General features: G+C 33.6%; 2 non-coding genes and 3 pseudogenes across 2 annotated transcripts; 2 read left to right on the forward strand and 3 right to left on the reverse strand.

Annotated features, from left to right (window-relative positions):
- Positions 1-19,421: 19,421 nt before the first annotated feature.
- On the forward strand, positions 19,422-23,587 carry LOC139896662 (potassium channel SKOR-like; annotated as a pseudogene).
- A 421-nt stretch (positions 23,588-24,008) lies between these two features.
- Positions 24,009-24,175, reverse strand: LOC139903676 (small nucleolar RNA U3; annotated as a pseudogene).
- Positions 24,176-25,719: 1,544 nt separating this feature from the next.
- Positions 25,720-29,778, forward strand: LOC139896663 (potassium channel SKOR-like; annotated as a pseudogene).
- A 246-nt stretch (positions 29,779-30,024) lies between these two features.
- Positions 30,025-30,237, reverse strand: LOC139903672 (small nucleolar RNA U3). Its single transcript, XR_011778480.1, has one exon. It is a non-coding gene; the product is annotated as a small nucleolar RNA U3 (small nucleolar RNA).
- Positions 30,238-68,061: 37,824 nt separating this feature from the next.
- On the reverse strand, positions 68,062-68,168 carry LOC139903244 (small nucleolar RNA R71). The gene has a single exon (XR_011778079.1). It is a non-coding gene; the product is annotated as a small nucleolar RNA R71 (small nucleolar RNA).
- Between the last annotated feature and the right edge of the window lie 76,011 nt (positions 68,169-144,179).

Genomic DNA, 144,179 nt, shown 5'->3' on the forward strand with positions numbered 1-144,179 from the left:
TCATCCAAGATCAAGAAACCTTTGTTACTTACAGTAGGTTATCTTTCTAATACAAGGTAATAATCATATTCAAACTTTAATTCAATTTCTATAACTATAACAATCTTATTTCGAGTGGAAATCTTACTTGAAATTGTTTTCGTGTCATGATTCTGCTTCAAGAACTTTCAAGCCATCCAAGGATCCTTTGAAGCTAGATCTATTTTTCTCATTTCTAGTAGGTTTATCCAAGGGACTTGAGGTAGTAATGATGTTCATAACATCATTCGATTCATACATAAAAAGCTGTCTTATTCAACGTTATAAACTTGTAATCACTAGAACATAGTTTAGTTAATTCTAAACTTGTTCGCAAATAAAGTTAATCCTTCTAACTAGACTTTTAAAATCAACTAAAAAAATGTTCTATATCTATATGATATGCTAACTTAATGATTTAAAACCCGGAAACACGATAAACACCATAAAACTGGATATACGCCGTCGTAGTAAAACCGGGGGGCTGTTTTGGTTGGGATAATTAAAAGCTAAGAAGAACTTTGATTTAAAAGCTATACTTCTGGAAAAATAATTTTTCTTATGAACATGAAACTATATCTAAAAATCATGGTTAAACTCAAAGTGAAAGTATATTTTTCAAAATGGTCATCAAGATGTCGTTCTTTCGACGGAAATGACTACCTCTTTCAAAAACGACTTGTAACTTGTATTTCCGACTATAAACTTATACTTTTTCTGTTTATATTCATAAATTTAAGTTTAATACAAAACCGTGGCCACTGGAATCACTCAAAACGGATTAGAAACGAAGAAATGGCGAGTAAAACAAGATTGATAAAAACTACTCATTTTACCTACGTGAAAGTTAGTAATAAATCTATTCCAACCATAACCTAATCAACTTATATTGTATATTATGTAATCTTGAGATACCATAGACACGTATACAATGTTTCGACCTATCATGTCGACCCATCTATATATATATTGCGGAACAACCATAGACACTCTATATGTGAATGTTGGAGTTAGCTATACAGGGTTGAGGTTGATTCCAAAATATATATATATAGTTTGAGTTGTGATCAATACTGAGATACGTATACACTGGGTCGTGGATTGATTCAAGATAATATTTATCGATTTATTTCTGTACATCTAACTGTGGACAACTAGTTGTAGGTTACTAACGAGGACAGCTGACTTAATAAACTTAAAACATCAAAATGTATTAAAAGTTTTGTAAATATATTTTGAACATACTTTGATATATATGTATATATTGTTATAGGTTTGTGAATCAACCAGTGGCCAAGTCTTACTTCCCGACAAAGTAAAAATCTGTGAAAGTGAGTTATAGTCTCACTTTTAAAATATAATATTTTTGGGATGAGAATAAATGCAGGTTTTATAAATGATTTACAAAATAGACACAAGTACGTGAAACTACATTCTATGGTTGAATTATCGAAATCGAATATGCCCCTTTTTATTAAGTCTGATAATCTAAGAATTAGGGAACAGACACCCTAATTGACGCGAATCCTAAAGATAGATCTATTGGGCCTAACAAGCCCCATCCAAAGTACCGGATGCTTTAGTACTTCGAAATTTATATCATATCCGAAGGGTGTCCCGGAATGATGGGGATATTCTTATATATGCATCTTGTTAATGTCGGTTACCAGGTGTTCACCATATGAATGATTTTTATCTCTATGTATGGGATGTGTATTGAAATATGAAATCTTGTGGTCTATTGTTACGATTTGATATATATAGGTTAAACCTATAACTCACCAACATTTTTGTTGACGTTTAAAGCATGTTTATTCTCAGGTGAATACTAAGAGCTTCCGCTATTGCATACTAAAATAAGGACAAGATTTGGAGTCCATGTTTGTATGATATTGTGTAAAAACTGCATTCAAGAAACTGATTTCGATGTAACATATTTGTATTGTAAACCAGTATGTAATGGTCGTGTGTAAACAGGATATTTTAGATTATCATTATTTGATAATCTACGTAAAGCTTTTTAAACCATTATTTATGAAATAAAGGTTATGGTTTGTTTTAAAAATGAGTGCAGTCTTTGAAAAACGTCTCATATAGAGGTCAAAACCTCGCAACGAAATCAATTAATATGGAACGTTTTTAATCAATAAGAACGGGACATTTCAGTTGGTATCCGAGCGTTGGTCTTAGAGAACCAGAATTTTGCATTAGTGTGTCTTATCGAGTTTGTTAGGATGCATTAGTGAGTCTGGACTTCGACCGTGTTTTCTTTAAAAATGATTGCTTAACATTTTTGTTGGAAACTATATATTATTAACATGTAAATATTATGTGATATATTAATCTCTTAACGTGTTTGATATTATGTGATAGATGTCTACCTCTAGAACAAGTCCCATTGACTCACCTAATAATAATGAAGAGTCAAATGTAAATTGGAATAATTCGTGGACTGATTCACAAGTTCCCGAAGAGGAACCGGAAGAAGAGTCGGAACCGGAAGAAGAATCGGAACCGGAAGAAGAATCGGAACCGGAAGAAGAAATAGAACCAGTGGGGGAAATAATAAAACGGTTAAGTAGAAGAAAATCCTCAACCAACCGACCAAAGTTAATTATGGTCAATGGTGTTTCCGCCAAGGGAGCAAAGTATTGGGAGGATTACCAATTCTCCGATGAATCGGATCCCGAAAAGGAATCCGATGATGTTATAGAAATTACCCCAACACAATTTAATAAAGCAAAAGAGAACAATAAGGGAAAGGGCATAAAAATAGAGAAATTTGATTCCAAACCTGATGAACTTTATATGTATCGTCAACACCCGTATTTCTTAAGTTGTGACAATAACCCGGGAACCTCTAAACCACCAGGTTTTTCTAAACCAATGTGGAAAACGATGGCTCATATTAGGGGAACATCATATATCCCTAGAAACTTGGCAAAACAAACCAAAACCGAAGAAGAAGAAATGAGCAAGATGGAATAAGATAGTTGTATTCGTGTGGTGTAATATATGTAATATAGTGTGCTTATGCTTTATGATATATGTAAAAATTGCTTGTATTAATAAGTATTTTTTTTTATGAATCTAACTCTTGTCTATTTTACAGTATAAAAACACAAAATGGATAGACAACCCAATATTTTAAGAGACCTACCCGGAGACATGATTGATGAAATCTTGTCTAGAGTCGGTCAGAATTCCTCTGCACAACTATTTAAGGCGAGATTAGTTTGTAAGACATTCGAAGAACGTTCCAAGAATTCCTTGGTTTATAAAAGGCTTTCGTTCAAAAGATGGGGGATATCACATTGGGAAATCCATAAGTTACGATGTGTTTACTTTGACGCATATATTGCGGGGAACCCAAATGCTATTTTACGCAACGGGTTAAGAAATTATTTTGACTCAATATATCCGAATATAGGACTTCGTGATTTAGAAAAAGTGGCTAACATGCAACATAAAGAAGCATGTTATGCTTACGGCTTAGTAATGTTCGCTTCTCACCAAATTGAGAACAAGAACATCGGGCTACAACTATTAAACAAAACGTTCCCACAAGTGACGGAGTCGGTAATTAGGGTAAGAAATGAGGTTTTTAGATTGTTAAGGGACTGTTGGATTTTACGTAACCCTCGTCCCTTTGACGACGTTACAACACGCTGTCTTATCAACGGCCATAACGGTTATGTTCCACAAGACCAAGGATGGGAAGTAGTCCTAGTAAAACCAGAATGCATGACTTGTTTCTGGACGTATAAATTACGTGTCTTTATTGCCTTTGCTGAACGACTTGTGTACTAGCTAAAATTATCTTCACAACCATCTTGTATCAAATTTATTGTGTGCTAAATTTCATGCTATATGTAAAATAAGCGGTATTGTAAGTTTGTAAAATATTGTGTAAAAGTTTGAACGCGAAATATTATTATAATCAGTTTTTCATATAGAATTGTAGTAGTTGAATTGTATATTAGCTACTAAGTATGAACTTAACGGGTAGGTACTACCCGAATTTAAACTTATAAAATGCTAATATGAAGAAAAAGCTTTTATAAATGAGTTCATATTATGCTACGAGATACTATTGACTACTCTTAATATTCTGTATGATTAACTTGTTTCATTTGACTATTTGAAGGAAATGGCACCGACTACTCAACAAACCTTGAATATGAGCGAAGAGGAATTTCGTGCCTTTCTTGCTTCAAACATAGCCGCAGTACAGGCTGCGCTACATACCAACAATAACCTTGGATCTAGCAGTACAGGAAATCGTGTAGGATGCACCTACAAAGAATTCACTGCCTGCAAACCTTTGAAATTTGATGGAACCGAAGGACCAATCGAATTGAAACGGTGGACCGAGAAGGTCGAATCGGTGTTTGCCATAAGTAAGTGTACTGAAGAGGACAAAGTGAAGTACGCTACGCATACCTTCACAGGTTCTGCGTTAACATGGTGGAATACCTATCTAGAGCAAGTGGTACAAGATGATGCTTACGCACTACCGTGGTCAGCATTCAAGCACTTGATGAACGAGAAGTACCGTCCCAGAACCGAGGTCAATAAGCTCAAGACATAACTTAGAGGGTTACGAACCCAAGGATTTGATATTACCACGTACGAAATACGATTCACAGAATTGTGCCTATTGTGTCCGGGAGCGTTCGAAGATGAGGAAGAGAAGATCGACGCGTTTGTGAAAGGATTACTGGAAAGAATCCAAGAAGATATAAGTTCACACTAGCCCGCCTCCATACAACAGGCATGTAGAATGGCTCACAAACTAGTGAACCAGATTGAAGAAAGAATTAAAGAACAGACTGCTGAAAAGGCCAATGTGAAGCAAGTCAAAAGAAAGTGGGAGAAAAACGGTGATAAGAATCACTAATACAACAACAACAGCAATTACAACAATAATCGCAACAACTATCCCAACAATCGCAACATCAACCGCAACTACTACTACAACAACAACAACAACAACAACAACAACAACAACAACAACAACAACAACAACAACAACAACAACAACAACAACAACAACAACAACAACAACAACAACAACAACAACAACAACAACAACAACAACAACAACAACAACAACAACAACAACAACAACAACAACAACAACAACAACAACAACAACAACAACAACAACAACAACAACAACAACAACAACAACAACAACAACAACAACAACAACAACAACAACAACAACAACAACAACAACAACAACAACAACAACAACAACAACAACAACAACAACAACAACAACAACAACAACAACAACAACAACAACAACAACAACAACAACAACAACAACAACAACAACAACAACAACAACAACAACAACAACAACAACAACAACAACAACAACAACAACAACAACAACAACAACAACAACAACAACAACAACAACAACAACAACAACAACAACAACAACAACAACAACAACAACAACAACAACTACTACTACTACTACTACTACTACTACTACTACTACTACTACTACAATAATCATCCCAACAACAATAACAACCGCAACAACAACAATCACAACAACAACAACAACAACAACAACAACAACAACTACTACTACTACTACTACAACAATCATCCCAACAACAATAACAACCGCAACAACAACAATCAGAAGCAGCTATGCCAAAGGTGTGAAAAGTATCACTCGGGGTTCTGCACCAAATTTTGTAACAAGTGTAAAAGAAATGGTCATAGCGCAGTGAAGTGTGAGGTCTACGGACCAGGGGTTAACAGAACGAAAGGAACAAATGGTGCCAGAACTAGTAATGTCGGAGCAAGTAGTGTCGGAGCAAGTTATGCCAATGTAGTTTGTTATAAATGTGGAAAACCGAGCCACATTACTAGAAATTGTCCGAACCAGGAGAACACGAATGGATAAGGCCGTGGAAGAGTTTTCAATATTAATGCGGCAGAGGCACAGGAAGACCCGGAGCTTGTTACGGGTACGTTTCTTATTGACAATAAAGCTGCTTACATTTTATTTGATTCGGGTGCGGATAGAAGCTATATGAGTAGAGATTCTTGTGCTAAATTAAGTTGTCCATTGACGCCTTTGGATAGTAAATTTTTACTCGAATTAGCAAATGGTAAATTAATTTCAGCAGATAATATATGTCGGAATCGAGAAATTAAACTGGTTAGCGAAACATTTAAGATTGACTTGATAGCAGTAGAGTTAGGAAGTTTTGATGTGATAATCGGTATGGACTGGTTGAAAGAAGTGAAAGCAGAGATCGTTTGTTACAAAAATGCAATTCGCATTATACGAGAAAAAGGAAAACCCTTAATGGTGTACGGAGAAAAGGGCAACACGAAGCTACATCTTATTAGTAATTTGAAGGCACAAAAACTAATAAGAAAAGGTTGCTATGCTGTTCTAGCACACGTCGAGAAAGTACAAACTGAAGAAAAGAGCATCAATGATGTTCCCGTCGCAAAAGAATTTCCCGATATATTTCCGAAATAATTACCGGGATTACCCCCACATCGATCCGTTGAATTTCAAATAGATCTTGTACCAGGAGCTGCACCAATAGCTCGTGCTCCTTACAGACTCGCACCCAGTGAGATGAAAGAACTGCAAAGCCAATTACAAGAACTTTTAGAGCGTGGTTTCATTCGACCAAGCACATCACCGTAGGGAGCTCCTGTTTTGTTTGTCAAGAAGAAAGATGGTACATTCAGGTTGTGTATCGACTACCGAGAGTGAACAAACTTACCATCAAGAACCGCTACCCACTACCAAGAATCGATGACTTATTTGATCAACTACAAGGCTCGTCTGTTTATTCAAAGATTGACTTACGTTCCGGGTATCATCAAATGCGGGTGAAAGAAGATGATATTCCAAAGATTGCTTTCAGAACACGTTACGGTCATTACGAGTTTATGGTCATGTCGTTTGGTTTAACTAATGCACCAGCTGTGTTCATGGACCTTATGAACCGAGTGTGTGGAGCATACCTTGACAAGTTTGTCATTGTTTTCATTGATGACATACTTATTTACTCTAAGAATGACTAAGAACACGGTGAACATTTAAAAAAGGTGTTAGAAGTATTGAGGAAGGAAGAATTGTACGCTAAGTTTTCAAAGTGTGCATTTTGGTTGGAAGAAGTTCAATTCCTCGGTCACATAGTGAACAAAAAAGGTATTAAGGTGGATCCGGCAAAGATAGAAATTGTTGAAAAGTGGGAAACCCCAAAAACTCCGAAACACATACGTCGGTTTTTAGGACTAGCTGGTTACTACAGAAGGTTCATCCAAGACTTTTCTAGAATAGCAAAACCCTTGACTGCATTAACGCATAAAGGGAAGAAATTTGAATGGAAGGATGAACAAGAGGAAGCGTTCCAGTTATTAAAGAAAAAGCTAACTACGACACCTATATTGTCATTGCCTGAAGGGAATGATGATTTTGTGATTTATTGTGACGCATCAAAGCAAGGTCTCGGTTGTGTATTAATGCAACGAACGAAGGTGATTGCTTATGCGTCTAGACAATTGAATATTCAAGAACAAAATTATACGACGCATGATTTGGAATTAGGCGCGGTTGTTTTTGCATTAAAGACTTGGAGGCACTACTTATATGGGGTCAAAAGTATTATATATACCGACCACAAAAGTCTTCAACACATATTTAATCAGAAACAACTGAATATGAGGCAGCGTAGGTGGATTGAATTGTTGAATGATTACGACTTTGAGATTCGTTACCACCCGGGGAAGGCAAATGTGGTAGCCGACGCCTTGAGCAGGAAGGACAGAGAATCCATTCGAGTAAAATCTATGAATATAATGATTCACAATAACCTTACTACTCAAATAAATGAGGCGCAACAAGGAGTTTTAAAAGAGGGAAATTTAAAGGATGAAATACCCAAAGGATCGGAGAAGCATCTTAATATTCGGGAAGACGGAACCCGGTATAGGGCTGAAAGGATTTGGGTACCAAAATTTGGAGTTATGAGAGAAATGATACTTAGAGAAGCTCATAAAATCAGATACTCAATACATCCTGGAACGGGGAAGATGTACAAGGATCTCAAGAAACATTTTTGGTGTCCGGGTATGAAAGCCGATGTTGCTAAATACGTAGGAGAATGTTTGACGTGTTCTAAGGTCAAAGCTGAGCATCAGAAACCATCAGGTCTACTTCAACAACCAGAAATCTCGGAATGGAAATGGAAAAACATTACCATGGATTTCATCACTAAATTGCCAAGGACTGCAAGTGGTTTTGATACTATTTGGGTAATAGTTGATCGTATCACCAAATCAGCACACTTTCTGCCAATAAGAGAAGATGACAAGATGGAGAAGTTAGCACAACTGTATTTGAAGGAAGTCGTCTCCAGACATGGAATACCAATCTCTATTATCTCTGATAGGGATGGCAGATTTATTTCAAGATTCTGGCAGACATTACAGCAAGCATTAGGAACTCGTCTAGACATGAGTACTGCCTATCATCCACAAACTGATGGGCAGAGCGAAAGGACGATACAAACGCTTGAAGACATGCTACGAGCATGTGTTATTGATTTCGGAAACAGTTGGGATCGACATCTACCGTTAGCAGAATTTTCCTACAACAACAGCTACCATTCAAGCATTGAGATGGCGCCGTTTGAAGCACTTTATGGTAGAAAGTGCAGGTCTCCGATTTTTTGGAGTGAAGTAGGGGATAGACAGATTACGGGTCCGGAGATAATACAAGAAACTACCGAGAAGATCATCCAAATTCAACAACGGTTGAAAACCGCCCAAAGTCGACAAAAGAGCTACGCTGACATTAAAAGAAAAGATATAGAATTTGAAATTGGAGAGATGGTCATGCTTAAAGTTGCACCTTGGAAAGGCGTTGTTCGATTTGGTAAACGAGGAAAATTAAATCCAAGGTATATTGGACCATTCAAGATTATTGATCGTGTCGGACCAGTAGCTTACCGACTTGAGTTACCTCAACAACTTGTGGCTATACATAACACTTTCCACGTCTCGAATTTGAAGAAATATTTTGCTAAAGAAGATCTCACTATTCCGTTAGACGAAATCCAAATCAACGAAAAACTTCAATTCATCGAAGAACCCGTTGAAATAATGGATCGTGAGGTTAAAAGACTTAAACAAAACAAGATACCAATTGTTAAGGTTCGATGGAATGCTCGTAGAGGACCCGAGTTCACCTGGGAACGAGAAGATCAGATGAATAAGAAATACCCGCATTTATTTCCAGAAGATACGTCAACACCTCCAACTGCTTAAAATTTCGGGACGAAATTTATTTAACGGGTAGGTACTGTAGTGACCCGAACTTTTCCATGTTTATATATATATATATATATTAAATGAAATTGTTATTTTACATGATTAAGTGTTTCCAACATGTTAAGCAATCAAACTTGTTAAGACTTGATTAATTGAAATAGGTTTCATATAGACAATTGACCACCCAAGTTGACCGGTGATTCACGAACGTTAAAACTTGTAAAAACTATATGATGACATATATATGGTTATATATATAGTTAACATGATATTATGATAAGTAAACATATCATTAAGTATATTAACAATGAACTATATATGTAAAAACAAGTCTACTAACTTAATGATTTTGAAACGAGACATATATGTAACGATTATCGTTGTAACGACATTTAATGTATATATATCATATTAAGAGATATTCGTACATCATAATATCATGATAATACAATAATTTAAAATCTCTTTTGATATTATAAACATTGGGTTAACAACATTTAACAAGATCGTTAACCTAAAGGTTTCAAAACAACACTTACATGTAACGACTAACGATGACTTAACGACTCAGTTAAAATGTATATACATGTAGTGTTTTAATATGTATTCATACACTTTTGAAAGACTTCAAGACACTTATCAAAATACTTCTACTTAATAAAAATGCTTACAATTACATCCTCGTTCAGTTTCATCAACAATTCTACTCGTATGCACCCGTATTTGTACTCGTACAATACACAGCTTTTAGATGTATGTACTATTGGTATATACACTCTAATGATCAGCTCTTAGCAGCCCATGTGAGTCACCTAACACATGTGGGAACCATCATTTGGCAACTAGCATGAAATATCTCATAAAATTACAAAAATATGAGTAATCATTCATGACTTATTTACATGAAAACAAAATTACATATCCTTTATATCTAATCCATACACCAACGACCAAAAACACCTACAAACACTTTCATTCTTCAATTTTCTTCATCTAATTGATCTCTTTCAAGTTCTATCTTCAAGTTCTAAGTGTTCTTCATAAATTCCAAAAGTTCTAGTTTCATAAAATCAAGAATACTTCCAAGATTGCAAGTTTACGTCCAAGTTTTCTAAATCCATTCCAAGTAATCATCCAAGATCAAGAAACCTTTGTTACTTACAGTAGGTTATCTTTCTAATAAAAGGTAATAATCATATTCAAACTTTAATTCAATTTCTATAACTATAACAATCTTATTTCGAGTGGAAATCTTACTTGAAATTGTTTTCGTGTCATGATTCTGCTTCAAGAACTTTCAAGCCATCCAAGGATCCTTTGAAGCTAGATCCATTTTTCTCATTTCCAGTAGGTTTATCCAAGGAACTTGAGGTAGTAATGATGTTCATAACATCATTCGATTCATACATAAAAAGCTGTCTTATTCAACGTTATAAACTTGTAATCACTAGAACATAGTTTAGTTAATTCTAAACTTGTTCGCAAATAAAGTTAATCCTTATAACTAGACTTTTAAAATCAACTAAACAAATGTTCTATATCTATATGATATGCTAACTTAATGATTTAAAACCCGGAAACACGATAAACACCATAAAACTGGATATACGCCGTCGTAGTAAAACCGGGGGCTGTTTTGGTTGGGATAATTAAAAGCTAAGAAGAACTTTGATTTAAAAGCTATACTTCTGGAAAAATAATTTTTCTTATGAACATGAAACTATATCCAAAAATCATGGTTAAACTCAAAGTGAAAGTATATTTTTCAAAATGGTCATCAAGATGTCGTTCTTTCGACGGAAATGACTACCTCATTCAAAAACGACTTGTAACTTGTATTTCCGACTATAAACTTATACTTTTTATGTTTAGATTCATAAAGTTAAGTTTAATACGAAACCGTGGCCACTGGAATCACTCAAAACGGATTAGAAACGAAGAAATGGCGAGTAAAACAAGATTGATAAAAACTACTCATTTTACCTACGTGAAAGTTAGTAATAAATCTATTCCAACCATAACCTAATCAACTTATATTGTATATTATGTAATCTTGAGATACCATAGACACGTATACAATGTTTCGACCTATCATGTCTACCCATCTATATATATATTGCGGAACAACCATAGACACTCTATATGTGAATGTTGGAGTTAGCTATACAGGGTTGAGGTTGATTCCAAAATATATATATAGTTTGAGTTGTGATCAATACTGAGATACGTATACACTGGGTCGTGGATTGATTCAAGATAATATTTATCGATTTATTTCTATACATCTAACTGTGGACAACTAGTTGTAGGTTACTAACGAGAACAGCTGACTTAATAAACTTAAAACATCAAAATGTATTAAAAGTTTTGTAAATATATTTTGAACATACTTTGATATATATGTATATATTATTATAGGTTTGTGAATCAACCAGTGGCAAAGTCTTACTTCCCGACGAAGTAAAAATCTGTGAAAGTGAGTTATAGTCCCACTTTTAAAATATAATATTTTTGGGATGAGAATACATGCAGGTTTTATAAATGATTTACAAAATAGACACAAGTACGTGAAACTACATTCTATGGTTGAATTATCGAAATCGAATATGCCCCTTTTTATTAAGTCTGGTAATCTAAGAATTAGGGAACAGACACCCTAATTGACGCGAATCCTAAAGATAGATCTATTGGGCCTAACAAGCCCCATCCAAAGTACCGGATGCTTTAGTACTTCAAAATTTATATCATATCCGAAGGGTGTCCCGGAATGATGGGGATATTCATATATATGCATCTTGTTGATGTCGGTTACCAGGTGTTCACCATATGAATGATTTTTATCTCTATGTATGGGATGTGTATTGAAATATGAAATCTTGTGGTCTATTGTTACGATTTGATATATATAGGTTAAACCTATAACTCACCAACATTTTTGTTGACGTTTAAAGCATGTTTATTCTCAGGTGAATACTAAGAGCTTTCGCTGTTGCATACTAAAATAAGGACAAGATTTGGAGTCCATGTTTGTATGATATTGTGTAAAAACTGCATTCAAGAAACTGATTTCGATGTAACATATTTGTATTATAAACCATTATGTAATGGTCGTGTGTAAACAGGATATTTTAGATTATCGTTATTTGATAATCTACGTAAAGCTTTTTAAACCTTTATTTATGAAAAAGAGGTTATGGTTTGTTTTAAAAATGAATGCAGTCTTTGAAAAACGTCTCATATAGAGGTCAAAACCTCGCAACGAAATCAATTAATATGGAACGTTTTTAATCAATAAGAACGGGACATTTCATAAGTGATCCATATATACAAGTAGTAACAACATCCATGAGATGCATTTTTTAAGAAACTGCCATGTTGATTAAGTATCTAAAAGTAATTGCATCTATTACAGAAGGATAAGTTTTCCTCATAATCCATTCCTGGACTTTGTGAGAAATCTTGATTTACAAGTCTGGCTTGACCTTGTAAGTTCATTTTTCTTATTTCTTTTTTTGAATTAAAATTCATTTGTATCCCATACGTTTCACATCTTTAAAAGTGATAACTATTGATCCGGAAACTTTTCTTTTTATTGAGCGATTCAAATTTAGCTCGTATTGCTTCTTTCCAATGATCCCAATCATGTCTATTTTGACATTCCATGACAGATTTTGGTTCTGGATTATCATCATCATTCATGATGTCATATGCAACATTATATGAAAATATCTCATCAAGATTTTTCATTTCATTTCGGTTCCATAATATTTTTTGAATGTACATAATTGATTGAAAATTCTGTATTGACATCATCAATCTCCTCTGCAGAAGGAGTATTGATTTGTGGTTCTTCTTGAACATTTTCTTTTACCTCATTATCAGCTGATTTTATTTTTCAAAGATTTTTTATCATTTGAACCAATTGGTCTCCCACGTTTCTGGCGTGGCGAAGACTCATGAGTGACATTATTGCCAGCTTTTGGAATTTCAATTCTAGCTTAAGCATTTACTGCTGGTATATATGATTTAGTCACTCCTTTTTTGTATCTGTAAATGCATCGGGTAATTTATTTGCAAGTTCTTGCATATGCATTATTTTTGAACTTTTATTTCGCATTCTTTTGTGCGATGATCAAGATACATTAATTTATGTTCACATCATGAAACATCTTCTTCTTTATTTTTCATTTCTTCTCCCTAATATAGGGAGCAATTTTTCATTATAAGGACAATCAGCAAAATGTGCTGTAAAAAATCACCCGTCATGGATTCAATATATCTTATGATTGAAGATGTTTCATATCTAACATATATTTCCATCCTTCTTTGAGGAACCATTTGTTGTGGTGGTGCAATTAAAAATACACTGCATAACCAAATGTTCTAAGATGGAAAATATTTGGCTCTCGACCAAAATTAAGTTGGTAATGGAGAATATTTATGACTTGCACTTGGTTTAATGCAAATTAATGTCGCATCATGTAAATTTACATGTCTCCATATAAATATTGAGAGTTTTGTACTCATTTCCAATTGTCTAGTTATTAGCTGCAAGCGTTTATCTATTGATTCAGCTAAACCAATTTTGTGTATGCATATGAGCAACTCAATGTTCAACAACAATTCCTATAGACATATAATAATCATTAAATGTTTGAGATGTTAACTCACCAGCATTATCAAGTCTCATCCTTTTAATGGTGTAATTAGAATAATGTGTTATCAATTTAATAATTTGTGCAAGAAATTTTGCACATGCCATATTACGGCTTGATAACACACAAACATGAGACCATCCGCTAGATGCATCTATTGGAACCATGAAATATCAAAATGGTTCACATGATGGATGAATTGGTCCATATATATAACCTTGAATTCTTTTCAAGAAACATTGGTGATTCTTTCTCAATATTCTTTTCATTAATCACCATATGTGCTTTTTTATTAATCACCATATGCGCTTTTCATCATATATCCTTTTCACCATATGCGCTTTTAATCATATGCGCTGCGCTTTTAATCATATGCGCTGCGCTTTTCATCGTATGCGCTTTTTATCATATGCGCTTTTAATCATATGCGTTGCGCTTTTCATCATATGCGCTTTTTATCATATGCGCTTTTAATCATATGCGCCGCGCTTTTCATCATATGCGCTTTTCGGTGCTACATATGTATTTCTCATTTTCGATTATCATTGACTGATAATCATATCCATTATGATATATATCAGAGAAACTTAACAAATTTCTCTTTGATTTGGGAGAAAACAAAGCTTTGTTTATCAGAAAATTCGTACCATTTGGTAATATGAATTTTTGCCTTTTCCGTTCCTTATATTAAGTTTGCAAGACCTGATATAGTATTTATAATTCCTTCATTTTGATTTAAATCAATGAAATATTTCTTAGATTTGATCATAGTGTGTATGTTACCACTATTTGCAATACATAGGCCTTTACCATTTAATTGATGTTGTATTTCAGCAGGATTCATACTAAAACTTCAAATAAGATAAACAAATAATGAGTTATATTTCAGCAAGATAATCAAATTATATTACCTGCAAACAAGTTACAATCTGAAATACATAAAAGATAACACTTAATAAACATATGCGTTATGGTCTAAAACTATTTATTTATGAGTGATACATAACAAGCTAGGCATCTTAGAAAAATTCAAACCATTCAAGTCTCAAGGTAGCTAAGGGTTTATTTAATCAAGATTTTTCAACAGATTCACTCTCGTTTTCTTTTCTTTTGGGACTTATTTGTAGAGCTAAACAAGATGTTCATGTATTCAAGAAATACTAGACTGATGATCCACGTTACCAGATCATTAATAAGAATCTCCGGGATTCTTATAAGAGCGTCTACTAACATCTTCAATTTTATTCTTTCATGGATCACCATTATTTCTTGATAATTAATATCATATCTATCTTTGAGTATTTTCCATAATACACTTGGATCTTCGATCATATAATATGTAGATTCTAAGGACTCGTCAATATGTTTGCTAAGAAAAATACTTGCTATTGCTTTCTCTTGTTAGGAACAATTGTTATTTTCATTCAGGATTTCTAAAATACCGATTGATTCGAGATGTTTTTCTACATTCATAACCCATGTTAAGTAGTTGTTCCCACTTGATTCTAAAGGAGCAAATTTAAGCCTTTTTAAATTCGACATTTTCTATTATCAAAAAATGAACAACATAAATCATAATCATAATCAACTTCTATTCATAGACAAATAATAAAATGAAATTAGAATCATTTTAAATTCATAAGTAACAAACAACAGAATAATAGCATGATTACAAATGATAAAACCACAAGAGCAGGATAGAATATAGGTTCACCCCGTGGTATATTAGCAACAATGATGATAGTTAGTATGACCAATACAATAGGAAAAATCATGCTTGTGTGAATCATCTTTACAAAAAACTTTTTGAGAGTGGTAATCTGAGAAAATGAAGATTGATTTGTGAAAATGTGAAAACGGAGATGTTTATTTTATATTTGAAAAATATAGTCGTTGTAACGTCGTCAGTTGACGTTAACAACCGTTATGTATATATGACCGTTGTAACGTCGTTAGTTGACGTTAACGACTGTTATGTACTCGTTGTATTAATAATAATTTTAATAAAAGAATTTTATTAGTACAAATACGATTACTATAAATACATTTAGTATAAATACGTTTAGTATAAATACGAAGATTAAGAGAATAAACATATTATGCATAAATAATAAATTTTAAGAATAAACATTAGTATGTATGAAATAAATAATGATTAATTGCATAAGTAATCATAAATGTTAGATAACATAAATATAAATGTTAGTGAAGTTAAGAGTTAGATTACAGAAATATAATTCATGCGGTATAACCGACCATATATAACTTAAATAACATAAATATAAATGTTAGTGAAATTAATAAAAGTTAGATTACATAAATATAATTCAGGCGGTATAACCGACCATATATAACTTAAATAACATAAATATAAATGTTAGTGAAGTTAATAAAAGTTAGATTACATAAATATAATTTTATTTATGATGATAATAATATTTACCTTACTAATAAATAATAGAAGATATCGTTAAAGAATTTCTTACCTTGATTAGTGACTTGTGCTTGCTTAGATAAACCTTGATTATACAGAGAGCACTTCGTGCTGATAACGTGTTGTAATATCGTTAGTTTATAGTTACCTATAGTGGCCTAATCTATTATCTATTATATAAATTATAATAGTATGCTAAGTATAATAGAGAGAAAGTATAGAAGAAGTAAGAATGATATTTTATGAAAATTGGTACACAATAGACTTACATTTTGCATCATATTTATAGTACTAATGTTACTATACAAAAGCCTCAAAATTCAACATGAAAATAGTGAATGGATTTGGTGAAATAAGTTGGTCATCCACTTGCTTGACTTTTGAGATTTATAATATTATGCCTTAAAATTAGAACAAAAACATAAAGGGCTAATTTTCTTTTTAAAATTAACTATTGTGTAAAAGCCTATTGTAGTGACTGGTTTATAAAAAGTATACTATAATAATTGTAATGATTTAGTTTTATATTGCTCTGGAAAAATTATGTTTAAAATATCAATTTAATTTAATACTAATTCTTGTTTATGACTTTATGTATTATGATGTATTGTTGTTTTTTTTGTCTTCTCATGACGGTTTTTATGTTATATTATGAAATATATAATGTTACAAGCATATAATCTTTAGAGTATGATTTGATGCTTAATTGAAATAATAAATCCTTTATTATGACTATAATAGCTCGAAATTATTTATTTATTTTTATTACCAAACCTCTAGCTATTACAAATAACTAGAATTGTTAAGTTTAAGTAAAAATTAAAACACTAAAAATTTAGAATAAAAAGTTATACCTAATCAGTTAAAAACGAACACGCCATCATAAACCTACACCATAAAAATAAGCGTTATTGATGTCTCATAACACCCTTTAAGACCATGAATAACCCTGCCTGTGACGTCACAGGCAGATTGTCCACTTTTTGGCCAAAAAGTGCAATCTGCCTGTGACGTGGCAGTGTCACCATTTGACACCAAAATAACCCTGACGCCCCTCCAGTGTCAAATAGGTCCCATCAGTTTTATTTTTTCTTTTTCTTTTTTATTTTATTATGCATACAAATTATATTACATATAATTAAAAACATATAAAAATTAACCATTACATAAATTTTAACCATTACATAAAATTCAACCTTTACATAAATTATTGAGTTTGATGTGTTAAAAATGATAGGTTTTGATGGGTTTATATAGAAAAGAATATAAATAATTCAAATAAAAAAAACAAAACAAAACAAAAATCATTTGAATGAAAGTGTTAAAATGAGAGAAAAAATTGAGTTTGATGTGTTAAAAATGATAGGTTTTGATGGGTTATATATAAAAGAAAATAAATAATTTAAATAAATAAAAAAAAAAAAAAAAAACAAATTTGAATGAAAGTGTTAAAATGAGAGAAAATATTGAGTTTGATGAGTTAAAAATGATGGGTTTTGATGTGTTTATATAGAAAAGAATATAAATAATTTAAATAAATAAAAAAACAAAAACAAAATTAAAATCATTAAAATACGTGACCAATCAGAAACCCTGACGCCTTTTTTTTTTCCCCGTGAGAAAGTTGACTAACGCCCCATTCGCGTCACCGGTGACGCCCCACTAGGGGCGTCAGGGGGCGTCACCCGTCGCCAACATGTCTGACGGGACTCCTCTGACGCCGCGTTAAAATTGGTCTAAATGTAAGAGGTCATGACTTAGCTCTTCTAATCAATTATTCTTATTTAATATCATATCATTATCATAATACATTTAAAATAATATAACGTGGAGTTTTTTTTTTTTTTTTTTGTGTGGCTAAAATAACGATTATTATAAAATAAAGGATAATTCATCAAAAGACGAATGAGCCGAACATATACAACCTGATAACGGATGGCTCGAAACTAGAAAGCAAAAGCCTAAACTGATACCTACGAACGGGCCAACCGTAAAAAGAAACAAAGCAACAAAACTAAACAACCAATCAAACACCTGACTAAACTAGCAACTAACTAAAAGATCGCCACAAACGCACAGGACCAAAACATTAAAGGACACGATAAAATCTTAATAACGAACCTCTACAAGTCACCATAAAATCTTCCAAACAAAAACCTCCTTGCAATCTCACCCTCAATGTTTTTTATTCTGACACGGATCAGAATACTTTGCTAAGACTTCAAAAAATTCTTCGTAACTCCGAGATTCATTTCTTGATTGTTTCGAACCTATTAGCTTACCCTTAACCATTTTAGGCGTCGATAAATTGTGAGACTCCGTCGGAGCAACCGCCACACACTTTGATGAAGACGTATCATGTATGAATGCCTTACCCAACGCTTTGCAGCATCGGCACGTTGCAAATCCACTTTATATTTAACCTTTTCTAAATGATTACTATCTTAAAGCAAAACGATTTGGTTATATTGGGATATGTATGTGTCAATTTGCAATTAACTAACATCTTAAGAAATTGTAACCCAATGCATCTATAAGATCCTTATTTATTGACAATAAAAATAGAAAATATAGATTAAAAAATGAAAACGGTTGCCAAAAACGAGTGCAAGATAGATGCACACATATTACTCCGTAAAAAAGAGTAGCGTCATTACTCGTGCACATCCACAGCCCTATCACAATTTTATTTCATAGATGTCATAGATGTTTGTATAATCTTTATTTTAAATTTTAATGTTAATGTTATGTTAAGTGTATGAGTATGACCCGTAACGAGTCATTATTATTATTATATTTATTATTTATTATTGTACTTATAATTGGTTTGGTATAACATCATAGTGGGTGGACATTACTACCTTTGAATTTTGAAATATTGAAATGAAAGATGATAAACAACTGTTAATCTACATAATGCTTATGCATAACTATAAGATCATCAGACTTCTAACAGCCCCGTCCATAAAACATTTAAAGATTAATTTTTTATTACTTCTATATTACAGGCTTACAGCTATGATTATTGACTGCAATATTTATGTATCTTAACAAAATCATAATTAATCAGTCTTCTCATGGGTCTCTGCTTATTCCTCTGCATCTCTTCCACACACAGCACAGATTAGCTCATAGCTGAGTAGACGTCAATTCAGAACATTATTGCAACTGAATAACTGATAACAAACTTGTGAACGTTGCTCATCTGATACAAGTAATATATAAGTATATAAATCAAACTTTCAATCGAGCAATTGTACGTCTTTAGTCCTGATCGATTCTACTAGATGAGGCACGAGATCGGGCAGTCTGTAATGGAGAACAATGATGAAGTCATCAATGGCAACATAGGTTCCTCGAAGGGTCTCTTCATCCACCCTCAAACCAGGTTCCTCTTATGTTCTATTACAAACAATATAACTTACTTTTATAATAGTCATTAGTTATATTACATAATTTAGCAATATTATGATGCAGATGGTATAGAGTTTGGGAGAAATTCATATTACTATGGGCGATTTACTCTTCTTTCTTCACACCAATAGAATTCGGGTTCTTCAGAGGACTACCTCGACACCTTTATTTACTAGACACACTGGTCAGTTGGCTTTCTTCGTCGACGTGTTCATTCAGTTCTTCGTAGCTTACAGAGACAACGAGACTCAGAACATAATCTCTAACCGAAACCTTATTGCTCTTCGGTCAGTTTTTTGCACCTTGCTTCAACATAAATGAATTTTCATAAACTTTTTTAATAAACTTTCATGTTGCAGGTACTTAAAATCTCATTTCATCTTTGATTCACTTTCTTGCTTGCCTTGGGATATTATATACAGGGTAAAATTACAATTATACCAATGCTACTGATTGATTCTTTTGATTCTTATTAAAACTCACATTATTTATGATAATTAGGTTTCTGGGAGAAAAGAAGAAGTGAGATACCTATTACTAATCAGGTTAGTACGGGCACGGAAGGTTCTAGAGTTTTTCTCAAAGTTGGAGAAGGACATACGGGTCAATTATTTGTTTTCGAGGATTCTAAAGCTTATTGTTGTCGAGCTCTACTGCACGCATACAGCCGCATGCATATTCTATTATTTAGCTACAACTCTGCCAGCTGGACAAGAAGAATACACGTGGATCGGGAGCTTAAAACTGGGGGATTATAGCTACTCAAACTTCAGAGACATTGATCTTTGGAAACGATATATAACATCCTTATATTTTGCAATTGTTACTATGACAACAGTCGGTAAGTAATTTATATAATTTCAATAAAAAGATGTAACATGTGAAATGGTAAATAGATGTTGTATTGCTTTAACAGGTTATGGTGACATTCATGCTGTTAATATGAGAGAGATGATATTTGTGATGGTTTATGTCTCGATTGATATGGTTCTAGCTGCTTATTTGGTCGGTAATATAACAGCTTTAGTTGTCAAAGGATCAAAGACGGAAATATACAGGGAACGAATTAAGAGTCTTCTTAAGTATATGGATAAAAATAAACTAGGAAGAGATATACGTTATCGAATTAAAGATCAACTACAATCACCTTACGATAGCAGCCGCAATGATTCTGCTGTTTTCCAAGACCTCCCTAATTCTCTACGTGACACGGTCTGGAAAATACGATTCTTCTTAACCTGCAAATGTTGAGAAGTTATTATCTTTATCAGTTTTAAGTAAACTTTATTTGTTGCAGATATGTGAAACTCTTTATAAACCACATATCGAAAAGGTTCCTCTATTCAGGGGATGCTCTCCAGAATTCATCCATCAGATTGTAAGTAATTTTAGTACCTACAATAAAGTTGGATGAATTATAACCATAAGCACCATATCAAGTCCCTTCTCATGGTTGCAAATGGCAGTTGCGGCCGCAGTTGCACCGTCCCGTTTCACCCAAAAACGTATAATTAGTCGGTCAACACTAAAAAGTCAGGTCACAGTTGCGAAAAGTCTGTCAATGTTGGTCAAAAGTTGACTTTTTGTCTGGCCTTGTTTTAGCTTTGCCTTCGCTAAAGCGATGCGCATAAAAAAAGTTTTCGTATGAAAAAATCTCATATGTAAGAAAAGAAAGATCGAAAAGTCGAAACTTTAAAAAGTGCACCCACTCTTCTCAAAATCTCATAACCTGCTAATCTGATGCCCACCACGCCGCATATTGTACCGGAATGGTATTTCTTACCTATCCATACCATTCAGCGTAGTAAACCTGACAAAGCGGGAGGTTTAAACGAAAATCCCAAGCCCATTAAAATATTTAGTGGGAAAACACCGACTTACATAGTATCCAGTAAAGATAAATTAATAACTACACTATAATTATAGAAAGAAAACATTACAGAAACCTATATATTATTTAAATGATATCGTCTCAACCGAATTGACATTTCAAGGTCCTGACAGGCTCGTCTCCATCCCGCGTCTTTTTCAACCTTGCCCCTTCTATTGCAGGTATGTAGAGTGCATGAGGAATTTTTCCGTTCAGGGAAAGTAATACTGGAACAAGAGAGCGTAATAGACCACATTTATTTCATCTGTGACGGAAAACTGGTACTAAAGTCAAGCTTTAAAAGTGTTTGGTTTTGGATTTTTGTGTGAAACTTGATGTTTATAAAGAAGATATATCAACTGGTACAGGAAGAGGTTGTTGTTTATGAAGGTGGACCTAAGGAAACAGTATCGATATTAACCCCACACGACTCGTTTGGAGATGTTTCCATTCTATGCAGTATTCCCCAACCAAGCACGATTTTGAAATATCATAAAGATTTATTTTCACGACAAACGAAAGATTCTTAACAATGTGTTAGATGTGATAACTAATTAACTATATGTACTAATTTTTCAACTATGACCATGTAAACTAAAAATACAGTTGCAGGCTAAAGAAAAGGATGTCAACATGAAGCACATGGTGACAGACATTAAAGCTCATATCGAAATACAAGAAGCACAACTTGCATTAAGGGTCAGTAATTCAGCTTATAATGGAGATTTGTCTCAGCTGAAAAGCTTAATTCGAGCTGGTGCCAACCCAAACAAGACAAATTTTGATGGAAGATCACCCTTGGTACGCTTTTTTCCTCATTTAACGATTTTGAAAATCGTTAATTGCATAAATGGTATTATAATTATTATTATCCTGCTAACAAGTAGTTGCCTTCAACAGCACCTTGCTGCATCAAAAGGACACGTAGATATTGCTCTTTTTCTTATTGAAGAAGGCGTCGACGTTAATCATTCAGGTAAACAACCTCCTTTTCAAATCTCAGATTCGTGTGCTTTAGTTTTTTTGATCATTTAAATTAATGTATACTTTGCTTCATCTTATTGATAGATAATTTTGGAAATACGCCGTTACTAGAAGCTATAAAAAGCGGAAATGAGAAAATTGCCGCCTTACTAATCAAAGAAGGCAGCTCATTAATACTAAATGATGCTAATCCTAACTTGAAAGATTATGATTTCCGAAGTCCGCTTCATGTAGCCATTTCACGAGAGGATTATGGACTAGCAAAACTTCTAGTCGATTCTGGGGCTAGTGTTATGTCTAAGGACAGGTTTAACATTGTAACTATATCTAATATGTTGTTGTCTTATTATTAAACTAACGAAATATATTCTCACTTGTACCATATAACATTTGTGATATGAATGTGCAGATGGGGTAATACTCCACTTGATGAAGCGCGTTTATCTGGAAACGAGATGCTAATAAAGCTACTAGAAGAAGCCAAAGCATCTCAGTTGTCAAAATTCCCTTCAACTTCTCAAGGACCATCAGGTGAATTTATTGATAGATCCAACTTAACTTGAAATAATTACCTAAATTAAGCTCCTGAATCGCTAGCTAAATATGAATTTACCGACATTTAGTGACAGATAAGACTCTACGAAGGAAATGTACGGTATATCCGTTTCGGCCATGGGATGATCCGAAAGATCAAAACAAGTTTGGAGTTGTATTATGGGTTCCGGACACCATCGATGAGCTTATGAAAACAGCAGCTGAACATTTCAAATTGGATCTTACTCCCACTTCTTGTATCATAACAAAAGATGCAGGTCAAATTCTTGATGTAGACTTTATTACAAATGCACAGAGACTCTACTTAATCACTACTTAATCATGAGTTATATATATGCTTAGTTTTCCAACCGAAGTACTTGACCTGACCAAAGCTTCCAAGTCCTAAGCAGGCATTTTATCGAACAATTGTTATGCATTTAATCAAACCTCTCCCAAGCAGGCATTTTATCGAACAGTTGATATGCATCCAACCATACCAGAATAATTAAAGTTGTGAGCCAGTCGATCATGTAACCAACTATCATAGAACCATGAAGCCATATGCACATCTAAGCAAGCAGAAAAGGAAAAAATAAAATAAAATAAGGATTACTTAGTTGTAATAATGAAGCCGTATGAATCTAACACCATGAAGCCATATGCACATCTAAGCAAGCAGAAAAGGAAAAAATAAAATAAAATAAGGATTACTTAGTTGTAATAATGAAGCCGTATGAATCTAACCAAGCGAAAAAGAGGAATGTTGTCTGTCAGACAACCATGTAACCCATAAGGGATGGGTTGGCAACGATCATCTACTTAGCAATGGTCGGAACCATGAGCCGTGTTAATCACGCTCTAATGAATTTCTGTCTTCTGGAGTTAAGAATACAGAGGTACGAACCTATAGAACAGATCCTGTTCAAGTAAGGTCGTGCTAGAAAGTCTATTCATCCTGTATATATACTTACACTGTTTTCGGTTTGCGAGCGGTGTGGGATGGGACTATTGCACAAACTACTATACGCCAGCGCCTCTTTCCTTTTGAATTACTCCAGTTTTCACAAAAGGCTCAATTCGGTGTAAGAAAACTTTGAACTATTCAGTCAAAATTAATATTTATAATTTTATTTAATTGAATAATTAAATTAAATTCAAATTAATGTTTTATTATACTCCGTAATATAACAACTACTACTATACTATTAGAGAATTATTTGTAATTATCTTATACGGAGTATACAAAATAAAATTTTAAATAATGTAGTTACTCTGTATATTTGACAAACATATAACATTTCTATTATTATTTACTAGAACTGCCAGTATAAAACATATATATTGTACACTTACTGTAATCTATATTTTAAATATTAACACAAATATTATACTTGTTTCATTTACGTATTATTTAACAGCCTCGTGAACAATGGCCTTTTTGGGTAATTTTTGTGTTGTATGTTTGTTATGAGTTAGAGATATGCCTTATTCATTGTATGATGCTTTGTTGAGTTAATAATATATTTGACTTTTTTGTAAAAAATAATAATAATAATATCTGAATGATTTGTTTATTTGGTTTTTTTATGGCAATTTATATCTTTTACGTTAAAACTAGTGGTGTGGGCCCCACATTGTTGGGGTAAGGATAAAAGTACTGTGATGAATAAAAAGGCAACTCCGTGTGTGATAATTTTAGAGGTTGAACAAAGTGCCTTAAGTCGGGTCAGGTAATATAATTGATTTTTACAGTGACCTTTGACTTACGTAATTTAGAATATTTAGAACTAGAAATATGAAATTTATATAATATTACACATATATAGTCTTCAGATTTTGATTTGAAGCTTAATCGGAATAAAAAAAATCTTCTACTATAAGGAGTTGCTTATCTTAAAGCAAAACGATTTGGTTAAGTTTGGATATGTATGTGCTAATTTTCAATGAGCCAACATGTTAAGAAATTGTAACTTAATGCATCTGTAGTATCCAAATTTTTGAGAATTAGAAATAGAAATAGAAAAAATATATTAAAAAACGAAAACGTGTGTCAAAAACGAGTGCAAAATAGATGCACACATATTAAAAATGAGTTGCGTGATTCAAATGCACCTCCATAGCCCTATCATAAATTAATATCAATGATCTTTATCTAATCTTTATTTTAGTGATTATAATTATAATTATTATAATTAAAATTATAATTTGATTAAATTTAATGAAAAAGTCTATGACCCGTAACGAGTCAATATGTAATTAAAATTAGTTTGGTATAACATCATAGTGGATGGACATTACTGCTATTAAATTTGAAATAATGAATAATAAACAACTCAATCTACATAATGCTTATGCATAACTATAAGATCATCACTTCTAACAACAAAGTCCATATAATAATTTTCGATGATTAATGACTGCAATTTTTATTTATAACTAAGTAAACGTAGGTTCAGCACATTATTGCAGTTGATAACAAACTTGTGAATGTTGTTCAGCTGATACAAGTTACTTTATCTATTCGTTTTTACTAAATTCAAAATATACAAATCAATCTTTCAATTGACCAATCGTACATCTTTAGTCGTGACCAATTCTACCAGATGAGCCACGAGATGGAGCAGTCTGTAATGGAGAACAATGATGAAGTCATCAATGGCAACAGAGGTTCCTCGAAACGTGTCTTCATCCACCCTCAAACCAGGTTTCCTTCTTTAGTTCGTTTACTTTCGTTCTCTGTCGATTATCGTTTCTGAGTGTGTGCACACAACACATTTTTGAAACACTTATCTTTATTAGTGCGGCAAAGTCAAATCCTGATGACATGCCAAACACAAGCAAAAAAGCTTGGACAGTGTTGAGCAAGGAAAGATACAAGATCAAATCTGAATATATGACATAATATACTGATACGTGCCAAACGGGTCAGGTTGGGTCCATGATCAAATGAGTTTGGGTCAAAACAGGTCATGGGTCGTAAGGGTCATGGTCAAAACGGGTCAGCTTTTTAATAGGTCGAACGGGTTGGGTCGAGACCCGGGTCGGGTTGCATCGAGACTTATCTTTCATCTTAAACGTTTTGAGTCAGGTTGGACCGAGACCCATTTTTCATCTTAATTTTTTCCTATGACTACTACACAATTCGATTACTATTACAAACAATATAACATACCTTTGAAATAATTCACTAGTAACATCACATAATCTCGCAATATTATGATGCAGATGGTACAGAGTTTGGGAGAAATTCATTTTACTATGGGCGATTTACTCTTCTTTTTTCACACCTATTGAATTCGGGTTCTTTAGAGGACTACCTCGACACCTTTATTTACTAGACACACTTGGTCAGTTGGCTTTCTTCGTCGACGTGTTCATTCAGTTCTTCGTAGCTTACAGAGACAACGAAACTCAGAACATAATCTCTAACCGAAACCTCATTGCTCTTCGGTCAGTTTTTTGCACCTTGCTTCAACCCAAATAAATTGTCATAAATTTCATCAATCTATCTTGTTGCAGGGACTTATAATCTCATTTCATCTTCGATTCACTATCCTGCTTGCCTTGGGATATTATATACAGGGTAAAATTACAGTTATACCCATGCTACTGATTGATTCTTTAAGTTATCATCAAAAGTTACATTATTTATGCTAATTAGGTTTCTGGGCGAAAAGAAGAAGTGAGATACTTATTACTAATAAGGTTGGTACGGGCACGGAAGGTTCTAGAGTTTTTCTCAAAGTTGGAGAAGGACATACGGGTCAATTATTTGTTTTCGAGGATTCTAAAACTTATTGTTGTTGAGCTCTACTGTACGCATACAGCCGCATGCATATTCTATTATTTGGCTACAACTCTACCAGCTGCACAAGAAGAATACACGTGGATCGGGAGCTTAAAACTAGGCGATTATAGCTACTCAAATTTCAGAGACATTGATCTATGGAAACGCTATATAACATCCTTATATTTTGCAATTGTTACTATGACAACAGTAGGTAAGTTATATAATTTCACTCAATTTCTATAATGATCTAGCATGTGAAATGATATATAACATCCTTGTATATCGATTTTAAAGGTTATGGTGACATTCATGCTGTTAATATACGAGAGATGATATTTGTGATGGTTTATGTGTCGATTGATATGGTTCTAGCTGCTTATTTGGTCGGCAATATAACGGCGTTAGTTGTGAAAGGATCAAAGACGGAAATATACAGGGAACGAATTAAGAGTCTTCTTAAGTATATGGATAAAAATAAACTAGGAAGAGACGTACGTTATCGAATTAAAGATCAACTACAATTACCTTACGATAGCAGCCGCAATGATCCTGCTGTTTTTCAGGACCTTCCTACTTCTCTTCGTGACACGGTCTGAAAAAGACGAATCTTCTTAACCTGCATATGTCAAAAAGTTTTTATTTTTATTTTTATTTTTATTTTTAAGTAAACTTTATTTATTTGTTGCAGATATGTGAAACTCTGTATAAACCACATATTGAAAAGGTTCCTCTATTCAGGGGATGTTCTCCAGAATTCATCCATCAGATTGTAAGTCATTTTAGTACCCATAAAATAGTAAAATAGTTGGATAAATTATGCATGTAAAACAAAAATGTAAGTTAAAAGTTGTACAGTGTGATAAAGACATTTCTTAAACTGTGTGTTTTTTATCTGTGGACTATTAAATTGGGACATAGCTTATCAAGCCCCTTCCATTGCAGGTATGTAGAGTGCACGAGGAGTTTTTTCGTTCAGGGTAAGTAATAATGGAACAAGGGAGCGTAATAGACCACATTTATTTCATCTGTGACGGAAAACTGGTACTAAAGTCAAGCTTTAAAAGTCTTTTGTTTTGGATATTTGTGTGAAATTCGATTTTTATAAAGATGTCAACTGGTACAGGAAGAGGTTGTTGTTTATGAAGATGGACCTAAAGAAGCAGTATCAATATTAACCCCACACGACTCGTTTGGAGATGTTTCCATTCTATGCAACATTCCCCAACCAAGCACGATTAGAGTTCGTGAACGTTGTCTACTTTTACGGCTCGATAAACAATCTTTTTCTAATATCATGAAGATTTATTTTCACGACAAACGAAAGATTCTTAACAATCTATTAGAGGTGATAACTAACTATAACTTCTAATTACTATTAAACTTCTATGATTGTAGTTTCTTACGTGCCTATGTAAACTATAATACGGTGGCAGGCTAAAGAAAAGGATGTCAACATGAAGCACATGGTTACAGACATCAAAGCACATATCGAAATACAAGAAGCACAACTTGCATTAAGGGTCAGTAATTCAGCTTATAATGGAGATTTGTCTCAACTGAAAAGCTTAATTCGAGCTGGTGCCAACCCAAACAAGACAAATTTTGATGGAAGGTCACCCCTGGTATGCTTTTTTCCTCATTTAACGATCTTGAAATCGTTAATTTCAAAAGGGTATTACAATTTTGCTAACAAGTTGTTGCCTCCTACAGCATCTTGCTGCATCAAAAGGACACGTAGATATTGCTCTTTTTCTTATTGAAGAAGGCGTCGCCATTAATCTTACAGGTAAACCTCCCCTGTCAAATTTCAGATTCTCTTGTTTTGAATGTTTAAGTCAAATGAATTAATCTACTTTTGTTCATCTACATGATAGATAATTTTGGAAATACGCCGTTACTAGAAGCTATAAAAAGCGGAAATGAGAAAATTGCCGCCTTACTAATCAAAGAAGGCAGCTCATTAATATTAAATGATGCTAATCCTAACTTGAAAGACTATGACTTTCGAACTCCGCTACATGTAGCCACTTCACGAGGATATTATGGACTAGCAAAACTACTAGTCGAATCTGGGGCTAGTGTTATATCTAAGGACAGGTTTAACATTGTAACAATATCTAATATGTTGTTGTCTTATTATCAATATAACTAAATCTATTCTCACTTGTAGCGTATAACATTTGTGATATGAATGTGCAGATGGGGTAATACTCCGCTTGATGAAGCGCGGTTATCTGAAAACGAAATGCTAATAAAGCTACTTGAAGACGCCAAATCATCTCAGTTATCAAAAATTCCCTCAACCTCTCAAGAACCATCAGGTACTTAAATTTATTAAAAGGCTCATCTTAACTATCTCAGTATAATAACCTAGATTAAGCTCTTTAATCACTAGCTAACTATGAAATTACCGACATTTAGTGACAGATAAAATTCTACGAAAGAAATGTACGGTATATCCGTTTCAGCCATGGGATGAACTGAAGAATCAAAATAAGTTTGGAGTTGTATTATGGGTTCCAAACACCATCGACGAGCTTATGAAAACAGCAGCCGGACATTTTAAATTGGATCTTACTCCCAGTTCTTGTATCATAACAGAAGATGCAGGTCAAATTCTTGATGTAGACATTATTACAAATGCACAGAGACTCTACTTAATCACTACCCAATCATGAGTTATATAAATGTTTGGCTTTCGGACCAAAGTACTAACCTGACCAAGGGTTCAAATGCCTGAACAGGCATTTTATCGAACAGTTTTTATGCATATATTCAAACCTCTCCCAAGCAGACATTTTATCGAACAGTTGATGTGCATTCAACCATACCAGAATAATTAAACTTGTGAGCCAGTCGATCATGTAACCAACTATCATAGAACATGAAGCCATATGCATCTAAGCAAGCAGAAATAAAAAAAATAAAAAAAAAATTATGGATTACTTGGTTGTAATAATGAAGGCGTATGCATCTAAGTCAAAAAAATGAATGTTGTCTGTCAGACAACCATGTAACCATGCCAGAACCCATCGGAGATAGGTTGGCAACGATCATCTACTTAGCAATGGTCGGACCATGAGCCGTGTTAATCACGCTCTGGTTACATGGTCATATTTCATCAACCAGACAAGGGTTTCTGTCTTCTTAGAAGTCAAGAATACAGAGGTACAAGCCTATAGAACAGATCCTGTTCAAGTAAGGTCGTGCTAGCTGGTCTATTAATTCTGAATATATACGTACTCTGTTTTCCGTTTGGGAGCGGTGTGGGATGGGACTATTGCACAAACTACAATACGCCTGCGCCTCTTTCTATTCGAGTTAGAATTCACAAAAGGCTCAATTCGGTGTAAGAAAACATTTAACTATTCAGTCAAAATTTATAATTTTATTTAATTGAATAATTATATTTAAATTAATTTAATATTATACTCGGTTACATAACAACTATACTAGTCTATTAGAGAATTATTATTTGTAATTATCCTATATACGGAGTATACAAAATAAAATTTTTAAGTTATATTTGACAAACATATAACATTTCTATTATTACTTACTACTTGCCCGAATAAAACATATATATTGTACAATGATATGTGAAATTACGGGTTTGTTTAAACGAAACAATTTAATGATATTTTTAAATATTAAGTGAACGTAAATGTTAAAGTCATTTAGTTTAATGACCCATGGAACCACAGATTCCGACTAAGAAACTTGTCGTTGTTTTTGTAAACATGTTGATATATTTAACTTGGTCAGAATAAATGAACTACATTTATTCTCACACGACCATTTTTCCAATTTTAATCACAATTACTATTTTTCTTGTCCACATTACAACATTTTTATTGAGACGTGTATTTCGTATACATATGTAACGTAATTAATCCCGTAAAAAGAACACATATTTGAATACTAATAATATTATAATAATAAGGTTTGTTCTAAAATTGAATATTTATATTTTTAATAATAATTATTAGTAATAACAAATGCTTCTTTAATTTTTTTTTTTAAATTTTAAAATACAATTATTATATAAAGGTTGTACAATATGCTTAAAAGTTGTACATGTGTTCATGGAGTGTTTTGTAAAAGATTGTACAATTCGTTTTAAAGTTTGTACATATGATCATCACAATGTTTTATCATAAGGTTGTACATAATACTTCAAATATTGTACATATGATTGTGAATGTGTTTTACCATAAGGTTGCACATATAACTTTAAATATTGTACATATGTTCATGGAGTATTTTATCATAAGGTTGTACATAATGCTTTATATATTATACAATGATCATGTTAATATTTTTATTAATATATATAATTATTTAAATGACATCATCATGAGGGCTTAGAATTTTTTCTTTGTATTTAATTTTTTTTTAAGTTTGGATCATCCTTATTTATGACATCATCATTGTAAAAATTTATATGATAATATAGATTACTTTTTTTTAAACGGCCAAAGAATCAATTTGTGATGACCCGAAAAATTTTGACTTATTTTCAAGTTAAAACTCTATATGATTGAACATTCCTGACACGATAAGCAAAACCTAAACCTGTTATGTTGAGTCTAAATTTTTTTTTTTTTATTCATATTCATTTAACCTTTGACTATTTTCGACGATTCACGAACAATTATTTGTAAATAGATATGTATATATAAATATATGTATATATATAATAACTTGAAATACGTTAATAAAATATTATATGATTTAATTGTTAGAACTAATTGTGTAAAATAATATACGATATAATAAAACATATTATTAAAATGTATTTATAATAAAGTATATCGAATATAATTATTAAATGATTGTAATATTCGTTTGTCGACTCTATTGTTATTAAAGATGTATAATATAAACTTATGAGAACTTTAAAATAAACGTTGGTTCGTAAATAAGTTATGTATATTATAGGTTTGTTAAAAATATATTTAGGACCTATTTATAAAATTTTAATACTCCGTATATGTTATTTGAGACTGAAAACTAGTGACATATTACTTTTTATGATCAGGTTTACAAGGGTTAATGACCAAAATGAATATATTTATTTAATTTAAAATATGAGATCTTTATGAAGACTTTTAACTGTCATGATTTAACAACGGAGCACGAAATATCCTTGTGTGAAAACGTCGGTAGAGAAAACAAAATGGTGACTAGATTACACGTTTTTTAAAAGTTTGTTTATATATTATTATTATTTTATTATATTCATTATATATATATATATATATATATATATATATATATATATATATATATATATATATATATATATATATATAATGCATCGACAATATAATACACATATATTTTTGTCTTTATTTTCTTGTGTGACTTTATTCTTTCCTTTGTGTAAGTGAGTTATGTATCATCATACATGCATATTACACAAAGAACCAAGCCCACCTATAACTAGTTGCTTACTGTGCTTGTTTGATCAAAGCAACTAGCATCTTATATATAAATATAGACAAAATTGCCGAAATGGTCCATGTGGTTTGTATCAAAATGCTGGTTTCGTCCCTGTGCTTTTTTCAACTGATTTGGTCCCAGTGGTTTGTCAATGTTGCTGATTTAGTCCCCATTTCTGACGGCTGTCAAAAAATTCCGTTAACTCCAGTCATGTGCCAGACATGTGAGGGTATTTTCGTGTCTTTATTTTATTTATTGACAAAATTGCTAAATCGTCCCTGTAGTTTGTACCAAAATTGCTGAAATGGTCCATGTGGTTTGTACGAAAATGCTGGTTTTGTCCCTACAACCACTTCATCATTTTCAGATCTGGTGGTTTGGTGGTTAACGGCGGTGATGTGTAAAAGTATCTCAAAACACCAAATTAAGCTATGAAAATTTTCAGAAAGTTGTGTTGAGTAATCTTAAACACATATGCAATTTTAGTTTATCCAAAAACAAGAATTAAAACGTAAACAAAGTCGATTTCAGTTTCGTTTTTAACATAAAAACAACGATAACTCAATCAATATGAGGAATCAATGCCTTAAATTTTGCAGAAACCATCACTAAGTGTTTTCAAAAACTTTCCTCATTTTTAGATTTAGCTAATTTGTTCTACAAATATAAATCGATCAAAAGTCAATAAAAGTCAAAATCGAGTTCTAAATCTGAAATTTAAACAAATTAAACACGAATTCAAGTGTTCATACAGATCAGAAAATTTTGAATCACAACACTCCTACCAGACTAAATGAGATCCGGATTTGAAAAACGATGAAATGGTTGTAGGGACGAAACCAGCTTTTCGTACAAACCACATGGACCATTTCAGCAATTTTGATACAAACCACAGGGACGATTGCAGCAATATGTCAATAAAGAAAAGAAAGAGAAGAAAATACCCTCACATATCTGGCACATGACTAGAGTTAACGGAATTTTTTGACGGCCGTCAGAAATAAGGACTAAATCAGCAAAATTAACAAACCAATGGACCAAATCAGTCAGAAAAAAGCAAGGGGACGAAACCAGCATATTGGTACAAACTACAGGGACCATTTCAGCAATTTTTTCATAAATATACATATGCATACGAATATATATTCACCACATATAATGACTCCCTGCTCTCTTAAAACCCACTTACTAAGTAACCCACACACCCATTTCTTTTTTTTAATCGGTGCACACTATACCTTTATATCTCACATGCACTTTCCATCTTATAATGAGATTTAATCAAACAGCTGCTAGCTACCAAACCACTACAACCATGACAAAAATCATCATCATAACACCCCTTTTGATTGCTACTGTTGGTCATGAAACAAACCATATCACCACCATCACCTTTCCTACTTGTTGTTCGATCAAGAAACAATTCACATTGCTTGCTTGCAGCTTCGGTTATTCTATTACTATCACTACTTCTGTTGTACGTTGAACTGAGAACAACCACTGTCAAACACACCTTGGTTTCAACTATATTCTTCGATCATCACCCCCATTAAATCGTCACGTTAACCTGCTACTGTTATCGTGTTTGATTTTGTGCAAACCATTTATCTTTTGGAATATAGCAGCCCATAGCCCAATTCACTTTTTTTTAAGGTATAATACGATTACTTTTATGTTATTATTATTATTATTATTATTATTATTATTATTATTATTATTATTATTATTATTATTATTATTATTATTATTATTATTATTATTGTTGTTGTTATTATTATTATTATTATTATTATTATTATTAATATTATCATTAATATTGTTATTAGTATTATCATTATTATTATTATGATGATGATTATTATATTATTATTTAAAAATATATTATTATTATTATTATTATTATTATTATTATTATTATTATTATTATTATTATTATTATCATTATCATTATTAAGATTATTATCAATATTTCACTAAACAAATATTATTGATATAAAAATACATTTATTACACATAACACTATAATTATATTAACGTTACATATTATTATATTTTAATATATTAATATTATTTATATTTACTCATAATGTTATTAATATTATGTATATAAATATTTATATATTACATAGATATATTTATATAAGATATATTATAATTATAATATACATTATAAAACATTGGTATAATATTAGCAAGATTTTATTATAAATATTAATATAATTATATAACATAAATATTTATTTTAATACATTATACAATATATAGAAACATTTATAATATAGTTATAATATTAAACGATACATTATATTTATTATATATAATAATTATAAAAATTAATAAAATATTTTAATGGGTATATAATATATTAACATTAATAAATTTATTAAGATAAATATTAATTATTTAAAATATATAAAATATGTATATTTAATTTATATATTAATATAACATACAATTTATTAATATAACAAGTATATTACTAATATTACTATATAAACTTGTCCGATTACTATTATTTGTTTTAATATATATAATTGTTATAGGTTCGTGAATCCGAGGCCAACCGTGCATTTGTTCAGTTTCCATCGCACTCATATTTACTACAAAATACTGTATCGTGAGTTTATAGCTCCCTTTTTTATTAAATGCTTTTGCAATATATATTTTTGTGCTAAGAATACATGCGCTGGTTTTATAAATGTTTGATGAAATAGACACAAGTACTTAAAAACATTTTTCGACTGAACTGTTATACCGGATATCCCTATTTTTGCTTGGTAGCCTAAGAATTAGTATACACTCTAATTGACGTGAATCTTAAAGATTGATCTATTGGGCCTAACAACCCCATCCAGAGTATGGATGCTTTAGTACTTCGATTTTATACAGATGTGATTCCCGTATATTGGGGATATTCTATATGCATTTTTGTTATTGTCGGTTACCAGACAACTTATTGATAGAATGATTTTATACACAGGTTATGTGTATGTTTTTGTACACGAGAATTGTGTACGGTTATGATGTTATGCGAGGTGTATATAAAATAGCTTTATTTTTACAACGAAAAAAAACTATTAAATACGATACAATTTTACACAAGATATTTATTTATTTATAGAATGGATATACTTAAACCTTGCTACAACACTTATAGGCAGTGTACCTAATCGTACAGTAGTGTAGTTTTTAGTAAGTCCGGTTCGTTTCACAGGGAATCTTTTAAACAAAGCTTAACGCTATATTAGTTTTATTTTATAAAAATACAAATATATATAAGTAATATTATTATTATAAAAAGGGGGGTTTTTACCGTTTAATGACCGATTTGTCGATTTTAAAAACTTTAGTCGCAGTTAAAACCTAATGTAAAATATTAAATAAATAAAAGACTTAATTTAAAGCGTAAAGTAAATAACGATAATGAAATTGCGATAAAATAAAATACAATAATTAAAAAGTGCGTTAATTAAAAGTGCAATTAAATACAATGACAATAAATAAAAGTGCGATAATTAGAAGTGCAATTAAATATAAAATAAAGGAAATTAAATATGAAATAAAAAAATTACGCTTATTTAAACTTCAGTAATCATGATGTTTGACGTGTTGATTTTAGTTTTATGCCCATGGGTTAATTGTCCTTTGTCCTGGATTATTTAATATGTCCGTCTGGTTTTTGTCCATAACAGTCCATCAGTCATAAATATAAAGTGCGAGTATCCTCGTCAAATTATCCTTATACCCGAAGTCAAATATTCCAACTAATTGGGGACTTAAACTGTAACAAGGTTTTATTACTTTGTTTAATAATTACACCAGGATATCGACTGCGTGTAACCTAAGGTTTTAATACTTTATTATCAATTATGCCAAGTGTCCTTGTACATAATTTTACCCCTGTTTTAATAATTCCATAGACTATTAATCCATTTTCGTATCCGGTTAAATGAACGATTATTCGTACATATAAATACCCCGCCCATCGTGTCCGATCGAGTGTATATGGTTATTTATAGGGACGTCCAATTGTAAATCTTCATATTAAAATTAACAAACTATCATTTAGTTAAACAAATATAAAGCCCATTAATAGCCCATAGTCTAATTTCCACAAGTGTCGTTCTTTTGTCCAAACCCCAATTATGGTACAAAGCCCAATTACCCAATTTTAGTATTTTTAGCCCAACATCATGATTACTTTGGCTTAAATAAGCATAATAATAATTTAGCTACGAGACATTAATGTAAAAAGGTTGAACATAACTTACAATGATTAAAAATAGCGTAGCGTTACACGGACAGAATTTCGACTTACACCCTTACAACATTCGCTAACATACCCTTATTATTAGAATTTAAAATTAAAATTAAAATTAAAATATAAATATATATATATACGTTTACATATAGATAGAGAGATTGATGGATTTAGGATATTTAAAACGGATCAAATGCGTTGGCTTTTATAGGCAGTTTCAGAATTTGGGGCTCCGCGAGTCGCGACATTTTTGCACTACAAACTCCGCGAGTCGCGAAGTTCGTAAAGCCAGCTCACACAAGTTTGGATCCTAGTCTGCCGACGGTTTTAATATATAAATATAATATATATATAATTTATATAATTAATTATATATTATATTATATTTATATACATAGTTAACTTGTAATTTTTAGTCTGTTGCATCGAGCGTTGAGAGTTGACTCTGGTCCCGGTTCCGGATTTTCGAACGTCCTTGCGTACAATTTAATATCTTGTACTTTGCGTTTTGAATCTTGTACTCTTGTAATTTTGAGACGTTTCTTATCAATAATTGGAACCTCTTTGATTGTATTTTGTACTTTTGAGCTTTTTGGTCGTTTAAGTCTTCAATTCGTCGAATCTATCTTTTGTCTTCACCTTTTATTATTTAACCGAATATCACTTGTAAATAGGACAATTGCAACTAAAAGCTTGTCTTTCTTGAGGAATAATGCTATGAAATATATGTTCATTTTTAGCATTATCAAATATTCCCACACTTGAGCGTTGCTTATCCTCAAGCAATATAGTCTTGAAATATACTAGAATCACTTCTTTATTCTTCACACTTTGTACATCAGTGATTTCTATACTGCGGTATTAACAATGGTAGTAACGATGTGGTTTACAGTCCCACATGACTATAAAATTTAGATCCATTAAGGAAATTGGATCTTTATGAAAACATTTGATCTTTTGAAAATTCATTCTAGCTTTTACCCTAGTTAAGTTTTCCGGAATAACCCTTCACCGGTGTTTGCAAAATATTTTTGTGGGTTTGGTGGGTTTCAGATTTGAAAATTTTAGCTCAAAACTTGTGGTTTTGTGTCACCCACTTGCTAACCTTGTATTAGGAAAGCAACACGTCCAGTATACTTGCTCCGTATATTACCTTTCGGTAAACTACCGTCCGGTTGTAAAGGAAAGCGTTGAACAAGCAACTGTTAAGGCAATGTCCCCTGACATTCTTTTAATTATGGTCTATAACGTATCGGATGCAATTACTATCCTTGGTAGGAGCAATAGTAAAGCTCACCCTTATAATTTTTCGGTCTGGCACAAGGTCCTGTCTTTGACCATGCTATGCAACCACCGTTCTTACGGTTGACACCCAATTTGGTTCAGGTGACCTAATGAATTCCAGGTGAATTCCTAGGATTTTACGTTCAATGGTAATGAACGCATTGAAAATGGGTTTTCAGAAAACAAATCGGTTTGTAATTTTGATCAAAATATTTTCTCATTCAAGCTCGAGTTTAGATATCATCGAATTTCATGAGTTTGTAATTCTCAATCTTTAAGGTCAATCTCTAGGATTGAGTAATATCAGTCTTAAAAGCTAATTTTTGATCTTTAAGGAGATTATCCTTTCTGGGGATCTGATTCATTAGTCTTATCAAGCTAATTTGCACGGTGCCCCCCATTGTACGAGATAAATCCTTCTCATGGTTAGGATAAATCTGACCACTTGGCGACCCTGTTTGATGCTGAGGTCCGTGGATTTCCTGCTGATTTTAGTGATGACTTTTCTAGATTTTTCGTCAACCTACAGCTGGTCTGAATGACAACTTCTTGACCTAAATCAAGAAGCGCGTGTCTTTTTCGGAAGACTTTACTTCCTTTTAATGATGGAATTGATTCATCGTGTAGATCCATCTCTTCTTTTCTTTTATCGGGTAAAACAGTTAATTATCGTCCAAAACAAAAGTATTTTCAATTATTTGTACAAAAATATGTGATATATATTTTGAATAACTTGGTAAAAATTTCCCACACTTGGCTTTTATTTTCCTTTCTTTGTCTTTTTATTTTCCTCTATTCCATTCTTAAATGAATTCTAACATTTTTGGGTTGTTTCTCAATTTATGTCCTTTCCGAGGTAACAATAATTTCGGTGTTAACACCTAGTTTTATCGTTCATAAATATGTATAAACATGATTTTGAGTTCATTTAATTGAAAATTTTGAAAAATTTTACTAGAATTGGGTAGTCAGTATATAAGACTAGGGCTGTTCTTTATTATCAGAGAGCACTAGATTCTAATACAACTACTGTGTTACTAGTATTTTTAATGGTAACCAAGTGTTTAAGTTAAAAAATTTTAAAAATCCGAAAGAATTTAACCCCTTCCCACACTTAATATCTTGCAATGCCCTCATTTGCAAGAAATCAGTAACAATTTAAATTATTGAGGGTGTTTAGCGTAGAAAAATGATTAAATTTTACCAAAGTTTCCAAACATATTGGCGTTTATTTGTTGAATGATAAATGGTGCACATCATTTGTTCATTCCGTCTTATTGTTATTTCACATATATTTTGCATCGTGTCATCAAAATTAGTTGCTTTTGCTGAACTTAATGCTAGTCTTTGAAAATGCGTTGTTTTACCCTGTTGTGTACATAAGATAAACTGCAAACATATATACATATTTTTGAAGTTTGGTATATTACCCCACATTCAAAAATTATTAAAATCTAATAATAAAAGTTAGAAAATTATAAAAACTATTACAATATCAACATAAGTGTTAAATGTAGTAACATTACGAAAATAAAATAAATAAAACTAAATAAACTAGGGTTGATACTGATACCAGTAGGGGTTCCATGCATAACCGTATGTGTTATAGAATGCTTCAGCTGGGTTATAAGTAGGATACGGTGGTTGGATCTCTATAGACCAGGGAGGAAATACGGGCTTTGGAGTAGGAATATAGTTTCTACCTACATGTTGGCAATGAGCTATGATGTGGTTTTGATGAACTTGTCAATCTTCAAATGCTCGATGTCTAGCATTTTCATACTCTTATGAAGCTATAAACCTTTGCATTTCTGTCATTTCATTTCCCCCTCCCACATTATCTGGCTGTTGATTTCTTTCAACCTGTGGATGTCTTCCATTATATTGTACTGCGGCGTTATTTCGCCTCTTTAAAACCTTAGTACCATGATATATATTTAAACCAATTGTATCGTGGGGTTCTGGTTATTCGATTAATAATCCCCCCAACTTATATCCACATCGAGATACTCAGCAATTAATGTAATAAATATACCACCTCCTATTATACTGTGCGGTCTTATCCCCCTAACCATAGCCGATAAATAATAACCCACACAATAAGGTATATTTACAGCGCTTTGTGGGTCTCGAATACACATGTGATAAAATAAATCTTGCTCATTTACCTTTTCCTTATTTTTACCTCGCTGTGTAATCGAGTTCGCTAGAAACCTATGGATTACTCTTAATTCAGCTCTATCAATATCAAGATAAGAGTAATTTCCCCTTTAAATCGGTGATGGCTAGTCATTTGACTCCATACACGCGTATCAAAATTTTCATCAATCTTCCTACCATTTAATATCAACCCTTGACAATCGGCAGATGCTAGCTCCTCAGGCGTATATATACGTAAGGCCTGAGCCATGTCTAGTAGAGACATGTGGCGCATCGAACCTCCTAACAAAAATATAATAAAAGTTCGATCGGTTAAAGTAGCTACCCGATCATTTATTTCTATACTACACAATAATTCTTCACACCATACTTTATATACAGGTCTACGCATGTTGAATAATCGTACCCAATCGTTAAAAGTAGAATTACCATACCTCTGTGTAAGTAATTCTCTAATCCGTTCGCCCAATCCTACAGCTTCTAACGGTTCCCATTCTATTACCCTAGGTACTTCAACAGCTTTAGAATGAAGAGTGTGCAAGCCCCTTTGGTATTTTGGATAATCTATCCAACGTCTGTCTAATCTCAAGTTCGGGTGCAAATCTTCCACGTGCATATCTGAAAATGTCATAACTGGATGAGGTATATCTTGTTTGTAATAGTTATCAACATCCTATTGTTCCGCATTCTTAGGAGGAGCAATGCGAGCTTGGGATGAAGATTCACCCCTTTCAGTCTGCAAAACACATCAAACAAAATTTTTGTGCATCAAAATATGCATTAGTGTCATCAAAATCATCAATCAAAATAATTACAATGACATGTTCAATTTATATCAAACTTATGCTCATTTTCATATTTTTATCAAATCTACACTTTTTCAAATAAGCATATACGAAAATGTTCGCCAAGTTCATAAGCATTCAACTCAAATAACATGTCAAAATAATCATTATTAGCAATTAAACAAGTTTCAAATGACATTATCTCTCAAAAATCAAGTTCATGAATTTTAGACTTGAAAAAGTCCACTTTAATTGTCAAAAATTATGTTTAGGCTCAAAGTTTGGATCATTTAACTACCTAAACATGTTACACTACTTAATTTAGCAATAATTCATGACAAAAATCGGCCATAACCTGTTTATATCAAAAAGCCCCAAATTGCTCAAGAACACAAACCCTAGATTACTCAAAATTTGAAGTTTAAGGCTTCTAATCATGTTAAATAGCATTAATCTAGGTTATATAAGCATAATACACAAACAATTTAAGCATAATTACACTAAAAAGCATCAAAATTGAATTGGGTATAAATTTGTTCAAGAACACTAATTTTCGGATTAAATGGGTGTTTTGATGAAGAAATTACCGTTTTCCTTGAGTAATTCCTTGATAGCATCCTTCTCAACATGATTTTGTGAAAGATTTTATGATTTTTGGTGAAAAATTGCGAATTTGGGAGGTTTTTGTGTGTGTTTTTCGGGTATTTTTGCAGTTATTTGGGTGTGGGTGTTGGTAAACTGATCTGTTCTTGCGTTTTATTTTTTTCTGTTTTTTACAAACTCCGCGAGTCGCGGTGTCCTTTTTTTTTTTTTTTTTTATAAAAACCTTAACTTATAAAACAATTAATTAATTAATTTTAAAATTTTGTTTCCTTTGTTATTTAGGACGAGGTCGTTTCGGAACGATGTCCTAGTCCGTCCCTCGACAAAATTTTAAAATTTGTCAATTTAAAGCGCGGTTTTAAAAGCAAAGATTTTTGGGTTTTTTAATTTTTTTGGCATACTTTAATTCAATAAGATTAAAAATAATGATAATAAAAGTTCTCGTCCCTCCCTCGGGTAAAGCAATTTCGGTTCAAAGACCTAGTCTTCAACTCACGACGAATTTTAAAAATCATATTTTTAACTTAGCGAAATAAAGTAAATTTTTGTTTTTAAATTCACACAAAACTTAAATTTAAAATGCATAAAATTAAAAATTCACACCAAACTTAAATTATATTTTTATTTTTATACATACAAACTTATATTAAAAATATTAATTTTCCAAATATTTACAATTTTAAATATATTGATTTAATTTTAACAAGTTTACAATATTATTTTAATATTAATTTTAAAAACAAAGTAAAAATAAAATTAAAAATCTTTTTGGCTTTTATTCCACTTTAATCAATCAAATATTATCAAAAATATGCGCCCCTCTTTTTGGTAAAGTAATTTTGGTTCATTGACCTAATTTAACTCATGACAAATTTTTGAAATATTTTGGGTTGATTGATTAAAGATATTTATACCTTAAGAATAAACGGTAAATTTCGCAGTGATGTAATAAATTTTTGTATGATATCAATAATTTTGGTCGCAAGACCTAATTTTATTGAATACCAATTTAATACTTTATAGCGAACAAATTAGCGTTTATTATCAAAAGGTTAAAAATAAAAATAAAAATAAAAACTGTACAGACTTACCTGTGAGATAGTATTCTTAGTGATATGCTCTAGCCCACTCATAAGATAGTCGGACTAATTGATTTTCCATGGCTACATAGGCGTAACCTCGAGCATTCAGTGTTTTTTCTTCTAAACATATGAACGGTCCATCTCTGCATAAAGTAACAAATTCGGTGTTTGAATAGGTTTGATTATTTGAACATTTACCTTCGTGTGACCATTTTTCGCATTTGTGGCATCTTTCAAGGTGTCGTGCTCTTCTTTTCGCTGCGGATTTTGATTTTCCTTTACCAAATTGTAACTTATTATCTTCGCATCTGGATTCTTTTCTTACTCCGTCCAATTTTTCTCTGATTACTGATACCAGTTCACTCAGAAGTGTGTCATTATTACGTTTAGTAATCAAAGCGTGTAGCATTAGACCATGGTTTAGTTCACAGGAAGTCTTCATTTCATAAAAATCTAAAAAAATAAAAATTCAGAATGGGGGGAGAAGACTAGTTCTTTAGGGTCTGCTAGGGAAAGACCATTCGGGTTCCATTTTCGAGAACTACACGAAGACAGAAAATCTAACTCTAACAGAAATACATATTATCCTTTAAAGACTTGATTCTCCCCACACTTAGTTAGCTGTGGTATCGAAATTGTGATTAACTTCGTTGTTGACTTCCATCGGACTATCTATGTAGTGTTTAACTCTGTGACCATTAACTTTAAATTCAATCCCATTTGAATTTATTAATTCTATCGTTCCGTATGGGAAAACTCTTTTGACTATGAATGGTCCAGACCATCTTGATTTCAATTTTCCAGGAAATAGCTTGAATCGTGAATTGAAAAGAAGAACTCTGTCTCCTTCTTTAAATTCTTTTGAACTTCTGATTCTTTTATCATGCCATTTCTTTGTTCTTTCTTTATAGATTAATGAATTTTCGTATGCTTCATGTCTTAATTCTTCTAATTTGTTTAATTGACTTAACCGTAGACGTCCAGCTTCATGTAAATCAAGATTACATGTCTTCAAAGCCCAAAATGCTTTGTGTTCAATTTCTACTGGAAGATGACATGCTTTTCCATAAACGAGTCTAAAAGGTGTGGTTCCAATTGGAGTTTTGTAGGCTGTTCTAAAAGCCCAGAGTGCATCCTCCAATTTTATGGACCATTCCTTCGGATTTGATCCTACGGTTTTCTCTAGAATACGTTTTAAAGCTCGGTTGGAATTTTCAACTTGTCCACTTGTTTGTGGATGATATGCGGTGGAGATTTTATGAGTTACTCCATATCTTTTAAGAACTTTCTCAAGTTGATTATTACAAAAATGAGTTCCCCGATCACTTATTAAAGCTTTCGGTGTTCCAAACCTTGCAAAAAGACGTTTTAAAAAGTTGACTACAACTCGTGCATCGTTAGTTGGGAGAGCTTGTGCTTCCGCCCATTTAGATACATAATCAATGGCTACGAGAATATAGAGATTATTATGAGATTTTGGAAATGGACCCATAAAGTCAATACCCCAAATGTCAAATACTTCACATACTTGAATGACATTTTGTGGCATTTCATCACGTTGACTTATTTTTCCGGCCCTTTGACAAGCATCACAGGATTTGCAAAGAAGGTGTGCGTCTTTGTAAATTGTAGGCCAATAGAATCCAGTATCGTAAACTTTTCTTGCTGTTAGTTGAGGCCCATAATGCCCACCTGTTGGTCCTGTGTGACAATGGTTTAAGATTTTACTAGCTTCATCTCCGAATACACATCGGCGTATTATTCCATCGGGACAACTTTTAAACAAATGTGGATCTTCCCAGAAATAGTGTTTTATATCACTGAAGAATTTCTTTCGTTTTTGGTACGATAATCCCTTTTCAAGGAATCCACATACTAAGTAGTTTGCATAGTCTGCAAACCATGGAATTTCATTATAATCTATCTTCAATAGATATTCATCAGGAAAGTTGTCTTGTATGGCCGATTCATTTAGAACTTCTAATTCAGGATTTTCAAGACGAGAAAGATGATCAGCGGCGAGATTTTCTGCTCCTCTTTTATCTCGGATTTCAATATCGAACTCTTATAAGAGTAAGATCCAACGGATTAATCTTGGATTGGCATCTTGTTTCGAAAATAGGTATCTAAGAGCAGAATGGTCGGTATAGACCACCGTTTTAGCTAGAACGAGATATGAACGAAATTTGTCAAAAGCAAAGACAATAGCAAGGAGTTCTTTTTCAGTAGTTGTGTAATTCGTTTGTGCTCCTTGTAACGTCTTACTAGCATAATATATAGGTTGAAATCGTTTTTCAATCCTTTGTCCTAAAACGGCTCCCATTGCAAAATCACTTGCATCGCACATAAGTTCAAACGGTAAATTCCAATTTGGAGTTATCATGATTGGCGCATTAGTGAGTTTTTCTTTAAGAATATTAAAAGATTTAATGCATTCATCTGAAAAGATGAATGGAGAATCCTTTTCTAGGAGTTTATTCATAGGAGTGGCAATTTTAGAAAAATCTTTTATGAAACATCGGTAAAAACCGACATGCCCTAGAAAACTCCTAACTCCTCTAACATTGGTGGGATGTGGAAGTTTAGCAATTACATCTACTTTAGCTCTATCCACTTCAATTCCTTCTTTTGAGATTTTATGACCAAGAACGATGCCCTCTTTAACCATGAAATGGCATTTCTCCCAATTAAGAATAAGATTTGATTGTTCGCATCTAATAAGCATTCGTTCAAGATTAACTAAACATGATTCAAATGTATCACCGAAGACTGAAAAGTCATCCATGAAAACTTCCATGCATTCTTCTATCATGTCGTGAAAAATCGCCATCATGCACCTTTGAAAGGTTGCAGGGGCGTTGCAAAGTCCAAATGGCATGCGTTTGTAAGCAAAAGTACCATAAGGGCACGTGAACGTGGTTTTCTCTTGATCTTCAGGTGCTATTGGAATTTGAAAATATCCGGAAAAACCATCTAGAAAACAATAGTAACTGTTTCCGGCTAACCTTTCCAACATTTGATCAATGAAAGGTAAGGGAAAGTGATCTTTTCTGGTGGCGTCATTTAATTTTCTATAATCAATACACACACGCCATCCTGTTACAGTCCTAGTAGGAATAAGCTCATTTTTCTCATTTGTAATGACAGTCATGCCACCCTTCTTAGGCACGCATTGAACTGGGCTTACCCATGGACTATCAGAAATTGGATAAATTAAACCTGCATCAAGCAGTTTAATAATTTCTTTTTTAACAACATCTTGCATATTAGGATTTAGTCTTCGTTGGCATTGCACATACGTTTTATGACCTTCTTCCATAAGGATTTTATGTGTGCAATACGAAGGACTTATTCCTTTAATATCATGAATTTTCCATGCAATAGCTGGTTTATGAGCTTTCAACACAGAAATGAGTTGAGATTTTTCATTTTCAGTAAGAGAAGACGATATTATTACAGGTAATTCAGATTCACCATGTAAATAAGCGTATTCCAAATGATTTGAAAGTGGCTTTAACTCTAATGTCGGTGGTTCTTCTATCGATGATTTATATCGATATCTGTCTTCTTCTTTTAGCATTTGAATTTCTTCTGTTGTTGGTTCATATCCATTAGCCATAAGTGTAGCTAACATTTCAGTTTCATCAATTGGTTCAGTTCCTTCTCCTAAAGAACATTCTCCTGTTCCTTGTAATTCTGGAAATTCTTCTAACAATTCTGCATGTAATTCTATAGTTTGAATATAATAACATGTATCATCTGCAGATTGCGGTTGTTGCATTGCTCTATCAACTGAAAAGGTAACACTCTCGTCCTCTATACTTAGGGTCAATTTCTTACCGAACACGTCTATCATTGCTTTAGCCGTGTTTAAGAATGGTCTTCCTAATATGAGAGGAACTTGAGAATCTTCTTCCATGTCCAGAACAACAAAATCTACTGGAAATACTAAAGTACCAACTTTAACTAGCATGTTCTCCATTATCCCTCTAGGATATTTTATTGATCGATCGGCTAGTTGTATGCTTATTCTTGTTGGTTTCAATTCTCCAAGGTCTAGTTTAGCGTATAGTGAATACGGCATTAAATTTATACTAGTACCTAAGTCTGCCAATGCTTCTATTGAACTAAGACTACCCAGAAAACATGGAATTGTGAAACTTCCTGGATCTGATAATTTTTCTGGTATCTTATTCAACAGCACTGCTGAACAATTAGCATTCATAGTAACAGCCGAGAGTTCTTCCATTTTCTTTCTATTCGAGATTAGATCTTTCAAGAATTTAGAATATCTAGGCATTCCTGAAATTACATCAATGAAAGGAAGATTTACATTTATCTGTTTAAACATATCCAAGAATTTGGATTGCTCGGCTTCAAGTTTCTCTTTCTTCATTTTACTCAGGTAAGGAAGTGGTGGTTGGTATGGTTTAACATAAGGTTTAGTCTTAACCGTGTTATCTTCATTAACCTTTTCAACTACCGGTTCTTTTTCCTTATCTTGTTCAGGTTGTGGTTCTTGTGGAGTAGGAATAGCTTCATCAGAAATTACAGGTATTTCAGGTGGTTTAAGTGTTGTACCACTTCTTGTGGTAATGGCTTTTGCTATTTCATTCCGGGGGTTTAGCATTTGTATCACTAGGTAGACTTTCCGGTTTTCTTTCACCTATTAACCTTGCTAGGTTACTTACTTCTTGTTCCAGATTTTGAATAGAAGCTTGTTGATTTCTAAATGCTTGAGCATTTTGTTCATTAGTTTGTTTCTGAGATGTGAAAAACTGCGTTTGAGTTTCAACTAGCTTCGTCATCATATCTTCTAAATTCGGCTTTTTATCATCGGGTTTGTTTTGAAAATTAGGTCTTTGCTGGTTGTAAGTATTATTGGATACTTGTTGATTACTAGGACCTTGTGGATTGTTGTATGGAACATTGCGATTATAATTCTGGTTTTGATTGTAATTTGGTCTTGGCGGTTGATAATTATTCTGATAATTATTTCCAGACCTTTGGTTTATGTATGAAATATTCTCTCTTTGTTCCATTGTTAGTTCAATACTGAGACAATATTTTGTCAAATGTGGTCCTCCACACTGCTCACAACTAATTCGTATTGAGTGGATATCTTTAGTCATCTTTTCCATTCATCTCTCGACAGCATCTATCTTTGCTGAAATGGAATCTAAGTCATGGCTAGAATCGGCTCTAGCTGCTTTAGATGATCTAACGATATCTTTTTCTTGGTGCTACTCATATGAGTGGGAAGCAGTGTTATCAATAATTTTGTAAGCATCAGTTTCGGTTTTCTTCATAATAGAACCACCAGCTGCTATATCGATGTCTTTCCTTGTAGTGATGTCGCATCCTTGGTAGAATATTTGTACTATTTGACAAGTGTCTAAACCATGTTGCGGACATCCTCTCAATAACTTTCCAAATCTTGTCCACGCCTCATATAGAGTTTCATTTAGTTTCTGTGTGAACGTAACAATTTTTCCTTGAAGTCTTACGGCTTTAGACACCGGAAAGAAATGTTTAAGAAATTTTTCAACTTAAACGTCTCATGTATCGATCGCCCCTTCAGGTAATGATTCCAACCAATCTTTGGCTTCTCCCTTTAAAGTCCAGGGAAATAACATGAGATATATCTGTTCATCCTCAACTTCTCGGATTTTAAATAGTGTGCAGATCCTATTAAAGGTACGAAGATGTTCATTTGGATCTTCCTTCGGTGCACCACTAAATTGGCATTGATTAGTCACCATGTGTAGAATTTGTCCTTTGATTTCATAATCTGACGCATTAATTTCTGGATGAGTAATTGCGTGACCTTGGCCAGTGCGTTTAGCTCTCATTCGGTTTCCATACTTAAAGGTTCCAGATTCTCCATGATTGAATTTGTTGAATCTGAATCACTAGAGGATTCTGATTTAATGGTTCGTTCCTCAACAATCTCTGTTTGAATGATTGGTGGTTCCGGAGGAAAAATTAATGGTTCAGGATCTATGAATTGTCCCTGAATATTCTCCGGATTCTCAATTGTGAGGTCGGGTTCAAAAAATGGATTATCAGAAATTTGAATTGGAGTACTTGGTCGACTGGATGACGATTCTAAAGAAAAATCAACGGCGACAATATTTGCTAGATGTCTTGATCTGGTTACAGGTGGTGAACGTACAAAAGGTGGTGAACGTCTTGTTCGGTGCATTCACTGAATATCCTATTAGTTTTTAAAAGGAAAGAAAAATTATATAAGTTATCCAATTAATAGACTTTTCTGATTTTGCCCACATTTCGAATAGCCAAAAGGTGCAGCAGAGGGGCAGGATTCGTTTGGTCTCAATATAATTGAGTACTGTTTGGCTCCAATAACCCGGTCCACGTACAAATCCAACTATTACTACGAACCAGAAAATTTTGATGTCTATCAATTTAACCACTTAAAATAAATATTTGTAATTTTAAGAAATTTAGATAAGAAGTAGAAAAAATTCTATGTCCTAAAAACTAGAATGACGAGAAATAAGAAAGAAAAAGATTGTGCGTCGAAAAGTGTCGAAAAAAAATAAAAGGGCGCAAAATGAGCGTCGAAAAATAAAAATAAGAAAGAAAAAGAGTGACTTATAAAACTTAAAAACACTCGACTAACCCAACCTTATTACTATCACTAACTTAAAGTTAAAATTACAAATTGAGATTACTAATTGGAGTGATAATTGATACATAGGTAAAAGGCGTCGAAAAATGAAAGTAAGAAAGTAGCGCGTCGTAACTTAAAAGGCACTAAAAACTAAGAATTAAAAGTTGCTTCTAAAAATATTAAAGCTTACAAGTAAAACTATATCCCAAATGGCAATATCTTAAAAAGGTACTAAAACTTAGATAGGCGTCGCAAAATTCTAAAGCACCTAAATCTTCGTCTAAGGAATAAGCACTTAAGGGATTTTACGGCAAAGCCTAAAAATCTATAAATAAAAATAACTAAGGCAAAAACTATGACTTAGAACTAAAAAAAAAGAGAGCGAAAAATACAAATATTACGCTAAAACAATTAAAAGGAACAAAATATAAAAATAAACTAAAAGTTGTAAAAATTACAATTTTTATAAAAATATTATTTTTATATTATTTATTTTATAAAACTATTAAGTTTATATAAATTAAATAACTAATTGAAACTAAATAATACAAAATAATAATAAAAACTAAATTAAAAATTAAATTAAAACACTAACCTAATTAGGGTTATAATTAAAAAATAATAATAATAATTACTCCGTATTTAATGCAGTTAGGGTTTCTGTGTGACCTGTCTGGGCGGCTCCGCGAGTCGCGGTGAACCCAGTTCAAAACCCCCGCAAGTCGCGGAGATTGCAGGTTCAACGTGTACCAGGTTCAAATTTGACAGGTTCAGTTTTTATTATATTTTTTTTTATATTTTTCTGTTTTATATTTTCTGTTTTAATAATTAAATAAAATATTTATATAAATTAAATAAAAACTTATGTTTTAACAACTAAAATAAAAATAGAAATACTTTATAATTTTATAAAAATCTTAAAAATAGATTTATATATATATTTTTTTCGGTTTTTTTATATATTTAAAAAAAATGTATTTTTACAAAAACTAAATAAAACTTAATAATTTTTTTTTTCGTGTGTGGCATTTCGCTTCGTCGTTCCCCGGCAGCGGCGCCAAAAATACTTGATGTTATGCGAGGTGTATATAAAATAGCTTTATTTTTACAACGAAAAAAAAACTATTAAATACGATACAATTTTACACAAGATATTTATTTATTTATAGAATGGATATACTTAAACCTTGCTACAGCACTTATAGGCAGTGTACCTAATCGTACAGTAGTGTATTTTTTAGTAAGTCCGGTTCATTCCACAGGGAATCTTTTAAACAAAGCTTAACGCTATATTAGTTTTATTTTATAAAAATACAAATATATGTAAGTAATATTATTATTATAAAAAGGGGGTTTTTACCGTTTAATGACCGGTTTGTCGATTTTAAAAATTTTAGTCGCAGTTAAAACCTAATGTAAAATATTAAATAAATAAAAGACTTAATTTAAAGCGTAAAGTAAATAACGATAATGAAATTGCGATAAATAAAAGTGCTATAAAATAAAATACAATAATTAAAAAGTGCGTTAATTAAAAGTGCAATTAAATACAACGACAATAAATAAAAGTGCGATAATTAGAAGTGCAATTAAATATAAAATAAAGGAAATTAAATATGAAATAAAAGAATTATGCTTATTTAAACTTCCGTAATCATGATGTTTGACGTGTTGATTTTAGTTTTATGCCCATGGGTTAATTGTCCTTTGTCCTGGATTATTTAATATGTCCGTCTAGTTTTTGTCCATAACAGTCCATCAGTCATAAATATAAAGTGCGAGTATCCTCGTCAAATTATCCTTATACCCGAAGTCAAATATTCCAACTAATTGGGGACTTAAACTGTAACAAGGTTTTATTACTTTGTTTAATAATTACACCAGGATATCGACTGCGTATAACCCAAGGTTTTAATACTTTGTTATCAATTATGCCAAGTGTCCTTGTACATAATTTTACCCCTGTTTTAATAATTCCATAGACTATTAATCCATTTCTGTATCCGGTTAAATGAACGATTATTCGTACATATAAATACCCCGCTCATCGTGTCCAATCGAGTGTATATGGTTATTTATAGGGACGTCCAATTGTAAATCTTCATATTAAAATGAACAAACTATCATTTAGTTAAACAAATATAAAGTCCATTAATAGCCCATAGTCTAATTTCCACAAGTGTCGTTCTTTTGTCCAAACCCCAATTATGGTACAAAGCCCAATTACCCAATTTTAGTATTTTTAGCCCAACATCATGATTACTTTGGCTTAAATAAGCATAATAATAATTTAGCTACGAGACATTAATGTAAAAAGGTTGAACATAACTTACAATGATTAAAAATAGCGTAGCGTTACACGGACAGAATTTCGACTTACACCCTTACAACATTCGCTAACATACCCTTATTATTAGAATTTAAAATTAAAATTAAAATATATATATATATATATATATATATATATATATATATATATATATATATATATATATATATATATATATATATATATATATATATATATATATATATATATATGTTTACATATAGATAGAGAGATTGATGGATTTAGGATATTTAAAACGGATCAAATGCGTTGGCTTTTATAGGTAGTTTCAGAATTTGGGGCTCCGCGAGTCGCGGCATTTTTGCACTACAAACTCCGCGAGTCGCGGAGTTCGTAAAGCCAGCTCACACAAGTTTGGATCTTAGTATGCCGACGGTTTTAATATATATAAATATAATATATATATAATTTATATAATTAACTATATATTATATTATATTTATATACATAGTTAACTTGTAATTTTTAGTCCGTTACGTCGAGCGTTGAGAGTTGACTCTGGTCCCGGTTCCGGATTTTTGAACGTCCTTGCGTACAATTTAATATCTTGTACTTTGCGTTTTGAATCTTGTACTCTTGTAATTCTGAGACGTTTCTTATCAATAATTGGAACTTCTTTGATTGTATTTTGTACTTTTGAGCTTTTTGGTCGTTTGCGTCTTCAATTCGTCGAATCTATCTTTTGTCTTCACCTTTTATTATTTAACCGAATATCACTTGTAAATAGGACAATTGCAACTAAAATCTTGTCTTTCTTGAGGAATAATGCTATGAAATATATGTTCGTTTTTAGCATTATCAGGTTAAATATTTGAAATCTTGTGTCTATTAAAATTATAAAAAATAATTGTTTATGATAAACCAATGAACTCACCAACCTTTTGGTTGACACTTTTAAGCATGTTTATTCTCAGGTATTAAAGAAATCTTCCGCTGTGTATTTGCTCATTTTAAAGATATTACATGGAGTCGTTTATGGCATATTTTCAAAGACGTTGCATTCAAATCATTTGAGTTCAAAAAGATTGTTATTAAATAAATCACAGATTAGTCATTTATATTTTGGGAAACATAATAATATCATATGTATGAAATGTATATGTTTTGAGATGGTATACATATTTGTAAACTTTCGTTGTAATGAAAGTTTATTTTTTAAAAATGAATGCAATGTTTGTAAAACGTATCATATAGAGGTCAATACCTCGCAATGAGACCAGATGTTGATGTATTCGTCTATAGGGATATGGACGGGTCATTTCACGAGTATAGTAAAAAAATAACAAACTCTTTCTAGCAGGGCGCTAAGAGAGAATTGCAAAGGCATATCGAGCTACAAGTTCCAATTTGAAACTAAATGACCCCTATTTAATATCCAACGAAAAGTAAGTAATCTAATGACATCAAAAAGACTACTAGAATGACAAAAAGGACTATCAAAGACAACACCATTATGAAATCTCCAAATAGCCCAAAGTAACGTGCATACGATAGCCACGATCGAGTTCTTGCTCGAAGACGGTAATCGGATCCCATCAACCCAAGAATAAAACGAGTCCCACGAATCGAAAATAGGCATGTCACAAATTAACCAAACCCGAACCATACGCCACAACTTAACAACCATCGAACATTCGAAAAAGAGATGATCACGGGATTTGATATCGGCTAAAAAGTCACGTTTTCCCCCCGGTATTAAGGCCCAAAAATAAGAAAGATTTGAACTTTGTCTGCAAAATACCTACTTCGTCGGTTAGAATTGAAGAACAAGTAATTACGAAGACGGTGTAAAAAGAATCAAGAGAATCGGAGCTAAAACGAAGATTCTAGAGCGAAAACGGCAAAAGATAAGAAATCAAGTTACGATTCAGGGAATCAGCAAGCCAAACGGCTTGCTAAATGGGCTGCCAAACGGCCTGCCAGTGTGGCAAACGTCCTGCCAAACGCCCAGATCAAACGGCCTCGTTAAACGGTTGCATTAGCAAACGGGCCCTGCAAACGGCCTGCCAAACGGCCTGCCAGCCGTTTGCAGGAAAATTTTGTGCTTATTTAAAGGGTCTTTGTCATTCATTCTAACAGACACTTCAATTCACTTCTTTCTCTCTCTTATACAATATTAGTCATACTCTCAAGGCCTTCGACTACGTGCAGAAAACCTAATACCTGGAGAAGAACGCCGAAGATTGTATTAGGAGCGGTCTGGAGTCTTGAAGTTGTCACTTTTGTATTCGGAACTCGTTTAATCTACTGGTACTTCTATCCCTTATCTTTATATAATGTCTTCTATCATTATGTTCTGTGATATTGTTGCCATGATTAGCGAGTAGTTATCTTTAGTGTATGTTATGATTTAAGCAGTTATAATGCCGAAATAATGTTATGGTTTGTGTATGCTGTTGAAATGCTTTCCGATTATGCTTTAAACTCAATCGCTTTTCCAACTAATAGAATGTAGTTATTGGCTTCGTTATTGGGAAGTCACGAACCCCGATTCATAGTACACTATTTATGTCACCCTTTGGTAAGAGAAGTCTATCGGATACAACGTAAGATCGACTGAGGCACACCGGTTGTAGTAAGTCTATCGAACTTTGGATTTCGACTGAGGACTCTTTCATAGTGAAACATCTGACTAGACCCTTAGTACATTGTCGGTCCCAGACCATGCTAGTGTAGTCACCAAGCATATAAACTTCGTACGTGTACACTGAAGGACAACGGTTGTTGTAAGCTGTACCTCTGCTAAGTAAGGCCATGGAACCCGGTCAGTGTTGATTACTACACTGCACCATAACGCGGTCTCAAGCATTGCACCCCGCTTGAGGGATTCTTAGTTAATTAAGGAACTGTTTGTTTAGACACATAAAGGATTGGACAGTTAGGATAACCGAACGTGTTCATGGAAGTCAGCTTGACTTGGCCATGGTATTCTTTATGGTTGAACTCTTTTTAAGGGCCTAACTATCTTTTAAAACCAATCATTAATGAAACCATTGAAACACATCACGTCTCTCGGATATGGTAAACCATATATTCTATTATGCTTAAGAAAGTTTAGACCATTGTGGAATGTTAATACGTCATCCAACCGAGTCGCTCAATTGGATGAGCCGTCTGAACGTGTATGCCTGTAGTCAGACTGCACGAGCGTCAGGGGTAAGGGACGTTGCTGTTTATTCAGAATCTTCAAGCCTAGCGTAGTACCCAGTGACATGTCTTATGACAGGGGCGTTTAGGGCCATTGTAATGAATACAAGGCCTCTGCCTATTCATGAGCCAGCATTCCATAATCTCGGCAGAATAACTGATGAAGTCATAGTATGCACTCATTTTAAACTTATTTGAATTACGAATTTTATCGCATTTACTTTATCTGTCTTATAAATTAGAAAATCCCAAAATTAAGTAACTACTACTCCTTCCTAACTGTGACGACCCGGGAATTTCCGACCAAATTTAAACTTTAATCTTAATCTATAATCGACACGATAAGCAAAGTCTGTAATGTGAAAGTCTCAAAAACTTTGAACTGTGTTCATGTATACATTTTACCTTTGACTAATCCCGACGATTCACGAACACTTAAGTATAAATATATATGTAAACATATATGTGTAACTAGATTCCATACACATGGAACATTATATATATGTATATAATTAATAAATATTAAATATTCAATAAATTATACAAATGGTAAATATGATATAATAAATGAAAATATATTAAACTTACGTAACAAGTTTGAATATAATTGTTATATTAATCTTATGATCATTAATAGTAGCATTATTATTAATAGATATATTGTAATGTATAAATATAAATATAAGTGTATATATAATAATGTGAAATAGTACAATACAAATTAATCAGTAGAAAATAATATAATATAATAAAGTTATTATTAAAAAGAATCTATATAAACACATATGATTTATATACATAATTATTACTATATGTACGTTGTAAAATTTATATACATAATAAATATAAATATTATGTGAAATAGTATAATGTAGTATATAATAATTATATATATAAGACATTATTAATGTATTCATATTTACATGATGTAACTAATATGCAAACACAATTAAATAATAGTAGATATATAAAATGTGTAAAGATTAAATATTATATGTAACTATATAATATATTATGTTACATAATTAATAATAAATAATATCAAGATATTAAATTAAATTAATTTATAAATTAAAATATAGTTACTAAAGTAATATTATTATCACTTTCAATATTAATATCAACATTAGTATTTTTAACATTATCATATTAAAGATATAACATATAGAAATAAAATTTGATATATATAAATATTATTATTAATAATACCAATATAATTAGTATTATTATTATTATTATTATCACTAATAATATTAATACTATCATTGCTACTAATATTAATACTATTGTGATTTATTACTACTCTTATTATTATTATTAATAGTATTATTTATATTTAGATTATTATTAATATAATTAAAATTATTAATAATTAAAAGAAAAGAAATGGTACGTATGAACTATGATCCAAATTCAGTTGCATATCGCCATCGACACTGTAGTTGATTGATTCAATTAGTACGAATCAGAGTTAAAGTATATGAGTGAATCCAAAATCTGTTATCAATTGCCATCGATTTATATATTTTTTTCTTTATTTATGTACTGACTAATAATAAAAAAAAAACATCGACTAATTCACTCCATAAATCAATCCAACAGGTCAGTGTTATGAACGACTTCCTTGAGTTCTTTCACAGTTACTATCAATTATTATTTACAACAGTTTTATTGAATGAATTAAATTTTTTTCTTTAAAAACCGTCGCTCATACCCTGTCACGGTTCCATTTTTCAAATAGTTCGATCTCTTAACGAATTTCAAAATGTATTAATGCAAAGTTGTTGTAAATCTTATGCTTGAACTATCTGGAAAGTTACAAGTCTTAATTTTTCAAATCGAATTTCAATTTTAAAGTCAAAGTTTTGAAAATAAAAAGTCAAATTGTGTTCATAGATCGAATTCGAATTATACGTCGGGATTTAGGTCCAATTGACGATTTAAAAAGTTTCCTGGAGAGATTTATGATCTTTTTCATGTTATAAATAATATGTAAAAACGTCTTTCAATCGAAATCAATGTTTGTGTTCTTCCTTGAAGTCGCGATAACAGAACCAGTGTATATATATATATATTTTTTTGTTTCTGATAAATTCAAAGAATCATTAGAAAACGTTCTGTCTTAAATGCTTGTATTACCTTCACAAAATAAACTAGCTGTTTTGGTTATGAACTGTCTTGGTCGATTAAATGAGGGAAGAAGATGAAGAACAGAATAAAAGGGATATATATATAATTCGATTATAAAACAAAACAGATAAGCAGTTCAGCTCAGTTGGTTTAGAGTGTTACGGATTATTAAGAGGTCATGGGTTCGAGCCCGTGCATGGGCTGTTTTTTTTTTGGGAAACCCTTTCTTTGAGGTAGTCTTTAAATATCATTATTATTATTGTTTATTATTATTGTTATCATTATTATTGTTATTATTATATTATTATTATTAATATGATTATTATTGTTATGATTATTATTATTGTTATAATTGATTATGGCTATTAGTACTAAGTATATAATTAATATTAGTATTGTAATTATTATTATTATTACTATTATCATAATTATATGTATTATAACCATTATGATTATTATCATTCTTATTATTATTAATACACTTATTATTGTTACTTTTACAATTTAAGTATGAATATTATTATTATTATGATTAGGATCACAAATTGACATTATAGAAACTTTAGTCACTAGTCTAAAAATTAAACGTGGAGATTATGATTACTATGAATATGAAAATAAAGATTTTTAGTAATACGATTAAGATTACAAACATAGGAATTGTGATATTATTATGAAAATGATTGAAATTTTAAGTTAAGAGGAATCGTTAAAATTATTATAATTATTGTTAATATAGTTATTATAATTCAACTAAGTATCATTAACATTATTAATATTATTATCCTTATTAACAATTTTATGATTATTACTTGTATCATTATTATTATTAATATTAGTAACACCAAAATTATTAACTTCACTAACAAATGATCTTTATATAAAAAGATATTTAATATATAAAAATTTAACTATATTAATATTTTTTTTTATTAAAAAAATGGAGATATTTAGTAAGTAATAAAATATCTAAGTTATTGATATAAAAATCATAACAATAATAATTTTATATATATAAAGGCTTATTCGATTACAATTATATGTATTAATAAATATACAAATGATATAGGTTCGTGAATCCGAGGCCAACCCTGCATTGTTCAATATAGTCATATGTATTTTTACTACAAAATACATTAGGTGAGTTCATTTGCTCCCTTTTTACTCATTATATTTTTGGGCTGAGAATACATGCGCAATTTTTATAAATGTTTTACGAAATAGGCACAAGTAATCGAAACTACATTCTATGGTTGGATTATCAAATCGAATATCACCCTTATTAGTCTGATAATCTAAGAATTAGGGAACAGACACCCTAATTGACGCGAATCCTAAAGATAGATCTATCGGGCCCAACAAGCCCCATCCAAAGTACCGGATGCTTTAGTACTTCAAAATTTATATCATGTCCGAAGGAGGATCCCGGAATGATGGGGATATTCTTATATGCATTTTGTGAATGTCAGTTACCAGGTGTTCAATCTATATGAATGATATTTTGTCTCTATGCATGGGACGTATATTTATGAGAACTGAAAAAAAAATGAAAATCTTGTGGTCTATTAAAATGATGGAAATGATTATTTATGTTAAACTAATGAACTCACCAACCTTTTGGTTGATACTTTAAAGCATGTTTATTCTCAGGTATGAAAGAAGTCTTCCGCTGTGCAATTGCTCATTTTAAAGATATTACTTGGAGTCATTCATGACATATTTCAAAAGACGTTGCATTCGAGTCGTCGAGTTCATCAAGATTATTATTAAGTCAAGTATAGTTTAGATATATTATGAAATGATATGCAAGCCGTCAACTTTCAATGTATTGAAAGTTTGTCTTTTTAAAAATGAATGCAATGTTTGTAAAATGTATCATATAGAGGTCAAGTACCTCGCGATGTAACCAACTATTGTGAATCGTTTATATTCGATACGGACTTCGTCCGGATGGATTAGGACGGGTCATGAAAGTTGGTATCAAAGCGGTGGTCTTAGCGAACCAGGTCTTGCATTAGTGTGTCTAACTGATAGTCGTTAGGATGCATTAGTGAGTCTGGACTTCGACCGTGTCTGCATGTCAAAAGATTTGCTTATCATTTTTGTCAAAAATCATCTGTTTATCATCCTTAGGAAATCACCTGTTTATCATTCTTAGTCTAGACACATCTTACTGCAATGATTGCATAAATAGTGTATAGACAAAATTCATGTCTTAGCGTATCTGATAATTCATATCTTAGCGTATCTGTTACTGTAGACGTTGCCTGACATCTTCCGTAGATTCCTCCGTAACTTATGGGATTTTAGTATTATATATGCATATGTAAATTATGTATTGCAGGTTACTAATCTACATCCTATTCTATTCCTTATCGAAAATCTTTCATCTGATCGTACGAGATGAATCCCTCAACTAGTTCGAGTCCCTCGGATTCCGACAGCTATTTCGATAGTTATCCCGACTGTTATTCCGAATGGATAGTCATCTAAGCTCTGGAAACAACATCACCAGAATGAATCAACCAATCATCCATCCCCAGTTCATCTGATGGTTTCGTAGTCGACTAAATCAATGGAGACGAGAAGAAGGCGATCTTTTCCACTCACCAACCTGCACTCTTGGTGAAGAACCTGAAACACTTACCGACGAACCTGTTCGTAACACCATTTTCTCTCTCATTTCCAAAGTATCTCGCCACGACTATATCACAAGTCAAATTCAAAACATTATTCATTCGCTCGTTCATACCGACAATCATCCCGAAGTAATACAAGAAGTCAACGAACTTCGCGCTCGAGTAATCAATTTGGAGAATATGGTGCAAAACGTACCAGCTTCAACAACATCACCTGCATCAACAGTACAACCAATAACCTAAGTTTCAACATTACATATTCAACATCTCATTCTGTACCTCGAGTATAATCATCATTCTACGAATCATTCTACATTAATTATCTTCGTTCGACATGGCGATTATATAATCTTTAATGTTTTAGAGATTATATATTCTTATTCTACCGGTAAATCAAATGAGTCTAATATCATATTGACTCATTAAATCCATGATTGCATCTGAAGAAAATATATATGTACATATGTTTTCATAAAGATTGTAGTTAAAAATTCTTTTGTAGAAACTGTTAATGGTGAAAATATTTTAACGGGTAGGTAATACCCTAGAAATACTTAGATTTCACATTAATAAGTTACACTATGCATTCTTCGAAGCTGATTCAATAGTCATTTACTATCCTATTTACAACCACCGATATACGTATCCGTTCACCACAGAATAACCATTTTCATTCAATTTCATATTTGGATTTTGACCTATCAGAATCCAACAAGTGGCATAATGAAGAAAACATTTGACAAAATAAAATTTGTTAGAAACAAATAAATTAACTATGAGAAATTTTGTTAAGAATCCACGCTAACTGTTCCTAGCTAATTATTCCTAGCTAACTGATTACATTTTATTTATCGCAATTTAATTATCGCAATTTTATTTATCGTCATTTAATTTCTGTTATTTACTTTACGCACTATATTTATCGTTATTTAATTTCTGTTATTTATTTTACGCACTTTAAATATCGGGACACGTATACAAGGTTTTGACATATCATATCGACGCATTTATATATATTATTTGGAATAACCATAGACACTCTATATGCAGCAATGATCGAGTTCTCTATACAGGGTTGAGGTTAATTCTAAAATAATATATATAATTTGAGTTGTTATCGAGTCTGAGACATGTACACGGGTCACGATAGGTATTAATCAATTCGAATATTATATATTAAACTTTATATGAATTATTGGACTGTCAACTGTGGACTATCGACTGTGGACTAATAATATTGGACAATTAAAATGAATTAAAATATTGATTATAACATATGAAACTAAACAATTCTTCAAGTTTGCCACTTGATTTCATCTTAAACCTCATTTGTATCTTGACAATTTCAGTCTGCGTTCAAACCTTTCATGATTCTTGAAAACACCTCAATTGAGAGGATGAACTAACCACACTTCAGCTACGGAAGGAAGGATTTATACATATAGTTATGCACCTGAAAACACTCGGAACCTGAATAAACGTTAACACATATCTGTGCTAATTCCTTTGGCGTTATTATTACCAAAAATCAATTTGCAATTTCTTTCCAAATTAGCCAAATTTGTCACAGCTCCAACAAGTTAACTTCGACTTTTCAGTCGGACTAGCCTTACTAAAACCTTGATATATATGCGTACTCTTTTATTGTTACCGGGGAACCTTTTATATTTCATCTTATTACCAGCAGACGTACCAGCAACCTCGTTTCTCTTTGGGCTTAAATCCCTCCGACAAATCACTACATTTATCTATTGAAGTCTCATCATATTCTCATCCGCATCTTGTAACGAGAACTGTCATACCAAATACCGGGAATCAACAATCGGTACTTTGAAAACTCACAGCATATCTACATCAATAGTTATATGTATAACATTTATCTTTTAGAATTATGGTCTTTCATTCTGAAATCCTGAAAAGCACTCAGTCTACAAATCAAATACTCTGAATGTTGAAAAAGCTGAATGAAGCAGCAGAAACCGTAGACAACCGTAAATGACCTTAATCGTCGGAAGTTGATGATAAAGAATTGTAGGTTGGCAAAGCTCAGAAAAAGTTTGAAACTGAAAAACTGAGTGAGCAAACTATGAAGGAAGCCATGGACAAATCACAAAGAATAAGTTTGACTTCAAAGAATCTAAATGATTCAATACCTGCTGAAGTCATTAACGAATACCTTGCTTTTGACTCCAAACTCTTGCGGACAAATTTTCTTCACCATCCTTCGATATTAGAAATTCCAAGACATCATCGTATCTTTCATTATAAATATCCTCCATATTTCTGAAGATATTTTTATAACTATTCTTATCTGAACTCATTAATCTCTTCGTGCTATCACTGTTACATCATATAGAAACTGTTAGTTTCTATATTTTGTAAACTTTCGAGCTTAAAATATGAATGTTATTGAAGTAATGTTAGGAACTGATGCATGAGTTAGTATAATATAATGACACTTGATCAACATGATTATATTACAGTAATTCATGCTGAGTTTCTAATGGAACGTGATGATTCACAGAACATACCGTCGTTATGTGCCATTTACACGACTCTTACATTCTATCCAATCTATAAACATATTTAGAACATATCTTATTGATAGTTCTATCTTTTTGGATATTCTGGTAATTTACCAAATCAAGATCGTGCCATTACGATTTCCTTCTTAGAACATTTACTATGTTCATTCTAAAATTCATACCTATGAATTCTGGACCATTACATGCGATGCTTAATGACAAGAGGAGGAAACGAAATAATGAAGTTTCGAAGTATAAATGGGGGTATAAACCGCAGCAATAGGAGGGGACCTTAACTGTGAATGACAAAGATTATAGAAGATAGAAGCAGGGACATCGAAGTATAAGGGGAGATATAAAACCCAACATCCACTCGGAAATTATAAACTGTATATGTCGATGCATATAGCAATATAAAGACACGGGAGAACTAGAAACACTATAAACCCAAAAGTATAGTAGAAGTAAATAGATTCTTCTGGCGGTAGATGAAAGAGAAGAATGACAGATATGAAAGTTAGACGTATATCGAGAACCAGAACTGGAGGGAGCATATTGACAAATGATTCAAAGTACGAATTAAAGGAGAAAGAATAGAAGGTGTGAGTTGTAAGGAAACGAAGGGGGTGGATTTATAGTAAAATATCCGACAAAGCAATCCAAAACGGATGATCGCATTTAAAGCGGATCCTAATTTCCTTAATTATTGAAGAATCAAATCTTTTTACGAAGATTTTCTCTAAATCCCATGACTTCCGGAAATCAATCATAACTACGTCATCAGTTAAAACGATTCTACACTTACTCATTTCACTCTCTTACGATAGCTTCACTTATACTCTTCGCATAATCAAATTGTTTTATCTATATTATTCAATGATGATAAAACTCTATTATCAACTCATATTAGTCATGAAAACATTTTTATAGTTAGCCATGATGACCATGATCAAATTTTAGGACGAAATTTCTTTAACGGGTAGGTACTGTGACGACCCGAGAATTTCCGACCAAATTTAAACTTTAATCTTAATCTATAATCGACACGATAAGCAAAGTCTGTAATGTGAAAGTCTCAAAAACTTTGAACTGTGTTCATGTATACATTTTACCTTTGACTAATCCCGACGATTCACGAACAATTAAGTATAAATAAATATGTAAACATATATGTGTAACTAGATTCCATACACATGGAACATTATATATATGTATATAATTAATAAATATTAAATATTCAATAAATTATACAAATGGTAAATACGATATAATAAATGAAAATATATTAAACTTAAGTAACAAGTTTGAATATAATTGTTATATTAATCTTATGATCATTAATAGTAGAATTACTATTAATAGATATATTGTAATGTATAAATATAAATATAAGTGTATATATAATAATGTGAAATAGTAAAATACAAATTAATCAGTAGAAAATAATATAATATAATAAAGTTATTATTAAAAAGAATCTATATAAACATATATGATTTATAAACATAATTATTACTATATGTACATTGTAAAATATATATATAATAAATATAAATATTATGTGAAATAGTATAATGTAGTATATAATAATTATATATATAAGACATTATTAATGTATTCATATTTACATGATGTAACTAATATGCAAACACAATTAAATAATAGTAGATATATAAAATGTGTAAAGATTAAATATTATATGTAACTATATAATATATTATGTTACATAATTAATAATAAATAATATCAAGATATTAAATTAAATTAATTTATAAATTAAAATATAGTTACTAAAGTAATATTATTGTCACTTTCAATATTAATATCAACATTAGTATTTTTAACATTATCATATTAAAGATATAACATATAGATATAAAATTTGATATATATAAATATTATTATTAATAATACCAATATAATTAGTATTATTATTATTATTATCACTAATAATATTAATACTATCATTGCCACTAATATTAATACTATTGTGATTTATTATTACTCTTATTATTATTATTAATAGTATTATTTATATTTAGATTATTATTAATATAATTAAAATTATTAATAATTAAAAGAAAAGAAATGGTATTTATGAACTAGGATCCAAATTCAATTGCATATCGCCATCGACACTGTAGTTGATTGATTCAATTAGTACAAATCAGAGTTAAAGTATATGAGTGAATCCAAAATCTGTTATCAATTGCCATCGATTTATATATTTTTTTCTTTATTTATGTACTGACTAATAATAAAAAAAAACATCGACTAATTCACTCCATAAATTAATCCAACGGGTCAGTGTTATGAATGACTTCCTTAAGTTCTTTCACAGTTACTATCAATTATCATTTACAACAATTTTATTGAATGAATTAAATTTTTTTCTTTAAAAACCGTCGCTCATACCCTGTCACGGTTCCATTTTTCAAATAGTTCGATCTCTTAAAGAATTTCAAAATGTATTAATGCAAAGTTGTTGTAAATCTTATGCTTGAACTATCTGGAAAGTTACAAGTCTTAATTTTTCAAATCGAATTTCAATTTTAAAGTCAAAGTTTTGAAAATAAAAAGTCAAATTGTGTTCATAGATCGAATTCGAATTATACGTCGGGATTTAGGTCCAATTGACGATTTAAAAAGTTTCCTGGAGAGATTTATGATCTTTTTCATGTTATAAATAATATGTAAAAACGTCTTTCAATCGAAATCAATGTTTGTGTTCTTCCTTGAAGTCGCGATAACAGAACCAGTGTATATATTTTTATTTTTTTTATTTTTTTTGTTTCTGGTTAATTCAAAGAATCATTAGAAAACGTTCTATCTTAAATGCTTGTATTACCTTCACAAAATAAACTAGCTGTTTTGGTTATGAACTGTCTTGGTCGATTAAATGAGGGAAGAAGATGAAGAAGAGAATAAAAGGGATATATATAATTCGATTATAAAACAAAACAGATAAGCAGTTCAGCTCAGTTGGTTTAGAGTGTTACGGATTATTAAGAGGTCATGGGTTCGAGCCAGTGCATGGGCTGTTTTTTTTGGGAAACCCTTTCTTTGAGGTAGTCTTTAAATATAATTATTATTATTGTTTATTATTATTGTTATTATTATTATTGTTATTATATTATTATTATTATTATTATTATTAATATGATTATTATTGTTATGATTATTATTATTGTTATAATTGATTATGGCTATTAGTACTAAATATATAATTAATATTAGTATTGTAATTATTATTATTATTATTATTATTATTATTATTATCATAATTATATGTATTATAAGCATTATGATTATTATCATTCTTATTATTATTAATACACTTATTATTGTTACTTTTACAATTTAAGTATGAATATTATTATTATTATGATTAGGATCACAAATTGACATTATAGAAACTTTAGTCACTAGTCTAAAAATTAAACATGGAGATTATGATTACTATGAATATGAAAATAAAGATTTTTAGTAATACGATTAAGATTACAAACATAGGAATTGTGATATTATTATGAAAATGATTGAAATTTTAAGTTAAGAGGAATCGTTAAAATTATTATAATTATTATTAATATAGTTATTATAATTCAACTAAGTATCATTAACATTAATTCAACTAAGTATCATTAACATTATTAATATTATTATCCTTATTAACAATTTTATGATTATTACTTGTATCATTATTATTATATAGTATCATTATTATTATTAATATTAGTAATACCAAAATTATTAACTTCACAAACAAATAATCTTTATATAAAAAGATATTTAATATATAAAAATTTAACTATATTAATATTTTTTTTTAAAAATGGAGATATTTAGTAAGTAATAAAATATCTAAGTTATTGATATAAAAATCATAACAATAATAATTTTATATATATAAAGGCTTATTCGATTACAATTATAGGTATTAATAAATATACAAATGATATAGGTTCGTGAATCCGAGGCCAACCCTGCATTGTTCAATATAGTCATATGTATTTTTACTACAAAATACATTAGGTGAGTTCATTTGCTCCCTTTTTACTCATTATATTTTTGGGCTGAGAATACATGCGCAATTTTTATAAATGTTTTACGAAATAGACACAAGTAATCGAAACCACATTCTATGGTTGGATTATCAAATCGAATATCACCCTTATTAGTCTGGTAATCTAAGAATTAAGGAATAGACACCCTAATTGACGCGAATCCTAAAGATAGATCTATCGGGCCCAACAAGCCCCATCCAAAGTACCGGATGCTTTAGTACTTCGAAATTTATATCATGTCTGAAGGAGGATCCCGGAATGATGGGGATATTCTTATATGCATTTTGTGAATGTCGGTTACCAGGTGTTCAATCTATATGAATGATATTTTGTCTCTATGTATGGGACGTATATTTATGAGAACTGAAAAAAAAATGAAAATCTTGTGGTCTATTAAAATGATGGAAATGATTATTTATGTTAAACTAATGAACTCACCAACCTTTTGGTTGATACTTTAAAGCATGTTTATTCTCAGGTATGAAAGAAGTCTTCCGCTGTGCAATTGCTCATTTTAAAGATATTACTTGGAGTCATTCATGACATATTTCAAAAGTCTTTGCATTCGAGTCGTCGAGTTCATTAAGATTATTATTAAGTCAAGTATAGTTTAGATATATTATGAAATGATATACAAGCCGTCAACTTTCAATGTATTGAAAGTTTGTCTTTTTAAAAATGAATGCAATGTTTGTAAAATGTATCATATAGAGGTCAAGTACCTCGCGATGTAACCAACTATTGTGAATCGTTTATATTCGATACGGACTTCGTCTGGATGGATTAGGACGGGTCATGAAACTAACTATCTTAGGCTTAAATATATGTTCGATTCTACTGATATCTCAAAAATACGACTCTAGGTCATACTTCCCTTACTCATACTAAGGAGTAGTACGATTTAGGCCCCGCTAAATATAAATTTAAAATAGTACCCACCCCCTTGGTGGTTGATTCTGACGTGCTAAGGCCTGACGACACCGCACAAACAAAACCGTCCGTTTCGGCCATAGCAAGGGGGAGTCTAATTTTTGGCGCCGCTGCCGGGGAACTGGTATCAGGCAATACTGCTCTTTATCAAACTTATTCAAAAGCATTTAGTGGTGTCTAAGAAAGACAATTATACACGGACTTGGTTGTTGGATTTTTCGAACAGTCGCCAATTATTTTGGGACCAAAAGGATCCTGCCTCTCCGTAGTTGGCCTGGCCACTTAGTTTGTTGAATAGTTCGCGGGGAGCTCTGTTATCGAAATACCAGGGAATCAGTATCCAGAACCAAAAACATATTCAACCATAGGATAGTTAGTTAATTAAATTAGATTGCCTTAATTTAGACTACTTTAGATTAGACTACCTTAGACTAGTTAGCCTATCTTAGATTACTTTAGAAATTTAGTTTATTTGCTAAAAAATTAAAAACAAAAAGGCATACCCAGTGTATGACCCAAACCCGATCTAGACCAGGGCCGTTGTTATTCGTACCTGATCCAGACGCAATAATCTCTAAAGCACGCAAGGAAGCACGAATCAGAAATCGAATGGCGTTACGCGTCACTTTAGCAGAAAATACCCAACCCTCGATTGAAGGTCGAGGAGGACCAATTAGATTTTCAAAGATTCAAGGACACTCGTTCGAGTTAAAACATCACATCATCTAGCTCATTCAGAATAGATGTCAGTTTCATGGATTACCGAATGACGATCCTAATTCTCACCTTGATAAATTCATATCTCTTTCGAACTCCTACAAACAGCCAGGGATAGGACAAGATATAGTCCGGCTATACTTGTTTCCCTATTCTCTCACTCATCATGCTCAAACCTGGTTCGAAAGACTGAAAAAAGATTCAATCACGTCATGGACGGAGATGGCTACTAAATTCCTAACCAAATATTTCCCTCCTTCTAAACAAACCAAACTAAAGAATGACATCATTAACTTCAAACAAAGTTATGATGAATCTCTTTGCACTGCATGGGAGCGATTCAAAACTCTGCTAAAGAAATGCCCTAATCACTAGCTAGAACGGTCAGCCCAAATCTGTACCTTCTACAATGGTCTTACGATAAATCATAGGACAACGATCGATGCAGCAGCTCAAGGGAAGCTGATGAACCAAACCGCAGATGAAGCATGGGAATTGCTCGAGAACATGACAATGCATCATCATGATTGGAACAGTGGTGAAACAACTTCATCATCTGCCTCACTCTCTGCACTTAACAATCAAACAGAGGCCATCAAATCCCTCACAGATAAGATGGAATCTCTTGCTAAACAACTCGGAGAATTGAAGACGCAGCCGCAGTAGGTCAACCAAGCTCAGGCTTTTGTTAATTGTACCAACCCGTAACCTACCAAAGAATATCAAGTTGAGTATGAAAACCCTGACGGTCCAGTCTGTTACGTTTAATACCCAGCTCGTCCACCAAATCCCGGATTCAATCAACAACTTAGGGTTAATCAGTTTCAGCGAAGCAATCAACCTTTTCGCTATCGCTATCCACCTTATCCAGCCCAACAATCTCAATTGACCTACGATCAACCACTTCCACTCACTGGTACACCAGTCGAGGAAAATTCCCCTACCACCCAGATTACAAAAGCAACTAACCACACTCTCGGAGCTGATGATCAGTTGACTCAGTTCATTCAAGGACAATAACAGCTAAATCAGAGAACTGCAGCCAGGCAAGATCAGACGGAGATACTAATGAGAAATCAATTGGCTCTGCTCAAAAGTCTAAAAACGCAGCTCGAATAGTTATCACAACGCCTTGAAACCCGACTGCAGGGAAGGTTACCAAGTAATACTATCCAAAATCTCCACATAGAAGAAGCAAATCAAATGGATTCCCTAATCCCAGAGGAAGAACCACGGAGAAGGTCAGCTAGGCTCAAGAACAAATCGACATATACTCAGAAGCTGACACCTGAAACTCCAGTTCGTGTACCCTATCCTGGAAGGGTATAGGAAGAACCATCCAAGCTTGATTCCTTCAAACTTGATGGAAGATTCCTGGACACTATGTCCAAAGTTCCCAACCAGAAGAGATATATCCGAAGGCTTCTCTCTACAAAGGAAAGGATACCAGATTCTAACAAAATTCCACTGAGTGAAGAATGCTCTGCATTACTCAGGAACTCTCTACCACAGAAGCTAGGAGATATGGGCCGATTCATTTTCCCGTATTCAATCTACCAATCTGGAACCATTCATGCGCTAGCAGATTTAGGAGCAAGTATCAACCTAATCCTCTACTCTCTCTACAAGAGATTAGAGTTAGGAGACTTGTCACCAACTAAAATGACAATCTAACTTGCCGATCACACAATTCGATATCCTAAGGGCATAGTTGAGAACGTCTTGGTGAAAGTCGACAAATTCTTGTATCCTACGGATTTCGTAGTAATGGATATTAAGGAAGACCTACACACACCAGTAGTGTTAGGAAGAGCTTTCATGAATACAGCTAGGACTGTCATTGATGTGTACAATCAAACCTTGATCTTACGATCACATGGGGAGAGCGTCACCTTCAAAATTGACCGACCAACTGATATTTCTGGACAGGCAGAGATGTTTTCTATTTCCACCAGACGGATCACTTCCGATGACGAGTCTTCACCACCAACTGATGATATCGAGATGGGTGTCGAATCACAGTCTGTAGACGACCCAGAAATGTAAAAAGAGGATCCCAGCGAAGAAATAGAGGAAGAGGAGGAATCTGAAGAGGAAGAAGAAATGGAATACGTAAAAGAAACTGCGACAATACCCGCTCTAAGCACTAAGTGTCATGAAGAATTAATGAGTCTCGAGATGGAAGATCACAGTTTAATCATTCGCTTCAAGAAGAAGACCAATAAGGCTGAGGTTAAGAATATAGAAATTGATCCTTTAAGTATCAAAGTGGAGAACCAGAATACTGAAGAAACCCGTTCATCAGACGCATCCTCAAAAGAACAATATACCGATGATGACGAGGAAGAGCAACATGAAGACATTCTGAATAACTCACACTCTCCAACCGAACCAGATCAAGGGGAGCCGAACTCTTCTTCAGATCGAATTCCGGTCATATCTACACACGCAGACATGATAACCTTCATCAATGATACCGATGAATTTGAAGATATTCTCAAAGCCATTCGTAAATCAACAATTGATTTTTCGCTACGCTTAACATAACGAATTATGGCCATCCGAGAAGAACACAACCTCTATCTCCGAAGAGAAGACAATGATGTTGAAATCCTAGAAGAACGCATTCAAGACTTTATCAATTCTCTTCACGATCATATCTACCAAGAAGAAAGGCAATGCGAGCACGATTCAGTGTTCGCACTATTCTTAAGACAACATTCTGTCGAGATCAGAAGATCATTTACTCTAAGGTTTATAACGCCTTAGCCGGATCTGCACTCCCGTTCTCAGCAAACCAACGAGCACTACTGACTCTCATCCAGAAGCACATGGATCTTTCCACCGGACGCCCGACTTATCACTCTGATTTGCAAATGATCGAGGATATTCACAGCTTTTTCACTCTCTTGGAAAGAGATAATTTCGAAAGCTAACCAGACAGACTAGTGATTTATGTAACAATTGATCACCATGCTGATCTAATTATCAAAGAGTTACGAGATGCTGTTATGGAGGAAGTAAGGCGCAACAATCCGTTCTCTCATCTTTAACCAGATCGAGTCAACATTGCCACCTATGTTACGAAGCAGATATCACGTATCTTCCACGAATCAACAGATCCAAGTTTCACATTTAAAGATGGATGTCGGGAGATATACTCAAAGACGGTGACATTAATGCTCGGGTCAGGATTGCTATTCACTTCTTTTCAACTTCGTCTTTTAACAAATCTGTGCAAAGCTACAGACTCTTACTGTGGAGATCACCATTCCAAAGACTTCGAGATTCTAATGATACAGTTTTTAACATTGTTTGAAGACTCTGAAATGAGCATCCCATCAGAGAAACAATCATCACCAGCACTGCTTCTATGATTGACATTCATGGTTCAATCAGTAGAGCAGTGGATCTTATTCTCATCGGACTTCAAGACTTATCAAGAGCTGAAACTGCGTACTACTTATCTTTTAGAAGATCTTCAAGGGAAGTACCGGATCTTCTACCACTATTGGTCCGACACTTTCTCAGGATTTACCCGCCAAGACTCACATTCCCTCGAGAAGACTAAGATTTCAACCATCAGCGAGGAATGTTTGCTTTTTAAGGCATCACTACGGTCGAGCCAACGACCTTAAACAAAAGAGTTTCTCGGGAGGCAACCCGTGCAATAAAGTAGAGTAGAAAAAATAAAGGATGACAAATGAGCTGATTAATAAAAGACACAAGGATTGGAAGTGTTGATGCATTTTCTGGAAGTCCCTAGACATCTAGCTTACGTTTGTGAACAGTACTTCAGTTTATGGGCTACCATGATCGCTCGTTATTATCCTATCTGTGTTTATATGTGGTTACAGGTACTGCAGGAACGCGATAAGGATGTCTGACATAATTAGACTCTATCAGACGTACGAGTGAAGTCTCACTCGTACGGCTGACAAGCTCATACGCACGGTTGAGCTGAGCTGAGTCACAAATCTAATCTGAGTATACATACACGAGTGAGTGATCACCCGTACGGATGAGGTAGCCCACTCATATGAGTGATGGCTGACTCGCACGGTTGACTCAACAGCAGGGGTATATAAGTGTTATGTTCTTCATTTTAGGTTAAGCCTCTCATTACACACACATCACTCAGATCTGGCAGCCTTATCCGATTCTCTGTCAACCTAAATCACTCAAGAGGTGAATAATAGCTCTAGGTGTTAATCTAATCACACAATCCATTGTTGTGGTTTGACTAAATTAATCCCAAAAAGCACAATATTCACTAGAATTGTTTGATTCACTATTTTTGCCTTTGTGTGAATTAAACCTGTTCATTTTGAAGTTCCTAGTCATGTTTCATCATTGGTATCAGAGCGTTGGTTGTGATTTCAACATCATCTAGTGATTTTTGGTGATTAAAAAGTTTGTTATTTTGGGTTTTTGAGTTTTAGAGTGATTTTGATCAAAAAGGAATCATTTTTACGTGTGTAATTGTGATTATAGAGTGTGTTTATGTTAGTTTAGTGCTAATCCAGCTTGTGGACGAAGAAATTGAGGTTTAACATCAATTTCTAGGGTTTTTAAGTGAATTAGGATGAACAGCAGCTCACCGGGGCAAAAAATTTGCTCACTCGCGCGGTTGACCAGACGGTTGACATCACTCATGAACTCACACGCACGATTTAGTATAACCTTGTTAGGTTAAGTGACTACAGTCTGATCACACAAGTGATCAAGCGGTTAATAGTGACACGTACGAGTAATCACACGGGTGATCCTTACTCGCACATCTGAGACTTAGTAATTGGTTCTTTGTTTGAATTTTGACACGTACGATTAAGTAGTGACACGTACGCTTGAGTTCTGACATGTACAGTTGAGATTGTCACGCGTACGGTTGATATCCTGAACCGCACGGTTTACCTTTGGTAAAAATTTTCAAGATGTTTAATTCAAACGATTATGCGTTAGCTGCACCGTTAGTTCAGAGTATTACGAATATGACTCAACAATTACTCCTTGCTGAGTGTGAATCCGGAAGTGGTACGAAATGTCCGAGGTTAATGAATATGGATAACTATTCCACTTGGAAGTCGAGATTTAAGATTTGGTCTAATGGTCAGGACACGAAGCTTTAGAAGTACATTGAAACTAAATTTCAATGGACACGTTCACCTGTTACAAATGAATTGTTTACGTTGCATAATATGCCTTCGGAAGAACGTGAAGAGTATAACTTGGAAAAGAAGATGTACTGTAACTTGACAAGTGCTCTTGATGGTCCGATTTTCCATCAATTTCTGTGTCATGAAAACTCATTCAAGATATGGGAAGCACTTCGTACTTTTAATGAAGGGAATTCATCTTACACAACTAGAAAAGGTTTAGAGTTGAAAGCTGAGTTTGATCGTTTTCACTGGCAAGTTGGAGAATCTATTACAGAACTGGTTGAAAGATATCGTCATTTGCTAGCTGAAATACACAAGCATGACGTAACCATTGAAGAGAAAGACAAAGTAACATGTCTAGCTGGAGCATTACCATTAGAATGGAATGGTTTCGTATTAACTATGAAAACCAGTGGAGAACTAGCTACTGCTATAGTAAACTCATTTATTGCAAGACTTCAGGAAGAAGAACTAGAGTTGTTAAACAAAGTCAAGAGGTCTAAACAAGTTCAAGACACGAAAATGTATTGTCCAAATGGTTACACACCGCCTAAGTCAGTTCATGCACCATTTCAAACAGCTTTTGCTACGAACAATCAGAATATGTATGGTTTGAATGTTAGCAGTGCACCTATTCAACAACCTTCGTATCCACCACAAGTTTCACCATGTTCTCTCAATACTCAATCACAGCTTACTTCCAATACTACAGAGTCATCTACACCGACTGCATCAGATGTTCTTTCTGCACTTAAGATTGAAAACATAAGGAAAGTTGGGAAAGAAATGATTAGTGAAGATATAGCTTTACTATCAAGCCTTGTTAATTCTTATGATAGTTATCTTGATGGTCGTGTGGGTAACATTCATCTAACAACAGAAGATTATCATCAACTTGATAGAGATGAAGCAGAAAAGATGGATATTATGTGGGGTATGGCAAATCTTGTGAGAAGAGCAAGAGATTACGAAGAGCGAACTGGAAAACTGATCAATCTGACCAAAGATACAAAACTGGGATTTGATATGAATACTGTTACTTGTTACAACTGTGGAGAATTAGGTCATTTTTCAAGACAGTGCACAAAACAGAAGAAGCGGGGTAATCGTAATCCGTTCAAGAATCAGAACTACAGTTCTCAGAGTTAAACAACTAAGCGTGAGATCTACATTACTGATAAAGTAAATGAACCAGAAACAGCTGAGACTCCTAACAAAGCTTTGGTTATCATTCATGGAGATGATGATGATTGGTCTATCAAATTGAATGTAGATGAGCAACAACCTAAAGCTAACATGGAAAAGATCACTGAAGCTCAAGCAGATTGCGTTACTGATCAGAATTTAGTTGAGAAGCTGACTGCTCGTGCTGAAAGAGCTAAAAGATTGTATTGAACAATTCGGAAAGAGAAGATTCAGAAACAGGTAAAAGACAAATTCAAGAAGGCACGTGATTCAGTTCCTCGTAGTGATACCTCAGTGTTTGAAGAAAGTCTAGAAGCTGATCAAATTGAAGAAACATTGGTTGATGCTGATAAAGAACTAGACGAATGGGGTAGAATGATTGCCGTTGAGCTGGAAATGTTAGTTCTTATGGGTGAAGGTTCAGATCTTGAGAGTGTAAATTCAGAAGATGATGATTCAGACAAAATTTCAAATTCAGAAATTGAAGATAAAGCTGACCTTACTGGAGTTAACCAAACTAATTTTGAAGCATTGAACAAGCAAGCAGTAGACTTACTAAGAATGTGCTTATCAAAAAGTGATCTTGAGAAGGTCTCCGGGTTAACTAGAACCAAAGATATTTGGGACAGACTTGAACAGATTCATTTGGGTAAAGATGCTGATACATCAGAGTTCCTTACAGACTCGTCAGAATCAGAAGATGAGCTCGATGATGGGAAGAAGACAAATTACTTTGCATTTATGGCTGAGACTTCTTAATCAAATAACGCTCAACAGGTATCTTCTGATCCATCTACTATTAATGAATGTGTTAAATGCGCTGAATCTAAGATAACAATAGGTAATTTAACAAAGGCATATGCGGAGATGAAAGAAAAATGGCATGCAGACCATGTGACCACTAAGGTTGAAAATGAGTTGAAAGAGCAGATCAAAGTTTATAAAAAACAACTTCACGATCTTAAATGTTATAACTTTGACATAAATCAAGCTTTAATTAAACGTGTTGACACAATTAATGAACTAAAGAAAGAAAATGAATGCGTTAAAGCTGATTTAGAAGCAATTTCAATTAAAATGAAATGTTGGGCAAGTGCGTCGCAATGAAATGCATTAATGGTGGAACTTAATGACACCAAGGGCATTGGATATAAGTCTGCATCTCCTCCTTTTCAGAACACATTTGTTAATGCAAACGTAGTTAACGGTCGAATAGAAGATTGTATCCCTCATAGTTATGAAGATTATGTTGAAAAGAATAAAAAAATGTAGCTCAACTAAGAATACAATTTCTAACGATACTACTGAAGGTGCTCTAGATCATGAGGAAGATAGGAAAATTGAGTTAGGAGATAACTCTAAGACAAGTAGAGTTAGAACACCGAAAGGTCATGTTAAAAATTTAGGAAATCCTAGATTTGCTAACAGACCAGTTCCTCCTGTTACACCTAAGTCTGTTCCAAGAAATAAAACAAATGATTCTCCTGTGTTTGTAAGAACACAAGATCCGTCATCCACAAACTCTAATAACGTGTATGAATTTAGAGGACATAGGGAGTTTCGTCAATGTTTTAATTGTGCTATTTTTGGACATATTGCTGCTAATTATTCTAGAAGATATAGATCACCTAGACAGAAGATTGACCTTACATATGATGATCACCGACCATCTTATGCTCATAAAATAGGCTCACCTGTTAATGATGAAGTTCGTGTTAAAAATCATACGACAAATGTTGTCTATGGAGAGTATAAGAGAAAGAACTTCAATAGGTCAATTTCTCCTGTGAAGATTAAGGTTCCTAAACAGGATACTGAGGCAAGAGTTGCCAAATCAAGTGATCATAGTAGAGCTTTTGAACCAAAGGCACGATCGCCTTCGCAAAAAACTAGTCGTTGAAAATACTTTTCTCGTACCAGACCACGAGTGAATCGCTCTGAAAATGGGAAAAATATGAAAAACCAGAAGAGCAATATTGCTACTTCTAAACTATCTAAGTTTACGGTTTCTAATGATGAGATTCCACTGGACTCAAACAAGAAATGGATGGAATTTCAAGCTATGGGTGTTAATGGACAACATACTGCCGTCAGGGTGTGGGTTCCCATTATCAATTAATTCTCTTAATGTGATGTGCAGGGAACCAGGGTACCTGCAAATAACACCTGGATAGTGGATAGCGGTGCTTTGAGACATATGACTCGATAGCTATCTCTTCTTTCAGATGTACAACCAATTAAGGGAGGTTATGTAACATTTGCTGGAGATAAAGGAGGTCACATTTCAGCTCAAGGTTTATTGAAGAATGAAAAAGTTAGTTTCGACAAAGTGAACTATTGTCAAGAGCTTGCAAATAATTTGTTGTCGGTTTCACAAATCTGTGGAAAAATCTTTCAAGGTAGCATTTGATGACGAATTCAGCTACATTTTGAAGCCAGAGTTTATGATTCCTCCAGAAATGATTTTGATGAAGGCTCCTAGATAAGCCGACTTATACATGCTAGATATGAATGTTGCTACTTCAACTGCTGAACATCATCAAGCTTTTGTTTCTAAAGTGACTGAACAAGATTCTATTACATGGCACAAACGCATGGGTCATTTAAGTTTTCGGAAAATGAATCACCTTGTCCACAACAATCTTGTAGAAGGTGTTGATCTTCGATCTTTTTAGATTCCAGGAACATGTGTTCCGTGTAAGAAGGGTAAGCAGAGCAAGAAAGCTCATAAGTTGGTGAAGTATAATCCAATCTCTGCTCCACTTGAATTGTTACATATGGATCTTTTCGGTCTAATTCGTTTTTAAAGCATTGATGGAAGTAAGTATTGTCTGATAGTAACTGATGATTATTCAAGATTTTCTTGGGTAATGTTTTTGAAAGAGAAGTCCGATACTTTTGAAAACTTGAAAGTGCTAATCAATCGATTAGAAACAGGTTTCAATCTAAAGGTAAGAAAAATTCGTTGCGACAATGGTATAGAATTCAAGAATTAGTATCTTGTAGGTTTCTGTATTGAAAAAGGTATCAATATGCAGTTCAGTTCTGTATACGCTCCTCAGATGAATGGTGTTGCTGAAAGAAAGAATAGAGTATTGATCGAGACAGCTAGAACAATGCTAGCAGATTCATCGTTACCTGTTCATTTTTGGAGTGAAGCTGTTGCAAATGCGTGTTACACTATGAATCGAGTTCTGACTGTTAAACGACTGGGTAAAACTTGCTATGAGCTATTGCATGGGAGAAAACCATCTTTGAAGCATCTAGAACCATTTGGTGCGCCGTGTACCATCTTGAAAAGAAAATCAGGAAGTAAGTTTGATTCAAAAGTGGTTATTGGAGTATTTCTTGGGTATAGTTCTCCTAACAAGCGAGTTTTCAACAATGAGACAAGATGTGTTAAAGAATGGTTTGAAGTTGATGTCCAGAGGAATCATATGAAGAATACTCCGAAGGTTCATCCTTGGATTTATAACTATGATGAGCTGATTGACTCATTCAATCTTGCTCCAGATCAAACGGAGAATGAAGTTGAGTTACAAATGCTGTTTGATTTACAAAATGAACCAGAAGTATCTGCACCTACTCCAACTCCAACTCCATTACTCACTGTCGATGAACCAGTTCAAGATTCAGATCAACACGTTGATCCAGTGTACGATACATGCGGATCTGATATTTCAAGTGAGAGTTCTGATAATCATAAAGATATTGGTGATACTACGAATCTACAACCTGAGATACCTGTTCCCGCACAACCAGTTCCCAGAACTACAGCTGCTCATCTTAGAGAGAATATTATTGGAGATCCAAATGCATGTGTTAGAAAAAGAAGCCAAGTTCAGTTTGATGGTCAAGTTGATACTCATATGCCAGCTGCTGCTGCATACTACGAGTACTCATGTCATATTTCTAGAATAGAGCCAAAGACAACAAAAGAAGCCTTGAAACATGTTGATTGGGTTATGGCTATGCAAGAAGAGATTTAGCAATTCCATCATTTAGATATTTGGAAGCTAGTTACTAAGCCGCATGGTGCTAAAGTAATTGATCTCAAATGGGGTTGGAAGTGCAAGTTTGACGAAGATGGCAATGTTATCCGTAACAAAGCAAGATTAGTTGCTAAAGGTTATCAGCAAGATCCTGAATTCGATTATGATGAAGTTTTTGCTCCTGTTGCCAGATTGGAAGCTATTCGCATTTTCTTGACTTTTGCTTCATTTATGAAGTTCAAAGTGTTTCAAATGGATGTCAAGAGTGCATTTCTTTATGGCAAGCTAAATGAAAGAGTATATGTCAGTCAACCACCGGGTTTTGAAGATCATCTTCATCCTGACAAAGTTTACCATTTATGAAGAGCCCTATATGGTTTACATCAAGCCCCGAGAGCTTGGTATGGACGTTTTTCAAGTTATCTGATCGAAAAAGGTTATCAAATGGGCATGGTAGATTATACTATGTTCACTAAGGTTAAAGATGATGATATTATTTTGGTCCAGATCTATGTAGATGATATTATTTTCAGTTATACTAAGCAGGAACTCGTCGATGAGTTCGAGCAGGTTATGAAGGCCGAATTCGAAATGAGCAAATTGGGTCTCTTACACTACTTTCTTGGTTTGCAAGTCGAACAGACTGATAATGGAATTTTTCTTCATCAAGCAAAGTATGTAAATGATATACTCGAACGTTTCAGTACGACTCAAGAACGTCCTGTGTCAACCCCGCTAGCTGTGAATCATGGTATTTCGTTACACTGTGATGGGGAGCCTGTTGATCCTACATACTATCGAGTAATCGTCGGATCGCTCATGTATCTCACTACATCTAGGCCGGATATTATGTTTGCAACATGTCTGTGTGCTCGTTATCAAGTTAATCCGAATACAGTTCATCTTACAACTTCCAAAAGAATTCTTCGTTATCTGTTACATTCTCCAAATCTCGGCATCTGGTATTCGAACGAAGACAAGTTTGATCTTGTAGCATACAGTGATTCAGACTATGCAGGTTGCAAAATCAACAACAAATCTACATCAGGAGGATGTCAATTTTTAGGTGAAAGGCTGGTGACCTGGCAATGCAAAAAACAAACTGCAGTTGCGCTTTCCACGTGTGAAGCTGAATATATCGATGCTGCTAGTTGCTGTTCGCAAGTTGTTTGGATTCAACAATAACTTCGCGATTACGAACTAAGAATCTCTTTCTCTCCTCTTTATATTGATAATACTGCTGCTATTGCAATTACTAAGAATCATGTGCAACATTCTAAGACTAAACACATAGGTGTTAAATATCATTTTCTTAGAGATTGCCATGAGAACAAGATAATTGAGGTTAAGAGAATAGGTACTAAGGACCAGAGGGCTGACCTTTTCACTAAGGCTTTCGATAAACCTAGGTTCTTGCTACTTTTAGAGATGAATGGCATTGTTGATCGAGACAAAGTAAATTCGGATGTTGATTGTGAGGGTTAATCAAACTTTTAGACTTTGCATGTAGGATGAATGACATATAGATTTTAGTTTCTTATTATCTGTATTGCATATTTTTGCTTCCTGTCTGCATTTCTCTGCATGATTTCTTTCATGTTTGCATGCTAGTCTGTAGTTATTTTCTATTTTTTTGTTAAAATGCTAAAAGACAAAAAGATTTTATGTTTTAGTATTTTAGTGGGAGTATAAGTTTCAACAAAAAATATCTAAAAAGTGTATAATGCCTCATTAGAAAACCCTAAAAAGTTAAAAAAATTCCGAAAATGAGCTTGTTTTGATTAATATGTGGGAGATGATGAAATTACTGTACTGAGAATTGATATATTTGATTAGTAAGGACTGATTTGAACGTTTATATCTATCTGTTGTGTGATGTACTGATAGATGTGACTTATGAATTCTTGGGATTAGACAATCATAATAAGAATAACGATCATCTAAGATTCAGAAGTCATGAACGATCTGTAGCGTTTGAAGGTAGTCACCTAATTATCTCCGAAACTGTATCTAATGATAATTGTTGAGGAACTCAACAGTCGGTTGAGGGTATCCCCTATCATAATTGATAATCACTAGAAAATGTTGGAGGTTGATTTAAGGTTGAGGATTATCTATTTGGCTGGTGCATACCACGTTGTCACGGGCCTAAGACTTTATAATCGAAACTAAACCCTGAAAATATCAGAGAAAATTAGTTTATGTCAAAGTAAGTGTCCCTTCTTGCTTAAGGTTGAAAAGTATAACTCCTTATTGCGGACCGTTCAAGCATTTAAGGGAGAACACCATATCTGAGCACACAACAAAGAAACATGAGTTCATGCATAACAATGGAAAATCCATTCATGATGGCGTTCAAAATCAATATATCAAAAGATAGTGATATGCTGAAAAGAAATATCAAAAGAAAATCAAAGTCAAAAATAATTGGCGTATCAAGATGGTAAAGTCCTGAAAGTATGAAGAATGCTGATTCATGATGTGCTCATAAAGAACTCAGATCATTTTTAGTGTGACGCCCCCGCGCTGCTTGAATTGTTTAATCATGACTTTCACACAGAACTATCAAGATTCTTATCGTCTGCAATTTAGAGTTATACCTATTAAGACTGTAAGTTGGAAAGATACTTACCTAGATATACTCTAAATAACATATATATGAAAGTTTAACTTTCGATTCCGTTTTCCATGTCAACTTGAACATAAAGAAGTTAAGGGCCTTGAGATTTATTTCGTGTGATGACTGGTCATCAGGCAAGTCTGCTTTAACTGTAGACCAATCCCCGCAGTAAATAATGCGCCTATTTGAATAATCTAATATATCCTAAGATCTGCACCAACTAGATTGAAGATTGTCAACACATTGGTAGAAGCCAAAGGCTGACAGGGTGATAGTGCTCCAAATGAACATATATTTAGGCGCAATATCCTTCCAATATGTAAAGTTTTCAGTTGCAATTGTTCTATTTTCAAGTAATATTCGTTTATATTAAATAAGTGCGAAGACAAAAGGCGAAAACGAAGATTCGAAGACAAAAACGTCCAAAATGCTCAAACGTACAAGTTACAATTCAAGTGGTTCCATTTATTGATGAGAAACGTCTAAAAATTACAAGAGTACAAGTTGCGGAACGCAAAGTACAAGATATTAAATTATACGAAAAAGCGTTCGAAAATCCGGAACCGGGACCTGAGCCAACTATCAACGCCCGACGCAATGGAACAAAAATTACAAGTCTACTATGCACAAGAATATAATATAATATTTAAATAATTATATAAATTATTTATATATTATATATTATATTAAATAACATCGACAAGCAAATGGCCAAAAGTTGGTGAGCTGGAGTGCGTTACTTCGCGATCTCGGAGCTGGAAGGCACATTTGCTTCGCGATCTCGGAGCAGTCAGGAATCAAAATGCCTATAAAAGGCCATACATTCTACCGAGTATCATACACCATCTACATATCTCTCCTTCTGTTAATATATATATATATATATATATATATATATATATATATATATATATATATATATATATATACATATATATATATATATACATATATATATATATATATACATATATATATATATATACATATATATATATATATACATATATATATATATAATATTAGTTTAGTTTTATATTAGTTAGTTTGGGTAATGTAAAGGTTATTTTATGAGTTCTAAAGTCGAAGTTCTGTCCGTGTAACACTACGCGATAAATAATCAATGTAAGTTATGTTCTCCTTTTTAAATTAATGTCTCGTACTTAAGTTATTATTATGCTTATTTGAATCGAAGTAATCATTATGTTGGGCTAAATATTAAAGATGGGGTTATTGGGCTTTGTACCATAATTGGGGTTTGGACAAAAGATTGACACTTGTGGAAATTAGACTATGGGCTATTAATGGGCTTTATATTAAATTAACAATACCTCGTTAATTTAATATAAAGGTTACAATCATACGCTTAATCGGACACGATGGGCGGGATATTTATAAGTACGAATTATTGTTCATTTGACCGGACACGGGGATGGATTAAAAGTCACTGGACTCATTAAAACAGGGGTGGATTACATTCAAGGGTAATTGGTGTAATTGTTAACAAAGTATTAAAACCTTGGATTACACACAGTCGATAACCTGGTGTATTCATTAAACAAAGTATTAAGACCTTGTTACAGTTCGAATCCCCAATTAGCTGGAATATTTGACTTCGGGTATAAGGTTAAATTTGTCGAGCATTTTATAATTATGACCGATGAACTATTATGGACAAAAACCAGATAGGTTTCAAATACATCCAGGACAAAGGACAATTAACCCATGGTAATTAATTAAAATCAAAACGTCAAACATCATGGTTACGGAAGTTTAAATAAGCATAATTATTTTATTTTATATTTCATCGTACCTTTAATTATCGTCATTTATATTTTGCATTAGGTTTTAATTGTGACTTAAGATATAAAATCGACAAACCGGTCATTAAACGGTAAACCCCCTTTTATATATTATTACTATATATAATATATTTTGTACAAATATAGTTATATAAAAATATAGTACGTATCACCAGCTCCCTGTGGAATGAACCGGACTTACTAAAAACTATACTACTCTACGATTAGGTACACTGCCTATAGTGTTGTAGCAAGGTTTAAGTATATCCACTCTATAAATAAATAAATAACTTGTGTAAAATTGTATCGTATTTAATAGTTTTTCATAATAAATATATAACTATTTCGTATACACCTCTTGCAAGATATCAAGTTTTTGGCGCCGCTGCCGGGGAGTCGGCGAAACGCTATATTTTTAATTCATTTTTGTATAAATATATTTATATATATTTTTAGAAAAACAATATAAAATTAAAAAAAAATTAAAAATTAAAACGAACTGGGCCGAACACTGTAGCAGCCCAACCTTTGAACCGGATCCATCACTGTTTAACTTCGAGATCTCGGAGCATCGAAGGTACAAATCGCAGCGATCGCGGAGCTGCTCTGACAGCTGATACCTAGGATCATTAATTACATATTTAGGGTTTAATTTTTAATTATTATTATTTAAAACCTACTTAGGATTTATATTTAATATTTAGTTTTAGTTTTTAATTAATTTATATTTTAAGTTTTAGTTATTATTATTTATATTAATATTTTTATAAAATAATAATATAAAAATAATATTTTTATAAAATTTGTATTTTTATCATTTTAGTTAAAATTTGTATATTTATCGTTTAATTCGTAATTTGTATATTTATCGTTCGTAATTAGTTTTAAATTTAGTTTTTGCCGTAGAATTTTTATATTTCTAGATTTCTAAGTTTTGCCGTAAAATTCCTTAAGTGCTTTTTCTTTAGATTAAGATTTAGGCGCTTTAAAATTTTGCGACGCCTTTTTAAGTTATTGGCGTTTTGGATATAGAATTCCTTTTAAGTTTCAATACCTTTAGGCGCAACTTTTTAGATATAGTTTTTAGAATTTTAAGTTTCGACGTTTTTCTTTCTTATTTTAATTTTTTGACGTTTTTCGACGCGTAATCTTTTTCTTTCTTATTTCTCGACACGCTAGTTTTTAGGACATATATTTTCTATTTCTTCTCTAAAATTCCAAACGAAAAATTATTTTAAGCGGTTAAATTGATAGACATCCAAATTTTCTAGTTCGTAGTAATAGTTGGATTTGTTAGTGGCAAGTTGTGGGCTTCCGATTTAAAGGGTCCTGGCTACCTACTGCATCTATTGGCTATTCGAAACGTGGGCAAAATTAGAAAAGTCTATTAATTTGATAACTTATATAATTTTTTATTTATAACTAATAGAATAATTAGCAAATGCACCACATTGTAGCTAAAATTTGGTAATAAGCGCATTATGAAAAATTTCGAGAATATTTTGGAAACTCTTTATGACATACGAAATCAATACTCTCAAACGGGTGTTGATGACAATTCGTTCGGTCAATCTTGGATAACGAATGATGAAACAATAACTGGTTGTGAAATCTGTGGAGATTATCATTCAACATGGGAATGTTATTATTATGTTCCTATGGAAAATTACGCACCCACGAAACCTGAATGGAACGATTATGAGAAATACAATTCAAATTGGGATTATTCCCAAGAATATTTCTAAACTCAACAACCAGAAGACGAGGAAAATTATGTGTCTGAAAATCTTTTAGACAATATGAAAATCAAACTCGAAGAACTCGATGCTCAAAATGAACAAATGAGAGAGTTTGTAAATTGGCAAGCTAAAACTCTATCAGATTACACACCTGTTAATCTGATGAGTATTGTGCAAGAAAATCTCATATCATCAAATTTTAATGAATTCGAGAGCTCCGAAATCACCAACTATTCCGATGATACTTTTTATTCAGCTTTACCAATTTCACAACATATCGGCACATTAGCCTTTACCGACGAAATCATCGATCAATTAATGAATGAAGAAGAAGTAAGGGTGACAAATTGGTACTCTTGGGAAAACAATAACGTTGAAAATTTTACCCCCGAGACCAAAGTGGAGGAACCGATAAGGACCGTTAATGAAGAAGAATTTGCTTCGATCCAGCCACAACCTTCCAACCCAATATTCTCAATAGACGAGTCATCTACCGAAGATGAACTACGAGCTGTAATAAATAATGACACCTTGGATTTTACCCAATTGGGTAATAGAGGTGAAAACTTTAATCCCGAGAATAAACGGAAGGAAATGTTAGGAATTTTCCACCCTATAGTATGTATGTCGGTGTATATCGATCCATTTGACCAAGAACCAGAAAAGAGACATATCCATTTACTAAAAGCTACACTTAAAAAAGAATTAAGTAGTGACGATCGGGTGAGTCTAAACTTTAAACCCATTGATATATTATATACCACCCGAGATGTAAATAACTGGCTCACTATTCTAATTCGTGGAACTTATTCTACCGACTTCACATGTCGTCAGCTAAGTGTGGGGAAGTCTAACCCCACTTAACGTTAAATTCGAGGTTCGGGTTAGCGCATAACTCGTTAATAAAAATGCACGATTAGGGTAAAAGACGTATTTTCAAATATTAGCAAACAGTTCAGAAAAGCAACCGTTTTTGAAGAAAAACATGTGTGATAAAACAAGAAGGAATGAACGATGAGGCGCACCATCTATCATTCGACGAGCTTTGTAATTAAAAACTGGTATCTTTAACTACTTTTCTACACTAATCACCCTCATGAATTTATAATTATAGTCTGATTTCATGCAAATGAGGGCATTGCATGATCTCAAGTGTGGGGAAGGGTTATAAATTCTCTCGGGTTTATACTTGGCTTATTTTCTAAATTTTATGAAAATTTGAAAAAATTTCAACTAAATGAATTCAAAATCATGTTTATACATATTTATGAACGATAAAACTAGGTGTTAATGCCGAAATTATTGTTACCTCGGAAAGGACATAAATTGAGAAACAACTAAAACGCTTGAATTTATTTATTAAGATATAAAAAGACGCATGAAAAAAAAGTCAAGTGTAGGGAGAATGTACCAAGTTATTCAATTAAAAACTATCTATCACATGTTTCTGTAAAGTTATTGCAGGTGCTTTTGTTTTAGACTAAATTAACTGTTTTACCCGATGAAAGAAAAGATGGATCTACACGATGAATCAATTCCATCATTAAAAGGAAGTAAAGTCTTCCGAAAAAGACACGCGTTTCTTGATTTAGGTCAAGCAGTTGTCGTCCAGACCAGTTGTAGAGTCTACGAAAATCCTTGAAAAGTTTTCTCAAAAATCAACTGGAAATCCACGGACCTCAGCATCAAACAGGGTCGCCATGTGGTCAGATTTATCCTAACCATGAGAAGGATTTATCTCGTAAAATGGGAGGGCGCCGTGAAAATTAGCTTGATAAGACTAATGAATCAGACCCCCAGAAAGGATAATCTCCTTAAAGATTAAAAATCAGCTTTTAAGCCTGATATTATTCAATTCTTGAGATTGACCTTAAAAATTGAGAATTACAAACTCATGAAATTCAATGGGTATCTAAACTCGAGCTTGAATGAGAAAATATTTTGATCAAAATTACAAACCGATTTGTTTTCTGAAAACCTATTTTCAATGCGTTCATTACCATTGAACGTAAAATCCTAGGAATTCACCTGTAATTCATTAGGTCACCTGAACCAAATCGGGTGTCAATCGTAAGAAAGGTGGTTGAATAGCATGGTCGGAGACAGGACCTTGTGCTAGACCGAAAAATTATAGGATGATCGTTACTATTGCTCCTACAAAGGATAGTAATAGCATCCGACATGTTTTTGGACCATAATCAAATGCATGTCATTAGACATTGTCTTAACAGTTGCTTGTTCCTCGCTTTCCATTACAACCGGACGGTAGTTTGCTGAAAGGTAATATATGGGACAAGTAAACTGGACGTGTTGCTTTCCTAATACAAGGTTAGCAAGTGGGTAACACAAAACTGCAAGTATTGAGCTAAAATTTTCAAATCTGAAACCCACAAAACCCACAAAAATATTTTGCAACACCGGTGAAGGGTTATTTCAGAAAACTTATCTAGGGTAAAAGCTAGATTGAATTTTCAAAAGATCAAATGTTTTCATAAAGATCCAATTTCCTAATGTATAAAGTGGGACTGTAAACCACAAATGTTACTATCATTGTTTATACCGCCATATCAAAATCACTGATGTATAAAGTGTGAAGAATAAAGAAGTGATTCGTGTGATTTAATTTCAAGTTATGTATTGCTTGAGGATAAGCAACGTTCAAGTGTGGGGATATTTGATAGTGCTCCAAATGAACATATATTTAGGCCCAATATCCTTCCAATATGTAAAGTTTTCAGTTGCAATTGTTCTATTTTCAAGTAATATTCGTTTATATTAAATAAGTGCGAAGACAAAAGGCGAAAACGAAGATTCGAAAACAAAAACGTCCAAAATGCTCAAACGTACAAGATACAATTCAAGTGGTTACATTTATTGATGAGAAACGTCTAAAAATTACAAGAGTACAAGTTGCGGAACTCAAAGTACAAGATATTAAATTATACGAAAAAGCGTTCGAAAATTCGGAACCGGGACCTGAGCCAACTATCAACTCCCGACGCAAGGGACCAAAAATTACAAGTCTACTATGCACAAGAATATAATATAATATTTAAATAATTATATAAATTATTTATATATTATATTAAATAACGTCGACAAGTAAATGGCCAAAAGTTGGTGAGCTGGAGTGCATTACTTCGCGATCTCGGAGCTGGAAGGCACATTTGCTTCACGATCTCGGAGCAGTCAGGAATCAAAATGCCTATAAAAGGCCATGCATTCTGCCAAGTATCATACACCATCTACATATCTCTCCCTCTGTTAATATATATATATATATATATATATATATATATATATATATATATATATATATATATATATATATATATATATATATATATATATATATATATTAGTTTAGTTTTATATTAGTTAGTTTGGGTAATGTAAAGGTTATTTTACGAGTTCTAAAGTGGAAGTTCTGTCCTTGTAACACTACGCGATAAATAATCAATGTAAGTTATGTTCTCCTTTTTAAATTAATGTCTCGTACTTAAGTTATTATTATGCTTATTTGAATCGAAGTAATCATGATGTTGGGCTAAATATTAAAGACGGGGTTATTGGGCTTTGTACCATAATTGGGGTTTGGATAAAAGATCGACACTTGTGGAAATTATACTATGGGCTATTAATGAGCTTTATATTAAATTAACGATACCTCGTTAATTTAATATAAAGGTTATAATTTGACGTATCGATATATAACCACATACGCTTAATCGGACACGATGGGCAGGATATTTATAAGTACGAATTATTGTTCATTTGACCGGACACGGGGATGGATTAATAGTCACTGGACTCATTAAAACAGGGGTGGATTACATTCAAGGGTAATTGGTGTAATTGTTAACAAAGTATTAAAACCTTGGATTACACACAGTCGATAACCTGGTGTATTCATTAAACAAAGTATTAAGACCTTGTTACAGTTCGAATCCCCAATTAGTTGGAATATTTGACTTCGGGTATAAGGTTAAATTTGCCGAGAATTTTATAATTATGACCGATGAACTATTATGGACAAAAACCAGATAGGTTTCAAATACATCCAGGACAAAGGACAATTAACCCATGGTAATTAATTAAAATCAAAACGTCAAACATCATGGTTACGGAAGTTTAAATAAGCATAATCATTTTATTTTATATTTCATCGTACCTTTAATTATCGTCATTTATATTTTGCATTAGGTTTTAATTGTGACTTAAGATATAAAATAGACAAACCGGTCATTAAACGGTAAACCCCCTTTTATATATTATTACTATATATAATATATTTTGTACAAATATAGTTATATAAAAATATAGTACGTATCACCAGCTCCCTGTGGAACGAACCGGACTTACTAAAAACTATACTACTCTACGATTAGGTACACTGCCTATAGTGTTGTAGCAAGGTTTAGGTATATCCACTCTATAAATAAATAAATAACTTGTGTAAAATTGTATTGTATTTAATAGTTTTTAATAATAAATATATAACTATTTCGTATACACCTCTCGCAAGACATCACAGGGTTATTCAAAATGCCGTGAGAACCATCCCGTTCAATTTGAATGAAGTACATGGAAAGAGATAACGGAAAGTTACACATAATGAATTGACAACCTAATAAAAACGAACAATCATAAGTGATGAAAGAATCAAGGATCAATGAACTTAGCGTGATCTCAAAAATCACTACTTTATAGTGTTCAAGTAATTAATGCCAACATGATTGTCAAAGTGTGCGGAATGAATATGTTCATGTTTAATGAGGATTGATATCAGTAATTGCATGATAATAGACATAGACTGGATAATTAGGAATGAACTGAAATGTCCCGTTCTTATTGATTAAAAACGTTCCATATTAATTGATTTCGTTGCGAGGTTTTGACCTCTATATGAGACGTTTTTCAAAGACTGCATTCATTTTTAAAACAAACCATAACCTTTATTTCATAAATAAAGGTTTAAAAAGCTTTACGTAGATTATCAAATAATGATAATCTAAAATATCCTGTTTACACACGACCATTACATAATGGTTTACAATACAAATATGTTACAACAAAATAAGTTTCTTGAATGCAGTTTTTACACAATATCATACAAGCATGGACTCCAAATCTCGTCCTTATTTAAGTATGCGACAGCGGAAGCTCTTAATAATCACCTGAGAATAAACATGCTTAAAACGTCAACAAAAATGTTGGTGAGTTATAGGTTTAACCTATATATTAAATCATAATAATAGACCACAAGATTTCATATTTCAATACACATCCCATACATAGAGATAAAAGTCATTCATATGGTGAACACCTGGTAACCGACATTAACAAGATGCATATATAAGAATATCCCCATCATTCCGGGACACCCTTCGGATATGATATAAATTTCGAAGTACTAAAGCATCCGGTACTTTGGATGGGGTTTGTTAGGCCCAATAGATCTATCTTTAGGATTCGCGTCAATTAGGGTGTCTGTTCCCTAATTCTTAGATTACCAGACTTAATAAAAAGGGGCATATTCGATTTCGATAATTCAACCATAGAATGTAGTTTCACGTACTTGTGTCTATTTTGTAAATCATTTATAAAACCTGCATGTATTCTCATCCCAAAAATATTAGATTTTAAAAGTGGGACTATAACTCACTTTCACAGATTTTTACTTCGTCGGGAAGTAAGACTTTGCCACTGGTTGATTCACGAACCTATAACAATATATACATATATATCAAAGTATGTTCAAAATATATTTACAACACTTTTAATATATTTTGATGTTTTAAGTTTATTAAGTCAGCTGTCCTCGTTAGTAACCTACAACTAGTTGTCCACAGTTAGATGTACAGAAATAAATCGATAAATATTATCTTGAATCAATCCATGACCCAGTGTATACGTATCTCAGTATTGATCACAACTCAAACTATATATATTTTGGAATCAACCTCAACCCTGTATAGCTAACTCCAACATTCACATATAGAGTGTCTATAGTTGTTTCGAAATATATATAGATGTGTCGACATGATAGGTCGAAACATTGTATACGTGTCTATGGTATCTCAAGATTACATAATATACAATACAAGTTGATTAAGTTATGGTTGGAATAGATTTGTTAACAATTTTCACGTAGCTAAAATGAGAAAAATTATCCAATCTTGTTTTACCCATAACTTCTTCATTTTAAATCCGTTTTGAGTGAATCAAATTGCTATGGTTTCATATTGAACTCTATTTTATGAATCTAAACAGAAAAAGTATAGGTTTATAGTCGGAAAAATAAGTTACAAGTCGTTTTTGTAAAGGTAGTCATTTCAGTCGAAAGAACGACGTCTAGATGACCATTTTAGAAAACATACTTCCACTTTGAGTTTAACCATAATTTTTGGATATAGTTTCATGTTCATAATAAAAATCATTTTCTAAGAATAACAACTTTTAAATCAAAGTTTATCATAGTTTTTAATTAACTAACCCAAAACAGCCCGCGGTGTTACTACGACGGCGTAAATCCGGTTTTACGGTATTTTTCGTGTTTCCAGGTTTTAAATCATTAAGTTAGCATATCATATAGATATAGAACATGTGTTTAGTTGATTTTAAAAGTCAAGTTAGAAGGATTAACTTTTGTTTGCGAACAAGTTTAGAATTACCTAAACTATGTTCTAGTGATTACAAGTTTAAACCTTCGAATAAGATAGCTTTATATGTATGAATCGAATGATGTTATGAACATCATTACTACCTTAAGTTCCTTGGATAAACCTACTGGAAAAGAGAAAAATGGATCTAGCTTCAATGGATCCTTGGATGGCTCGAAGTTCTTGAAGCAGAATCATGACACGAAAACAAGTTCAAGTAAGATCATCACTTGAAATAAGATTGTTATAGTTATAGAAATTGAACCAAAGTTTGAATATGATTATTACCTTGTATTAGAATGATAACCTACTGTAAGAAATAAAGATTTCTTGAGGTTGGATGATCACCTTACAAGATTGGAAGTGAGCTAGCAAACTTGAAAGTATTCTTGATTTTATGTAACTAGAACTTGTAGAATATATGAAGAACACTTAGAACTTGAAGATAGAACTTGAGAGAGACCAATTAGATGAAGAAAATTGAAGAATGAAAGTGTTTGTAGGTGTTTTTGGTCGTTGGTGTATGGATTAGATATAAAGGATATGTAATTTTGTTTTCATGTAAATAAGTCATGAATGATTACTCATATTTTTGTAATTTTATGAGATATTTCATGCTAGTTGCCAAATGATGGTTCCCACATGTGTTAGGTGACTCAAATGGGCTGCTAAGAGCTGATCATTGAAGTGTATATACCAATAGTACATACATCTAAAAGCTGTGTATTGTACGAGTACGAATACGGGTGCATACGAGTAGAATTGTTGATGAAACTGAACGAGGATGTAATTGTAAGCATTTTTGTTAAGTAGAAGTATTTTGATAAGTGTATTAAATTCTTTCAAAAGTGTATAAATACATATTAAAACACTACATGTATATACATTTTAACTGAGTCGTTAAGTCATCGTTAGTCGTTACATGTAAGTGTTGTTTTGAAACCTTTAGGTTAACGATCTTGTTAAATGTTGTTAACCCAATGTTTATAATATCAAATGAGATTTTAAATTATTATATTATCATGATATTATCATGTATGAATATCTCTTAATATGATATATATACATTAAATGTCTTTACAACGATAATCGTTACATATATGTCTCGTTTAAAAAATCATTAAGTTAGTAGTCTTGTTTTTACATATGTAGTTCATTGTTAATATACTTAATGATATGTTTACTTATCATAGTATCATGTTAACTATATATATATATCCATATATATGTCATCATATAGTTTTTACAAGTTTTAACGTTCGTGAATCACCGGTCAACTTGGGTGGTCAATTGTCTATATGAAACATATTTCAATTAATCAAGTCTTAACAAGTTTGATTACTTAACATGTTGGAAACATTTAATCATGTAAATATCAATCTCAATCAATATATATAAACATGGAAAAGTTCGGGTCACTACAGTACCTACCCGTTAAATAAATTTCGTCCCGAAATTTTAAGCTGTTGAAGGTGTTGACGAATCTTCTGGAAATAGATGAGGGTATTTCTTCTTCATCTGATCTTCACGCTCCCAGGTGAACTCGGGTCCTCTACGAGCATTCCATCGAACCTTAACAATTGGTATCTTGTTTTTCTTAAGTCTTTTAACCTCACGATCCATTATTTCGACGGGTTCTTCGATGAATTGAAGTTTTTCGTTGATTTGGATTTCATCTAACGGAATAGTGAGATCTTCTTTAGCAAAACATTTCTTCAAATTCGAGACATGGAAAGTGTTATGTACAGCCGCGAGTTGTTGAGGTAACTCAAGTCGGTAAGCTACTGGTCCGACACGATCAATAATCTTGAATGGTCCAATATACCTTGGATTTAATTTCCCTCGTTTACCAAATCGAACAACGCCTTTCCAAGGTGCAACTTTAAGCATGACCATCTCTCCAATTTCAAATTCTATATCTTTTCTTTTAATGTCAGCGTAGCTCTTTTGTCGACTTTGGGCGGTTTTCAACCGTTGTTGAATTTGGATGATCTTCTCGGTAGTTTCTTGTATAATCTCCGGACCCGTAATCTGTCTATCCCCCACTTCATTCCAACAAATCGGAGACCTGCACTTTCTACCATAAAGTGCTTCAAACGGCGCCATCTCAATGCTTGAATGGTAGCTGTTGTTGTAGAAAAATTCTGCTAACGGTAGATGTCGATCCCAACTGTTTCCGAAATCAATAACACATGCTCGTAGCATGTCTTCAAGCGTTTGTATCGTCCTTTCGCTCTGCCCATCAGTTTGTAGATGATAGGCAGTACTCATGTCTAGTCGAGTTCCTAATGCTTGCTGTAATGTCTGCCAGAATCTTGAAATAAATCTGCCATCCCTATCAGAGATAATAGAGATTGGTATTCCATGTCTGGAGACGACTTCCTTCAAATACAGTCGTGCTAACTTCTCCATCTTGTCATCTTCTCTTATTGGCAGGAAGTGTGCTGATTTGGTGAGACGATCAACTATTACCCAAATAGTATCAAAACCACTTGCAGTCCTTGGCAATTTAGTGATGAAATCCATGGTAATGTTTTCCCATTTCCATTCTGGGATTTCGGGTTGTTGAAGTAGACCTGATGGTTTCTGATGCTCAGCTTTGACCTTAGAACATGTCAAACATTCTCCTACGTATTTAGCAACATCGGCTTTCATACCCGACCACCAAAAATATTTCTTGAGATCCTTATACATCTTCTCCGTTCCAGGATGTATTGAGTATCTGGTTTTATGCGCTTCTCTAACTACCATTTCTCTCATATCTCTAAATTTTGGTACCCAAATCCTTTCAGCCCTATACCGGGTTCCGTCTTCCCGAATATTAAGATGCTTCTCCGATCCTTTGGGTATTTCATCCTTTAAATTTCCCTCTTTTAAAACTCCTTGTTGCGCCTCCTTTATTTGAGTAGTAAGGTTATTATGAATCATTATATTCATAGATTTTACTCGAATGGGTTCTCTGTCCTTTCTGCTCAAGGCATCGGCTACCACATTTGCCTTCCCCGGGTGGTAACGAATCTCAAAGTCGTAATCATTCAATAATTCAATCCACCTACGCTGCCTCATATTCAGTTGTTTCTGATTAAATATGTGTTGAAGACTTTTGTGGTCGGTATATATAATACTTTTGACCCCATATAAGTAGTGCCTCCAAGTCTTTAATGCAAAAACAACCGCGCCTAATTCCAAATCATGCGTCGTATAATTTTGTTCGTGAATCTTCAATTGTCTAGATGCATAAGCAATCACCTTCGTTCGTTGCATTAATACATAACCGAGACCTTGCTTTGATGCGTCACAATAAATCACAAAATCATCATTCCCTTCAGGCAATGACAATATAGGTGCCGTAGTTAGCTTTTTCTTCAATAACTGAAACGCTTTCTCTTGTTCATCATTCCATTCAAATTTCTTCCCTTTATGCGTTAATGCAGTCAAGGGTTTTGCTATTCTGGAAAAATCTTGGATGAACCTTCTGTAGTAACCAGCTAGTCCTAAAAACTGGCGTATGTGTTTCGGAGTTTTCGAGGTTTCCCACTTTTCAACAGTTTCTATCTTTGCCGGATCCACCTTAATACCTTCTTTGTTCACTATGTGACCGAGGAATTGAACTTCTTCCAACCAAAATGCACACTTCGAAAACTTAGCGTATAATTCTTCCTTCCTCAATACTTCTAACACCTTTCTCAAATGTTCACCGTGTTCTTGGTCATTATTTGAGTAAATAAGTATGTCATCAATGAAAACAATGACAAACTTGTCAAGGTATGGTCCACACACTCGGTTCATAAGGTCCATGAACACAGCTGGTGCATTAGTTAAACCAAACGGCATGACCATAAACTCGTAATGACCGTAACGTGTTCTGAAAGCAGTCTTTGGAATATCATCTTCTTTCACCCGCATTTGATGATACCCGGAACGTAAGTCAATCTTTGAATAAACAGACGAGCCTTGTAGTTGATCAAATAAGTCATCGATTCTCGGTAGTGGGTAGTGGTTCTTGATGGTAAGCTTGTTCAACTCTCGGTAGTCGATACACAACCTGAATGTACCATCTTTCTTCTTGATAAACAAAACAGGAGCTCCCCACGGTGATGTGCTTGGTCGAATGAAACCACGCTCTAAAAGTTCTTGTAATTGGCTTTGCAGTTCTTTCATCTCGCTGGGTGCGAGTCTGTAAGGAGCACGAGCTATTGGTGCAGCTCCTGGTACAAGATCTATTTGAAATTCAACGGATCGATGTGTAGGTAGTCCCGGTAATTCTTTCGAAAATACATCGGGAAATTCTTTTGCGACGGGAACATCATTGATGCTCTTTTCTTCAGTTTGTACTTTCTCGACTTGTGCTAGAACAGCATACCAACCTTTTCTTATTAGTTTTTGTGCCTTCAAATTACTAATAAGATGTAGCTTCGTGTTTCCCTTTTCTCCGTACACCATTAAGGATTTTCCTTTTTCTCGTATAATGCGAATTGCATTTTTGTAACAAACGATCTCTGCTTTCACTTCTTTCAACCAGTCCATACCGATTATCACATCAAAACTCCCTAACTCTACTGGTATCAAATCAATCTTAAATGTTTCGCTAACCAGTTTAATTTCTCGATTCCGACATATATTATCTGCTGAAATTAATTTACCATTTGCTAATTCGAGTAAAAATTTACTATCCAAAGGCGTCAATGGACAACTTAATTTAGCACAAAAATCTCTACTCATATAGCTTCTATCTGCACCCGAATTAAATAAAACGTAAGCAGATTTATTGTCAATAAGAAACGTACCCGTAACAAGCTCTGGGTCTTCCTGTGCCTCTGCCGCATTAATATTGAAAACTCTTCCGCGGCCTTGTCCATTTGTGTTCTCCTAGTTCGGGCAATTTCTAATAATGTGGCCCGGTTTTCCACATTTATAACAAACTACATTGGCATAACTTGCTCCGACACTACTTGCTCCGCCATTACTCGTTCCGACACCATTTGTTCCTTTCGTTCTATTAACCCCTGGTCCGTAAACCTCACACTTCGCCGCGCTATGACCATTTCTTTTACACTTGTTGCAAAATTTGGTGCAGAACCCCGAGTGATATTTTTCACACCTTTGGCATAGCTACTTCTGATTGTTGTTGTTGTTGCGGTTATTATTGTTGTTGGGATGATTGTTGTAGTTGCTGTTGTTGTTGTTGTTGTTGTTGTTGGGCCGTTTGTTGTAGTTGCGATTGATGTTGCGATTGTTGGGATAATTGTTGCGATTATTGTTGTAATTGCTGCTGTTGTTGTATTGGTGATTCTTATCACCGTTTTCCTCCCACTTTCTTTTGACTTGCTTCACATTGGCCTCTTCAGCAGTCTGTTCTTTAATTCTTTCTTCAATCTGGTTCACTAGTTTGTGAGCCATTCTACATGCCTGTTGTATGGAGGCGGGCTCGTGTGAACTTATATCTTCTTGGATTCTTTCCGGTAATCTTTTCACAAACGCGTCGATCTTCTCTTCCTCATCTTCGAATGCTCCCGGACACAATAGGCACAATTCTGTGAATCGTCTTTCGTACGTGGTAATATCAAATCCTTGGGTTCGTAACCCTCTAAGTTCTGTCTTGAGCTTATTGACCTCGGTTCTGGGACGGTACTTCTCGTTCATCAAGTGCTTGAATGCTGACCACGGTAGTGCGTACGCATCGTCTTGTCCCACTTGCTCTAGATAGGTATTCCACCATGTTAACGCAGAACCTGTGAAGGTATGCGTAGCGTACTTCACTTTGTCCTCTTCAGTACACTTACTTATGGAAAACACTGATTCGACCTTCTCGGTCCACCGTTTCAATCCGATCAGTCCTTCGGTTCCATCAAATTCCAAAGGTTTGCAGGCAGTGAATTCTTTGTAGGTGCATCCTACACGATTTCCTGTACTGTTAGATCCAAGGTTATTGTTGGTATGTAGCGCAGCCTGTACTGCTGCTATGTTTGAAGCTAGAAAAGTACGGAATTCCTCTTCATTCATATTCACGGTGTGTCGAGTAGTCGGTGCCATTTCCTTCAAAATAGTCAAATGGAACAAGTTAATCATACAAAATATTAAGAGTAGTTGATAGTATTTCGTAGCATAATATGAACTCATTTATAAAAGCTTTTTCTTCATATTAGCGTTTTATAAGTTTAAATTCGGGCAGTACCTACCCGTTAAGTTCATACTTAGTAGCTAATATACAATTCAACTACTACAATTCTATATGAAAAACTGATTATAATAATATTTCGCGTTCAAACTTTTATACAATATTTTACAAACTTACAATACCACTTATTTTACATAAAGCATGAAATATAGCACACAATAACTTTGATACAAGATAGTTGTGAAGATAATTCTAGCTAGTACACAAGTCGTTCAGCAAAGGCAATAAAGACACGTAATTCATACGTCCAGAAACAAGTCATGCATTCTGGTTTTACTAGGACTACTTCCCATCCTTGGTCTTGTGGAACATAACCGTTATGGCCGTTGATAAGACAGCGTGTTGTAACGTCGTCAAAGGGACGAGGGTTACGTAATGTCCAACAGTCCTGTAACAATCTAAAAACCTCATTTCTTACCCCAATTACCGACTCCGTCACTTGTGGGAACGTTTTGTTTAATAGTTGTAGCCAGATGTTCTTGTTCTCACTTTGGTGAGAAGCGAATATTACTAATCCGTAAGCATAACATGCTTCTTTATGTTGCATGTTAGCCGCTTTTTCTAAATCACGAAGTGCAATATTCGGATATATTGAGTCAAAATAATTTCTTAACCCATTGCGTAAAATAGCATTTGGGTTCCCCGCAATATATGCGTCAAAGTAAACACATCGTAACTTATGGATTTCCCAATGTGATATCCCCCATCTTTCGAACGAAAGCCTTTTATAAACCAAGGCATTCTTGGAACGTTCTTCGAATGTCTTACAAACTGATCTCGCCTTAAATAGTTGTGCCGAAGAATTCTGACCGACTCTAGACAAGATTTCATCAATCATGTCTCCGGATAGGTCTCTTAAAATATTGGGTTGTCTATCCATTTTGTGTTTTTATACTGTAAAATAGACAAGAGTTAGATTCATAAAAAAAATACTTATTAATACAAGCAATTTTTACATATATCATAAAGCATAAGCACATTATATTACTTATATTACACCACACGAATACAACTATCTTATTCCGACTCGCTTGTTTCTTCTTCTTCGGTTTTGGTTCGTTTTGCCAAGTTTCTAGGGATATATGATGTTCCCCTAATACGAGCCGTCGTTATCCACATTGGTTTAGAAAAACCTGGTGGTTTAGAGGTTCCCGGGTCATTGTTACAACTTAAGGGCTTCGGGGGTTGACGATACATATAAAGTTCATCGGGGTTGGAATTAGATTTCTCTATTTTTATGCCCTTTCCCTTATTATTTTCTTTTGCCTTTTTAAATTCAGTTGGGGTAATTTCTATAACATCATCGGAATTCTCGTCGGAATCCGATTCATCGGAGAATTGGTAATCCTCCCAATATTTTGCTTCCTTGGCGGAAACACCATTGACCATAATTAACCTTGGTCGGTTGGTTGAGGATTTTCTTTTACTTAACAGTTTTATTATTTCCCCCACCGGTTCTATTTCTTCATCCGGTTCCAATTCTTCTTCCGGTTCCGATTCTTCTTCCGGTTCCGACTCTTCTTCCGGTTCCTCTTCGGGAACTTGTGAATCAGTCCACGAATCATTCCAATTTACATTTGACTCTTCATTATTATTAGGTGAGTCAATGGGACTTGTTCTAGAGGTAGACATCTATCACATAATATCAAACGCGTTAAGAGATTAATATATCACATAATATTCACATGTTAAAAATATATAGTTTCCAACAAAATTTGTTAAGCAATCATTTTTCAAGTAAACACGGTCGAAGTCCAGACTCACTAATGCATCCTAACAAACTCGATAAGACACACTAATGCAAAATTCTGGTTCTCTAAGACCAACGCTCGGATACCAACTGAAATGTCCCGTTCTTATTGATTAAAAACGTTCCATATTAATTGATTTCGTTGCGAGGTTTTGACCTCTATATGAGACGTTTTTCAAAGACTGCATTCATTTTTAAAACAAACCATAACCTTTATTTCATAAATAAAGGTTTAAAAAGCTTTACGTAGATTATCAAATAATGATAATCTAAAATATCCTGTTTACACACGACCATTACATAATGGTTTACAATACAAATATGTTACAACAAAATAAGTTTCTTGAATGCAGTTTTTACACAATATCATACAAGCATGGACTCCAAATCTCGTCCTTATTTAAGTATGCGACAGCGGAAGCTCTTAATAATCACCTGAGAATAAACATGCTTAAAACGTCAACAAAAATGTTGGCGAGTTATAGGTTTAACCTATATATCAAATCATAATAATAGACCACAAGATTTCATATTTCAATACACATCCCATACATAGAGATAAAAGTCATTCATATGGTGAACACCTGGTAACCGACATTAACAAGATGCATATATAAGAATATCCCCATCATTCCGGGACACCCTTCGGATATGATATAAATTTTGAAGTACTAAAGCATCCGGTACTTTGGATGGGGTTTGTTAGGCCCAATAGATCTATCTTTAGGATTCGCGTCAATTAGGGTGTCTGTTCCCTAATTCTTAGATTACCAGACTTAATAAAAAGGGGCATATTCGATTTCGATAATTCAACCATAGAATGTAGTTTCACGTACTTGTGTCTATTTTGTAAATCATTTATAAAACCTGCATGTATTCTCATCCCAAAAATATTAGATTTTAAAAGTGGGACTATAACTCACTTTCACAGATTTTTACTTCATCGGGAAGTAAGACTTGGCCACTGGTTGATTCACGAACCTATAACAATATATACATATATATCAAAGTATGTTCAAAATATATTTACAACACTTTTAATATATTTTGATGTTTTAAGTTTATTAAGTCAGCTGTCCTCGTTAGTAACCTACAACTAGTTGTCCACAGTTAGATGTACAGAAATAAATTGATAAATATTATCTTGAATCAATCCACGACCCAGTGTATATGTATCTCAGTATTGATCACAACTCAAACTATATATATTTTGGAATCAACCTCAACCCTGTATAGCTAACTCCAACATTCACATATAGAGTGTCTATAGTTGTTTCGAAATATATATAGATGTGTCGACATGATAGGTCGAAACATTGTATACGTGTCTATGGTATCTCAAGATTACATAATATACAATACAAGTTGATTAAGTTATGGTTGGAATAGATTTGTTAACAATTTTCACGTAGCTAAAATGAGAAAAATTATCCAATCTTGTTTTACCCATAACTTCTTCATTTTAAATCCGTTTTGAGTGAATCAAATTGCTATGGTTTCATATTGAACTCTATTTTATGAATCTAAATAGAAAAAGTATAGTTTTATAGTCGGAAAAATAAGTTACAAGTCGTTTTTGTAAAGGTAGTCATTTCAGTCGAAAGAACGACGTCTAGATGACCATTTTAGAAAACATACTTCCACTTTGAGTTTAACCATAATTTTTGGATATAGTTTCATGTTCATAATAAAAATAATTTTCTAAGAATAACAACTTTTAAATCAAAGTTTATCATAGTTTTTAATTAACTAACCCAAAACAGCCCGCGGTGTTACTACGACGGCGTAAATCCGGTTTTACGGTGTTTTTCGTGTTTTCAGGTTTTAAATCATTAAGTTGGCATATCATATAGATATAGAACATGTGTTTAGTTGATTTTAAAAGTCAAGTTAGAAGGATTAACTTTTGTTTGCGAACAATTTTAGAATTACCTAAACTATGTTCTAGTGATTACAAGTTTAAACCTTCGAATAAGATAGCTTTATATGTATGAATCGAATGATGTTATGAACATCATTACTACCTTAAGTTCCTTGGATAAACCTACTGGAAAAGAGAAAAATGGATCTAGCTTCAACGGATCCTTGGATGGCTCGAAGTTCTTGAAGCAGAATCATGACACGAAAACAAGTTCAAGTAAGATCATCACTTGAAATAAGATTGTTATAGTTATAGAAATTGAACCAAAGTTTGAATATGATTATTAACTTGTATTAGAATGATAACCTACTGTAAGAAACAAAGATTTCTTGAGGTTGGATGATCACCTTACAAGATTGGAAGTGAGCTAGCAAACTTGAAAGTATTCTTGATTTTATGTAACTAGAACTTGTAGAATATATGAAGAACACTTAGAACTTGAAGATAGAACTTGAGAGAGACCAATTAGATGAAGAAAATTGAAGAATGAAAGTGTTTGTAGGTGTTTTTGGTCGTTGGTGTATGGATTAGATATAAAGGATATGTAATTTTGTTTTCATGTAAATAAGTCATGAATGATTACTCATATTTTTGTAATTTTATGAGATATTTCATGCTAGTTGCCAAATGATGGTTCCCACATGTGTTAGGTGACTCACATGAGCTGCTAAGAGCTGATAATTGGAGTGTATATACCAATAGTACATACATCTAAAAGCTGTGTATTGTACGAGTACGAATACGGGTGCATACGAGTAGAATTGTTGATGAAACTGAACGAGGATGTAATTGTAAGCATTTTTGTTAAGTAGAAGTATTTTGATAAGTGTATTAAAGTCTTTCAAAAGTTTATAAATACATATTAAAACACTACATGTATATACATTTTAACTGAGTCGTTAAGTCATCGTTAGTCGTTACATGTAAGTGTTGTTTTGAAACCTTTAGGTTAACGATCTTGTTAAATGTTGTTAACCCAATGTTTATAATATCAAATGAGATTTTAAATTATTATATTATCATGATATTATCATGTATGAATATCTCTTAATATGATATATATACATTAAATGTCTTTACAACGATAATCGTTACATATATGTCTCGTTTAAAAAATCATTAAGTTAGTAGTCTTGTTTTTACATATGTAGTTCATTGTTAATATACTTAATGATATGTTTACTTATCATAGTATCATGTTAACTATATATATATCCATATATATGTCATCATATAGTTTTTACAAGTTTTAACGTTCGTGAATCACCGGTCAACTTGGGTGGTCAATTGTCTATATGAAACATATTTCAATTAATCAAGTCTTAACAAGTTTGATTGCTTAACATGTTGGAAACATTTAATCATGTAAATATCAATCTCAATCAATATATATAAACATGGAAAAGTTCGGGTCACTACATGAACAACAGAAGTTGATTCAATATGTCAGTTATGATCCATTTGTAAATTGTTAATCATCTTGCTCACAAAAAGAATGTGGATTTGTATAGCTTGCTTATCTGTTTATTAAATAGCTTGCATTGAAAACTGTAAAACTACAAAAAGATTTTGGTTTTGCATGTTATTGCACTTCATGGTAGAATGTCTTTTATTTGCATATTTTTAGTTGCATGACATTATATCTCAGAAAATTTATAAAGATTTCATTCGTTCTTTTGTTTTCTGATTATCCTCTGAATGCACAATACCATCTGAAAGAACCTTGTCGAGATCAAGATATTTTTGGAAACCAAATCCACAAGATAGAAGTTTGTAGAGCTAGTGATTATTTGAAGGATTTTAATGATTTAAGGTATTAGTGAACTTAAGATGACATTACACTGTTGGACTTATTCATGTGAAACAGAATGTTTGTGACGACCCGGAAATTTCTGACCAAATTTAAACTTAATCTTTATATGTTTCCGACACGATAAGCAAAGTCTGTAATGTTGAAATCTCAAAAACTTTGAAAACTATGTTCATGTGTTCAATTAACCTTTGACCATTCCCGGCGATTCACGAACAACTATATGTAAATAGATACATATATATCTATATATATATATTAATTATTATAAATTAGAATATTATATGAGTTAATTAATATTGTAAATAAAATAATATATGATAAAATAAATCTACATATATGAAAGGTATATTGAATATATATTTATAAGGTTTCGAACTTATTTAGTAAGCGAAAATAACACTCGTTTATCAGTCGATCGATATTAAGCAAGTTAAATTCGAACTTATATGATTGTAAAGTAAACGGTGATCCGAAAATGAGTTCTATAAATTTTAGGCTTACTAAAAAATGTATTTAGGAACTATTTGTTGAATTTTAAAACTTTTTATATTTTACTTAGGATGGGAGCGAATAATTAATGTAATTTTTATTTAATAGTTAATGATTGAATTTTATACCATAATGACCAAAAATAAATAAATATAATTACTACAAAAATTTGGAAATTTTCTGAATACTTTTATCCGTCACTGATTAACAATAGAGTACAAAATAATACCAAATAGAATTGTCGGTAGAATAGACAATAATAGATGGCTGTTATACTGTGTGCAAAAATCTAAAATGAATTATAAGTTTACTGTTTTTGCTTTTCATTATCACCACTCATCTATTTTCTATATATTATATAGTTATAAATTATAATTAAGAATGATAGATATATATTGTCCTGCTTGTCTTCTACATTCACCACTTCACAAACCCACCACCGATCACCCTTTTCTTTCTTATTCTTGCTTGATGAACCATCACCCTTATCACAACAACATCTTTGAATTACTTTTGCTGCTACCATTATGTTGTGTTTATCACCAAGACAGCCCCACCATCGACTACCATCATAAGCCACCACAAAACCGCTATTTACTACCCTTTTAATGGCTACTACGGTGAGTGTTTTTCATTCTATATCCTTCATAAACTTATATAATACAGTCGATCCATAATTGTTTCTTCTTGTTCGAGACCCATCGGTTACTGCTGCTATTTATGGTTTGACACGCCCAAACAACCACCACACTAACCCAATTGTGTTTTGCTACTTATCCGAGAATTTTCAATATCGAAACCCACCAAGCTATACCAACATCATCAAATCATAGATGGTTGTTTCGTGTCCTATTAAACCTCAGGCCTGTTCCTATTTTGAATTCGAACAAGTTCATCAAACTAACACTGTCTCTTTCAATTTCCAACTGCTACAACCTCTTATTTAATCTGCTTCAATTCGCTTACTAGAAACACCACAACCCACCATCATTACCTAGTTCTACTACTGCTTTTCCCTACTGCTACATACGATTATAACCATCACCAAGAAATCACCACCCTTCTCTCTATCTCTCTTCATTTTATCTTCTTTTTAATCGAAACCTGCTGCTTCATCATCTATTTTCTGTTTGCAAACAACTATTTGTCGCGATTCATTGTTGCTACAACCATTTTGTTTTCATCATCACAACCCATATAATCCTTATCACCTTCGACAATCAATTCATTAAACAGGTTGCTGCTGCAAATTCACGCTTGTATTTCTATATTCTATTCCGAGTATCATACTCAACAAAGATAAATAACGCGTATGATTGTGAAATATTAAAATAATAAAAGGAATAGCCTGCGTTTTGTTTTTTTTTCCTGTTTGGCCGACAAACCCTACACAAAGATAACCCACTTGTTAATAATCAAATATTACGGATATCATGGCATGTATTTTCTCTTTCTTGGCCGACATGTTTAGCAAATAAACCCACTAGTTGAAGTTGAAAAGAAGCTGATTGGAGCAATCATACTTGCGGTTACCTTTTCCTATTTTTTTAAATCGAAGCCTAGTGGATTTAGGTATCGTGATTGGGTTTGTAATATCTCTTTGGGCCGAAACATTGTTAGGCCAATTAAATCATTGTTGGGCCGATTGAATTAAAACATTTGAGTTTGATTAAGCTATTGTTGGGCCTCCATGTTCTAGCACCTATTTGGACCGTATACTATTGTGATGATTGGGCCGAGACTTATTTCCTGTTGGGTTGCCCATTTTATCTAGTGTAACAATAATGTAGATCAACGAAAATGATACGTGATGATGAGTGAAGGTGATAAACGAGAATGAGGATAGATCTCACGATGATAAAGATACCGTCCCTGTTTTTTTTTCCTTCTTTTCCTGTTGTGGGCCGATGCACAGTCACCCACTTGAGTTCATTTAAGGTATATTATTATTATTATTATTATTATTATTATTATTATTATTATTATTATTATTATTATTATTATTATTATTATTATTATTATTATTATTATTATTATTATTATTATTATTATTATTATTATTATTTTTATTATTATTATTATTATTATTATCGTTATCACTATTATTATGATTACAAGGATATTAAACATGTTAATAACGTAAATATATTATGAAGTTAATAATAAAAGATGATAGGATAAGGATTATGGAAATTGGTTATAATAATATGAATAAATGAAAAATTATGTTTATGATTACGAATTAATGTTATAGAAGATATAGTCATTAGTTTAGAAATTTAACATGAAAATTATGATTATTATGACTATGAATATAAAAGATTTAATAATATTGTTAAGGTTACAAATATAGAAATTTTGGATATAAATATTATTATGAAAATGATTAAATTAAAATTTATAATTAATTTATGATTTAAAGGAATTATTAAAATTCTTATAATTATTGTTATCAATATTATTATAACACAACATACCATTATTATCATTATTAATATTATTATTATTTTTATCACTTTTAACATTATTATTATTTAGTATCATTATTATTACTGATATTAGTATTAACATAATTATTAGTATATCGTTATTACTAATATAAGTATTATTATCATTATTATTATTTATTTATAATATTAAAATATTTTAATAAATATTTTTAGTAATAAACTTAATATAAAATTTAATAATAAATATTAAATAGTTATTTAAAACGAATAAAATAAATATAATTAACTTACTAACTTAATACAATTTATAAATTATTAAAATATTAAATCGAATATGAATATATATATATATATATATATATATATATATATATATACATATACATACATATATATATATATATATATATATATATATATATATATATATATATATATATATATATATATAACAATTGAAATATATATATATATAGTATTAAACTAAATAAGTAAAAATATTATATAATTAAAAAGTTGTTTTATTACTATTATAGGTTCATTACATTATTTGATATATATTACTGATATAGGTTCGTGAATCCGAGGCCAACCCTGCATTGTTCAGTTGTTCAAAGTCGTCATATGTATTTTTACTACAAAGTACAGTATCGTGAGTTTCATTACTCCCTTTTTAAATGCTTTTGCAATATATATTTTTGGGACTGAGAATACATGCGCTGCTTTTATAAATGTTTTACGAAATAGACACAAGTAATTGAAACTACATTCTATTATTGAATGATCGAAGCCAAATATGCCCCTTTTGCTTGGTAACCTAAGAATTAGTAAACCAGTCTACTAATTGACGCGAATCCTAAAGATAGATCTATTGGGCCCAACAATCCCCATCCGTTGTAGCGGATGCTTTAGTACTTCGATGTTGTTTTATATCATGTCCGATGGATGTCCCAGAATGATAGGGGATATTCTTATATGCATCTTGTTAATGTCGGTTACCAGGTGTTCAATCCATATGAATGATTTTTGCATGCACGATATTTATGAGAAATGAAAAATGAAATTCTTGTGGTATATTAAAATGATGAAAATGATCGATTATGATAAACTAATGAACTCACCAACCTTTTGGTTGACACTTGAAAGCATGTTTATTCTCAGGTACGAAAGAAATCTTCCGCTGTGCATTTGCTCATTTTAGAGACATTACTTGGAGTCATTCATGACATATTTCAAAAGACATTGCATTCGAGTCGTCGAGTTCATCAAGATTATTATTAAGTCAATTATAGTTGGATATATTATGAAATGGTATGCATACCGTCAACTTTTGATGAAATGAAAGTTTGTCTTTTTAAAATTGAATGCAATGTTTGTAAAATGTATCATATAGAGGTCAAGTACCTCGCGATGTAACCAAATGTAATGTATTCGTCCAGATGGATTAGGACGGGTCCTTTCAGTTGGTATCAGAGCGGTGGTCTTAGCGAACCAGGTCTCGCACTAGTGTGTCTAACTGATAGTTGTTTAGATGCATTAGTGAGTCTGGACTTCGACCGTGTCTGCATGTCAAAATTTTTGCTTATCATTTTCTAGTCGAAAATCATCTACTTATCATCCGTAGGAAATTACCTGCTTATCATTCTTAGTCTAGACACGTCTTACTGTCTCTATTGCATACACAGTGTATAGATAAAATCATATCTTAGTGTATCTGTTATTGTTACCTTTGCCTGATAGCTTCCGTAGATTTCTCCGTAACTTATGGGATTTTAGTATTATATATGCATATATAAATTATGTATTGCAGGGTACTAATCTACATCCTATAATCTATTTTTTATCGAAAATCCTTCATCTGATCGTACGAGATGAATCCCTCAACCAGTTCGTATTCCTCGGATTCCGACAGCTATTCCGATATGGAGTTTAACTCGAGCTCCGAAAGCAGTGTCACCAGAATGAATCAACCAACCAGCCATCCCCAATTCATCTGATGAGTTAGTAGCCTACTTAATCATTGGAGGCAAAAAGAAGGCGACCCTTTCCATCCACCACATTGCCCTCTTGGCGAAGAACCTGAAGCACTTACCGGTGAACCTGTTCGAGACACCATTTTCTCTCTCATTTCCAGAGTATCTCGTCACGATTATATACTATCTCAAATTCTGAATCTTATTCATCCGCTTGTCCGAATTGACAATCATCCCGGAATAATAAAAGAAGTCAACGAACTTCGCGCTCGAGTAATCAATTTGGAGAATATGGTGCAAAAAAAAAAAATTACCAGCTTCAGCAATATCACCGGCTCCAACAGAACCAACAATAACAGCACCAATACCATCAACAATCCATGCCTCAACATCGCATTCTGTACCTCGAGTATAATAACCGTTCTACATATCGTTCTACATCAATTATCTTCGTTCTTCATAGCGATTATGTAATCTCTAAAGTCTTAGAGATTATTCATTCTTGCTCAAAACGAAAAGCAAATGAGATTAATATCATATTAACTCATTAAATCCATGATTACATCTGAAGAAAATATATATGTAAGTATATTTTCATAAAGATTGTAATTAAAAATTCTTTCGTACAAACTGTTAATGGTGAAAATATTTTAACGGGTAGGTAATACCCGAGGAATATTTAGATTTCACATTAATAAGATACACTGTACATTCTTCGAATCTGATTCAACAGGCATTTACTATCCTACTTACATCTACAGATATACGAATCCGTTCACCACAGGATAACCATTTTCATTAAATTTCAAATTTAGATTTTGACTTATCAGAATCCAACAAGTGGCATAAAGAAGAAAACATTTGACAAAATAAAATTGGTTAGAAACAAACAAATTATCTATGAGAAATTTTATTAAGAATCCACGCTAACTGTTCCTAGCTAACTGATTATATTTTATTTATCGCAATTTAATTATCGCAATTTATATTCTCGTAATTTTATTTATCGTCATTTAATTTCTGTTATTTATTTTACGCACTTTAAATATCGGGACATGTATACAATGTTTTGACATATCATATCGACGTCATCTATATATATTATTTGGAATAACCATAGACACTCTATATGCAGTAATGATCGAGTTCTCTATACAGGGTTGAGGTTGATTCTATAATAATATATATACTTTGAGTTGTGATCGAGTCTGAGATATGTACACGGGTCACGATACGTATTAATTAAATTCGAATATTATAAACTATATATGAATTATTGAGTTAGTAACTGTGGACTGCTAACTGTGGACTACCAAGATTGGACAATTAAAATGAATTAAAATATTGATTATAACATATGAAACTAAACAATTCTTCAAGTTTTCCACTTGATTTCATCTTAAAACTCATTTGTATCTTGACGATTACAATCTGTGTTCAAACCTTTCATGATTCTTGAAAACACCTCAATCGAGATGATGATCCAACCACATGTTATCCATAGTCATGCACCTGGGAGAAATTCTGAAACCCAAGTAGAAGTTTAACACGAATCTATGATCCATTGGCATGTTATTACCGAAAATAACTTTACAATACCTCTCCAAAGTAGCCAATTTTGTCACAGCTCCAGCAAGTCAACTTCGATTTTTCGTTCGAAACAACCTTATTATAATCGTGATATCTAAGTTGCCTTTCGTCATCGTTACCGGAAAACCGTTTATATCCCATCACATTAGCAGAAAACATATCAGCAACTTCATTACTCATAGGTTTAGGTCTCTCCGAAGAACCATTATATTTGTTCATTAAAACCCTATCATACACTAATCCACATCTTATAACGAGAATTGTCATACCAACTATCGGGAATTAACAACCAGTATTTCGAATCTCGCAGCGTCACTATGTCAACAGTTATATGTATACATATAATATTTATCTCTAAGAATTATGATCTTCCGTTCTGAAATTCTGAAAAGCACTCAGTTTACGAATCGATACTCCAACTTTTTGAAAAAGCTGAATGAAGCAGCAGAAACTGTAGACAACCGTAAACGACCGTAATCACCAAAAGTTTGATGATAAAGAATTGTATGTTGGCAAAGCTCAGAAATGTTAGAACTGGAAAATGGATTGAACAAACCATGAAGGAAGCTGTAGACAAATCATAAAGACTAAACCTGCCTTTGAAGAATTCAAATGATTCAGTATCTGCTGAAGTCATTATCGAATACCTTTCTCTTGACTCAACACTTTTACGGACAAATCTTCAACATCATCCATCGATATTAAAAATTCCAAGATATCATCGTATTTTTCATTATAAATATCCTCGATATTTCTGAAGATATCTTCATAACAATTGTTATCCGAAATCATTTATCTCTTCGCGCTATCTGTGTTGCATCATAAAAGAAACTATTTTAGCTTCTAAATTCTGAAACCTTCAAGTTTAAAATATGAATGTTTTTTTTTTTTTTTGAAATAGTGTTGGGATAAGGATTATGGAAATTGGTTATGATTACAAGGATATTAATCATGTTAATAACGTAAATATATTATGAAGTTAATAATAAAAGATGATAGGATAAGGATTATGGAAATTGGTTATAATAATATGAATAAATGAAAAATTATGTTTATGATTACGAATTAATGTTATAGAAGCTATAGTCATTAGTTTAGAAATTTAACACGAAAATTATGATTATTATGACTATGAATATAAAAGATTTAATAATATTGTTAAGGTTACAAATATAGAAATTTTGGAAATAAATATTATTATGAAAATGATTAAATTAAAATTTATAATTAATTTATGATTTAAAGGAATTATTAAAATTGTTATAATTATTATTATCAATATTATTATAACACAACATACCATTATTATCATTATTAATATTATTATTATTTTTATCACTTTTATCATTATTATTATTTAGTATCATTATTATTACTGATATTAGTATTATCATAATTATTAGTATATCGTTATCACTAATATAAGTATTATTATCATTATTATTATTTATTAATAATATTAAAATATTTTAATAAATATTTTTAGTAATAAACTTAATATAAAATTTAATAATAAATATTAAATAGTTATTTAAAACGAATAAAATAAATATAATTAACTTACTAACTTAATACAATTTATAAATTATTAAAATATTAGATCGAATATGAATATATATATATATATATATATATATATATATATATATATATATATATATATATATATATATATATATATATATATATATATATGTATATATATATATATGTATATATATATATATATATATGTATATATATATATATGTATGTATATATATATATATATATATATATAGTATTAAACTAAATAAGTAAAAATATTATATAATTAAAAAGTTGTTTTATTACTATTATAGGTTCATTACATTATTTGATATATATTACTGATATAGGTTCGTGAATCCGAGGTCGACCCTGCATTGTTCAGTTGTTCAAAGTCGTCATATGTATTTTTACTACAAAATACAGTATCGTGAGTTTCATTACGCCCTTTTTAAATGCTTTTGCAATATATATTTTTGGGACTGAGAATACATGCGTTGCTTTTATAAATATTTTACGAAATAGACACAAGTAATTGAAACTACATTCTATGGTTGAATGATCGAAGCCGAATATGCCCCTTTTGCTTGGTAACCTAAGAATTAGTAAACCAGTCTACTAATTGACGCGAATCCTAAAGATAGATCTATTGGGCCCAACAAACCCCATCCGTTGTAGCGGATGCTTTAGTACTTCGATGTTGTTTTATATCATGTCCGATGGATGTCCCAGAATGATAAGGGATATTCTTATATGCATCTTGTTAATGTCGGTTACCAGGTGTTCAATCCATATGAATGATTTTTGCATGCACGATATTTATGAGAAATGAAAAATGAAATTCTTGTGGTCTATTAAAATGATGAAAATGATCGATTATGATAAACTAATGAACTCACCAACCTTTTGGTTAACACTTGAAAGCATGTTTATTCTCAGGTACGAAAGAAATCTTCCGCTGTGCATTTTCTCATTTTAGAGACATTACTTGGAGTCATTCATGACATATTTCAAAAGACGTTGCATTCGAGTCGTCGAGTTCATCAAGATTATTATTAAGTCAATTATAGTTGGATATATTATGAAATGGTATGCATGCCATCAACTTTTGATGAAATGAAAGTTTGTCTTTTTAAAATCGAATGCAATGTTTGTAAAATGTATCATATAGAGGTCAAGTACCTCGCGATGTAACCAAATGTAATGTATTCGTCCAGATGGATTAGGACGGGTCTTTTAATGTTTTGAGTAATAACCTTGTTGTGGTTAAGATTTTTGATATACCTAATGAAATGTCTCGTTCTTATTGATTAAAAACGTTCCATATTAATTGATTTCGTTGTGAGGTTTTGACCTCTATATGAGACGTTTTTCAAAGACTGCATTCATTTTTAAAACAAACCATAACCTTTATTTCATAAATAAAGGTTTAAAAAGCTTTACGTAGATTATCAAATAATGATAATCTAAAATATCCTGTTTACACACGACCATTACATAATGGTTTACAATACAAATATGTTACATCGAAATTAGTTTCTTGAATGCAGTTTTTACACAATATCATACAAACATGGACTCCAAATCTTGTCCTTATTTTAGTATGCAACAGCGGAAGCTCTTAGTATTCACTTGAGAATAAACATGCTTTAAACGTCAACAAAAATGTTGGTGAGTTATAGGTTTAACCTATATATATCAAATCGTAATAATAGACCACAAGATTTCATATTTCAATACACATCCCATACATAGAGATAAAAATCATTCATATGGTGAACACCTGGTAACCGACATTAATAAGATGCATATATAAGAATATCCCCATCATTCCGGGACACCCTTCGGATATGATATAAATTTCGAAGTACTAAAGCATCCGGTACTTTGGATGGGGTTTGTTAGGCCCAATAGATCTATCTTTAGGATTCGCATCAGTTAGGGTGTCTGTTCCCTAATTCTTAGATTACCAGACTTAATAAAAAGGGGCATATTCGATTTCGATAATTCAACTATAGAATGTAGTTTCACGTACTTGTGTCTATTTTGTAAATCATTTATAAAACCTGCATGTATTCTCATCCCAAAAATATTAGATTTTAAAAGTGGGACTATAACTCACTTTCACAGATTTTTACTTCGTCGGGAAGTAAGACTTGGCCACTGGTTGATTCACGAACCTATAACAATATATACATATATATCAAAGTATGTTCAAAATATATTTACAACACTTTTAATATATTTTGATGTTTTAAGTTTATTAAGTCAGATGTCCTCGTTAGTAACCTACAACTAGTTGTCCACAGTTAGATGTACAGAAATAAATCGATAAATATTATCTTGAATCAATCCATGACCCAGTGTATACGTATCTCAGTATTGATCACAACTCAAACTATATATATTTTGGAATCAACCTCAACCCTGTATAGCTAACTCCAACATTCACATATAGAGTGTCTATGGTTGTTCCGAAATATATATAGATGTGTCAACATCATAGGTCGAAACATTGTATACGTGTCTATGGTATCTCAAGATTACATAATATACAATACAAGTTGATTAAGTTATGGTTGGAATAGATTTGTTACCAATTTTCACGTAGCTAAAATGAGAAAAATTACCCAATCTTGTTTTACCCATAACTTCTTCATTTTAAATCCGTTTTGAGTGAATCAAATTGCTATGGTTCCATACTGAACTCTATTTTATGAATATAAATAGAAAAATTATAGGTTTATAGTCGGAAAAATAAGTTACAAGTCGTTTTTGTAAAGGTAGTCATTTTAGTCGAAAGAACGACGTCTAGATGACCATTTTAGAAAACATACTTCCACTTTGAGTTTAACCATAATTTTCGGATATAGTTTCATGTTCATAATAAAAATCATTTTTCCAGAATAACAACTTTTAAATCAAAGTTTATCATAGTTTTTAATTAACTAACCCAAAACAGCCCGCGGTGTTACTATGACGGCGTAAATCCGGTTTTACGATGTTTTTCATGTTTCCAGGTTTTAAATCATTAAGTTAGCATATAATATAGATATAGAACATGTGTTTAGTTGATTTTAAAAGTCAAGTTAGAAGGATTAACTTTTATTTGCGAACAACTTTAGAATTAACTAAACTATGTTCTAGTGATTACAAGTTTAAACCTTCGAATAAGATAGCTTTATATGTATGAATCGAATGATGTTATGAACATCATTACTATCTCAAGTTCCTTGGATAAACCTACTGGAAATGAGAAAAATGGATCTAGCTTCAAAGGATCCTTGGATGGCTTGAAAGTTCTTGAAGCAGAATCATGACACGAAAACAATTTCAAGTAAGATTTCCACTCGAAATAAGATTGTTATAGTTATAGAAATTGAATTAAAGTTTGAATATGATTATTACCTTGTATTATAAAGATAACCTACTGTAAGTAACAAAGGTTTCTTGATCTTGGATGATTACTTGGAATGGATTTAGAAAACTTGGAAGTAAACTTGCAATCTTGGAAGTATTCTTGATTTTATGAAACTAGAACTTTTGGAATTTATGAAGAACACTTAGAACTTGAAGATAGAAATTGAGAGAGATCAATTAGATGAAGAAAATTGAAGAATGAAAGTGTTTGTAGGTGTTTTTGGTCGTTGGTGTATGGATTAGATATAAAGGATATGTAATTTTGTTTTCATGTAAATAAGTCATGAATGATTACTCATATTTTTGTAATTTTATGAGATATTTTATGCTAGTTGCCAAATGATGGTTCCCACATGTGTTAGGTGACTCACATGGGCTGCTAAGAGCTGATCATTGGAGTGTATATACCAATAGTACATACATCTAAAAGCTGTGTATTGTACGAGTACGAATACGGGTGCATACGAGTAGAATTGTTGATGAAACTGAACGAGGATGTAATTGTAAGCATTTTTGTTAAGTAGAAGTATTTTTATAAGTGTCTTGAAGTCTTTCAAAAGTGTATGAATACATATTAAAACACTACATGTATATACATTTTAACTGAGTCGTTAAGTCATCGTTAGTCGTTACATGTAAATGTTGTTTTGAAACCTTTAGATTAACAATCTTGTTGAATGTGGTTAACCCATTGTTTATTATAACAAATGAGATGTTAAATTGTTATATTATCATGATATTATGATATATAATATATCTTAGTATGATATATATACAGTTAAATGTCGTTACAACGATAATCGTTACATATATGTCTCGTTTCGAAATCATTAAGTTAGTAGTCTTATTTTTACATTTGTATTTCATTGTTAATACACTTTATAATATATTTACTTATCATTTAAAATAATTAACCAAGTGTATCAATATCTTAATATGATTCATATGTACCTAGTAAGACGTTGTTATAACGATAATCGTTATATATATCGTTTTCGAGTTTCTTAAATTAATAGTCTCATTTTTATGTATATAACTCATTGTTAAAATACCTAATGAGATACATACTTACAATAAAATCATGTTAACTATATATATAACCATATATATGTCATCGTATAGTTTTTACAAGTTTTAACGTTCGTGAATCACCGGTCAACTTGGGTGGTCAATTGTCTATATGAAACCTATTTCAATTAATCAAGTCTTAACAAGTTTGATTGCTTAACATGTTGGAAACACTTAATCATGTAAATAACAATTTCATTTAATATATATATATATATATAAATATGGAAAAGTTCGGGTCACTACAGTACCTACCCGTTAAATAAATTTCGTCCCGAAATTTTAAGCAGTTGGAGGTGTTGACGTATCTTCTGGAAATAAATGCGGGTATTTCTTCTTCATCTGATCTTCATGCTCCCAGGTGAACTCGGGTCCTCTACGGGCATTCCATCGAACCTTAACAATCGGTATCTTGTTTTGTTTAAGTTTCTTAACCTCACGATCCATTATTTCAACGGGTTCTTCAATGAATTGAAGTTTTTCATTGATTTGGATTTCGTCCAACGGAATAGTGAGATCTTCTTTGGCAAAACATTTCTTCAAATTTGAGACGTGGAAAGTGTTATGTACAGCCGCGAGTTGTTGAGGTAGCTCCAGTTGGTAAGCAACTGGTCCGACACGATCTATAATCTTGAATGGTCCAATGTACCTTGGATTTAGTTTCCCCCGTTTACCAAATCGAACAACGCCTTTCCAAGGTGAAACCTTAAGCATGACCATTTCTCCAATTTCAAACTCTATATCTTTTCTTTTACTGTCCGCGTAGCTCTTTTGTCGACTCTGGGCGGTTTTCAATCTTTGTTGAATTTGGATGATTTTCTCGGTAGTTTCTTGTATTATCTTCGGACCCGTAATCTGTCTATCCCCCACTTCACTCCAACAAATCGGAGACCTGCACTTTCTACCATAAAGTGCTTCAAACGGCGCCATCTCAATGCTTGAATGGTAGCTGTTGTTGTAGGAAAATTCTGCTAACGGTAGATGTCGATCCCAACTATTTCCGAAATCAATAACACAAGCTCGTAGCATGTCTTCAAGCGTTTGTATCATCCTTTCGCTCTGCCCATTAGTTTGTGGATGATAGGCAGTACTCATGTCTAGACGAGTTCCCAATGCTTGCTGTAATGTCTGCCAGAATCTTGAAATAAATCTGCCATCCCTATCAGAGATAATAGAGATTGGTATTCCATGTCTGGAGACGACTTCCTTCAAATACAGTCGTGCTAACTTCTCCATCTTGTCATCTTCTCTTATTGGTAGGAAGTGTGCTGACTTGGTGAGTCGATTAACTATTACCCAAATAGTATCATAACCACTTGCAGTCCTTGGCAATTTAGTAATGAAATCCATGGTAATGTTTTCCCATTTCCATTCCGGGATTTCAGGTTGTTGTAGTAGACCTGATGGTTTCTGATGTTCAGCTTTGACCTTAGAACACGTCAAACATTCTCCTACATATTTAGCAATACCGGCTTTCATACCTGGCCACCAAAAATGTTTATTAAGATCCTTGTACATCTTCCCCGTTCCAGGATGTATTGAGTATCTGGTTTTATGAGCTTCTCTAAGTACCATTTCTCTCATATCTCCAAATTTTGGTACCCAAATTCTTTTAGCCCTATACCGGGTTCCGTCTTCCCAAATATTAAGATGCTTCTCCGATCCTTTGGGTATTTCATCCTTTAAATTTCCCTCTTTTAAAACTCCTTGTTGCGCCTCCTTTATTTGAGTAGTAAGGTTAGTGTGAATCATTATATTCATAGATTTTACTCGAATGGGTTCTCTGTCCTTTCTGCTCAAGGCGTCGGCTACCACATTTGCCTTCCCCGGGTGGTAACGAATCTCAAAGTCGTAATCATTCAACAATTCAATCCACCTACGCTGCCTCATATTCAGTTGTTTCTGATTAAATATGTGTTGAAGACTTTTGTGGTCGGTATATATAATACTTTTGACCCCATATAAGTAGTGCCTCCAAGTCTTTAATGCAAAAACAACCGCGCCTAATTCCAAATCATGCGTCGTATAATTTTGCTCGTGAATCTTCAATTGTCTAGACGCATAAGCAATCACCTTCGTCCGTTGCATTAATACACAACCGAGACCTTGCTTTGATGCGTCACAATAAATCACAAAATCATCATTCCCTTCAGGCAATGACAATATAGGTGCCGTAGTTAGCTTTTTCTTCAATAATTGAAACGCCTTCTCTTGTTCATCCTTCCATTCAAATTTCTTCCCTTTATGCATTAATGCAGTCAAGGGTTTTGCTATTTTGGAGAAATCTTGGATGAATCTTCTGTAGTAACCAGCCAATCCTAAAAATTGACGTATATGCTTCGGAGTTTTTGGGGTTTCCCACTTTTCAACGGCTTCGATCTTTGCCGGGTCCACCTGGATACCTTCTTTGTTCACTATGTGACCGAGGAATTGAACTTCTTCCAACCAAAATGCACACTTTGAAAACTTAGCGTACAGTTTTTCTTTCCTCAATACTTCTAGCACTTTTCTCAAATGTTCTTTGTGCTCTTGATCATTCTTTGAGTAAATAAGTATGTCATCGATGAAAACAGTGACAAACTTGTCAAGATATGGCCCACACACTCGGTTCATAAGGTCCATGAACACAGCTGGTGCGTTAGTCAATCCAAACGGCATAACCATAAACTCGTAATGACCATAACGCGTCCTAAAAGCAGTTTTTGGAATATCATCCTCCTTTACTCGCATTTGATGATATCCAGAACGTAAATCGATCTTCGAATAAACCGACGAGCCTTGTAGTTGATCAAATAAGTCGTCAATTCTCGGCAGTGGATAACGATTTTTGATGGTAAGTTTGTTCAACTCTCTGTAGTCAATACACAACCTAAATGTACCATCCTTCTTCTTGACAAACAAAACAGGAGCTCCCCATGGTGATGTGCTTGGTCGAATGAAACCACGTTCTAATAGTTCTTGCAGTTGGCTTTGCAGTTCTTTCATCTCGATGGGTGCGAGTCTATAAGGAGCACGAGCTATTGGTGCAGCTCCTGGTACAAGATCTATTTGAAATTCAACAGATCGATGTGGAGGTAGTCCCGGTAATTCTTTCGGAAATACATCGGGAAATTCTTTTGCGACGGGAACATCATTGATGCTCTTTTCTTCAGTTTGTACTTTCTCGACGTGTGCTAGAACAGCATAGCAACCTTTTCTTATTAGTTTTTGTGCCTTCAAATTACTAATAAGATGTAGCTTCATGTTGCCCTTTTCTCCGTACACCATTAAGGGTTCTCCTTCTTCTCGTACAATGCGAATTGCATTTTTATAACATACGATCTCTGCTTTCACCTTCTTCAGCCAGTCCATGCCAACTATTACATCAAAACTCCCTAACTCTACTGGTATCAAATCAATCTTAAATATTTCGCTACCCAGTTTAATTTCTCGATTCCGGCATATATTATCTGCTGAAATTAATTTGCCGTTTGCTAATTCGAGTAAAAATTTACTATCCAACAGCGTCAATGGACAACTTAATTTAGCACAAAAATCTCTACTCATATAGCTTCTATCCGCACCCGAATCAAATAAAATGTAAGCAGATTTATTGTCAATAAGAAACGTACCCGTAACAAGCTCCGGGTCTTCTTGTGCCTCTGCCGCATTAATAATGAAAACTCTTCTGCGGCCTTGTCCATTTGTGTTCTCCTAGTTCTGGTAATTTCTAATAATGTGGAGCGGTTTTCCACATTTATAACAAACTATATTGGCATAACTTGCTCCGACACTACTTGCTCCGCCATTACTCGTTCCGACACCATTTGTTCCTTTCGTTCTATTAACCCCTGGTCCGTAGACCTCACACTTCACCGCGCTATGACCATTTCTTTTACACTTGTTGCAAAATTTGGTGCGGAACCCCGAGTGATACTTTTCACACCTTTGGCATAGCTGCTTCTGATTGTTGTTGTTGTTGTTGTTGCGGTTGTTATTGTTGTTGGGATGATTGTTGTAGTTACTGTTGTTGTTGTTGTTGTTGTTGTTGTTGTTGTTGGGCCGTTTGTTGTAGTTGCGATTGATGTTACGATTGTTGGGATAATTGTTGCGATTATTATTGTAATTGCTGTTGTTGTTGTATTGGTGATTCTTATCACCGTTTTCCTCACACTTTCTTTTGACTTGTTTCACATTGGCCTCTTCAGCCGTCTGTTCTTTAATTCTTTCCTCAATCTGGTTCACTAGTTTGTGAGCCATTCTACATGCCTGTTGTATGGAGACGGGCTCGTGTGAACTTATATCTTCTTGGATTCTTTCCGGTAATCCTTTCACAAACGCGTCGATCTTCTCTTCCTCATCTTCGAACGCTCCCGGACACAATAGGCACAATTCTGTGAATCGTCTTTCGTACGTGGTAATATCAAATCCTTAGGTTCGTAACCCTCTAAGTTCTGTCTTGAGCTTATTGACCTCGGTTCTGGGACGGTACTTCTCGTTCATCAAGTGCTTGAATGCTGACCATGGTAGTGCGTACGCATCATCTTGTCCCACTTGCTCTAGATAGGTATTCCACCATGTTAACGTAGAACCTGTGAAGGTATGCGTAGCGTACTTCACTTTGTCCTCTTCAGTACACTTACTTATGGCAAACACCGATTCGACCTTCTCGGTCCACCGTTTCAATCCGATCGATCCTTCGGTTCCATCAAATTCCAAAGGTTTGCAGGCAGTGAATTCTTTGTAGGTGCATCCTACACGATTTCCTGTACTGCTAGATCCAAGGTTATTGTTGGTATGTAGCACAGCCTGTACTGTGGCTATGTTTGAAGCTAGAAAAGTACGGAATTCCTCTTCATTCATATTCACGGTGTGTCGAGTAGTCGGTGCCATTTCCTTCAAAATAGTCAAATGGAACAAGTTAATCATACAGAATATTAAGAGTAGTTAATAGTATTTTGTAGCATAATATGAACTCATTTATAAAAGCTTTTTCTTCATATTAGCGTTTTATAAGTTTAAATTCGGGTAGTACCTACCCGTTAAGTTCATACTTAGTAGCTAATATACAATTCAACTACTACAATTCTATATGAAAAACTGAGTATAATAATATTTCGCGTTCAAACTTTTATACAATATTTTACAAACTTACAATACCGCTTATTTTACATAAAGCATGAAATATAGCACACAATAACTTTGATACAAGATAGTTGTGAAGATAATTCTAGCTAGTACACAAGTCGTTCAGCAAAGGCAATAAAGACACGTAATTCATACGTCCAGAAATAAGTCATCATTCTGGTTTTACTAGGACTACTTCCCATCCTTGGTCTTGTGGAACATAACCATTATGGCCGTTGATAAGACAGCGTGTTGTAACGTCGTCAAAGGGACGAGGGTTACGTAATGACCAACACTCTTGTAATAACCTAAAAACCTCATTTCTTACCCCAATTACCGACTCCGTCACTTGTGGGAACGTTTTGTTTAATAGTTGTAGCCCGATGTTCTTTTTCTCACTTTGGTGAGAAGCGAACATTACTAACCCGTAAGCATAGCATGCTTCTTTATGTTGCATGTTAGCCGCTTTTTCTAAATCAGGAAGTCCTATATTCGGATACATTGAGTCAAAATAATTTCTTAACCCGTTGCGTAAAATAGCATTTGGGTTCCCCGCAATATATGCGTCAAAGTAAACACATCGTAACTTATGGGTTTCCCAATGTGATATCTCCCATCTTTCAAACGAAAGTCTCTTATAAACCAAGACATTCTTGGAACGTTCTTCGAATGTCTTACAAACTGATTTTGCCGTAAATAGTTGTGCCGAAGAATTCTGACCGACTCTAGACAAGATTTCATCAATCATGTCTCCGGGTAGGTCTCTTAAAATATTGGGTTGTCTATCCGTTTTGTGTTTTTATACTGTAAAATAGACAAGAGTTAGATTCATAAAAAAAATACTTATTAATACAAGCAATTTTTATATATATCATAAAGCATAAGCACACTATATTACATATATTACACCACACGAATACAACTATCTTATTCTGACTCACTCGTTTCTTTTTCTTCGGTTTTGGTTCGTTTTGCCAAGTTTCTAGGGATATATGATGTTCCCCTAATACGAGCTGTCGTTTTCCACAACGGTTTAGAAAAACCTGGTGGTTTAGAGGTTCCCGGGTCATTGTTACAACTTAAGGGCTTCGGGGGTTGACGATACATATAAAGTTCATCGGGGTTGGAATTAGATTTCTCTATTTTTATGACCTTTCCCTTATTATTTTCTTTTGCCTTTTTAAATTCAGTTGGGGTAATTTCTATAACATCATCGGAATTCTCGTCGGAATCCGATTCATCGGAGAATTGGTAATCCTCCCAATATTTTGCTTCCTTGGCGGAAACACCATTGACCATAATTAACCTTGGTCGGTTGGTTGAGGATTTTCTTTTACTTAACCGTTTTATTATTTCCCCCACCGGTTCTATTTCCTCCTCCGGTTCTGATTCTTCTTCCTGTTCTTCTTCGGGAACTTGTGAATCAGTCCAATATATATTTGACTCTTCGTTATTATTAGGTGAGTCAATGGGATTTGTGCTAGAGGTAGACATCTATCACATAATATCAAATATATTAAGAGATTAATATATCACATAATATATACATGTTAATAATATATAGTTTCCAACAAAAATGTTAAGCAATCATTTTTAAAGAAAACACGGTCGAAGTCCAGACTCACTAATGCATCCTAACAAACTTGATAAGACACACTAATGCAAATTTTCTGGTTCTCTAAGACCACTGCTCGGATACCAACTGAAATGTCCTGTTCTTATTGATTAAAAACGTTCCATATTAATTGATTTCGTTGTGAGGTTTTGACCTCTATATGAGACGTTTTTCAAAGACTGCATTCATTTTTAAAACAAACCATAACCTTTATTTCATAAATAAAGGTTTAAAAAGCTTTACGTAGATTATCAAATAATGATAATCTAAAATATCCTGTTTACACACGACCATTACATAATGGTTTACAATACAAATATGTTACATCGAAATCAGTTTCTTGAATGCAGTTTTTACACAATATCATACAAACATGGACTCCAAATCTTGTCCTTATTTTAGTATGCAACAGCGGAAGCTCTTAGTATTCACCTGAGAATAAACATGCTTTAAACGTCAACAAAAATGTTGGTGAGTTATAGGTTTAACCTATATATATCAAATCGTAACAATAGACCACAAGATTTCATATTTCAATACACATCCCATACATAGAGATAAAAATCATTCATATGATGAACACCTGGTAACCGACATTAACAAGATGCATATATAAGAATATCCCCATCATTCCGGGACACCCTTCGGATATGATATAAATTTCGAAGTACTAAAGCATCTGGTACTTTGGATGGGGTTTGTTAGGCCCAATAGATCTATCTTTAGGATTCGCGTCAATTAGGGTGTCTGTTCCCTAATTCTTAGATTACCAGACTTAATAAAAAGGGGCATATTCGATTTCGATATTTCAACCATAGAATGTAGTTTCACGCACTTGTGTCTATTTTGTAAATCATTTATAAAACCTGCATGTATTCTCATCCCAAAAATATTAGATTTTAAAAGTGGGACTATAACTCACTTTCACAGATTTTTACTTCGTCAGGAAGTAAGACTTGGCCACTGGTTGATTCATGAACCTATAACAATATATACATATATATCAAAGTATGTTCAAAATATATTTACAACACTTTTAATATATTTTGATGTTTTAAGTTTATTAAGTCAGATGTCCTCGTTAGTAACCTACAACTAGTTGTCCAGAGTTAGATGTACAGAAATAAATCGATAAATATTATCTTGAATCAATCTACGACCCAGTGTATACGTATCTCAGTATTGATCACAACTCAAACTATATATATTTTGGAATCAACCTCAACCCTGTATAGCTAACTCCAACATTCACATATAGAGTGTCTATGGTTGTTCCGAAATATATATAGATGTGTCAAGATGATAGGTTGAAACATTGTATACATGTCTATGGTATCTCAAGATTACATAATATACAATACTAGTTGATTAAGTTATGGTTGGAATAGATTTGTTACCAATTTTCACGTAGCTAAAATGAGAAAAATTATCCAATCTTGTTTTACCCATAACTTCTTCATTTTAAATCTGTTTTGAGTGAATCAAATTGCTATGGTTTCATATTGAACTCTATTTTATGAATCTAAATAGAAAAAGTATAGGTTTATAGTCGGAAAAATAAGTTACAAGTCATTTTTGTAAAGGTAGTCATTTTAGTCGAAAGAACGACGTCTAGATGACCATTTTAGAAAACATACTTCCACTTTGAGTTTAACCATAATTTTCGGATATAGTTTCATGTTCATAATAAAAATCATTTTTCCAGAATAACAACTTTTAAATCAAAGTTTATCATAGTTTTTAATTAACTAACCCAAAACAGCCCGCGGTGTTACTACGACGGCGTAAATCCGGTTTTACGGTGTTTTTCGTGTTTCCAGGTTTTAAATCATTAAGTTAGCATATCATATAGATATAGAACATGTGTTTAGTTGATTTTATAAGTCAAGTTAGAAGGATTAACTTTTATTTGCGAACAAGTTTAGAATTAACTAAACTATGTTCTAGTGATTACAAGTTTAAACCTTCGAATAAGATAGCTTTATATGTATGAATCGAATGATGTTATGAACATCATTACTACCTCAAGTTCCTTGGATAAACCTATTGGAAATGAGAAAAATGGATCTAGCTTCAAAGGATCCTTGGATGGCTTGAAAGTTCTTGAAGCAGAATCATGACACGAAAACAATTTCAAGTAAGATTTTCACTCGAAATAAGATTGTTATAGTTATAGAAATTGAATTAAAGTTTGAATATGATTATTACCTTGTATTAGAAAGATAAACTACTGTAAGTAACAAAGGTTTCTTGATCTTGGATGATTACTTGGAATGGATTTAGAAAACTTGGAAGTAAACTTGCAATCTTGGAAGTATTCTTGATTTTATGAAACTAGAACTTTTGGAATTTATGAAGAACACTTAGAACTTGAAGATAGAACTTGAGAGAGATCAATTAGATGAATAAAATTGAAGAATTAAAGTGTTTGTAGGTGTTTTTGGTCGTTGGTGTATGGATTAGATATAAAGGATATGTAATTTTGTTTTCATGTAAATAAATCATGAATGATTACTCATATTTTTGTAATTTTATGAGATATTTCATGCTAGTTGCCAAATGATGGTTCCCACATGTGTTAGGTGACTCACATGGGCTGCTAAGAGCTGATCATTGAAGTGTATATACCAATAGTACATACATCTAAAAGCTGTGTATTGTACGAGTACGAATACGGGTGCATACGAGTAGAATTGTTGATGAAACTGAACGAGGATGTAATTGTAAGCATTTTTGTTAAGTAGAAGTATTTTTAAAAGTGTCTTGAAGTCTTTCAAAAGTGTATGAATACATATTAAAACACTACATGTATATACATTTTAACTGAGTCGTTAAGTCATCGTTAGTCGTTACATGTAAATGTTGTTTTGAAACCTTTAGATTAACGATCTTGTTGAATGTTGTTAACCCATTGTTTATTATAACAAATGAGATGTTAAATTGTTATATTATCATGATATTATGATATATAATATATCTTAGTATGATATATATACAGTTAAATGTCGTTACAACGATAATCGTTACATATATGTCTCGTTTCGAAATCATTAAGTTAGTAGTCTTATTTTTACATATGTATTTCATTGTTAATACACTTAATAATATATTTACTTATCATTTAACATAATTAACCAAGTGTATCAATATCTTAATATGATTCATATGTACCTAGTAAGACGTTGTTATAACGATAATCGATATATATATCGTTTTCGAGTTTCTTAAATTAATAGTCTCATTTTTATGTATATAACTCATTGTTAAAATACCTAATAAGATACATACTTATAATAAAATCATATTAACTATATATATAACCATATATATGTCATCGTATAATTTTTACAAGTTTTAACGTTCGTGAATCACCGGTCAACTTTGGTGGTCAATTGTCTATATGAAACCTATTTCAATTAATCAAATCTTAACAAGTTTGATTGCTTAACATGTTGGAAACACTTAATCATGTAAATAACAATTTCATTTAATATATATATAAACATGGAAAAGTTCAGGTCACTACACCTAAGTGTTAATGATCATTTCTTGATGGATTAGTGATTTATGACTCAAATTGAAAGTGCTAGTTAGCTCTAAGATTGCCAAACGAGTCGAAATCCTAAGTTAGTGAAAATTTGAAAATTTGAAATTGCCTAAGTGGCTCACTCGCACGACTGATGTGTGAACCGTACGAGTAACCACACGCGTGAGGTTAACCGTACGGATGACCCTGTTCTAAAATGTCCTAAGATATCTGGGTCACATGCACGAGTGATTATGTGAGACGCGCGGTTGATGATGAATGTATGATCAACCGTACGGTTGATAACGAGAGTATAAATAGGGAGAGCTGAGCACAGTCGCTCACTCTTGCACTCTCCACCTATTTTTCTCTCTAAAATCGATCATCACCAATTCAGTTTTTCACCGCAGCGTTTGTTAAGCAAATTAAGCCGACCTGATATTGCTAAAATGAATACATATTTAGTTGCAATATCGGCCCAAAATAATAAGTTTACATTTGTATTTGTATCACTTTTCAGTTATAATTGTATAAATTTCTAAAAGTGAGTGAACGGAGCTTAAAAGTGAAAGTTGGACAAATATTGAAGAAATTCGGATTTCTGAACGAGCTGTCATTGTTTTGGTCATATCTCACTCATACGGACTCGAAAAAAGGTGAATCCAAAGCCCAGAAGTCTGTAACTCAGAGGGCAACAATTTTCATTTGATGTCGACTTGAAATTCCAACTTTGAATCAGCTAAAAAGCCTCATCAATCAACGAAAATTCAAATGAAAAAAGCAAGAATTTATTTTCACCTAACTTTGGCCCCATGTGTACAAGGGCATCGATGGCTTTAGTTAAATAAATCAAAGTGGAGCATTATTATTACAATAAATAAATCAAATAAAGCTTACACCTACTCAAATGGAGCTGCACAAGAAATAAATAAATATATAAAAGTTGGTCTTGATCTGCGCATGTCTAAAAAAGGAGGAGTTGTGGGTCTTGTTTCATAATCATATTTGGAGTATTAATATTGAAGTTCACGAGACAGAAAGCGGAACACACATATGAAGAAACTCTCTGCAACTTTCAATTTTAATTTAGTAGTTTAGTTTAGGTTAGTTTTAATTATTGTAAGTATGATAATAAATAGCGTGAACGGATATTGCATTTCAAAGTTTCTACTACTCGAAGATAATACAAGTGAAGAAGTGAAAATTACAAGACTTTAAAGCTACAAAGAAGACATGTCAAGGTACAAGTTACACTCCGAAAGATACAATTCAGCGAAGCATAAAGGTTTAAAGAATGAAGAGTGTACAAGTGACGCAACACAAGTTACAAGCCTATGAAGCATATGTATATATATATCTTAATATATATATATAAATAAATAAAAAATAAATATAAATATAAATAATAAACAATAATGTCGGCAAGCTAGTGTACAAAAGGAAGTGAGCTGGACCAAGGCGGCCATGCGATCGCATGGCAAATACACCTAAAGCCCATACGATCGCATGGGGATTAAAAGCTGGCCAAGTCTATAAATAGGCCACGAATTCAGCCGAGTACTACACCTTCATCAACTCAATTACTCTATAGTTCTCTATATAAAAAATATATATATTTATAATATATATATTAGTGTAGTTTTATATTAGTTAGTTTGGGTAATGTAACGGTTATTTTACGGGTTTTTAAGTCGGAACTCTGTCCGTGTAACGCTAAGCGATTAATAATCACTGTAAGCTAAATTCTCCTTTCTAAATTAATGTCTCGTATTTAAGTTATTATTATGCTTATTTGAGCCGAAGTAATCGTAATGTTGGACTAAATATTAAGACGGGGTTATTGGGGTTTGGACCATAATTGAGGTTTGGACAAAAGACCGACACTTGTGGAAATTGGACTATGGGCTATTAATGGGCTTTATATTTGATTAACTAAATGATATCTTGTTAATTTAATATAGAGATTTATAATTTGACGTATCTATATATAACCACGTACGCTTGACTGGTTACGGTGAGCGGGATATTTATAAATACTAATAATTATTCATTTGACCGGACACGGGGATGGATTAATAGTCAATGGACTCATTAAAACAGGGGTGGATTACATTCAAGGAAAATTGGTGTAATTGTTAATAAAGTATTAAAACCTTGGGTTACACGCAGTCGATAACCTGGTGTAATCATTAACAATGTATTAAAACCTTATTACAGTTTAAGTCCCCAATTAGTTGGAATATTTGACTTCGGGTATAAGGTTAATTTGGAGAGCATTTTATAATTATGACCGATGAACTATTATGGGCAAAAACCAGATAGGTATCAAATAAATTCAGGACAAAGGACAATTAACCCAGGGTAATAATTTAAAATCAAAACGTCAAACATCATGATTACAGAAGTTTAAATAAGCATAATTATTTTATTTTATTTCTTATCACAATTTTATATATCGTCAATTAAATATCGTTATTTACTTAACGCATTTTAATTATCGTCATTTATCTTTAAGCTTAAAATATAAAATCGACAAACCAGTCATTAAACGGTAAAACCCCCTTTTTATAATAATAATAATTGTAATATATATATTTTGTACAAATATAGTTATATAAAAATATAGTGTAAAATAAGTCGTCTCCCTGTGGAACGAACCGGACTTACTAAAAACTATACTACTCTACGATTAGGTACACTGCCTATAGTGTTGTAGCAGAGTTTAGGTATATCCCATTTGTAAATAAATAATGAAAGCTTATGTAATTTGTATCGTATTTTGTAATAAAAATATATAGTATTTCGTATACCTCCGCTGCACACATCACGACCACAGCGCCATCATCTAGGTATAATTTCATCAAGTTTTAGTTTGTTAATTTATTGTTTGAATGTATCGAAACCCTAAGGGTTTATAAGTTGAATTTTGTCAAATTGAAGTGTGTATTGATCGTTATTTGTTATTATTTTGTGTTAATCGGAACCTACACTTGCTATTGTGATGTAAATAGGCTCCTAAAACGATCAAACATGTAATCTCAGTGATTTAAATAATGCATTTAATATCGGTTTCATCAGACATGCACGAGTGACATCACTCGCATGCGTGAGACATGACTCCCACGAGTCAGTACGCGGTTGATGATCAACCGTGTGAACCTTGAGCCCACTCGTTTGATTTATTTTGGCTGCTCACTCGTTTGACAGAGCTGACACATGTGATTAACCGCACGAGTCACCACACGGTTGACTCACTCGCTTATAAATGTTGCCTCAACCGTGTACTTTGTCTGAAACCATATTACTGCTCAAACGTGTCAATAGTGGCACGAGTGGCTATGTTACTGGCACGTCTGATCCCTCAGCCGCACATGTGACAGTATCACTCGCACGGTTTGTCCTATTAACAAGTTTATGACACTTTGATGCAAATGCTTTGATGTTTTATGATATGTGGGTTGTATTTCTAACATTTCTGTTATTGTTTCAGTTTGTTAAGATATCATCAATGGCTGAACAACAAGTTAATGTCCCAGTTGTGAACCTAGAAGGATAGGGGGAGCAAGTAAACCCTCAAGTGAATCCAGTTAATCAACCGACTCAACAAGAAATTATCCTAGAGAAGGGTGAGCGGAACAATCAAGTCGCTCTCTATGACACTACTCTTGAGAGGGGTGATCATTTTAAGGAGATTGTAGCTTTTCTTCAGAGATCAATGATACATACTGCTATTTCTACTCATTGCATGGCTTACTACAGTCATCAAAGAGAATTCTGGAGAAATGTGGCACTTGATGTATCGGAAGATGAGACTAAGATAGTCAGTACCGTTCAAGGGCATGAGATCATTGTCTCTAAGACTGTGATAAGGAAGATTTTGGGTTTTGACGATGAGAAACTACTCGTTGAGAAAGAAAGAAAAGAGACTGAGCTGAAGAAGAAGAAACTCCGAGCCGAGCAAGCTAAAGCCGAGGTATGGAATGAGATTAATAAGTGGTTCGAACGTGATAGGGTTAAAGTTAACAGAAATGTTGAAGAAGACGAAATCCTTCAGAGTTGGTGGAAACAGAACGTTGTTAACCCTGATCAGATGGATAAGCCAGAACTCGAGCTAAAGTTTGTCAGTTTCTATGAAAAGGGAAAGAGAACCAAGAAGTATTCCAAGGGTAAAATTTTGAGCTGGGTTACTTCAAGGAGATCAATTGTTTTGTGATCAAGAGGGAAGGAGGAGTTGATTATATGGCAAGACCGAGTCACTTCAAAACTCTACCTTACTTTGAGATCATGCAACTTACGAAGCTGAAGATGTTGAATGCTGAAGATAGTGAGCTTTCTAGGTTGTTTCAGAGAAAACTCAGATATGAGTACAAGGCAGGGAAATGGGATATCTTTAAGTCAACAGCCGGCAGGTTTTCCATACACCCAACAAAGTTAAATTCAAAAGGTATACCTGTTCGCGTTGTTAAGTTCCATCCAGCCAAGTACATGAAACAATCTCCGTTGATGCCTTTACAAAAGGATATATGTAAAAACTTCAGATGGTGGTTCTATGACGAATTGTCAGAAGAAGCAGTGATCCTGACTGCAATTGAGAAAGAAGATGGAAGCATACAGTTTGACAATGTGAGGATTCTAGATCATATGTGGCTGAGAAACTTGTCGAGATTTGATGTGGAGACACTTCACCGCCATCACATTACGTTCAGAGATGATAAAAAGGAGGAAGCTATGAGATATCAACGTGTGATCGATGTCTAATATGCATACCTTAATAGAGAAAGTGATGCTCAAAGCTCAAGCCAAGCTCGGGCCAACTGAATCCTGTCGGATACTGTATTGCTAGTTTGTATTTTGTTTTTGATGATGTATTTATGCGAGAGAGAGAATCTGGATATGTAATTGATGTTAAACTGATGTTACTTTTGGACTTTTATGTATTTTACGAACGTTTACTTTATTGTAATCGATGTTGTAGGTCCTAGGGGGAGTTGTTGATGCATTTTCTGTAAGTCCATAGACATCTAGCTTACGTTTGTGAACAGTACTTAAGTTTATGGGCTACCATGATTGCTCGTTATTATCCTATCTGTGTTTATACATGGTTACAGGTACTGCAGGAACGCGATAAGGATGTCTGACATAATTAGACTCTATCAGACATACGAGTGAAGTCTCACTCGTACGGCTGACAAGCTCATACCCACGGTTGAGCTGAGTCACAAATATAATCTGAGTATACATACACGAGTGAGTGATCACCCGTACGGATGAGGCAGTCCACTCGTACGAGTGACGGCTGACTCGCACAGTTGACTCAACAGCAGGGGTATATAAGTGTTATGTTCTTCATTTTAGGTTAAGCCTCTCATTACACACATATCACTCAGATCTGGCAGCCTTATCTGATTCTCTCTCAACCCAAATCACTCAAGAGGTGAATAATAGCTCTAGGTGTTAATCTAATCACACAATCCATTGTTGTGGTTTGACTAAATGAATCCCAAAAAGCACAATATTCAATAGAATGGTTTGATTCACTAATTCCGCCTTTGTGTGAATTAAACCTGTTGATTTCGAAGTTCCTAGTCATGTTTCATCAGGAAGCCAGCCGCATCTGCTAGGGTTATTTCTTTCTTTTCGCTACTAGCTCAAGATTCGAACTATGCCACATCCTAGCTTATCACTAAGTGTGGGATAACAACCCAATTAAAACACTAGACAAATACTCCCAAATCTTCAACTAAAACTCTTAAGTGTGGGATACACTAGGAACATTGAGGACAATGTTCGTCTAAGTGTGGGATGTTGGTATAATCTTTTTATGCTATATTAAAATAACCCATTACGGAGATTCCAAGTCCTTAAGCCAAATTTCAAAAAATTTTGCAAAAGAAAGCCTTTTCGAAAAAGTATTTTTGAAAACCTAAAACGGTTGCCAATAAAAATAACGCTTAAGTAGGGTGAAAATCTTGTTAGGTTGAACCAAATCTCTAATAGAGCATTGCATGACTAAGGAATTATCGACCTAAATTGATTATAGTGAGGCACCCCAAATAAGACTAGCATTCATCTTTAATGCTTCACTATTTTCCGTTGAAAGTGCCGATGTCTGTGCTCAGAATCAGAACTTGTTTTAGATCTACATTTCCAAAGCAGCGAAACGTGATTCGGTTATAATCAGAAGAGCTAGCCATTTGTCAAAAATAAGCCTTTCGCACCTCCACTACTTCTACTCCACCACCACACCCACATCATCCTTACTATTACTCGGAAAATCCAGAAAACGAGATTCCTTCCGAAAACCCGATGTTATAAACTCCTCAAGTATTATGGCAAAGGTCTTGAAAAAGTTCACCAGCAAAAAGTTTCTCGAGATGAAATCTCCAAGAAAAAATAAATAAAAATATATATATATATATATATATATATATATATATATATATATATATATATATATATATATATATATATATATATATATATATATATATATATATATATATATATATATATATATATATATATATATATCTCAAGTTCTGGAAAGGAGCAGAACTTAATAAGAGAAATGCCGAAGAAAAACTTGACCGAAAATGATTATCAAATGAAGAAAAGTTCAAAAGTGCTTCTCAAACACTTCAGCACTCGTATCTATCCTAATAAAAGTCCATATAAAGACTACATTACCCTTTTATCTCACCCCTCAAAAACAACTTCACTACCACTCCAAAATTCCTTCTCCATCATTGACAAATGACCTAGAAGCTAAGATTACTACCATTCTCGTGTTAGCAACAAGGATTTGAGTCTTTATCAAGCCTATGATGATGGGTACAGCATGACTGGCTATGAGTGAATTCATTTCTTAGATCTATAGGGAACCCTAAACACTTGTGGGATTTGAGTGACCCGTGAAAGCTAGCCTATGTCATGTAACCTCCTCGCATGCTTGCAGAGATAGTTTCAATCATAACATAGATAACTCACCTTATATTTTTCTCTTATAATAAAAGCAAACCGCTTAGGCTATTAGAAAAGAAACTCCGAAAAGATTCTTAAGGAAATGAGGGTTTGCTTGAGGACAAGCAAAGTCTAAGTGTGGGATATTTGATATCGGCTAAAAAGTCACGTTTTCACCCCGGTATTAAGGCCCAAAAGCAAGAAATCGGTTAGAAAAGAAGAACAAGTAATTACGAAGACGGTGCAAAAAGAATCAAGAGAATTGGAGCTAAAATGAAGATTCTAGAGTGAAAACGGCGAAAGACAAGAAATCAAGTTACGATCCAGGGAATTAGCAAGCCAAACGGCTTGCCAAACGGGCTGCCAAATGGTCTGTCAGTGTGGTAACGACCTGCCAAATGCCCAGATCATACGGCCTCGTTAAACGGCTTGCCTTAGCAAACGGACCCTGCAAATGGCCTGCCAGCCTTTTGCAGGCAAATTTTGTGCTTATTTAAAAGGTCTTTGTCATTCATTCCAACACACACTTCCATTCACTTCTTTCTCTCCCTTGTACAATATTAGTCATACTCTCAAGGCCTTCGACTCCGTACGGGAAACCTAGTACCCAGAGAAGAACGCCGAAGATTGTATTAGGAGCGGTCTGGAGTCTTGAAGTTGTCACTTTTGTATTCGGAACTCGTTTAATCTACTGGTACTTCTATCCCTTATCTTTATATAATGTCTTCTATCATTATGTTCTGTGATATTGTTGCCATCATTAGCGAGTAGTTATCTTTAGTGTATGCTATGATGTAAGCAGTTATAATGCAAAATAATGTTATGGTTTGTGTATACTGTTGAAATGCTTTCCGATTATGCTTTAAACTCAATCGTTTTTCCAACTAATAGAACGTAGTTATTGGCTCTGTTATTGGGAAGTCGCGAACCCTGATTCAGAGTACACTATCTGTGTCACCCCTTGGTAAGAGAAGTCTATCGGGTACAACGTAAGATCGACTGAGGCACACCGGTTGTAGTAAATCTATCGAACTTTGGATTCCGACTGAGGACTCTTTCGTAGTGAAACATCTGACTAGACCCTTAGTACATTGTCGGTCCCAGACCATGCTAGCGTAGTCACCAAGCATATAAACTTCGTACGTGCACGCTGAAGCACAGCGGTTGTTGTAAGTTGTACCTCTGCTAAGTAAGGCCATGGAACCCGGTCAGTGTTGATTAGTACACTGCACCATAACACGGTCTCAAGCATTGCACCCCGCTTGAGGGATTCTTAGTTAATTAAGGAACTGTTTGTTTAGACACATAAAGGATTGGACCGTTAGGATAACTGAACGTGTTCATGGAAGTCAGCTTGACTTGGCCATGGTGTTCTCTATGGTTGAACTCTTTTTAAGGGCCTAACTATCTTTTAAAACCAATCATTAATGAAAGTGTAACAACCCGACTTCGTTATTCCAAAAACACACTAATTTTTTTTTTCTGGACTAGTATGTAACACCCTAGGCAAATCCCACATCGCCCACAGACATGAGTGATCATGGGATTATAAGGTAATACTCACGCTTAAATGACACAACGCGTTTTGGGATCACAGGCTGAGTAGAAGTGCGAGTACGTTGTGGTTAAGCGTGCTCGGGCGAGAACACTACCAGGATGGGTGACCTCCTGGGAAAGTGCTTCTCGTGTGTGGTCGCCAAGAAAAAGCCGTGCGCCTGCGGGCAAAGCGGACAATATTGTGGTCATGTTAAGCTGGGGTGTTACATAGTACATCTGGACGGCGTCCCAGATTCTAGACGGCGTCCAGTAACAAAGGCTTGGATGGCGTCCCACCTTTTGGGATGGCGTCCCAATGAACTGCCAGGTTCTGATCTCGGGTTCCATTTTACACGAGCGAAAAACCCGCTTCACAATACTTTTAGACGAAAACCTTTTCACAACATATTATAATAAGTAAAACTAAAGGATTTCTATCATCAAAACAAGTTTTACAACACCGGGCCCACAATGTCCCGTTTTACGAATTTCGTTCAAAATACAAGTTTCGACCCTAAGAGTTTAAATTCCAAACGACACCTAGAGCATGGTGTTTGGGGTTAAACTACCCAAATCTTGGTCGAACTTCCAAAAGTTAACCCAAAAGCATCCCCTATCAAAATAAGCGGTAGACCACTAATCCAACCGAATACCTTTGCCTTTGTCCACGCCGGAGCCTAAAAAGGTAAACAACGAGAGGGTAAGCTAAAGCTTAGTAAGTGCAATAGTTATACATATACATATATAATATACCTACTTGCATACACTTACACACACACCGCATGTTCGCTAGTATTAACAATTAGCATACAAACTCCAAGTATAAGCTAATTACCTCCAATTACCACAACTAGCATGAATCAATATCATATACTCCATGACAATATAATATGCTACTTCACAACGTAAACAAAAACATAAACAACTAGATGGTTAACCATTCTCGCGTCATGGTGCTACCAGCTCCGTGGTTCACACCATACGCAATGCTATGACGCTACCGGCTCCGTGGTTCACGTCACTACGCATTTGAGTCATACTCTTTTATAGTGCTACCTGCTCCGTGGTTCACACTTCGGTGCTACCGGCTCCGTGGTTCACACCTAATTTTATAGTGCTACCGGCTCCGTGGTTCACACTTTGATGCTACCGGCTCCGTGGTTCACATCTCATTTTATAGTGCTACCGGCTCCGTGGTTCACACTTTACGACTCGTGCTATAGTGCTACCGGCTCCGTGGTTCACACTACAACACACGTACCATGATGCTACCGGCTCCGTGGTTCACATCATAATACACTCACACATACTAGGGTACTACCAGCTCCGTGGTTCATACCATAGCATACAAATAAATATACTATATACATACATGCATAATTACTCCACTCACCTTAACGTCGTCGGTGAATGTTAAACCAAGCTCGCAACCTTCAACGTACGCACCTATTATATTATGTATATAATTAATTAATCACACAATCAAGTTGGTCAACCAACTCACTCAACATCCTAGAGTCATTTTGACCCATTGTGCAATTCCGACCCATTTGCACACTTAACCCTAATATTGGGTCAACTTCGCCAAAAACCCTAACTCTAGCCATTTATGGTCTTAATACACATATAATCACAATGTTATTGCATTTTCACACTAACAAGACAACTTAGGCCATCAAAGACCCGTTTTACCCATTTGAGGTTTCCACACCCATTCGGGTCACCACATACCCAAATAACACCCACTTACATAACATCTAGGTATGCTAGTAGTTAACTAACCAATTTAAGACTCATAAACACATTTAGTATTTTAAAACCCTAGGTTAGTCATCTTTGAGTCTTCAGTACTCAAACTTACCCAAAAACCCCCAAATCACTAACAAATGGGTTTTATGTTCATCACTAGCCCAAACCCTAACCCTTAAATAATTTAAACTAAGGAAATCAAGTTTAGGACTTACCACCACAATCAAAACATAGCTAGTGAGGAGATGAACAACTTTAATGCTCGAGCTCTAGCCCGAAACAAGCTTCTTCCTCTTCGATTTGAGCTTTCTCACACTTGAATCACTCTCTCTCTCTCTAGAATTGAAGTAAAAGAGGTTAGGTGGTTGTAAATGGAGTAAATGATGCTCCAAAACTGATCTAGGGCTTTAAATTCGGCCCACATGTGAAATTACCAAAATACCCATTTAAATATCTAAAAACAAGACAGCTGGCTCTCCAGTTCATTTGGATGGCGTCCAAACTTCCTGGACGGCATCCAGTCCTTCACACTGGGATGGCGTCCCACCCATCTGGACGGTGTCCCAACCACCTGGGAAACAGGATCTTACAACTCTCCCCCATTTGAACCGGATTGCGACCTCGCAATCCAAGCCGCATGACAAGCAGGAAGATACACTAGAACAAACTCTTCGGGCTCCCAAGTAAACTCAGAACCTATACTACGATGCCATTGAACTTTAAAAGTTCTCACCTCTTTATTCCTCAATCTTTTCACTTTTTCGTCAAGTATAGCAACCGACTCCTCAATATACTCTAACTTATTGTTTAGCTCAATTTCGTCTAATGACACCCACGAAGAATCATCCACAAGACACTTACGGAGATGGGAAACATGAAATGTATTATGGATCCCCGCAAGTTCTTTGGGTAATTCCAAACGGTATGCAACTTTGCCAACACGAGCTAAAACTTTAATTGGGCCAATAAACCGAGGAGCTAACTTTCCCCATTTTCGAAACCGAATAATACCTTTCCATGGCGAAACCTTAAGCATCACCATGTCACCTTCTTGGAATTCGATCATTCGCCTACGTTTGTCGGCATACGAATTTTGTCTATCTTGCGCCTTTTTTAAATGAGCCCGAATCATATCAATCTTGCTATTCGTCTCTAAAACCAAATCGGTACTCCCGATTTCCCTTTGACCCACTTCACCCCCAACAAATCGGGGTTCGACACCTACGCCCATAAAGCATCTCATATGGCGGCATCCCGATACTAGTATGATAACTATTATTGTACGAGAATTCCAGCAAAGGTAAGTGCTCATCCCAACTACCACCGAAATCAATAATACACGCCCGTAACATATCCTCCAATGTTTGATTCGTACGTTCGGTTTGACCAACCATTTGAGGATGGTACGCCGTTCTCAATTTCAATTGTGTACCCATATCTTCATGAAACTTTTCCCAAAACCGAGATGTAAAACGGGTATCTCGATCCGAAATAATAGATATAGGAATCCCGTGTCTCGATATCACTTCCTTGATAAACAACTTAGCCAAGGTCTCTGAGGATATCGCTTCCCGAATGGGAAGAAACAAAGCACTTTTTGTCAATCGATCAACTATCACCCAAATTGAATCAAATTGGGTTCTCTCCGTTTTAGGTAACTTTGTGATGAAATCCATGGTAATGTGCTCCCATTTCCACTTCGGGATTTCTAACGGTTGTAACTTACCATTTTGGTGTTCGGCTTTAACTTGCAAACACGTGACGCATTGCTCAACATACTTAACAACATCACGTTTCATGCCCGGCCACCAATACTCCTTCCTTAAATCAAGATACATTTTCGTCGCGCCCGGATGAATGGAATACTTTGACTTATGTGCTTCATCAAGTAGCACTCATCGATAATACTCCATCTTAGGCACCCACACCCTTCCTTGAAAGGACAACAAACTAAGCGGGCCTGAAGTAATAAACTCCGATTGCCCTACAATTCGTTCTTCATGTTTGTTGTGAACGTAAGCTTCAATTTGAATCACACCAAGTTTTTCAAGAAAATCATTAGTAATAATCATACGTAACATTCCCAATCGTAACGCCGGATGTTGACTCTTTCGACTTAACGCATCCGCAACCACATTTGCCTTACCCAGATGATAAAGTATCTCACAATCGTAATCTTTCACCACATCCATCCATCTTCGTTGACGAATATTCAAATCTCATTGATCGAAAAGGTGTTTCAAACTCTTGTGATCCGAATAAATCGTACACTTAACACCATACAAGTAATGGCGCCAAATTTTCAACGCATGCACAACCGCCGCCAACTCAAGATCATGAGTCGGATATCTCGTTTCGTGTTCCTTTAATTGTCGAGAGGCATAAGCGATGACTTTACCCCTTTGCATTAGAACACACCCGAGTCCGTTTAAAGAAGCATCACAATAGACCGTCATGTCTTCCACACCTTTCGGCAATACTAACACCGGAGCTTGACACAACTTTTCTTTTAACAATTGAAAAGCAATTTCTTGCTCGTTATCCCAATTAAATCTCGCGTTGTTTCTTGTCAACCTAGTCAATGGAGAAGCAATCTTGGAAAAGTCTTGGATAAACCGACGATAATAACCGGCCAATCCGAGAAAACTTCGGATTTCCGTAGGCGTAGTCGGTCGTCCCCAACTCTTCACCGTTTCTATCTTCCCCGAATCTACTTGAATACCCTCTTTGTTCACAATAAGACCAAGGAATTGAACTTCCCTTAGCCAAAATTCACATTTGGAGAATTTAGCATACAACTTCTCCTTCCGCAACGTCTTCAACACACCCCGCAAATGATGTTCATGTTCCTTCATACTTTTCGAATAGACAAGTATGTCGTCAATGAACACAATTACCGACTTGTCCAACATAGGTTGGCACACTCGGTTCATAAGATCCATGAATGCTGCCGGTGCATTCGTAAGACCAAAAGGCATAACTACGAATTCAAAATGCCCATAACGCGTTCGAAAGGCTGTTTTCTCAATATCTTCCTCACGGACCTGCATTTGGTGATAGCCGGACCGTAGGTCGATTTAGAGAAATACGTTGCACCTTGGAGTTGGTCAAACAAATCGTCAATCCGAGGCAATGGATAACGATTCTTGATCGTCACTTTATTAAACTCCCTATAATCGATGCACATCCGCATACTACCATCCATCTTCTTCACGAATAAAACCGGAGCACCCCATGGCGAAGCACTCAGTCGAATAAAACCCTTCTCAAGCAACTCTTGGGTTTGATTTAACAACTCTTGCATTTCTGTTGGTGCTAAACGATAAGGAGTTTTAGCAATGGGAGTAGCTCCCGGAACCAACTCAATGCGAAATTCAACTTGTCTTTCTGCCAGAACACCCGGTAACTCATCCGGAAAAACGTCTTCAAATTCATTCACCACCAGAATTTCACGAATGGGTGGTGGCTCATCACAAGTATCAACAACATGGGCAAGAAAAGCCATGCCACCACTAACAAGGAAACGACGTGCCCGTGCAAAAGTGCATATCGGCACAAGTCTTCTTCGTTTATCACCATGAATAATTAACTCTCCCCCACTTGGGGTCTTCACACGAATAGATTTTTCATGGCATGCAATATCAGATCTATTACGATCGAACCAATCCATACCAACAACGATATCAAAATCACCCAAAGTCATCGGGATGAGATCAATTTTAAAGTTTTCGGCACCAAATACAACATCACAATTTTTACACACATCAACCACTAGCACCGTCTTGCCGTCCGCTATTTCGAATTCTACCAGATGACTTAACTTAGCTAACGGTTTATTAAGTTTAGGCACAAATTTTGGTAACACAAACGACAAGTTAGCACCACTATCAAAGAGTATCCTCGCCGGATTAGAGTTAACCATGAAAGTACCTGAGACAACTTCGTTAGATTATTTAGCTTCATCATTCGTCATCAAATAATTGCAACCCCTAACCGTACCCGCCGCCTTCTCCAACTTCTTAACATGTTCACCCCGCAAATCGGGACATTCCGGCCTTTTGTGCCCTTCTTTACCACAATTGTAACAAGTGAGATTTGGTGTTGAGGATGAATTTGTACAATCACGAGCCATGTGTCCTTGTCGTCCACAATTACAACATTTGGGTCCAAAGCCCCCGGACGCACCCTTCTTCACACTACCAACACTCTCACTAGCACCCTTACTCTTTTTGTTAGATTGACTAGTAGCTTCAAACTTTCTTTTGCCGAAAGTAAAGCCACTCTTTCTCAACACTAGTGCCTCAAAACCTTTGGCCATATCGAACAATTCATCAAAAGTCTTCACCACGGTTACGCTAATCTTCTCTTGATAATTGTCATTCAAGATTCGATAGAAGTCCTCCTTCAACATTTTATCATTCCCGACATACTCCGGGCAAAATTGGGTCTTGGAGAAAAACACGGATTTGAGAGTGTTCAAATACATCGACCCTTGCCTCAAGGAATGTAACTCGTCCTTAAGCCTTGTAAGATCGGCTGAAGTTCGGTATTCTTTGAAAAACTCCGTCTTGAATTCATCCCACGTGAATTCCATGCATTGCTCTTCACCATAAACTTGGAGCTTTGCTTCCCACCACAACTTGGCATCGCCCCTCAACATACTACACCCATACCTTATCTTCTTATCGAGAGGACATTCACAAGTACGGAAGGCCCCCTCCATATCGGAGATCCAACGTGCACTCTTAAGAGGGTCTCTTTCACCTTCAAAGGTGGGAGGTTGAGAATCCTTGAAATTCTTATAGAAAAAGTCCCGTCTTCCCACATTATCTTCGTGAAGAACGGCCTTAACTTGTTCCTTTACTACATTGACTAGTTGCACGTCAATTGTATCTAGAAACATCTTCTTAACATCCTCGAGGAACTCCGCCTTTTGAAGTTTAAAGATGGCCTCAACCTTGGTCTTGAACTCGGCGTCCTCACTTGTACCCCCATTATCATTTTCGGGCCCGTTTCTCGTCTTCATTCTATAAAACGGAATAGATTAAACAACGAAACAAAAGGACATAACACATAGGTATATACATATACACGATTTGAAAGGACTACCCCATCTTGCTCGACAATCGTCGTACATCGCTTGTTTGACACGATTTGAACCCGTAACAATGGTAGCTAATCATTGTTACGCGAGCACGTCGCATTAACTTGCTAGTACAACGTCTATCTCGCTTGATGATTGCTAAACACAACACAAAAACAATTAGCGCAAGGTTAGTTCACATAAACCTAACCACTAACAATTCCCGATCCGACCCAAAGTCCTACAAGTCTCGCATAAAGCGCACACACAATAAAGTCTAAATCTAGGCACCTATCTCAAGTCACCTAAATCCCTTAGACCATGCTCTGATACCACTTGTAACAACCCGACTTTGTTATTCCAAAAACACACTAATTTTTTTTTCTGGACTAGTACATCTGGACGGCGTCCCAGTTTCTGGACGGCGTCTAGTAACAAAGGCTTGGACGGCGTCCCACCTTTTGGGACGGCGTCCCAATGAACTGCCAGGTTCTGATCTCGGGTTCCATTTTACACGAGCGAAAAACCCGCTTCACGATACTTTTAGACGAAAACCTTTTCACAACATATTATAATAAGTAAAACTAAAGGATTTCTATCATCAAAACAAGTTTTACAACACCGGGCCCACAATGTCCCATTTTACGAATTTCGTTCAAAATACAAGTTTCGACCCTAAGAGTTTAAATTCCAAACGACACCTAGAGCATGGTGTTTGGGGTTAAACTACCCAACTCTTGGCCGAACTTCCAAAAGCTAACCCAAAAGCATCCCCTATCAAAATAAGCGGGAGACCACTAATCCAACCGAATACCTTTGCCTTTGTCCGCGTCGTAAACAACGAGAGGGTAAGCTAAAGCTTAGTGAGTGCAATAGTTATACATATACATATATAATATACCTACTTGCATACACTTACACACACATCGCATGTTCGCTAGTATTAACAATTAGCATACAAACTCCAAGTATAAGCTAATCACCTCCAATTACCACAACTAGCATGAATCAATATCATATATTCCATGACAATATAATATGCTACTTTACAACGTAAACATAAACATAAACAACTAGATGGTTAACCATTCTCGCTTCATGGTGCTACCGGCTCCGTGGTTCACACCATACGCAATGCTATGACGCTACCGGCTCCGTGGTTCATGTCACTATGCATTTGAGTCATACTCTTTTATAGTGCTACCTGCTCCGTGGTTCACACTTCGGTGCTACCGGCTCCGTGGTTCACACCTAATTTTATAGTGCTACGGGCTCCGTAGTTCAAACTTTGATGCTACCAGCTCCGTGGTTCACATCTCATTTTATAGTGCTACCGGCTCCGTGGTTCACACTTTACGACTTGTGCTATAGTGCTACCGGCTCCGTGGTTCACACTACAACACACGTACCATGATGATACCGACTCCGTGGTTTACATCATAATACACTCACACATACTAGGGTACTACCGGCTCCGTAGTTCACACCATAGCATACAAATAAATACACTATATACATACATGCATAATTACTCCACTCACCTTAACGCCGTCAGTGAATGTTAAACCAAGCTCGCAACCTTCAACGTACGCACCTATTACATTATGTATATAATTAATTAATCACACAATCAAGTTGGTCAACCAACTCACTCAACATCCTAGAGTCATTTTGACCCATGGTGCAATTCTGACCCATTTGCACACTTAACCCTAATATTGGGTCAACTTCGCCAAAAACCCTAACTCTAGCCATTTATGGTCTTAATACACATATAATCACAATGTTATCGCATTTTCACACTAACAAGACAACTTAGGCCATCAAAGACCCGTTTTACCCATTTGAGGTTTCCACACCCATTCAGGTCACCACATACCCAAATAACACCCACTTACATAACATCTAGGTGTGCTAGTAGTTAACTAACCAATTTAAGACTCGTAAACATATTTAGCATTTCAAAACCCTAGGTTAGTCATCTTTGAGTCCTCATGACTCAAACTTACCCAAAAACCCCCAAATCACTAACAAATGGGTTTTATGTTCATCACTAGCCCAAACCCTAACCCTTAAACAATTTAAACTAAGGAAATAAAGTTTAGGACTTACTACCACAATCAAAACGTAGCTAGGGAGGAGATGAACAACTTTAATGCTCGAGCTCTAACCCGAAACAAGCTTCTTCCTCTTTGATTTGAGCTTTCTCACACTTGAATCACTCTCTCTCTCTCTCTCTCTCTAGAATTGAAGTGAAAGAGGTTGGGTGGTTGTAAATGGAGTAAATGATGCTCCAAAACTAATCTAGGGCTTTAAATTCGGCCCCCATGTGAAATTACCAAAATACCCATTTAAATATCTAAAAACAAGACATCTGGCCCACCGGTTCATTTGAACGGCGTCCAAACTCCCTGGACGACGTCCAGTCCTTCACACTAGGACGGCGTACCACCCATCTGGACGGCGTCCCAACCACCTGGGAAACAGGATCTTACAGAAAGCATTGAAACACATCACGTCTCTCGGATATGGTAAACCATGTATTCTATTATGCTTAAGAAAGTTTAGACCATTGTGGAATGTTAATACGTCACCCAACCGAGTCGCTCAATTGGATGAGCCGTCTGAACGTGTATGCCTGTAGTCAGACTGCACGGGCGTCAGGGGTAAGGGACGTTGCTGTCTATTCAGAATCTTCAAACCTAGCGCAGTACCCAGTGACATGTCTTATGACAGGGGCGTTTAGGACCAGTGTAATGAATACAAGGCCTCTGCCTATTCTTGAGCAGCATTCTATAATCTCGGCAGAATAACTGATGAAGTCATAGTATGCACTCATTTTAACCTTATCTGAATTACGAATTTTATCGCATTTACTTTATCTGTCTTATAAATTAGAAAATCCCAAAATTAAGTAACCACTACTCCTTCCTAACTATCTTAGGCTTAAATATAGGTTCGATTCTACTGATATCTCAAAAACACGACTCTATGTCATACTTCCCTTACTCATACTAAGGATTAGTACGATTTAGGCCCCGCTAAATATAAATTTAAAATAGTACCCACCCCCCTTGGTGGTTGATTCTGACGTGCTGCGGCCTGACGGTACCGCACAAACAAAACCGTCCGTTTCGGACATATCAGGATTCAACACCATTATTGAAAATTAGACACACAATTGAATTTAACTCTATACCTTTCGCGGAGAGGTTCCAACGAACGGGAAGAGCATCGAGTCTAAAACGCCATAAGAAGAAGTTAACTTTTCTCGATAAGAATTTAAACCATAAAGTGTTGGATTGTAAATTTGGAAGCATGTTACGATCAATAGCCAATCTAACACCTTTGACAGTGAAAATAAGCCATCATTATTAACAGTACATATCCATTTATCCGAACGATCAGAAACTTGGATATTGCTGATCACGTTCCTAAGCTCGTTCACTAATTGCTTGTTACGGCTACCAATATC

The sequence above is a fragment of the Rutidosis leptorrhynchoides genome, chromosome 3 (assembly GCF_046630445.1).
Source record: "Rutidosis leptorrhynchoides isolate AG116_Rl617_1_P2 chromosome 3, CSIRO_AGI_Rlap_v1, whole genome shotgun sequence".
Lineage (NCBI taxonomy): Eukaryota > Viridiplantae > Streptophyta > Magnoliopsida > Asterales > Asteraceae > Rutidosis > Rutidosis leptorrhynchoides.